Here is a 144179-nt window from a genome sequence, read left to right on the forward strand (position 1 = left end):
TAAATAAAAGGGAAACTTGTTTTGGGGAGAATAATACTTATTACTATTAATTCATTATTCTGGGCTGAGATTTCCTAGGAACCTTACCAAAAAGGCTCAGGATGCTGCAAATGTTGGTAAAATATGAAAAAGGCTGGTGGATTTAAGACACAAAATAAGAATGTATTGAATGAATCAAATATGAACATATCTGTCATTGTCAGTGACTTGTTGATCTTGACACTGTTAGTTAATTTCCTATCCTGGCCTGGGACACACATTCATACGGTTTAATAAAGTACTTATTGGACTTTAACTTATCATTACACTTACAATAACGAGAGTAGCTGTCCTCAATTTAGGTCATCCTGTACGTCTCATCTGCGTTTTTTCCTGCATCCACCGTGTGCGTTTGTGTGTGATTGTGTGTGTGTCTGTGCGTGTGTTTGCGTGTGATTGTGTGTGTGTGTGTGTGTGTGTGTGTGTGTGTGTGTGTGTGTGTGTGTGTGTGTGTGTGTGTGTGTGTGTGCGTGCGTCAGTCGCGGGGGAAACGGAGCAGCCCCGCCCGCTGCAGAGAGCCGACAGTATTGAAACAGCAGCAGCTTCAGTGACAGCGTACATTAATGTTAAAATGTCTACATGTTGGCAGGACGATCTGAAATGTTTTGCACGGTCTTTCGCTGTACGTTTTGTTGATAAATGTGAGATGTTCGAGTCACGCACACGTCTCGTCTTCATATCAGAAACTAGGAAATTAACTTTACCCGTTCTCACTCCCGCTTGGTCAGTGGCTGCACATGGGACTGCTGGGATTGTGTGAGTATTGAAATTGCGATAGGGGGCCCCGGCTGTCAATCAATGTCTTCCAGTGATGCAGGCCCCTGATTGGACCAGGCCCGTAAGCAACGGCGTACCCTGCTTACTGATAGTTAGGTGTCTGAATCACTCAATTGACAGTTTCACCCGCCAATCACAAAAGTTACCCGCATTTGGCGGGTGGGCGGGTGCCAATTTCATGCCCTGCTTACCAGTGTATCTTAATTGGGAATCAAATGAATGCAAAGAAAGTTACTTTATGAACTTGACTTTAAGATTTGTAATTGTTTATTATTTATTTACAGTAAACAAAAGAAAAATGTGTGAATCTGTCATTATTGCACAATTCCTACAAGTACCTAACCTAACTGAGATGTAACACTAACACTTTGCTTATACAGTACAAACAAAATGGTCCAAAAACCGGATGCCACTGCAGGACATTTGTAACCTTTATGTTTTTCTAATAAGGAATGTAACAATTCTCCTGGACAGAAAAGGGGGTGGACAATGTCCCAAATGACAAAAACAGTCAAAAAAAACGATACAAACAACACAGTCCTAAAACCATATGCTGATATACACAGTCAGTGTAGTGTGCAGTAACTTCTAAATAATTTTGATTACTCACTGACGTCCAGTGATCACTGGTTAATGAGACAGCATTTGCAGCACTTTGCAGCAGTTCCAGTTGGGCTGCTTTCTCCGTGTCATACAGGCTGTGTATGCGTGAAACTACTGTCCCCCTCGACAACTTTTTAAAAGTAAACTTTCCATTCAGAATCTTATTGGTATCCATTTCGGCGTCTCACGCTTGCCATCCACTCAAAACGTAATGTTAGCCTACTACTCTTTGGCTGGCTCGCAAGCCCAAACAAGTGTGTGCACATGGTGTGCGGCGTGCCTGTTGTTTTGTTTCCGGTCTAGCTAGATCCGATGTGGTGTTGTAGTTTTTCTAACGTTACTAGTTGTTGCAACAGCATGCGAAAAAAACTACAAACTTTGCTAGGCCAAAAAGAACGTTAATCTCGCGATAAAAAAAATTGACGCCGTTAAAATGGGTTTGCGTTAACGCCGTTAATAACTCGTTTAACTGACAGCACTATATATATATATAGATAGATAGATATATATGTGCCATATTTGTACTTTTTAAAATCCATAATGTAAGAATGTAATTTCAACAGCAGCACAACCTTACTGCATAATAATTGTCTTTTCTGATGCCATCAATAGGCTGAATTAAGAATTGAATTTAGGCTGCTATATTTAACAGTGAGTTCATTTCATTCAGGTGTGAGGATGGTGGATCAGGAAAGGCAGGGGAAGGCAACAGGTAGGTCTAACATTAGGTGGAAGTGTAGGGGGAGCCACTTGATACCAACAGATTAATTTCTTAATATTATTAATATGGAAAAAGTAATATGGAAAATCTATTACATAATGTTTGTTTGACAATATGTCTTAGGGGAGAAGAACACAGGCAAGGAGTAAGAGAGACAGACATGAGGTCGGCGATGGCATCAAGTAGAGATGAGACCAGTGATGACATCAGGTAGGAGTTCAATTAGTTAGACCACACAAAACAAAATGTCCAGTATGGTTTGAAGTTATGTTGACCAACCTATTCACTGTGTCCTTTTTGGGGGAAAAATAGTGCAGACAGAGATGGAAAGCCACTCACCATTGAGGAGGATTTGGAGGAGAATGTGGAAACGAGAGGTGAAGATGTGGTGGAAGAGAATGTGGAACAGAGAGGTGAAGATGAGGTGGAAACGTATGTGGAACATAGGGGTTAAGATGAGGTGGAAGAGAATGTGGAACAGAGAGGTGAAGAGGAGAGGGAGGTGGAAATGGAACAGAGAGGTGAAGAGGAGAGGGCTGAGACAAGGCCTTACTCAGAAGATCCATCTGACTGGCCACCGCCACACCAGATTGGGAACTCATTTAGGCAGTGTATAGTTGAGAAATGTCCTGATGGGCCATATCCAAGATCAGAGAAGAGTAGAAGGTGTTTTTCCAAAGCATACTGTTTTCGTTCAATATCCAATGGAGAAAAAGTGCAGTGGTTACTGTACTCCAAAAGTACGAATAAAGTGTATTGCTTTGCATGTAAGCTTTTTGGTGGAGCTAGAGTTGTTGACACACGCTTTGTGGTGGGGTACAATAACTGGCAGTGTCTTTCAAAAACGCTGCAGCACCATGAAACCAGTGGTGATCACATAAATGCTTATCTGTTGTGAAAAGAATTAGCATCCCGCTTATGCCTTGGTAAAACTATTGACAGCACACTGCAAAGAGCCGTAGATGCTGAAAAGGCACACTGGAGAAGTGTGTTAACGAGAGTGATCGACTGCATACTCTTCCTTGCAGAAAGGAACTTGCCACTGAGAGGGAAGAATGCTAAGTTAGGAGATCCTAAAAATGGAAACCTGGGTGTCCTTGAGCTCATAGCACAATATGATGTCACACTAGCAGAGCATCTTAGATAGGTAGCCTCTAAAGAAACCACAGGATATCTTTCCTGTTGCACTCAAAATTAATTTTTTGATTCAATTTCAGAATGTGTACTTGGTCAAATTTGTGCCCGGCTCAAAGCCTCCAAGTACTTTGCAGTGGAGTTGGACTGCACACCTGACACTTCAAAGCAGGAGCAGGCCTCAGTAATAATCAGGTATGTTCATACAGATGACAACAAGAATGCCATCATCAATGAGTCTTTTGTTGGCTTCACTGTCTTGAAGGACACAAACTGGTAAAGGCCTCACAGAAACACTGACTGGGGTGCTGGATAATCTGGGGTTGGAGTTGGCTAACTGTAGGGGGCAAAGCTATGACAATGGCTCAAGATTGTCAGCATGGAGTTCCTCATGTGCCTCTTGGTTTGGTATGATCTATTGTCAGAGATCACCTATGTCAGCAAGGCAATGCAAGCAGTGAACATCTCGATGGACACTGCCATTAGAATGATAGATGACTCTCTTAAAGAATTCTTGCTTAAGTATAGAGTGGAGGGCTTTCAAAAATCCCTTGACATTGCACACCGAATAGCCATTGAGATGGATGCTTCCCCTGAGTTTAGAGAGAAATGTTTCAGAAAGCAAAAGAGATTTCATGGTGATGATTCCAGCACTGGCCATTATGAACAGGAACCTGTGACCCATTTTAGGTGCATGGTTTTCAATGCAATTGTTGAAATAGTAATTCAGGAGTTGTCTGACAGATTTTGCAATCTTCAACTTGTGTTTTAAAAGTTTAAGTTCATTTTTAAAATGGAACACATGACAAAAGCTGAGTTGGAGGAATCATTGACAAGATATGCCCTAGCTACCAATGATGTTTCAAGGGATATCATTCTGGAAATTTACCCAGCGAGCCGTCTACTTATGAAAAGGCTCTGGATAAATTAAATTTCCTCCTACAGGAGAACCTTGATTTGGTTTTTCCAAATGTTACAGTAGCCCTGAGAGTTTTCCTGACAATGCCTATAACAGTTGCCTCTGCGGAGAGATCGTTCAGCAAGCTAAAGCTGATAAAGACATACCTTCGTTCCAACATAAGTAATGATTGCTTAATCCAATTAGCAGTAATTTCAATTGAAAACAGTGTGGCATGAACTATTTCATTTGATGCAATACTAGATAAATGGGCAAGTGCAAAGGCACGCCATGTTACAATCTAGTAGGAACTAAAGAGTGCCGTAGAATGTTTGGTAGCAACATTGTTACTAGGATTGGGCATCGAGAACAGGTTCCTACTTGGAATTGTCATAAAAATTAAGATTCCAATGGAATCGTTTCTTTATTGGAATCTGATCGTTGGTTCCAAATTTAACACGCGGAAGCTTTTGGTTTCCCTAGCGTCCAAGCACTTGTTGTTACAGCCATGGAACACAGTAAGCAGCACTCTGAAGTGTGGCTGAAAAAGCCCAGTAAAACTTTAAATAACCATTGAATCAAAATAAAATGTTCCTCTTATCTGTGAAATAAGCATGTGACCCGTCTCAATTCCACCACTCAAAGAATCGGAATCGAGAATCGATAAGAACCCGAATCAAAAGGAAGAATCTGAATTGGAATCAGAATTGTTACAATCAAAACGATGCCCAACCCTAATTGTTACATTAACTACATTATAGTTAACATATAGGGTTCTAAAGGATCTTTGTAGGCTTACTTTTTCATTTTAAGGCATTATGTTGCATTGGTTATAATGATACTGTTTGTCAATTTGTAACTGTTTATTATTTGTTAACATTATATATATATATATATATATATATATATATATATATATATATATATATATATGTACATATACCATATAATGATGTATAATTATGGTAGGCCTACAGTGGCAGATATATTTTAAAATAAACCTTTATTTTATTTTATTTTTTGGGGAGGGGAGGGCGCGCCAAAATTGTTGCTGCATACCCCTCTGACACTGGGTAGTTGCACCCCTGCTATTCCTAATCATATCTTTAGTTTGTTTATTAAGGAATCCAGCACATTAGTCACTGCCGTGACATTCATTAACCCTGTCCGGACTATTTCTGTCAATTTGTGCCAGATCAGTTTTGAGACTATCTCTCTGAAATAGTGAATGGAAGACCCGATAAGGGATCCATTGGCCCGCAGGAACTAGAACCCATCCCTACCCAAGTTTAATACCCATTCGATTTTTTCAATTCAATTTCATTTTTTAGTTAGAGTTATCTCAGGACACTTTGCAGATCTTGACCACACTCTATAATTTACAAAGACCCAACAATCCCCCCCCCCAGATATACAGAAATATGATTCATACAAATTATAGCAGTTGGTATGATGAACAGTGGCAATTATAGTAACAATAAAGATAATAGAACTATGACTAGAAGTAATTAGTAGTAGCAGTGCAGGGTGTAGCAGGGCGTCGAGCAGGACCACGGCAGCAGCTGCAACCACGATCCAGGTGCCACCAAAATCCAAGGAAATCTGTGAGCCGAGAAAGCATAAGGACTCCGGGGAAGAAGCTCCCGGGAGCTAAGTTAGTAACAAGCATCACACTCAGCAGTGAATTGTTGTACAGTTTGATTGTATGTGGCAGGAATGATTTCCTGTAGCGGCCCATGCGACAGGAAATAAAATGAGCTGGATGATCCGCGCTGCTTCCTCACTGTGCGGCCATAGAGCAGGCACACTAGAGACCTCCAAAGGCCAAGCCGGCAACCTCCTGTTTAGCGCTCCGCTAACTTAAATGGGGATTAAATTATTTAATTGTGAGGCTCTTCTTGACTTTTCAAAATGTTATCGGACCAAATGGATCAAACTCTGATAGTGAAACAAGTCATTTTGTGGGGGTTGTGACGCTCAAAAAATGTATCCACTGATTTACAGACATCTCTTTCACCATGTAAGTCTATAGGAAAGTGTTTTCGGGCCCCATGGCATCAAGTGACAGACATGAAGTCGTACTACCACTGTTTGGCCGTCAATTGGCTTTAAAGCCCAGCGCACTTCCTGGCAGCCTGCAGTAAACTCACAAACCTGGCAACTCTGCATAGAGGCACACTGCTTGGACTTAAAATGACAAGTTCTTTTCAGATCTGTAAGAATATTGGTCAGGACAATTCCAGCAGTCCAAGAACATGTTCCTACTGTCCATACCCAAATCTACGCCTATGAACAAGTAATTAGTCTTGTGGATCAGGAGAACACAGAGGCAGTATTGATGCCACTAAAAATCAAACTAACCTCATCTTCTCTGGCTTCATTAGGCTTCCAAACGTCCACTTATTGAGAGTCCCTGAAAATGAGCTGTGAAGGTAACAGGATCATTGCATTGGCACTTCACTCAATATCAGCACGCTGAATGATGAATTGCTGTGGAGAGATTATAGGAGGCACAAAACGGCGAGGGACTGAAACTGGACAGAGTAATAATAATGATAATAATCATTAACTTTATTCATAGAGCACTTCTGAAAAGAAATGTTGGAAAGTGCTTCACAAGGCAATAAAAGCAAGATAAATGAAGCAAAAGTAAAAACAATAGAATAACTATTCAAACAGCAGCGCCAAAAAAGATCAACAACAATTATAACAGTAAAATATTAAAGTGGAAAGGCAAGGCGATGAAAAAAAATATGTATATAAACACGTGTAAGTAAATGCATACACACAGGCGAATATATATTTATCTTTTTTTTCAATACTGTAGAATAATGTTACACTTTATTGCCATGTCAACACAGTTGATAGGAATTTGACACATTTATCAGAATACAGCATAGACAACCTGCTTAGAAATATTGGAAATATTGGATAGGATAGAACAACACAAGGTAATTCTGCTAAATAAAACATCACATTGATTATTAATTTCACTTGTTTTCCTTTTTTAAACAAATTGTATCTCCGAATATAATACACATTTGAAAAAAAAAAACAATTCCAGTGCTGGTTCCATGGTATCAGAATTTTTGATAGTCGCCATGGAAACATTAATTGGTCATGTGACAAGGGCTGGGAAAATTGGCAGAACAGGCAGCCAAGTGACAGTACTCTGATCCAATGTAAATCACAATTGTCAGATTGACAGCACTCTAGCCCAGTGCTTCTGCGTTTGAGCACCAAGCATCACTGTGGTAAACACAGGGTCCGCCTCCCTTCGTCCCACTGGACTCCTGCGCTCTGTCGGCGCGGAACACGCCCTTCCGAGATGCCACGATGGACCCAGGTCTCTGCCAGATGTGGGCTTAACAGTCTTTGATCTCCTGTTGCTGGGCCAGCCCAAGTCCCATTTCATCCATTCCACTTTCCTGCAACAGGACATCAGCCAGGAGCAGGCTGATTAGTGGAACAGCCTGACGTCAAAGCTGGTCCAGCCTAGCCCAGTTCTCATTCCAGGGCGGTCACACCATGCACGGGCACTTGGTCCGGTTGGTTTGGCTGGGTGGTCGCAAGATGCCATAAGCAGTATTCCTCTCAAGGGCCGCTCCACATAATCCAATCAGCTTCTTTCTCCAACATTGATGTGTATTTCTGTTAGGGCTGCAATAGTCTCACACTGCCAGATCTTCCTCCACAGCGCTGCAGAGGAAGGTCTGGCTAGTCCACACAGCATTCCGTGATGGGAGAAAAACGTGCTCTGGTTTATTGGCATTTCTTTAAACCAATCACAATAGTCTTGGGTCGTGCTAAGAGCCAGACGGAGCAACAGTTCCTCTGCAAAATAGCCTCGGAAAGGAACTTGTTTTGGTGGAATGTGTACGTTCAAAAGTAGTTTTAGTTGTGCAACAGAAAATTCAGATTGGACAGATAGTCTAGCTAGCTGTCTGGATTTACCCTGCAGAGATCTGAGGAGCAGTTAACCATAGTCCACAGCAATTGTATGACTCAATCCAGAAAAACTGTTGGTGGTGATGGACGCTGCTATCGCTGAACCCACGTACAGAGCTAGCATGTTGTTTAAGTCATGTGTGTTTTCATGGACATGGATATTCTGGTTATGATGCTTATACCGTTTTTGATCATATTCGGGATATGATGTTTACATGGCACTCAGAGATATCGGGTTATTCATATCTCTGTACAGGCTCGTCAAGAGCAGGCTCGTCTGTCTGCGCATCCATCTCTCTCTTCTGAATTTCTACTTTTGCATAAAACAACAACTTCTAGCCTATCAGGGTTTTACAAAACCCTTCAGCATAATACTGTCATGACCTGGTCATTATGATATGATAAAAGTATGCTTTGGGTAGGTGCACACTCGCATACACATTAAATATTATAAGAACAGCTGATTTCTGGCGCAGTAAACCGCTTCAGCAGGCGGGCGGTTCTTGTTCGAACTACAAAACAGAATCCTGCTGGCGCCACTGTTGCAAGCCAAAGGTGAAGTTTGATGGTGTGGGCATTTACCAGACAGGGACCCTGTTTTTGAAACTTGACCGGTACAGAAACTCAACAGCTTTACCTCTGCTGCACAGAAAGTGTCTCTCGTGAGTCCCCCAACTTTTTAAGTACAACACTAAATCACTTGAGTGCCATAGTTCAGAAGTGTTGTTCTTGTGTAGCCTTTCATTTCCCATGACAACAGCAACAATCCAATACTGACAAGGATCACAACAATAAGACCAGCTGCTACTATTTACAATTTGGTTTTTGCTTTACTATATTTCAAAGGCGCATGTAGGGATGGGTGTTGCAAAACTAGCTCAGGCTGTAATTGCAGTGGTATGTGGCATTGGTCCATTTATTTCTCCATATAAAAAATAAACATTAAATTAATTATGAGAGTCAAGACGGTGAACCAAATACTATTTCCTGTTTTCTTTGTATTAATCTCAAAAGCAATAATATCCTCTTGACCACTTTGTTTATGCCATGTGGGTGCAGCTCAGGGCTGCCCAAATTACCTAACAGAGCTTAAAACTGTATCATCAAAATTAGAGGCAGATATGCAAGTTCAAGTATAGGAATCAGTATCAGGAAGGAAAAAATGGTATCGTGGCATCTCTAGTCAAAATATTTTATGATGTATTGATTTGGTGTATCTGTACAACATCGTCGGTATAGAAAGTAAAAAACATGGCAGAACTCACCCATTGTTGCGGATGGCAGATGAAAGGGTTTTGTTCACCTTTATGACTCTGTTAGTTGACACCAAAATGTTTGATGTATTGTATTGAAAGCTGATGAAAACTCTAGAAAGAGGGCTCTTGCATAGGTGTTGGGTTTTTCTTAGTCTAAATCAACAACGTTTCATTTACAGGATAGTTCTGGTTCAGCCGGATGTCCCACATTTTCAGCCGGATGTCCATCATCTTCCTCTTCCTTTGTGTTGGCATTCTAACCTCTGGTGGATTTCTGCGGACTATGGTTAACTGCTCCTCAGATCTCTGCAGGGTAAATCCAGACAGCTAGCTAGACTATCTGTCCAATCTGAGTTTTCTGTTGCACGGCTAAAACTACTTTTGAACGTACACATGTTCCACCAAAACAAGTTCCTTCTTGACTATTGAGCTGACTATTAGAATAAATGTTTGAAGACGGATGTTTTTTTTTAAATGCTTTGGTCGTTAAGGGACCGTTCGGTATTTATGGTATGGACCACCGGAGGAAAATAGTCATGTCTTTTTATTCTTTGTTGAGGGGAGGGTCATCCAATTTTCTTTAGTCTAGGGGGGAGGGTCACCCAACTTTTGTATTCATGAGAACAGCAACATTTCAAAGTCGCTTGTTTGGTGCATATTTATCCATGTAGCTCCATGTAGCGCTCTCAGTCTCGGCCCCTATCGCTAGCAGATGGGTCCCTCCCTGTTTAGTCAGCCAGACATTTTGAACTGTAGCTTTAGAGACCGTGGGATTTCCCAAACTGAATAAATCCCGCTCACACATATAAACACAAAACTGCTTTGCTAGCTCCATCGTGTTGTAACTAAGACATCTGATGAAAAAATAATTGTATTCATTAGCATGATTGCCGTACTGTTTAGTTCAAAAACATCCAAAACAGTGTACGAAAAACATAATGGACCAGACGCAAGCTTTTATTTTGAAAAGTCAAAGCTTGCAGACTGCACCAAGCCGGGAGGGCATAAGACGGGAGGTCTCCAGGCTGCTATATATATATATATATATATAAAAGAAAGGGTACTAAACAACATATATATATATATATATATATATATATATATATATATATATATATTAGGGCTGTCAAAATAACAAATAAATAATAAAAATAAAAAATTAACGCAGATTAATCCATTCCATATTGACGTTTGCATACAGACGTAAATCTGGGGCCACTGACATGTCTGCGCTTCTCTCTGATCCTCTGAAACAGACGTTACAGCAAACACAAACACCGCTGCATGTGACGCTAGTTAACACTATACTCAACAGCAGCTAACGTTAGCCTACCGCTAGCTAGTTAACAATATACTCAACAGCAGCTAACATTAGCCTACCGCTACCTAGTAGCTGGATTAAACACGGCTAAAATGCTGACAGCTAACGTTAAACGGTGTAATGTTTGACTGTGTTTTATTGTAGAGGATTCAACACTGGTACGTAACAATCTGCAGCTGCCGTGGAGAAACAACACAGACGGTGCGTTCAATGAAACTAGTAAACTACAGCCTCGTGGTGCATTTGAAGTTATTGTAAATGTCCTTTTCCTATCTGGTTGTTGTTTTTGTCGTTCAACAGCAATTTACTAGTGAAATAAGTTATTGTTATACATTATTATTAAATCATTTAATTTTGACCATATGGCCTTAGCAATAAACAAGCCGTTCGTTAATGTCGCCAACTGTTGTTTAGTACCCTTTTTTTTTTTTTTTTTTTCCTTTTTTACTTTCTTAAAAAGTATCGGTTCAGGCATCGTTAATTATGTATGCGATTCATTTCGATTAATTAATCACAGAGTATGTAATTAATTAGATTAAATTTTTTATTCGATTGACAGCCCTAATACTAGATGAGTAACTTAGTATTTGAAGGAATGCAGTAATGCAGGAAGTGTGCATTTAGTTTCCATGCTTATTGTGTTTCCACAACAATGTTAGTGAGTAAATCTACTGAAATGGCCACCACACCATAACAGAGGAGTGTGATGTGTAAGATGAGAATGGAGAGGTTTAGTCACGTATGTCAGGGCTGTAAAAAAAAAACAATGGGTATCTGTATGTCTTTGCAAAGTGCAAACCAGTACAGAAGGCAAATAAATAACGAACAGTCCCTAAGTAAAGCAGCTGTATATTAGCGGCTCATCCTGTGGGGGGGCCGGGGGCTTGCTCCTGTGTCACTACCCTCATTAAAGCGCCACTGTGTAGCCCCCCACCCGCCTCCACCCTTACACAATCAAGCCTGCCCTAACACACACGCCACCTATAAATCACCTCGCCAAAATCAATGGGCTTTAGTTAGCCTGGGACTCATTGTGTCCTTGGAAAAAGTGTGAGATGAATTGAGATGAAGCGAAAACAGAACAGGAACAATATCCATCGAAACACCAGAGTGACTATGGTTGGACTGGGCTTTAGGGCGGAGGTGACAGTTGCTGATAGGTCACAAACTCATGTTTTAACACATTCTCACTGTGCGTCAAAAAGAACGCTTGGTCAGGTGCCTTTGGCGTTTGTTATTGACACAAAAAGTCTCCTTTGGCGTCATTTTAGATGGGCTTGTTTGGGACTCTTGGCGCCACTTTTTGACATTCTGGCTCGGGATGTACGTTTCACTGACATGCGGCACAAGAACGGGACAGTTAGGTTTAGAAACAGATGGTTGGTGGGGTTACAAAATGTATGTTTCAGTGACACGCGGGACAAGAAGTCCAGTGTTGTTTGACCCATCCACCCCCGAACCTGCATCCTTAACGGATCCTTTCATACTACTCTCTGCTGTTGTCTCTCTACATACTACTCTCTACTGTTGTCTCTCTCTATATACTACTCTGTCTCTACTGTTGTATCTCTACATACTACTCTCTACTGTTGTCTGTCTTCATACTACTCTCTACCGTTGTCTCTCTAAATACTACTCTCTACTGTCGTCTCTCTAAATTCTACTCTCTACTGTTGTCTCTCTACATACTACTCTCTAATGTTGTCTCTCTAAATACTACTCTCTACTGTTGTCTCTCTCTATATACTACTCTGTCTCTACTGTTGTATCTCTACATACTACTCTCTACTGTTGTCTGTCTTCATACTACTCTCTACCGTTGTCTCTCTAAATACTACTCTGTACTGTTGTCTCTCTAAATTCTACTCTACTGTTGTCTCTCTACATACTACTCTCTAATGTTGTCTCTCTAAATACTACTCTCTACCGTTGTCTCTCTACATACTACTCTCTACTGTCGTCTCTCTACATACTACTCTCTACCGTTGTCGCTCTTAATACTACTCTCTACTGTTGTCTCTCTTAATACTATGTCATACTTCTTCCATTGTGGTTTCTCAAAGCTGACCAATATCCCTCTGGCCTAATGATGCATTCCATGGCGCTGCTCATTTCCAGCCCAGGCTTTGACTCTCAAACAGACTCTGATAAAACAATTTAAAGGCCACAGAGGATGAGTCAGGCTGCCATTATTACCTTTCTCTCAGAGATGGATGGAGGTGTTTAACTAAGGCTACCATATTGAATGTTGTTTTCTTCCAGGAAACCTTTCGAAAGCCTGCCCTCTGCATCTGCACAACTTTTCCAGAACATTCTTCCTGCTCTGTTGCTTAAACTGGAAAAAAAAACGGCCTCATGCCTCATCTCCACAGAGCGTACACCCATCTGTGTGGCTATCTCAATTAAAGATGCACCTAGAGATGATCGGACATGAACATGCACCTCCTCATAGTAAGTTAAGAAAAAGAAGCCAAAACAGCAGCAAGAGGAACTACAAACTTTCATTTAAGGTCTGCTCATTTTATTTCATCTTTTAACTCTTTATCATATTATAACAGTATTTCATGCATCACGGCTAATGATGTTTAATAATTTTATTTTTCATAATAACCCAATGTAAACCATAAACAAACAACATTGTCCTAGTCTATATCAACGACGTTTCATTAAGCCGGAGGTTCCGAAAGATGTCCCTCCATTTCCGGGCGGATGTCCGTCACCTTCCTCTTTCTTTGTGTTGTAATTCTAAACTGCAGTGGATTTCTGAGGACTATGGTTAACTGCTCCTCAGATCTCTGCAGGGTAAATCCAGAGGCTAGCTAGACTATCTGTCCAATCTGAGTTTTCTGTTGCACGACTAAAACTACTTTTGAACGTACACGTTCCACCAAAACAAGTTCCTTCCCAAGACTATTTAGCAGAAGCACCGTGGCTCCGTCTGGCGCTTAGCCCCCAAGACGATTGTGATTGGTTTAAAGAAATGCCAATAAACCAGAGCATGTTTTTCTCCCATCCCAGAATGCTGTGTAGATGCAATGTGTAGTCTCGCATTGCGTTGTTGGATACGGTAAAATGTCAGGTACATCGTATGTACACTCAGATTAGCTGTGCATCGTGGGTATTTTATAGGGGACTACTGTATATAGTGAATGAAATTAACCGCGGAGAATTCAAACACCACTTCAAAATAGCGAACTAACTATAAAGTGCACTATTTCAATGATAGGGAACGGTTTTGAAAACAGCTAGTGTGACAAAGTGAAAATAAGAACACTCTACAGTTCAAAGTGATAATTATATTATTATTATTATTATATTCAGACCCCAAACATGACTGTAGCACAGACACAGCTTTCAAATTGCATGGCTTCTATACAGTATTTATGAACAATACAAGAGAAGACATTGATTTTGATTGTTTTATTTGTAATGTATAAGTGTTCGATACAGCGAGCACAAAGAACTTTCAGTATATTTTGGCCTGTGATAAAAGCACAATGAATTTTATGAATGGATTATATTAATTTAGCTTTGCAACAGGCTGAAATGTGACGGACACTTGGTGAAGCTTTGAAAAATAACTTGACAAAAAGAATGTGGAAGGTACAGCGAGTCACTTGCAGCTCTTTTCTCAGCTGTGCTATCTTTACATACATATTCTATTCAGCAACACTAGTTTCTGCTTGTTTGTAAGCAAGAGAGAGAGAGGAGACAAAGGGAGAGAACGAGGGAGTGTAATATTCACTATTCAGGAAAAACAGACCGTGTGGAGTAGTATAGCATACAAACTGAGTGACAAGACACAGTCACAAAGTATCTCTTAGCACATCTAAATGACGAAAAGCAAATGTGTTTTGAGCATGCGTTGTAAAACCATGAAAAGTAACTAAACAAAAAAATGCATTTTGTGTAGAAAATGTCTGTGAATATTGAGAGCTGAAATAAAGTGCAAAGCATCGCTGAAAATGAACTGTCTGAAAGAAGAATTGGTTTGTATTAGGGCTGCACAATTAATCACAGTTTTATCGCAATAGTATAAAATATTATTCACAGGGGGGGCACAATATTTGTCAAAGGCAAAATACCATTCTGAGTGAAGTATTGTAGTGCTGCAGAGACAATCACATTCTACAGACTCAAGAAAAGAAATCTTTCTTTGGTACAAATACTTTAATTTAAATATATTTTTCAATGAAAATGAGAATAATGATCTCAATTGCAATATCGTTCAAATGAACGGCAATTAGATATTTTCCTCATATCGTGCAGCCCTAGTTTCAAAATGTCAGACAGAGGAACTGCACTGCTAAACATTTTTGAACAAAAACAGCATTACCTTAAAAGGAACACGCCAACTTATTGGGACTTTCTCTTATTCACCGTATCCCCCAGAGTTAGATAAATCCATACATACCCTTCTCATCTCCGTGCGTGTCGTAACTCTGTCTGACACACCCACCGCTAGCCTAGCTTAGCACAGATCCTGGAGGTAACCGGCTCCAACTAGCCTACTGCTCCCAATAAGTGACAAAATAACGCCAACATTTCCCTATTTACATGTTGTGATTTGTATAGTCACAGCGTGTACAAATAACAAGGTCACATGAGACACAGACATCTTCTAACCGTATACAAACTGGGAACTATATTCTCAGAAAGGCGAAGCACTGCTACTCCTGGTACTTGGGCGGAGTGATTTGCTCACAGCACCTGAGAAGTAGGGCTGAACGATTAATTGCATTTGCGATAATATCGCGATATGTTAAAACGCGATTTCCTAATCGCAAAGGCTGCGATTTGGTCACATGACTCGCAAGAGCAAATCAGCCTGCACTCCGCAGAGAAAGCATCAACTTAGCACGCTAACGCTACACTGTAACTTGGGCTGATTTCTGTCATTCAAACAACTCTGAGTTGTAGTTTAAAACTTTTACAGCCATTTTAATGGTTTGAGTCCATACGTGCAGTTAATGGATACAGACACGCAGAACTGAAGGCTCGGTTGGCAACTATTAGCTAGCTCTGATTAGCGGTTAGCTCTGGTTAGCTCCGGTTAGCGGTTAGCTCCGTTATAAAGATATGGAGTGGAGGAGCTGCCACTGAGAGGGGTAACAACCAGACTCTGATAAATGACGTTCGGGGAGCTTTCACAGCAGCGTGGCCGCGGTGTTTCAACAGTTTTATTAGTACAGTTAATCCCACAGCAAGAACACCAGCATCTAGCTAACGTAACGATAGCCTCTCTGAGCAAGTGCACATGGCAGCACGCAACTTCACGAGGGGGAGGGGCTGGAGGCAGCTCCTCTCTGTACACTGTAAAAAAAAAAATACACTGTTGTGTGTGTGTGTGTATATACACTACATTTTTACTTTTTTAACTGTCTAGTGTGTAATTGTGTGTTGTTCATACTATAAAATGATTTATTGTTTGTCTTTGTTGAATAATACAGAAGACAAAGAGCTTAAAAAAATAATCGAATCGCAATCGCAATATTTGGGAAAAAAAATCGCAATTAGATTATTTTCAAAAATCGTTCAGCCCTACTGAGAAGCCACGTGGTGAGGAGCAGAGAGTAACAACGGTGCTTTTCAGGTGTTGCGCTAATCACTCTGCCCAAGTAGCAGTGCTTCGCCTTTGCGTTGGAGCCGGTTACCTCCAGGATCTGTGCTAAGCTAGGCTAGCGGTGGGTGCGTCAGACAGAGTTACGACACGCACGGAGATGAGAAGGGTATGTATGGACGTATCTAACTCTGGGGGATACGGTGAATAGCCTCTTTCCGACCAAGTAGTTACAGGAATGTAGTTATAGGAACAGTCCACTTCTAAACAGTTCTACTAACTACTCTCCCCCAAAACCGTTTTTTTCCATATGCATTCGCACTGGCCAAGCGGCCATAGGAACTGACCTTTTGTTATTATAATCACACTATCTAACTATGCGGGAAAGGGAAAAGGGAAAAGACCCTGCCCTGAAGTAGGAGCTGAAAGAGTTACAGGAACTGCGGCCAGAGGGACTTAATAATCCCCAAATTGGTCCAGTCGGAACACAAGAAAAAGAGGGTTCTAGGAACGTTATGTTCTAGGAACTGCAAAAATCCCTCCGGTCGGAAAGCGGCTAATAAGACAAAGTCCCAATAAGTCATCGTGTTCCTTTAAGAGCTGAAAGCTGAAATGTATTGTCTGAAAAGAAGGGACTGAATGGCACTGGGGAGGGAAAGCTCAACGATATCACGAAGCTCAACACAGGTGAATAGTTCAAAGCCTGGTGATTTTTTTTAAAAGCAGAAGAGGATCAATGGGTGACATCACAGGTCATGTGACACACTTTAAGCAAGGCAATACACACCCATTATAAACTCAGCCATAATTCAAATACTTAAAATATACAGAAAAAGTTTTTAGTTTAAGTTATGTTGAAAGTCTTGTGATTGTTCAAATTTGAAATGAAGTCTGTAGCTGAAGTAGTAGAACTTCAGAGTGGAATGGGTTGGAAGAGAACTTGAAGATTCCTCCCATTCACTTACAAAATGATGTTGGAAACAGCATAAAAAGGTAGAAGAGTTGAAAACAAGGATAAATGCACTTACAGAGCTGAACATTTTGTCTGGTTTTGAATGGTTTCCTTAGCTGAAAGTATGCTGTAGTAGTAGCAGTCGTTCAAGTTGCGTCCCAAACATCTGTGAGCATCTGGACTCACCCATGTTAAGTGTTCGCCTTTGGTATCATAGCAGTTCAATAGTTTCGCCCTGCAGGATGTCTTGATACTGATGTCCTACAATGTGAAGTTACAGTGACTCTGTTTGCCATCTGGGGGCACCAGCATATAAAGCGACTAAGGATGACATTATAATGAATTCTTAACATTGCTTCTAAATTACTCTAATCTGGTAGTTACGCAGCTGTTACCAGTAGTCACCTCTGTGTCCAAGCAGTTAGGTAAGTAGCACCAAAACCAAGACTTAAACTGTTCACAACTAGCCTGGTTGACACCAGACCCTTCTCAGATGTAACTGAGAGTGGGTCTGGGCAAGCTTCATTCACAGCCCATTTCCAAAGGGGCGTCACCAACGGACGCCGCTCAAATACCTCTGGGCGCAATTGGATAGACCTTCAACCAATCAGACCAACGATCCGGGTGACGTAGCAGTGACAGCGGCATCAACGGGTTGCTGCGCTTCGGTGGCCGTCATGTTGAATGTAAACAAAAAGCTGCTTGCCGTCGCTTCGCTACCGTCATCGTGTAAAGCCCGCCTCAATGGTTGTGATTGGTGCCTCGATTTGGAAGAATTGGAAATGGGCTTGAATCAGTCCTTCCAGAAAAATGCTGAGTTATTTTGCGATTGCTGCGGGCAAAAATCCTTGATTATGCGGCAGGTTTTCTTAAAAAATGCGATGGAATATGCGGGATATTTATGCAATTTTATGCGATGAAATTGCGGAAACTTGCAAAAATTGCGGGAACTTGCAAAAACTGCAGTTTCATCAGGGCTTCATCGCGGGGTTTGCAGCTTTTCGATGATGTTCACGTTGTGTAATTACGTCACTTCATAACGTTCCCATGGCAACAGGGGAAAATGGCTGCTCTTGTGTGAAGTAAACGCAACATTTTTGAACTTTCTGCTAAGATATATGTGACTTTTTTGCAACGAAAATGCGGGGATTATGAAATCATGCAAGCCCCGCATATTTAGCGCGGAAATTGGCAATTAATGCGGCGAAAGTGCGGGGTATTTGAAAAAATGCGGCCCCCGCATAAATATGCGAACTTTGGTTGATTATGCGATCGCATAATCGCGTTTTTCTGGAGGGACTGCTTGAATGGGCTCGTGGCCAGACTGACTTGCAGAGAAAATCTCAAATTTTCCGGAAGTTGGTCAGGGTTTTCCCAGGCTAGTTCACAACAGTTGAAAATAAATAAAAACATCCATCTATACTCAGGCACAGTGGAATACAGTCCAAACTATATGTAACACTACATATTTAGAAACATAATTCATACATGTCCATGTAATACAAAATGTTTATTTCTATAAAAAATAAAAATAAAAGAGAGAAGAAAAGAAGGCACATGCAGTGAGTTTGACAGGCTGAGCTTGCATTCATCTCCATCCTCGGTCTTCTCTTCATTTGTTCTTGGCGGCCAGCGGTTTGCGGCTGATCTTCTTACTCTTATCGTTGTTCTTCTTCGGTGGTTCGGGGTTGGCCTGCATGTGTCTGCCATAGAGACTGAGGAGAGGAGGAGAGGAGTCCCTTTATTAGACCATTTTCAGAGAAGAATTACAATCACAAAAATCTAAAACAAAGTCAAGGAAAGAAAAACCTAAAGAAAAACACAACAAAACCTCCCAAACAAATACAAATGTGCTTTCGTAATCAAAAATTAACCACCAACTCTCCATCCTCCCCCACAGAGCATAACACGTGTTTGTTCTATTCTATTTAATGTGTATTTTCCTCATTCTGTTGTGAATGTCTTGAGCTGCTTTAACAAGGACATTTACCCAGTGTGGGATCAATAAAGTCAAGTCTATCTTATCTTATCTTATGTGTTTGGATGTGATCACACAGAGGCAGAAACTGAAGCTCTGACTTCCTATTTTTCAGACATTGGGGCACATGCACTGCCACGCCGAGCCACAGATTTCAATAAACAGCTGCAGGTGTCTAATCGGGTCAACAGCATCACTGGCACACAACCACTGGGATCCTCAGCAGCCAAAGACTGACGGATAGACAGTTTTCATGGACACACACACACACACACACACACACACACACACACACACACACACACACGGTACTTGTACTTTACTTGAGATTTTTTTTTAAATTACCTGCTTCATGTAGTTCTACTCGAACATAGGGTCAGTTTCAGCAAATATGACAGAAAGTTAGTTTTATAAGTCTTACCTACTGCACCTTTAAGATTTCTGCACACAAAACCCATAAGTTTATAAAATCTGATGTTTTATTCTTAAGTAAACTAGCCAACAATATAACAGCCTACAAGTCCAGCTGAAATGATTAGACCATTAAACACACAACTGTTTGGATCCTTTACGCTTTCTACAATGGGAGGAGAGTTCTTTACTTTTAATACTTTAACTTAATTTTCCTGATGATACTTACACACTTTTACTGAAGTAACATTTTCAATGCAGGACTTTAACTTGTAACAGTTAGTTGATACAATATATATATATATATATATATATATATTAGTACTTTTACTTAACTGAATACTTCTTCCACCACTGACACCTCCCCTTACCTGTCACTGTTTCTATCCCATGGGTGTGCCATGCTCACAAGTGAGAGAGCTCATTGGAGTGGAAAAGACTTTTTCTTCAGCTCAGTGTCTCTCTGTGCTTTTCCCTGCAGCCTGATAATAATTGTGTCTTCGATTTCCATTCTCTTACTGTATTCATGCTCGGCATGGGTTTAAAACAAGCTTACTTAAAACTGGGAAATGTTGGAGCGTGTCAGTGACGCCTATGACCAGGAGCCACCGATCACATCATAACAATAACCAGCCAGTAGAGTGTATACTGTTTGTATAGATCATTGGTGGTAGGCCTAATTTTGTTCATCTGCTTTTTGGCAGTAATGAAGGTTTTTGTTAATTTTCAGAAAGGTCAACCCATTCTTTAAGGCCTATCTTTTTATCACCATCCTTTAACAGTTACAGCATACATGACTGGATTTGATGAAACCACAGTTCCTTATCTTTAAGATTCATATCAATATATACTTTTGTGTAGAATATAATTTAGTAAGTTAGTTAGATAGTTAGGGATCGAACTATTTGTGACTGTCTTATTCAGTATTTTTAACATTATCAAAATCGCTTTGATTTTTTTTATCCGATTGCCGACAAAAAATAAATCAATAAAAAAATGTGCTCTTCGGTTTTGATGCAGCCGCCCCTCTCTGTCTATACTTGCTCAATGCCCCGCCCACAGCACTATCTGATTGGTTAAAGGTCTGAAGTAATAGCCTATCAACACTGAAGGATACTGTGCCACAGACGGGCAGAGACCAACGCAGACTGGAGCTGCTCCGCTGACGTCAGGCAGCAGATATAGCTCAAGTTACAGATGTTCCAATCCCATTATTTCCTTCCCAATACTGATTGCGATACCTGAACTTGCGTAACAGCCAATACCGAGTACCAATCTGACACCAGTGCGGTAAAGAAAATTATATTATATATATATATATATATATATATATATATATTTTATTTATTTTTTTTACTTTTTCTTTAGCATACACCCCTAGTATAGTATAGTATAGTAAGCAGGTGTATCAGTGTATCACAGCAGGCTGAGTAGGTGGCCACTTGATTGTCCCACCTCAACGTCTACAATAACGTATGCTTCCGCAAACATAGTGGCAAGAAGAACACTAATATAAAAACTTCAAAACACGCCTTTCACAACCTGAATGGCGCAGACACTATGACCATGCCTTCCTACAGTCTATGCATGCACACACAACACACACAGACACACACGCAGACACACACACACACACACACACACACACACACACACACACATTTATAGTACAAGTGGAACTGTCAGTCTATGATTGAAGTGTCTTGTATTCTCCTCTCCTCTTTCTGCCCCCATCCCATGTCAACACTTACAACTGGGAATTAAATGCTGCCAAACCCCATAATATCTGCTGCCCATCAAACCACAGCAGGCCTACGGCAGAGGCAGGCAGAGGCAGACAGAGACAGAGACAGAGAGACAGACAAAGACAGAGAGAGAGAGAGAGAGACAGACAGAGAGACCGACAGACAGACAGAGAGAGATGGAGAGAGACAGAGAGAGACGGAGATACAGCCGGTGGAGGTTGAGTGTTGGAGTGCTGGCTCTATAGGTGGCTGTCTTCTCTTAGCTCACACACATTCACACTGTTCTCCTTTGAAAAGCTCACCACAGCTGCTCTCCAACTCTGTTACATTACTGTCAGCCACCTAGCTTTATTTCCCAGATTCCTCTTAGTTTGACATGTCTGCCAATTTGAACTCAAAGACACGCCACGCCCCCCCCCACCCCCACCTCGCAGTGTGCAGGGATACATATATGACATAGAGAGGGGGTGAGACAGAGTGGGAGACTGGGATTCTGCAGAGCCTCTTGCCCAGTCAGCTGGGCTGCCGAGTCCCAGAGGAGAGGGTGGGACAGGGGAAGGGTGCGGGGCAGCTCCCAGGAGCAACAGAGTGTCTGGAAGCAGCCAGGCCTTGGGACGGTTGACAGTTTTTAGCCATGCCTGCTTGGCTCTGTCTGTCTGTTGGCCGGCCGGTCCACCACTTTGACTGAAATATCTCAACATCTACAGTAGGGATGTTAATGATTAACCGAAAAAAAGAAAAAAAAAGACTAATTAATACTATTAGTTAAACAGTTAAAACAATATTATTAAAACAAAAAAATATAAAAGTAATTTTAAAAAGTTCTTTTGCGTTGTAAAAAAATAAAATAAAAAAGGCTATACAGTCTATTTCTTAGGGGGCTAATGCAGCACACTTGGTGCCGTCATAACAAGCTAGTGTTAGCATAATTGTGGGTTCTGAGCATTGATGAATGAGTTGAGGAAAGAAGGATGTGAAGGGAAGAGGAGGAGGGCAATGATCAGTCAGTGTGTCACAAAGAACAAATAAATCAATGTGAAGAGGAGAGAATAATGCAGCCTAATTGATGATGGAGTGTTCACTCAAAAGTCAATGTTTATTCATGTTTTTTGAATCATTTACTTTCACCAGTAGTATGTATAGTATGTGTTGCTGTGATGTTTAGTCATACTCAAATCACCTGGGGCCCTATTTTAACAATCTAAGCGCTTTAGGGCGTGTACGAATCCACTTTTGCTAGCGGAAAAAAGGGTCCGTGCGCGGCGCATGGTTCAAAAGGGTTGTACTTAGTGTTTTAATTAATCATAGGTGTGTTTTTGGCGTAACATGTAATAAACCAATCAGAGTGTCATCTCCCATTCCCTTTAAAAGCCAGGCACCTGTGTACCTTGGCGCATTGCTATTATGATGGAGGATTTGCTGAGCAGGAAGATTTTCAGGAAAAGAAACTCAGGGTTTCCTGCAGCACTTTGCAGCTTAGGCGGCTGCCTTAGCAAGACACGCCTGCCGCCTTAACTATCGGCACATCGGTACTACCGAGGATGGATTTACTTGAAATCAAATGGTGCCAAATTTCGGTCCCCGAGAGCGCATAAGCGCAAACTTATCTGACGTCTCTGCATCTTGACAGAGAGCGGAGCTCCGACTGCCGACACACACACACACACACACACACACACACACACACAGAGCTGTGGTGCTGACGGAGCGAAACGTTGACTTTGTTAAAGTCACAGTGAGTCACGGCAATGCCGGTAAAGCGGTTGCAAGTTTGTTTACACTTTTCAAAACTCCACGCAGACAGCGTATATAACGGCGAGGTGAAAGCTGTCACGGTATGGGTTAACGTTAGACTTCCTCTGTTACAGGCAGTTACAGTGTAACAAGCATAGTGTGCGCACACTGTGCACGAGCTAGGCGCATTTTACTGATGCACTGTTAAAATAACAATGAAATGCTGCGCTATTGACTTCAGACCAGGTTTTTGTTGGTCAATGGCCTCAAGATAGCAATACACCAAGCATGCACCTGAACACACCTCCCTGTAAGACCAGCACGCCCATGGGCGCACAGATGGGCGCAGGTGCATTTGCTATTGAAACGGCGTGGGCGCTGGACGGGAAATTGACAACTGCGTCGGTCTTAAACTAGCAAAGACACTTGTGTCAGGCTTTGCGCTGCACCGGGTGCAAGATAGGGCCCTTCAGCCTCTTTCAAAGCATCGGCAGGTGAGACAGGAGAGAGGGCGAGGTCTCAGAGGGAGAAAGACACATGCACGCACGCACAAACAGACGCCAGCCACCACATCACTTCTGTTTAATGATAGCTAGCATTTACCTTAGGCTAATTTATTAGCTAGTAAGTGGCAATTTTTGACAAGCACGTAACGGTGTCTCAGTTCACCATCCGGGAGCCTCTGATACACTGACAGCTGTAGGCTTGTACCGTTTAATGTTCTGTGCATTGTCGGACACATACAGCAACTTTCCTGAAACCGCTTGCAAGACTGACAAGTCCACAGCGGCGTTTATGTCCGTGCCTGTCTCCACCGCCTCCACCTGCAGGTTGTCAACTGCGTGGTTTGGAATGAAAGGGAGAAAACCGGACGCCGAGTAACAAGGATATCGCTCATATACGTCTTCTTTTTTTGACGGCGCCTTAACGGCAAAGTGCTGCGGAAAACCCCGCTCCAAGTACTCGCATTTTCTGTCTCTCTCTCTCTCTCTCTCCGCCAGGAGTCCCGCCTCCACACAAAGACCATGCGACTCACAAGAGGGTTCACTCCTCGTTACGCTAAGGAACCAAGAGTGGTCCTCCAGTCTCTTTGGTAGAGAGAGAGAGAGAGAGAGAGAGAGAGAGAGAGAGAGAGAGAGAGAGAGAGAGAGAGAGAGCAAGAGAGAGAGAGACAATGAAACAAACAAGCATGCAAATGGAAATTATCGCGGTCGGAAAAATTATCGAGCTAATTTTTTTTATCGTGCGATTAATTGATTTATTGACTATCGCGACAGGCCTATTTGTGGTTTTGACATGGAAATTGCCCTGCGTCTGCAGGTTTGAACGCAAACACAATTTCATGCCAAAACAATCACCAAAACTGCACGTGTCACCTAATCAGCATAGACACAGCTCTACATTATTTTTACCATTTTCTGACATTTTATAGACCAAACCACCAATTGAATAATCGGGAAAAGAATCGACTATGAAAATAATCTCTAGTTGCAGCCGTACTCACCAAGGCAGAATTCTAACACCTTTAATTGTGTCAGTACAGTAACTCAACAGAAATAAAAGCAGTTAAATTGAGTCTAATTTCCTATAACCTGTTTCTATTCCTATCATGTCACTGTGCATGGTGTATTTCGTCTTTGAAGAGTATTATCCTGTAACACATACTGTACATGTAGTGTCCTGGCTGCTTTGTTGTCCTTCTGCATGACTACCCCTGTAACATGCGCACAGTCTGAGATCTGGAATAAGTGAAGGCTTCTTCTTACTGTCTCTTAAACTAACTAAAAATCTATGACAATGTAAAGACAAACAGGAGACATTTAGTCCCACTGGTCGCCTGCTCTCTTCTCTCTCTCTCTATGTGCTGAAGAGGCCAGAACCCAGGAGAACACGCACGCACGCACGCACGCACACGCACGCACACACACACACACACACACACACACACACACACACACACACACACACACACACACACACACACACACACACACACACACACACACACACACACACACACACGACAGAAACAGTTTAATTATGCTTTTATACAAGCAATACAGAGCACTAACAGTTCTAGTTAAAGATCAACATAAAGTTTTCCCATTTCTTTTGTGTGTGTGTGTGTGTGTCTGTGTGTGTGTGTGTGTGTGTGTGTGTGTGTGTGAGTGTGTGTGCGTGTGTGTGTGTGTGTAACTCTGTGATGAACTGTTAGGTCCAATTAAATGCAGAAGAAGAGAGGCGAATGGATTCAGATTCCCGATGATGTCTTTATGGAGCTCTGCTATTCCACACGGCTTAATTAATCATGGCAAAGTTCTGTGTGTGTGTGTGTGTGTGTGTGTGTGTGTAAAAAGATTGAAAGTTGGTATTTTCTTTCCTTTATCGGGATGCGTATGTGTGTGTTACAAAGATAAAAATATGTACATGTGAGAGCGTGTGTGATAAATGCACAGGGAGGCCAAAGGCCATTGATCGGATGGGGGCCTTCCTTTCACAGCCACCTCATCATCACCAGAGCTGCAAAGCAATTTAGTTGCTTCCTTTACAGCCAGAGAAACATCAGAAGGAAAGGAGAAGATGGAGGAAAGAAGGAGCTGTAAAGAGAAGGAAGGAAGAGCAGGGAGGGGAGGAAGAGGTAGAGGTAAGGCATGGGAAGAGAAGGAAGGAAGGAGTAGAAAATATCCTGATTACGATTCATGACAAACAACTAAGGCTTTTAGCCAGATCTCTGCCCTCACCATTAGTTAGTTACAATTCCTGCTGACTCACCCTCTCAGAGGGATGTGCACATGTATATACAGTACTTCATCCATAGGTGAAATCAACAAAATATTCTCTAACGCACACGCACACATACACATGACTACAAACCTACCAAAAAAATGCATTTACTGTAACTTTTTTACACATCAGTGTTCACAGTGTGCATGCCATATTAACCATTCCACTTTGAGGGTTGGTGGGGGTTCTATAAGAGCATATATTTTGCACTTAGAATTCGGACACTCCGGTAAAAGTCAGTAAATATAGTAAATGGGGATGTTATTCAGACACTGCACATTTATTTGCTGCATTTGACCTGCAGGCTGTTTCCTGGCCACATGCAGAAGAAGTCGACAGTGGTGCGTTTAGACTGGTTTCAGCTAACCTGCCACATAAAATATCCTCATTTACCACATGATAATGAGATTAGATGATCTGAAAACTACCCATACAAACTGCAGCTACCTGTTTCAGAGGACGATCCCAGACACAGAGCTAACCAAGAAGGCATTATCCTCAACTGGATATATTGCGTATGGGTGAATAATTCCACCATAACGACTTTTAAGAGCGGAGAGACTTTCCACAGTGCGGCATATTGAAGACACTGTCATGTGTACAACTTGAACATGTCCGCCTTAGGAACCTCTCAGTGGTAGTATCAACAAAGGAACAAGTAGTTTGATAACCTACCCACATCATTACCTTGTCTGCATCTTACAGTCAGACCAAACCTCTAGGAAACCATGAAATATCATTCTTTTCTTTTTTTTTTTGCATTCATTTTTGTTTTTAATCAAAAGAAGGTCATTATAATTTAAGAAGGTTCTCCATCTTTGAAACTGGTAAAGTGAGGACTAATGTCAAATTTAGATGTGTTTCAGTTTTGGGGGTTAAATTATGGAATGAATTTAAAGGTGCCCTGCCACACATATTTCATTAATTTGGACTCTGTAACATTTATTTGTGCCAGTTCTCATTAATATTCAACAAGCTAAGCTACTTGACTCTGATTGGCTAACAGCTAGCCAATGAGAGCCTGGCTATCAACATCCTTTACCCAGTGCAACTGGGCGAGCTCATGAATAGTAATGAGCTCAGGCAACATGATGTCTGACTGACCAGCTTTTGTAATTGGCCTGATTTCTCCGCTTATTTCTTTTCAGTGGCTAGAGCTGACAGAGGAAGTAGCAGTTATATACACATATGGACCTATCATATTTCAAAAAAATACAAGTAACAACGGTGTTGTGTGGCAGGGCACCTTTAATCAGTTGAAAATGTGTACGTCTCTGTTGAGTTTCAAAAAAGCTTTAACATCTAAAATAATTAAGAGTTATGAAGTAATTTCATTAAAATGTAAAATAACTAGGATTGTACTCAAGTGTTTAGTTTCATTTAGTTGTGTTGGATTTCTGAGTGATTCTATTGGGATAGGCAAAAATAAGCCTTGGCTTCAGCCCATTCCTTTTTCGGTTAGCTACGGTGGCAAATTGTGGAAAATAATTGTTTCTTTCATGTATGTTAACCGAAATAAAATTATTCATCCTCATCATCATCATCATCCTGTACAAAGTACAGTCTATACTGATAGTAGGGACGAGCTGGAGACTCAAACAGCTGCTCCAACACTTACTTTACACAGTGACTTAACACAGCAGACATCAAGCAGGGAGGCAGTTATGGATGCAACAATCAATTGACCACAGATCAATATTCGCTGATGTTTGAAATATGTCTTTGGTGATTGATAATTGTTACTTGTGCTTTTGTGCCACTTGACAGTGACTGAATACTGTGACTTTTAATAGTGCAGGGACTGTTTGCATTATAGTGGTCTATTAGGGGACTCATTTTGGGCATTCCAGTAAAGAAAGTTCTTGCAAATCAGCAGAGCCTCTTTGAGTGACACCTTTAGAGATCAGGTATGTAGACCTGTAGTACATTGATGGCATGATCAACGGAGGCCCACAAATGAAGGGCCAGATGTACTCAAAACAGACAGTGGGCTTGCACACCGTTCTGTTTATACTACACACAGGCAGTTCATACATTAGTCAGTGGGTCCAGAAGATCACAATATCACACTGACACTCACAGATGCTAAAAGTAGCGTTTGATCACACCAGCGAAAGGGGATCCGGCGATTCGCCGCAAGGTTGTGCGGCAGTGGAAGGGTCAATGGAAATGCCCATTTGTGTGACGTCCTGTTGTGTTCTTTAACCCCACCAGTGTCGCACAAGACGACTTTATATTTCACAGGTACTGTTTTCTGTCAAATCATTTAAAGATCTTGAGCTTTCCAACCGCATTTGAAGGCAGCGTCAATTCATGGAGAAAGAGAGAAAGAAAAGGGACGGAGGGTGTCACTACCCGATGTGAGTCGAGTGCAGATGTGAGTTGCGCATGCGTCACTTTGCGACAAGCAGGTGGTGGAGCTTCGCAAAAGGACGACTTGTGAGGCTCATTCAAGTTATACAGATATAACGCTCACATCTGCACTCGACTCACATCGGGTAGTGACAGTGTCTGTGTCATACTGAAATTTGTGAAATCTGTAAAATAAACTTTTATCATTACAAACAATAACAGAAGATGGAAATCATTTCAAAAACGTTTTAGCTATCTAGAATTGTTTGATTGCTAACGTTAGCTCAAAACGTCATTCAAGTGACAGCCTTTGTTGTGTTTGATTACTAACTTGTAGCCGGCAGTGAACCAACTTCGTTATGTAGATCCATTTTTATTGTATTGACATTACAGAAGTCTCTCGTTAGCAGTTTGCAGCCGGAGCCGGATCCCTTGGCGTTATGCAGTTAACCGTTTAAATCTGAGCATGCGCAACTCACATCTGCACTCGACTCACATCGGGTAGTGACAAGGGACTGAGGAAACACTCAGCTGTTCCACAAACTCCCGGGCAGTTCAGTGCTTGTGTTTGACGTTTTAAAACGTTCTTGTGGCAGCGATAGAGGCAGTGATGTTTCCTGTTTCCTGTACGGGGCTCTCACACCACCTCTAAACACTCCACCGCAACAACACGTGCTGAAACAAAACTGCTCACAGCGCCGTTTTTTTATTATTAGTTTATTTGTCAGGGACAATGCAGCGCACATTATTACATACATAATTATCATAGTCAAAGCCATAATAATATGTGTAGATGTGTTGCATAAAAGGTTTCTAGCCAATTGGCTAATTTGCAACCCCAGTCCCTGGTCAAGCTTTTCTAGAAAAATAATCCAAATATAATTTAAAAAAAAAAAACTATATAGTGTGAGTTACACAATCATGCAGCAAATACATTGTATACTAATATATTACATCAACATTTCACAGAGTCGTGACCACATTACACAGAACAGCACATCACGTAACAACACAAACCCCAAGCACCCGGACGCTCACACTCACTCACCTATACCCTATAACCTTGGCAGCCATATACAAACAGCCATGCATCCACAGACAAAACATTACTACAACACAACTGACTCACTGTTCACTGTTCACCCGGGAGTGTCAGCTGACAGGAAGGCCACATTATGCTGTGTTACCAAAAGTGTGGTGGGGGAGTCAACCCCAGAGCCTCAGAATCAGTCAGAGGCGGCCAGAAGCTTACGCCAATGATGAGACTCCGCCAATGATGGTGTTGGGAAAGTTACGTGGAAACTATAATCAATTACCTATTGCACATTACTCATTGAAAAAGTAATGGTATTACTTTACTACTCTGCAGCAAAAGTAATGCGTTACATTTCTCATTATTCATTTCCTTTCATCACTCAGTCCAGGTCCATGCAAACAGTGTATTTAAACAACTCTAAATCCTTCTTATTTTAAGTAATGGGTTACTAAGAAATGTGTTATTAACTAGGGTTGCATGATATTGACAAAATGTAAGAATAGAATATCACAATATCGATATTCATTTCGATATTCTTAAACATATATAAAAACACAAAAGTTATGGGAAAACACAACAAAATAGATTAATAGAATATGAAAACAACATCACAACAAAAGGGTTTATTTAAACTGCAACGCATTCTCATGAACAGGTCCGTATAATATCGTACGAAAATGTATGCACACCAAAACGTGATATCCTACGAAATTAGGAGACCGCCGGCTGGTCACGTGGCGCCGGCTGGCTACGAGCTCCATGACGCTGAGCGGCAGTTGCTAGTTGTCGCTAGCAACTGAGCTTTGTGACGCCGGCTACAGACCTCCGTTGTATCAGCAGTAGTTGGTGGTTCAGTTACCCGAAAATAGGTGACTTTGAGCCAGGTACAGAGCACCGCGAGCTGCTGCTCGTTTCGGCAGAGATTGCGGTTCAATTTAGTCCACAAAATATGAGCATTTTGCTACCACGAAAGTTAAGATTAGGCACCAAAACGACCAGTTAAGATTAGGAAAAAGATTGTGGTTTAGATTGAAATACTCCCAAGGAACACATTTCCTGAGGCTTATTGAAAGTCCTGTATGTTAATGCCCACCCATCCCTCCCCCCGACCTCCTCCTCACGTGGCCAGCCGTGTTCTTACACAGCAGCAGTCAATGTAGTAACTACAGCAAAAAAAAAAAAAAAAAAAAAAAAGTGAAATGCCTACGAATTACAGGGCTTAACTTTTCGTAGCTTTTTTGAACAAATGGTTCATGAGAACAGGCTGTAAACTGACAGTAGAACCTGAATAAATAAATAAAGATTTTTTTTTTTCGGGGCAGTACTATAGTGTCTTGTGGTGGTTTTTGAGGTGAGGAAAGAGGCTAATTGTATTTCCTTTTACGCCCTGTACCACATTAGCTTGAGCAACATCTGTTGGCTTAAAACCAAAGTACTTCCACGCTGTAAAGGAGGCATTATTTTCAATCTTCATTATTTCGTCGTCTACCTGAGCCACACTCATGTTCTTACTTTTCTGTCTCTTCTTTCCTTTCGCTTCACACACCCGCTTCGCAGTTTGCACTCTCTTTCTGCAGTCTTCTTTTTTTATGCAGTCGAAGTGTGCACATGTGACAGGGCAACTGGCCAAGAAAATATGAGGGCATATGCGCATCTCTCCACAAAATAAACGGAATATCACGTAGTTTTCGGGACGTTTTTGACATTGAACAACATGACGATGCACAAACGATATTGAGTGGATATAGCGTGCACCCCTATTACTAACACAACAGGAATAAAAACAGATATGTGGGGTAAACAAATGCCATATTCAGTGTCTTTCTGTGGAACAATCCAGAGTGTTTTACACAGTGAAATTAGTTCCAGAGCTGAGTGGAGCAGCCAGTGCAGATTGGGGGGGGAGAAGAAGACAGAGGTTGCAATATCAGCCCTCCAACTGTAAGACCTGCTCACTGCAGGGCCCTGGTGCCTCTCTGTTAGGCATTAATGCGTGAATATAATTAGACAATAGAGAGGGAGGGACTGCACACTGCATCCAGCAGAACTAACCAGGCTAGCTGAGCAGAAGTGGCTAAAACATGACATGAAATGACAAGAAAGAGAGAAAACATATCTGCCTGTTGCCGTGAGGATGACGTAAACTGCAGAAAACTTTGCAGGCATTTTTTTATAAAGCATGCCAGAGGTTTCTAGAATGAGTTCCGATACTCCTTGGAGGCCAGGGGTGTCAGTTCATTTCAGTACGCTGTGAAAATAGCTTTAAAACTCTCTAACATTGTTTATCCATATTTTCCTACTGGCAGCAGGGAGAGTTGGAGCGAGTATATATATAAAAAAAAAAAAAAAATCATTCCTGCCACATTCCATAAAACTGTATTGTACAATTCACAGCTGTGTGTGAGAGAACTATCTCATTACAAGATTGCACCTTATTATGCTACTTGCACACTGGTTACTTCATATTTAATATTATACAGATTTTATTTTGTTATATATACTATGTATGTAGGTTATGCAGGTAACAAGTCTCCCCTGGTTTTCTGATCACGGTCAGAATCGAAGCAAGCAGGAAAGGTTAACACATTGAACATTTTAAATTAAACAGCTTATTAACGTGCGCTTGTTCCCCCGTGTGTGCTGATGCGCTCATCTGTTGACATTTCCGAATGCCTTCCAGTTGCTTAATAAAAGCGGGCTTTCCACACAAACAAACGTACATGTGTCATTAGTATGAGAAAAAAAAACAACGAGATTTTAACTGTGTCGGGTCAGGTTCGGACATAAATATCATAATGCCTGACGGGTCAGGCCGGGTTCGGTCACGGCTCTGTCGGGCTCGGGCCGGGTTCGGACGGAAAAATTCGGCCCGATCCAGGCTCTAGTGTGTGTGTGTGTGTGTGAGTTTGGAGGTAGGGGGGGGATTCATCACTAGACATGCTGCTGTAGCAAGCATCTTACTATAGCTAACGTTATTCACATTCATAGTTAGAGGCAACAAATAATATATCCATTCTGTACACACATTTTGTTTTCCCTAGCCGAATGGGTGTCCTATGCTGTACAGATTGTAAAGCCCCTTGAGGCAAGTTGTGATTTCTGATATTGAGCTATAAATAACATTGACTTGACTGACTGCTGCAGCAGAGGAAATTACATTTCCCAAACTGTTTTATCGGGCACAGACCGGTGCAGGGAGATGAGGAAACAGCCAATGATTAGACAATGTTGGCCCTATTTAATCAGGTAAAAAAATAACTTTTCACAACTGGGACGAAACGAAAAAAAAAACGAAACAAAAATAGTTAGTGTGCTGTTTTGGCTAAATTGTTGCTTGCTTACTTTTAAAACTGTGCTGGTGCCTAAACGGTGTCTTAACTGAAATATATATAATATATTTATAATGTATAGAATATAAAATATAAAAAAGGAACACAAAACGACAGTTGGCGACCTTAAAGAACGGCTTGTTTATTGCTAAGGCCATATGGTCAAAATTAAATGATTGATAAATAATGTAATAACAATAACTTATAACAGTGATTTATTTCACCAGTAAATTGCTGGTAAACGACAAAAACAACCACTAGAAGGGAAAAGGGGATTTTACAATAACCTGAAATGCACCACAAGGCTGGCAAGTTTCAAGTCTGGTTGTTTTTCCGACGTCGGCAGCTGCAGTCAGACTGTTACGTCCTGCTGTTGGAATCCTCTACAGGGAAATACAGTCACACTTTACACCGTTTAACATAAGCTGTCAGCATTTTAACCATTGTGTTTAATCCAGCTGCTAGATAACGGTAACATAGCGTCCCGTGCAGCGATGCTTCTGAAAGAAAAAAAAAGTCAGGCACTGAAATGAGGAACCAAAATTTTTGTTCTATTCGGTCTCGTTACTACCGTTTACGTCAGAACCGGTGCCCTATTGGCGCCGCGTTTCTGTACCCAACCCTATGGAGGGGGCATGACAAAATACCATTTCTCTACCAAGAAAAATAGTAGAGCACAGTATTATTACTACTTTCACATTCAAGATACATCCCACTAAATTAGACAGAAACTGGAGGTGCAGACAGGCAGGTGTGTGTGTGTTGTGTGTGCGTGTGTGTTGTGTGTGTATGTGTGTGTGTGTGTGTGTGTGTGTGTTGTGTGTATGTGTGTGTGTGTGTGTGTGTGTGTGTGTGTGTGTGTGTGTGTGTGTGTGCGCCTGCGTGCGTTCACAGAGTTGGAAGGTGAAGGACATTTAGTCAGGTGTGAATGAAGCTGTGAAGACACAAAGAAGATCTCTTTGGGAAATTGTTTAACACCTGCCGAAAGACCGGCTGCTGCTAGCCATGTGTGTGTGTGTGTGTGTGTGTGTGTGTGTGTGTGTGTGTGTGTGTGTGTGTGTGTGTCTTCTCTTTCACTGTTGCACTTCTTTCCATGCACTTATACATCTTTCTCACCCTCACACGTTCTCACAGTCAGTTTATACAGCGTCTCTCAGAGACTGAGGGTGTATCTTCAGTGTGATGGCCATCATGACAGGAAGAACAAACTGAAAATAGCATGTCCAAGTACTGAGGCACGTTAGTGTTCATCACTTCAAAAGTAGTCTTGCATTGCCAGACCTTCCTCCACAGCGCTGCAAAGGAAGGTCTGGCTAGTCCACACAACATTCCTGGACAGGAGGAAAAACGTGCTCTGCCTTATTAGCATTTCTTTAAACCAATCACAATCGACTTGGGCGGTGCTAAGAGGCAGACAGTAAGGCATGGATACCCGACCCGAGCCCGACGGGTCCCGACGGTACCCGACGGGCCGGGCCGGGTTCGGACAGATATTTAGAAATGATGGTCGGGTTCGGGCCGGGCTCGGTCACATCAGCGTGATAAGGCATTTGTTGTAAAATGGTGCTGCGGCTCCTTTAAGAGAGCTCAGTGTGTGTAAAGTGGGCAGAAGAGAGATAGAGAAAAGAGGAAGCAGACGTGTAGATGCGACTGGAGCAGAGTTGGTGGAATAAGTTTAAGTTTGGTACTCAGTGTGTGCGGTGTCCGAGATAAACTCCAGACTGAAAACCAAGTTCATTCATCTGCTCACCAGAAACGGGAGGTAACGAGTCTCCCCTGGTTTTCTGATCACGGTCGGAATCGAAGCAAGCAGGAAAGGTTAACACATTGAACATTTTAAATTAAACAGCTTATTAACGTGCGCTTGTTCCCCCGTGTGTGCTGATGCGCTCATCTGTTGACATTTCCGAATGCCTTCCAGTTGCTTAATAAAAGCGGGCTTTCCACACAAACAAACGTACGTGTGTCATTAGTATGAGAAAAAAAAACAAAGAGATTTTAACTGTGTCGGGCTCGGACATAAATATCATAATGCCTGACGGGCTCGGGCCGGGTTCGGTCACGGCTCTGTCGGGCTCGGACGAAAAAATTCGGCCCGATCCAGGCTCTAGCAGACAGAGCCCCGGTGCCTCTGCAAAATAGTCTCGGGAAGGAACATGTTTTGGTGGAACATGTACGTTCAAAAGTTGTTTTAGTCGTGCAACAGAAAACTCAGATTGGACAGATAGTCTAGCTAGCTGTCTGGATTTACCCTGCAGAGATCTGAGGAGCAGTTAACCATAGTCCTCATAAATCCACCGGAGTTCAGAACGCCAACACAAAGGAAGAGGAAGGGGACATCCTGGAAATGAAACGTAGGCGACATAGACTACTTCAAGAGTTACTAAACACCACCTGAAAATCAGCATTGATCAGATCAGCATTGTGATCCCGTATCTGCGCTGCAAGTAAACCCCTCTCCGCTAATGGAGCAGAGTAGTAAACAACGTGGTGCTTCTGTTTCTATGGGGATCAAAAACACGAGCACAATTGGCTTTGTGAGGGCCTAGGGAGGTGTTCCAGGACTAGGTGAAAAGATTATACCTCAACACTGGCCTGGGAACGCCTCAGGATCCCTCAGTCAGAGTTGGCTAATGTGGCTTGGGAAAGGGAAGTTTGGGGTCCCCTTGCTGGAGCTGCAGCCCCCGCGACCCGATTTGAACCCAATTGTACGTTCGTCAAATCACATTGATGCTCTCCACATGATAAATATTATGTTGGAAACACCGTGAGCTTTAACAAAACCCAGAGGTCAAAATCAATGGCTGTATGTATGGTCAGCAAGCATCTGTGATGCTAGCATTTGTTTAAATGTAGGTGTGATATACACACACCTGTTACTAATTGGCTGCGACATGGGAAACAGGCCTAGTGCGCTATCAGATGTTCTATTGGCAACTGTGTGTCGGAATAACTCAGACACTGTATGGAAAGATGTACACAAAGAAAGAAGACTCACTCCCACACATTGCTCATACAAGTATGCAGACATAATATGGGAGGGAATATGGTCTTTTCTGTCTCACTCACACACAGTCACACACAATGCAGGGATCAGTTCCAGAGCCTGGCTCCGAGCAGCAGTTTGAAGCATTCACACAGAGGATTTGCAGCATCTCCTTCTGCCTGGAACAAAGAATTAATAGCAGCCTTCTGCTTCACAGTGCAGCCCCCAACACGTTCTTCTCCACCAGAGAGAAGACTGCTTACACTTAGATTTCTGTGCTTGAACATACACACGTGTACATTTGGGTTGAAAGCAGTCACCCTTGCAGGAACAACAAACATTTGTTTTGCGTTCAACACTCCTTTAAGACATTTGGTCACTGGTGGAGAGCTTGAATTGTAAAGCAGCAACACAATGTGTTATGTTAACGTTAACAAATACTTCCGTGCAGCTCTGAGTGGAGTGATGAGAAAACTGATGCTGCTACCAATAATCTTGCCTGGCTGTTAAAAGAGAGATCAGCAGTTATTGGTCTGTGGTGTGGGTTAAGAACATTGGTTCATTCCAAGTTAAAGGGTTAAACATTTATGAAAGAGCTGTGCATCACATCAGGGAGGACAAGGAAGAGTAAAGCTGCCATTATACTGCGTCAATAGCCAAGAACCTGTTTTAGGATTGATGCACAGAAAGAGAAAAGAACGTCCACACTTGGACAGTACAGAGCGACAGTGGTCCCGTTAGCTGCCACACAGTGACAAATGATCCCTCTTAAATAGCACAGAGACATTCACACTGTATGCATGTATGTGCAAGGACAGACACAGACGAGGGTTGGGCCATGTCTACTGAAATGGTGCGAGTCATCCAAACTGAAACTAAAATCCTATGGCAACAAACCCGCTATAGGAGCTATAACCACCACCTGGAAGAGTAAAAGGATGTCATCTTATCTAGGGCTGGGCAATCTATCAATATCATATCGATATTGTGATATGAGACTAGATATCATCTTAGATTTTGGATATTGTAATATCGTAACATGGCACAAGCGTTGGATTTTCCTGATTTAAAGGCTGTGGCATTTAAAGGCTATGTGCAGTCATGTCATTTTCTGAACTTTTATAACTGAGATATTTTGTTAAAGCACCAGTTGTCAGGCCTACAATATCGTCGCAATGTCCACGTGTTCCATGGACTGTAAAAAAAATAAGTGGGTTCGTAATTGTAGCAGGAGTTCTCTCTCAGGTGTGCTCTCCACACACAATTACAACTATCCAAACTAATGACTATTGGGGAAAAAAGTGACAGCCTGAGTGTCCACCTGCAGTTACACTCCCAAAATCAAACACATTGATAAAACTGATTTGTTACTTTATGAGCACGCAATGATCACCATTAGCGCCACTGGAAACCCGCGCCCCGGTGTTGGTGTGGGTGGAGAGGTGGGGGTTAATCACGACAGGCTCAGTGGTCGATGACAGCTGGACAAGTCCGTCGGCCATCGTCCCAACCGTAACAAGCAGTCTTACCTAGACTGAACGCAAACCCTGACATAATGAGAAGATGTTCATCTGATTTTCTGCTATTTGGACATAATGTTCATTACCTGAACCATTGTGAAAATTAGATGTGTGTAAACATTGTTGCATCAGCAATAAAAACTATTTTTATTAAAGTGGCATCAGCAGGGTCTGTACTGCTGCTGTTTAATAGAGTGTAGTTTGCAAACACAAAGACCACCTACCATGATATAAATACGTAAAGCAACAAAACTAAATGAGAGATTAGGATATTGACATTTGGGAAATGTGTTTATCGTATGCTTATTTAAATTGTATGAAAATACACTGTGAAATATTCTGTGTGATGATCAAGGTAGTCAGCATGTGAAAGCCTAGAGCTGAAACACGTCCGTCTAATTTGCTGCTGTGCATTATGAAAAATATGACATGCTTTACATGGAAGTGCTCACCACATCATCTGTGACTGCTAGTTGCATGATTTTTTTGAGTCGGCACCTTAAGATTCCAAAGACTATCGAGTTGAAGCCGCCACTTCGTTTGTTTGAAAAGTCCATGTGCATAACTGAAGAGAAGCTGTCAGTGTGCATGTGTGTGAGCGTTAGTACTTACTACTTATAAGTCTCAGAGCGCACGTATTCAAACACATGGGAGACGCCCAGCTGGAACTGGTCCGCAATGGGAGTGACCCAGGGATTATTCTCTGCTTTAAACACCTGCTTAGGACCGGTCAGATCCAGATTACCTGCAGACAAGTAGACACACACAAACACATATAATAGAGCTGATTACACTCATCACCTGTTTATATGTGTAAGGCTGGGTTCAGACAGGGAAACAGCAATCCGGCGAATTATCGCATGGTTGTGCGGCGGGGGGAATGTTGGCCCATTTGTGTGACGTCCTGTTGTGTTTTTTGCCCAAAGTAGTACAAGACTAGGGCTGCAACTAACGATTATTTTCATAATAAATCTGTTGATTTTTTTCTCGATTCATAGATTAGTTGTTTGGTCTCCAAAATGTCAGAAAATGGTGAAAAATGTGGATCATGACGTCCTCAAATGTCTTGTTATGTCCACAACTCAAAGATATTCAGTTTACTGTCACAGAGGAGAGAAGAAACTAGAACATATTCACATTTAAGAAGCTGGAATCTGAGAATTTTTACATTTGCCTTAAAAAATTACTCAAACCGACTAATCGATTATCAAAATAGTTGCCGATTAATTTAAGCGTTGACAATTAATCGATTAATCGTTGCAGCTCAACACAAGACGACTTTATATTTCAAAACTACTGTTTTCCGTCAGATCGTTTATAGATCTCAACGTTTCCGAACGCACTTGAAGGCAGCTTCACGGAGAAAGAGAGAAAGAATAGAGACAATGCTGCGCAGTTCACATTCACACAGGAGTAAAGAGCTGTCAGTGTGTCGGGCACACGGAAATAGATTTAGAATTTAGACATTCTCTGGAGTAGGTCTCCTCTGCATTTCACTGCACATGTTGAAAAAATGATAAATAGATCTTTGAGCCTTTGAAATTTGAACCTACACAGTTCATTATTTTAAACTAGCACAGGCAGTAGCCACTGGTTTGCAGATCCTAAAACACCCCTGCTGTAAAACCAACAGCCCGAGTGTAATCCTCTAACCAAAAGAGATATTAGGTAGGTATTTTGACTAGAATCCTTCAAGAGTTTGTTTGTGTGTCTGTGTCTGTGTGTGTGTGTGTGTGTGTGTGTGTGTGTGTGTGTATGGTCAGTACCGAGTTCAGGGGGCAGGACGGTCAGTCGGTTGCCCTGGATGTGAAGCTCCTTGAGTTGAGCCAAGTCCCCGATCTCCTTGGGCAACGAGATCAGATCGTTATCCCTCAGACTCAACTAGAAAGGAGGAAAACAGAAGAAGAACAGGACACACTTGTTTAACACAATATCTGACACTTACACAGGAAACAACAGCATTGTTAATTAGTGTTAAGCACAATGCTGGACTGTTCCTGAATGTTCCTAAAACACTTTACTACAGGGACAATGATTTTTTTTTTTTTTTACATATTTTGGTATCCATTATTGCATTTACACTACAAGTGGTTGGTATGCTTAATTTTTTCATTCGATAAGTCCGTTTCCATTGCACCTACTGATAAACTGCTGTTGGTACTGTGATGGAGAAACCAGCAGGAACTTTTCCTTCTCGCTCTCAATGCTTTACTGGTAACTTATGGACGCACTGGATTGTAAACTGACTTGACATTGTGCCACTTGCGTTGACATTAACTCACTATTTGCAGCTTGGTCAGCTTCCCGATGTCAGCGGGCAGGGCCTCGAAGTCGTTGTCACTCAGATAGAGAGCGCGAAGTGTGGCTGCAAAACAAGCATCTCTGTTAGTCTGTGTGTGCGTGTGCGTGTGTGTGTCTGCGTGTGTGTGAGTGTTTATGGGAAAGTCCTAACCAGACAGGAATCTGATCAATAGCTGCAGTCAAGCCTGATTAATAATACTGCCTCACAAACTCGACAGAATCAATCCACACAGACCTTCTACTGGTCTGCCACGACAGCAGACACAGCAGACAGCTTTGTCAACGTGCAGTGAACAAAGGGTCAGCCCTGTCTTGTGTGCGTGCGTGTGTGTGTGTGTGTGTGTGTGTGTTTGGGGGGGGGGGGGGCTGACAATATTGTCTTTACAACACAGAGCCAAAAAGCTGCTTCTGCTGTGGAGTCCTATTCATCTTTTAATGTGAAATCAATATTCCACTGTACATGACCAATGCAGGCTGAGGCCCAGCTCCCAGCACTGTGACCCCTTCACCTGTTAACCAACTGAGGGGAAAAAAACACTGCGTGGGCTAGAAATATGAACCAAAACATTGTAGTTGGGATACAAGTTAAAACAGCGGAGCAGACCAGCTGTCCATCACTGTCAGCATGTGGACAGCCAGGGCTATGGGGGTGTGTGTGAGTGTGTGTACTCACTGAGGTAGAAGAAGTTTCCCGGCAGGGAGTTCTGGTCCAGGTTGTTGTAGGTCAGGTCCAACACTTCCAGAGATGGCAATGAACCAAATCCTCTGGGCAATCCGCTCAGACGGTTCATTCTGCGCACACACACACACACACACACAGTTATTCCCACAAAGCCACCACTGTAAAAATACACTTCATGGGACGCGTGGATAGCTCACCTAATTGAGCGGGTGCGCCCCATGTACTAAGGCTCAGACTTTGACGGAGGGGCTGCAGGTTCAATTTCGACCTGCGGCCCTTTGCTGCCTGTCATTCCCCCCTCTCTCTCCCCTTTCACATATTCAGCTGTCCTGTAAAATAAAGGCCTGAAATGCCCCCAAAAATAATCTAAAAAAATAAATTAAAAAAATAACAGCACTTAATTTTAGCCTTCCACGGCTTTCAAATGCATCGCCTTGTTTCAAAATGTAGCCTTTCAATTAATGATCAATTTAATTAGGATTATTAGACAAGACGCAACCTTTTTAAATAGTATAATGACCATTTGATCAAAATTTACTGACAATGCATCATTTCTTTATTTCAGAATAGCTTTACTGCTGGTTTAATACAGACAAACCCAACAGCTCACGAAGCCTGTGCTTCCACCCGGTCACTCATGAAATCAAACTAGTTCTTAACGCAGTCTCCATACGCTCACCAGCAGCAGGACTGTCCTGTCAACAGGGTTAGGGTACAATAGTTCAGCCTAGCAGATGTAACACACACACACACACACACACACACACACACACACACACACACACACGGCTATCTGTAGGGGTGGAAAATGTGTATCGTGATTTCCAGCGTGGAGGTGAGACAGTAGACGGGGTTAGAACTTTTCTCTCTCTTTTTCAACACAACTATTTCTGTCACTCTTCGTAACACTTTCATTTTTTATTCTGTTACTTTTGGTGTGAACAACCAAGTGCAGCACCATGGAGGTCTTTGAGGAGAGACTGTTCAGAGTGCCTGTCCTCATTAGCTTACTTCATTATATCTCAGCTTTTCACTCTGTCTTTGAGTATGGACATCCAGAACAGAACACTTTTGCAACACTCCGTACAAACTAACTGTAACCCATTTTTGGGATTTTCATTTGATCTATTGTCAATTACAAAAATGGAAAAATGGTAGGGCTGGACGATTCATTGTGATTTTTTTTTGGAAAAATTAAAAATGTGACTTTTTTTAAACAGATTTGAATTTTAAGCAATGTGTGCTTTGTTTTCAATTGTTCGGAATATTCAATAAATAACCATAAATAGTTCTTCTGTGCGTTTCCTTCAATCATTTTAAAATCAAAAAGATAAGATATGCACTTGGAAAAAAATATCCCACCCTTAAAAGTTAAGTATATTTACAGTACAAACCTTGTCAGTGAACTATGAGGGCAAACAATTTAAAATAAACTAATCATGATCGAGGTAAAATGTTCAATTAATCCTTATTGTGATTTTAGGTCATAGCATCCAGCTATGAAGAATGGACAACGTGCTAAACAATTGGCTTCACACACACACACACACACACACACACACACACACACACACACACACACACACAGCTGGACTAGTGATGCAGGTTTTCTTAATACCGCCCGCAACAAAAATCTGTTAATCAACCACCCGAACTGGATCCGCAAACAGCAAACTCTATGCATAATAGTTGCACAATAGTCAGGACAGAGACAGGGGCTGAGCGCCACAGCACTCTCCAAGGTGTGTGTGTGTGTGTCTGTCTGTCTGTCTGTGTGTGTTGTGACTGCTATGCAGAAGCCTAGCCCCAGATGAACACATAATGAGCAGAGTAGTTTGCTGCCTGTATCAGCATTAATATTATTATTGCACATCTTGAATGGCAGTATATAAAAAAAAATTGTTATTGCAAGTTTAAGAAAAAATAGATACTGTTATGGCACACTTATAAATAAATACTGTTTATGCAGTCGTAGTCCACATGAGGCCCACTGCAGGGGGTTATTAAAGGGGGGTTATTTTGAGTTCAGGAGTCTGATGGCTTGTGGGAAGAAGCTGTTGCAGAATCTGGCCGCTCTGCACCGGATGCTGCCAAGCCTCTTGCCAGAGGGCAGCAGAGAGAACAGTCCATGATGGGGATGGGTGAGGTCCGTTGTGATGGTTTTGGCTCGGGCCAGACAGCGTTTGTGTGCGAGGTCCTGGATGGAAGGCAGTGACGACCTGATGATCCTTTCCGCTGTCCTCACCACTCTTCCGTACAGTCTTCACAGAAAGTGAAGACGCTGCTGTGCTCTCCTCACAAGGGAGGCGGTATGGAGGGACCATGACAGACTGTCTGTGATCTGCACCCCTGGGAACTTAGTGCAGTGTAGGGCTGGGCAATATATCAATATTATATCAATATTGAGATATGAGACTAGATATAGTCTTAGATTTTGAAAATCATAATATCGGGATATGGCATAAGGGTTGTCTTCTTCTGGTTTTAAAGGCTGCATTACAGTAAATTAATGTAATTTTCTTCACTTACCAGACTGTTCTAGCTGTTTTATTATTTGCCTTTACCCACTTTGTCGTTATATCCACATTATTGATGATTATTTATCTAAAATCTAATTGTGAAAACATTTTGTTAAAGCAACAATTGTCAAGCCTACAATATCGTCGCAATATCGACATTGAGGTATTTGGTCAGGAATATCGTGATATCTGATTTTCTCCATATTGGCCAGCCCTACACCGCGGTGTTGTTGATGAGGAGTGGTGTGTGACTGTGCTTACATCAGCTTTAATATCTTGGAAACATACTGTCGTCCCTTGGTACCCACGGGGTTACAGCGCGTGCCACATTACTACAACATCCCGGGTTCAATCCCTGCTTCCAGACCTTTGTTGCTTGTCACACCCATCTCTCTCCCCCGTTTCCAATCTGCCTAAATGTTAAATGGTTAAACGCTGCTTTGTTCACCGAGGACACCTCAACATGTGGACAGGAGGAGCCAGGGATCAAACCGCCAAACCCTGTGATTGGTGGATGACCCGCTCTACCCCCCTGACTAGTCTCGCTTTGCCAGACATTTCTCCACAGAAACTACACCGCTTATCTATTCTGGGAAACCGGGGGAAAAAAGGCTCGGGCTTGTTTGTATATATTTTTTTAAACAGCTAACCCCTGGAGCAGCAACAGAGCCCTTGCTAAATAGATAGCGGAGATAGTGTGTGTGTGTGTGTGTGTGTGTGTGTGTGGGGGGGGACATCTGCTGCATCTGTCAGGCTTTATCGCAGCAATGTACATCTGTTGAGCCAGACTAACCCCTGAGCCACAGCTGAAAGTAACGTGATGGTTTAAGAACTAATGTCTCTTAGATTACTGTGCATGGCTGTGCTATAGTGGCATTTAGCTGACCAGTATTTATTTGTTATAATCTTCTATAATCAATTACAGAAACCATGTAAAATGTGGGACCATATTACTAAAATCAGGATCTTGTGTTTCCAAACTTGCGTTCGGGTCCCCCGTGGTTCCCGGTTTGTGCCGTTTGTTTGCTGCTTGTCCTTGTGGACTAACAATCACCCACATCTGTGACCAAATCAGTAGGAAGCAGCTCAGAGGCCTGGACAAGCAGATTAGCAGACAGGGAGGATTTGATGATGTCAGAGACACCAGCTTCAGTTTCTGCACATATATGGCTATGTGTTTGTGTGTGCACGCAACCAACAGGTCACAAGGACGACGCTTCTATTTCAATTGTATTATGTGTGTTTGACAAATGAGATTAAGCACTCACACGGTTCACACACACACACACACACACACACACACACACACACACACACACACACACACACAAAACAAACAGACAATGAAAAGTGAATGCACAGTCTGAATAGCAGTGGGAGGCTTACACTATCCAGATGATGTTTGTCTATGGATCAATACACACCAAGGCTCCGCTCCTAATCCTTCTGTCACTGACACCCTGCCTGTGGAAGCCTGCACTCACATCTAACACGCACATAAAGCATTTCTCGCCAACAGGTGAGGAACTGAACCTCACCACACCAATTTGTTGCACACATGCACAAACACACTTCCATATCATTTTGAGGTTGGATTACTCTTAGCGTCAGTATGCTCTTTAATTGTTATGCATGTTTGAGCGTTAGTACTTTGCATACATTTATATAGTTGATTGATACTAACATTAACAGTAGGGCTGCACGATATGAGGAAAATATCTTATTGCGATTATTTTGACTGATATTGCGATTGCGATAGGAATCACGATATTGGAGGGAATGATCATTTTTGTATCATTATTCCCATTTTCATTGAAAAAATAAAAATAAAAAAAAGATTGAAGTGTGATTTTTTTTTGCGGGGATCTGTACCAAACAAAGATTTTTTTCTTTAGTCTGTAGGATAGGATTTGTAGGCCAGGATGTCTCTGCAGCACCACAATACCATATTTTAGAACGGTTTGACACATATTTTGCCGTTAACAAATACTGCGCCCCCCCCCGGCGATTTGGATATTGCACTAGTTCATATTGCGATTTCGATAAAATTGCGACTAATTGTGAAGCCCTAATTAACAGCCACATATGGATTTTCAATTTTTTTTTGTTGCTATAAAATGGAATAAATCTTGTTTTATTGTAGAGCTTCGCACAGTGCGTTGATTTGCTCAGCCCCTTCTTTCTCTCTCATAAAAACAAATGGGCCCATCTATGAACATCTACAGAACCGGCTTTCACATGTTCACCTGGAACTCTCAAACAGCAAGTAAGTCTGTTTCTCTCTGTTTCTCTCTTAACTTACGATAGCGAACCTCTGCCAGACCAGCGTAACGTCAGTTAACTTCAACCTGCCCGGTTCTATGTGAAAAAAAACACCTGCACAGAGAAACAGGCTTGTTTGATTGGAGACTTGCTGTTTTGGAGTTCCAGATAAACTCGTGGCTATGTATGCTAGCTGTGTGCTGATGCAATGCCTCGGAGCAGCAGACTGTGGGTCCAGGAGACTGACGTTCTCTTCGGATTACTTGTAAATCACCCTCGGGCCGGGTCGATATTTCCCGCCACTATCCTCGGGCCGGGTTCGGGCCCTTGACCAAGCATTTGTGTTTTTTTCAACATTACTTTATTAGCCTAATTGGGTGGGGAGAAAGCTATGCCACAATCATGCGCAGCGTCTCCTCCACTCGCACGCATCACACCGGGCCTGCGGTGCTGTATGGTGTAGCTTAAGTGCAACATGGAGCTTGAAGATGTAAAGAAAAAAATAAAAACAGGAGAATTAACTTTGAGCAAGTTTGGAGGAAAGTCGGATGTATGGAACCATTTTAAACAAGTCGTGGGCAGTGACAACATATGCGTTGGCTTTGTCGAGTGCATTAAATGCGGCACGCTGCTCGCCTATGACAGCAAAAAAAAAAACAGGGACTTTGATGATGAACAGACACATGAAGCAGGTTCGCCATGGCAGAAAAGATGATAGTCAGCCTTCAACGTCCTCTTTTGTTACTTCTCCAAGCATACCACTTCTAAACAGATTTCTGCAGTTCAAACAACTCGGAATTGTAGTTGAGAACGTCAGTTATAACGGCCCACGTATAAAAAAAATTCTCGGGTTTAAATCGGGCTCGGGCTCATAATTACAGTTAATGTGTCGGGCCGCACCGAGCGCGGACACAACGTGTATGGGCTCGGGTAGGGTCAGGCTTGATTTTTTGGGCCCGATCTAAGCTTTAGTCTGTACTGAACACAATGCTTTCTCTCAGAGACCCAACTTTTCAAATAAGCAAGCGTGTATGGAGGCTAGCTAATATAGCTCTAGGTTAGCGTTATAATACAACTTATATTTGGTATTATTTAATAATGAATTAAAGAAAGCGTGGGTGTGCCTACTTCCACGTGCACACGCCGGAGCGCGTCAAGCTCTATGACCCATTGATGTCATATAGCCTTATGAAACAAATGTAGCAGAAAAGCTCCAAGTTTACATCTGCAACCGTCTTTCAAGCCCACAGCACGGCAGGTACAACTTGCGAGTGTTCGCGAATGCATTCAGTATGAAGAAAAGTGTAAAAGGCTGGTCCAAAGTCTGCGCTTTTTCGGGATTCTTTCAGAGGACTTTGTGCAATAAATCCATACTCTTAGATCCAATATTGATTTGATACATTACAAATGTGGTGCAAAGTGGATGATTTATGCTATTCAACTGAACTAGTTGAGACATGTAGAGCATGTTGTTTTGCTACGGCTCTTAAAATGAATGTGAAACAGCCTATATACATGTCCCGGGACCTCCCTAGATAGGTGGAGTCAACTTCCGTGTTTTGGTACAGTTGGTTTCTACACCTGATGCAAACCGTGAGGGAGAACTGTAAAGACCACCTTTTCAAGTGGACTTGGGCATGGATGTGTTCACAATTCACGTCATCAAACGAGCAGGACTTTGGGGTCAACTTTAGGATCCAGGCCCAGGTCCCTGATGTAAAAGCCCCCTTACTGCCATATATTCCATTCTATTTTTATATTTTGTATTGTCACTTGTAATTTTCTTCACATAAACAAAAGGTATTGCCAACATAAATTGGTGCATAAGAAATGATCAAAATGCAGAAAATGTGTTTGACGCTGAAAACATCCTACCCGCCACTTTTATATGTTCCCCCACACAAAGGTGCATTCTAAGCCAGGAAAATATATATATATATACACAGTGAGGAAAATAAGTATTTGAACACCCTGCTATTTTGCAAGTTCTCCCACTTAGAAATCATGGAGGGGTCTGAAATTGTCATCGTAGGTGCATGTCCACTGTGAGAGACATAATCTAAAAAAATCCAGAAATCACAATGTTTGATTTTTTAACTATTTATTTGTATGATACAGCTGCAAATAAGTATTTGAACACCTGAGAAAATCAATGTTAATATTTGGTACAGTAGCCTTTGTTCGCAATTACAGAGGTCAAACGTTTCCTGTAGTTTTTCACCAGGTTTGCACACACTGCAGGAGGGATTTTGGCCCACTCCTCCACACAGATCTTCTCTAGATCAGTCAGGTTTCTGGGCTGTCGCTGAGTATCGATGGTGTTCTTGGGATTTTACTCATCATTCTTCTTCCTCCAAACAGGGTTAGTGGAATTATGACCAAAAAGTTCTATTTTGGTCTCATCTGACCACATGACTTTCTCCCATGACTCCTCTGGATCATCCAAATGGTCATTGGCAAACTTAAGACGGGCCTTGACATGTGCTGGTTTAAGCAGGGGAACCTTCCGTGCCATGCATGATTTCAAACCATGACGTCTTAGTGTATTACCAACAGTAACCTTGGAAACGGTGGTCCCAGCTCTTTTCAGGTCATTGACCAGCTCCTCCCGTGTAGTTCTGGGCTGATTTCTCACCTTTCTTAGGATCATTGAGACCCCACGAGGTGAGATCTTGCATGGAGCCCCAGTCCGAGGGAGACTGACAGTCATGTTTAGCTTCTTCCATTTTCTAATGATTACTCCAACAGTGGACCTTTTTTCACCAAGCTGCTTGGCAATTTCCCCGTAGCCCTTTCCAGCCATGTGGAGGTGTACAATTTTGTCTCTAGTGTCTTTGGACAGCTCTTTGGTCTTGGCCATGTTAGTAGTTGGATTCTTACTGATTGTATGGGGTGGACAGGTGTCTTTATGCAGCTAACGACCTCAAACAGGTGCATCTAATTTAGGATAATAAATGGAGTGGAGGTGGACATTTTAAAGGCAGACTAACAGGTCTTTGAGGGTCAGAATTCTAGCTGATAGACAGGTGTTCAAATACTTATTTGCAGCTGTATCATACAAATAAATAGTTAAAAAAATCATACATTGTGATTTCTGGATATGTCTCTCACAGTGGACATGCACCTACGATGACAATTTCAGACCCCTCCATGATTTCTAAGTGGGAGAACTTGCAAAATAGCAGGGTGTTCAAATACTTATTTTCCTCACTGTATATATATATATATATATATATATATATATATATATATATATATATATATATATATATATATATAATAAGACTACACCTCTGGGTGGAGATCTCAACCCCCCTAATGTTAAACCCAAAGTTACGCCCTTGCGTGCATGCGTGTGTTTATGAAGAAAACAGGAGAATAATCAGACAGTAGACAAGCCTGGCCTCGGGGCAGCAGTAAATAAACAACAGTGTGTGCGTGTATGTGTGTGTGTGTGTGTGTGTGTGTGTGTGTGTGTGTGTGTGTGTGTGTGTGTGTGTGTGTGTGTGTGTGTGTGTGTGTGTGTGTTAACCAATTTAGAGTGGGACATACCCAAGGTTGAGGTGTTTCAGCTTCTGAAGACTGCTGATCTGGGTGGGCAGCTCTTCTATCTGGTTGTTGAACATGTTCAGAACCTCCAGGTTCTTCAGCTCGGAGATGTTAGCAGGCACCGCTGGGAGACACACAGAGGAGAGAAATGAAAAGCATATCAGGCACACACACACACACACACACACACACACACACTAGAGCTTAGATCGGCCCAAAAAATCAAGCCCGAACCTACCCGAGCCCGAGCCCGTTGCGTCCGAGACCGTCCCGGCCCGACACATTAACTGTAGTTATGAGCCCGAGCCCGATTTAAACCCGACACTTTTTTAATACGTGGGCCGTTATAACTGACGTTCTCAACTTCAATTCAGAGTTGTTTGAACTGCAGAAATCTGTTTAGAATAATGCAACAAGGACAAAGCCTGTAAACTGCGCTGTTTGTTTATTCAGAATAGAACGGATCACAAATGGATCTGAATGAAGAAACGTAAAAAAAAGAAACCATGATGAACAACATATTGTTGTCACTGCCTACGACTTGTTTGAACTGCTTCCATACCTCCGACTTTCCTCCACACTTGCTCAAAGGTAATTCTCCTGTTTTTCTTTTTTTCTTTACCTCTTCAAGCTCCATGTTGCACTTAAGATACACAATACAGCACAGCAGGCCCAGTGTGATGCGTGCGAGAGGAGGAGACATGAAGTACTGCATTTTGTAACTGCAGCCTAAATTTTGTACACATGTTACTTTTATATAGCTTATATATACATATTTATAATATTTCTGATTATGGCATAGCTTTCTCCCCACCCAATTAGGCTAAATAGGTAATGGATAAAAAAAAAAAAAAATGCTTGATCAAGGGTCTGGCCTGGGCCCGGCCCAAGGATAGTGGGGGAAAATAACGGCCCGAGAATCTAAACTCTAACACACACACACACAAGTTTGTGCCACTATCTTTGTGGGGACCCGTCATTGACATAATGTATTCCCTAGCCCCTTACCCTAACCTTAACCATCACAACCCTTTACACTTGTGGGGTCCAGCATTTTGGCCCAACAAAGCTGTTGGGACCCCATAAGTATACTGGACTCCCAGTTTTTGGACCCCACTAATATAGTTATACAAGCCCCACACACACACACACACACACACACACACACACACATCACACACACACATCACACACACCTCTTCAAGATGTCTGTACCTTTCTACAGAGTGTGGTTAGCACTCATCAACAGCCGCTATTCCTGACAGTCGGCGTGTCGTCATTAGCTGCGGGGCTCTGACAAACCCGCTGTAATTGATGAGTCCATTAGCGGCTGCGGCGTCTACATGTTCCAACGGCACACATATTGCACTTCTCTCTTCACTTCCATCTGCAGTTTTATTGCCCCGTGGTCTGCGGCCACAGATCAATGGGCTGATAACAAAGAGCACGGAGTTTATCGGATTATCACACTGATCAATGGAAGGAGAGAGAGAGGGAAGCAGTGGAAGACAGGCGGCCAGGCCCTGACCTGAATGCTGCCAGGAGAATGAGTGTTGGAGAGGTGAGGTCTGGGCATACTGATACTGTATCAGTTGGACCTGTGTGTGTGTGTGTGTGCGTAGTAGACCTGTAATCGGGCCTTAAAAGTTAGGCCCGACAAGGCCCGAGCCCGACAGAATTCGGCCCGAGCCCGACAAGTATGTTTTGATTGACAGCTTTTTAAAAGCCCGAACCCGTTTACAGCCCGACATTATTCAAATGTGCACACGCACACAGCTCTTTTGTCAAGAATGAGTCATTTATACATTTTTTAACATCATTTATTCATGACTAACGTAGGCTATCGGCCACATCACCTGATTGCTCATTTACCGTGCAACCCAGAGCGCCAGCCCGAGCCCAAGCCCAGCCTGAGCCTGTGTAAAATGACAGAAATTAAGGCCGCCCGGGTCCCGTCGGGTTCGGGCAAAGATCTTCAGCTCTGGTGCGTAGATCACACCACAGACTGTTTAACCTTCTGGGTATCGTTCAAAATTGTAGTGACTTCGATACCTGTTCCTGAAGCATTCTTTTTACTCTAGTTTTTCCTGCGTGTCTCTACGACGTGTAACGTTCACACATGAACTCTAACCCTAACTCTAACTCTAACTCTAACCCTAGTTAGTGAATGTGATCAGGGCGTTCCTGCAAAAGAGAGGCTGCCTCTCAGTGAACCTTCCCTGAATAAATAAAAGTTCTGCCTTCATTCTAGTGGTTGAAATCAAACGTGCTGTGGTGCTCTCTGTGTGTGTGTGTGTGTGTGTGTGTGTGTGTGTGTGTGTGTGTGTGTGTGGAATAGGTGACAGTGTTTCAACAGACTATCTTAGTACCCAAATTACGATACGATCCACCAGTGTTGATGTCCCAGTATCAGTACATGGAGTGGAACATGGACACGATGCCAGTGCTTAGAGTGCAACAGTCAACAGATGGACACTCTGCCGTGTGTCTGAGGGTCAGTAAAGACTCGGCCTGGTTTTAAAAGGTCCCGCTGGTTCACGGAGGATGCCAGAAATCAATTTCATGTAGCCAGCCTCCTCCCCTCTGTGGGCCACTGACCACAGCTCAATCAATGGAACACCACAACCTCCGATCCAAGTTGACGGACCGACAGTATTTATAAGGTCCTCCGTACTATATATGATATTGATTTCCATATGGGCTCCTCTGGCCTGTTGTGTTAGTGACCTGGGGGAGCTGCGGGAGTATCGGGTTATATGCTGGTTTGTTTGAGGAGGAAAAACCCTGCAGCCCTGCGTGAAGACAGTGACACGGCAGGTGGCATTTAGGGTGCTTTTAAAACCTAGTTCGGACGACTCAGCGCGATTCAGGGGTGAAGTTGCAACATTTTTCAGTTGGTTCAGTTTGTGTTCACACTGCGCTTTGTCAAACACCAAACGTTGTAAACAAATTTCACTGGTCTGTTGGACAGAATTTCTGAGTGAAACTCGCCGACACTTCTGCTCTGTTTCTAACATTTTAGAAGAAGGCGAACAAAGAGCAGCGGACAGACGGCGAGTGAAAGAGAGGGCGGCCATGATCAGAGAGATGATGTCACACAGACGACCAGCGATGTGTGGTCATATTAGAATTGTAGGCTAGTAAATGCACTGTTTTTTGGTTCACTTCCTGTATTTGTCAGGATGGTTGGGATCACGTTCTCACCTAAAGGCCCGGACACACAGAGCCGACGGCCAAACGTCGGCAGAAAAGGCAGTTGGACTGATACGTCTCCCCGAGTTGGTCAAAAAAGTACCTCGGAACACATCAAAGCAACGAGACGACGAGACGACAAGACTAATCTGTATTGTCTCCCAAAAATGAAAACCGGCAGCTGATTGGACGAACATGTCACATGGGTCTGGTTTATCCGGAAATTCAAAGACAGACTGTCATGGCGGCATGTTCAGAATACAATCTCATATTGTACTAAAATAGTTCACCGAAACGTGTTCATGAAAACATTTTAAGGCGAGACACGGCAGGCAAAAACATCGTTTTTTTTTTTCACTGGTCAATTTTGAGATTTTGGGCTATTTGTCTTCAATAACATGTCTTCTTTCAGACTTGTGGTGAAATAAAGTCCGAAATACACATTTAGGTCTTTATTTTACTACACTTTGCCTGTTTGCGGCGGTAGATTTCACCTAAATTCAACAAAAGTTGGCGTTCTAAATCATCGCGCTGCTCCGCGATCGCTGTCTGCACCCTGTCGTCACATATACCGTTGGAAAGCTCTCTTTCTCCTGTACAATGCTGTCGGATCCAAATATGGTCATTTCCTTTTTATCTGCAACCAATCGTGAAAGTAAAAGGGGGGATTTAACTCAAAATGCGCAATCTCATTGGCTGATGCCAATTTCTGACAACGTGATTTGTTCAGAATCGTCACGTGACGTGCTCTGACATTTCCGCGGTAGCTCAAAATGTTGAAAAAAGTGCATCGAAAACGGCCGAAAATCACCTCAGAGAAGACGAAAACAGTTGTTATTAGCAAGAAGACACAGGGGATCACAAACTAAGACAGCAGATGATGAAATGCCTTCACAATAGTACATCGATGTTTAAACTGTCGTTCAGAAAACAGGAGTGTTCAGACAGCGGAGGTAATCTCTCTCTCTCTCTCTCTCTCTCTCTCTCTAAGCAGTTTACAGAAAGTCATAGCCTACATGTCATATATTAAATATTTGTCACATATGTACCACACTGTACTGATCGCGATACAACACACTATATTACAAAACAATTACATTATACAGTTACAGTTTTGTATAATATAATTACTATATAATAGGCTACTAAACAAATCTGTAATTTTGGAATCCTAAGTGGTTGTGAGTCCCTCACGCTGTGGCAGGCAGATCCATATGTAGCTGTCAGTGGAGCTGCTGTCACCTCTCCTAGGAGAACTTTCAGCTTCTCTTCTGGTGTTAACTTTTTTTGGCTATTTTTCCAAGGTGTAATTCTCTTAGTGAAGATAGTTTTTCCCAGTGGAGGAGGAAGTGCATCTCTGTCTGACCCAGTTGGTGGTCACTGAGACTGTATTTAGTCAGGATCCGTCTCATCTTCGTATCTCTGACAGTGTGCAGATAATCTGTCAAATAATAATTTAGTCTACTTTGTTTGCTTTCTCCAATGTTCTAAATATTGGTCTTTTGAATGAGTCATAATTAGTTTTGTTCTGTTGTGTTGTGAACCAGTGCTGATGGGAGCCTGGTTAGTTATCTTCACCATCAGCTGACTGAGGGGACTGTTTCTGGTTAGTTATCTTCACCATCAGCTGACTGAGGGGACTGTTTCTGGTTAGTTATCTTCACCATCAGCTGACTGAGGGGACTGTTTCTGGTTAGTTATCTTCACCATCCGCTGACTGAGGGGACTGTTTCTGGTTAGTTATCTTCACCATCCGCTGACTGAGGGGACTGTTTCTGGTTAGTTATCTTCACCATCAGCTGACTGAGGGGACTGGTTCTGGTTAGTTATCTTCACCCTCAGCTGACTGAGGGGACTGGTTCTGGTTAGTTATCTTCACCATCAGCTGACTGAGGGGACTGGTTCTGGTTAGTTCTCTTCACCATCAGCTGACTGAGGGGACTGGTTCTGGTTAGGTTGTTTTGTGGGAAAAGTAAGCTGGAGCAGCAGCAAGTATGGCCATCTCCACCTTGATGAAGGTGCCTCTGCCATGCTTTCTGTTATGGAGAAGTTGTGGTTTCAGAGCACAGTTGTGACGGTCAATTCAATGAGAGAAACTGATATGCTCAGGACCTCAAAAGCTGAGGCCGTCACAGCTGCCAGTGTAAAACATAGGCGCAAGAGTCCAAGCACAGCTAAAATACATATGGTGCTGGAATGGACAGTTGGACTTTAAAAAGCTGTTACATCCATTGTTGGTCTTGTTCTGTGTCCATACACCTGTCCAGCGTGGGTTTTGTCTGCAACTTTGTGCATGATACGCCAATGTTAATTCATTGAGTTACTGCAGTTGTAGGCCTTATATGCCTGCCATTTTATTAAATAATCAATTTTCATGAGCTTGAAATATTCTATATTATTATCACTAAGGGCCTGAGCATTTATTCTGTTTTTGAGCAATTTTTCCAATAGAAATGTATTAAATTCCACTATTTAAATCTTTAAATGCCGTTTTCTCAAAATGAGTTTTTTGTCATTCTCCAGTATAAACATCTCAGCCTATGTAGCACCTATGTACACCAAACTTTCCAGTTATACACTTAGTAGTATTCTGAAGATATTTACAGAGGGATTTGTTAATAAATCATTCCTGCCCTGATTTATGTGAAATTTTAAGCTAAAAAACATGGCGAAAATCGATTTTTTAAGGCTATGGACAGTATATTTTGATTTCCTAGGTAATGAAAGCAGATATCCTGAAATCCCTCTGTAATTTTGTTTTCATCTTGTGTGTAAACAAAATGAAAAAAGAATTTTGCACCTGGCTTTATCATATGTTCAGATCTATCTACCGAAAATATATGCAAAATCGCGCATATTTAATGAGAAAATGCCTAATTTGCATAATTAAACATAAACATTTAAAAAACTTGTAATACATTTTTTTATATACTTGTGTAAGTAATCAACTGAGGAAGTTTCATGGAGATATCTATTATTTAAAAATTTTAGCCTATTCACCTGTAGTGTCTCGCCTTAAGCGAGAAATAGGCCGTGCAGTTGCTGAATCTGTCTTCATTTCAGATCAACAAAGGTCAGTTTAAAAGATTTTCGTCAGATTTTGAGAGACTCTAGTCACGCTCATTCCACTCCCCGTTTCCGGGTTAGCACTCTACCAATCAGATGGGTCATTTCAGTCCGACTGCTGGCAGTGCCCGCCCCGCCGATTATATACGTCAAATCGGCCAAAATGAATGACGACAGCCCCTCGGACGGACGACGGCACAGAACACACCGAACAGTCACTGACCTCGCCAGACTGTCCAACGGCCGATTATCGGCTCTGTGACGCTGATGAAATTTGCTCCTTAGGTATTGAATGACGAGGCACTTTTCGATACTCAATACTTATAGAGCAGGGGTGTCCAATTCAACTTCACTGAGGGCCACACTGGAAAATAAGAGTCACATCAAGGGCCAGACATGTATAGTTCATTGATATGCTTTTATTTCATCGATAAAAGTCAAACATCTTGGGCGCCCGGTTATCTCAGTTGGTAGAGCAGGCACCCATATATAGAGGTCTACTCCTCGTTGCAGCGGGTCCGGGTTCGACTCCGACCTGTGGCCCTTTGCTGCATGTCATTCCCCCCTCGCTCTCCTCTTTCATATCTTCAGCTGTCCTGTCAATTAAAGGCCTAAAAATGGCCAAAACAATGCCAAAAACTTCCGAAAAGGCGCTAAAAATGTTGAAAAAGCGAGGAAAAAAAAAAAAAAAAGTAGGTAGGCCAAAATTTATTATAAACCTAAATTGGATCAAAATCTGTGAGTGGCCCGATTTTGGCCCAGGGGCCTTGAGTTTGACACATGGGCTTTAGAGGTAATTCGGTTGGTGCCTAAAAAGTATTAAAATTCAGTTCCCAGCTCTATTCTTGATTACAGTAACTTCATAGAGCAGCAGCGTGCAGCCCTGTCCTGTCTGACACGGTGCAGCTGTGTCTGTAGGATCACCATAGCATTTTGGATAAGATGGAGGCCTGCGCGGCTGCTGGCAGGGCGGGAAGCTGAGAGTTACCGAGCATACCTTGAGAGTGCCTGCAGGTGGGTAACTACGCCAATTACGTTATCGCCATTTCTGTCTGATCTGGGCTATAAATAACCCAGAGTGTGAGATGTGCCTAATCTTTCCATCTCCAGCAGCAGATTAGAAAACACAGTGGAAGGTGAGCATGTCCCCGAATCAGCGAGCACTGACGAAAACGTGCATGTCAAATGTTATTTTATATAGCTGATGAAAATCAAAAGTCAACCTCAACCAGATCTGTCATGTTTTGATGTATTTGGTCTAACAATGTCCTTTATTTGAGGTTTTTCCTACCCGTGTGGATTAGGAAATATTAAAAGGTGCAGTAGGTAAGACTTATAAAACTAACTTTCTGTCATATTTGCTGAAACTGACCCTATGTTCCAGTAGAACTACATGAAGCAGGTCATTTAAAAAAAAATCTGGCTCCTCTGGCACCACCTACAGCCTGTAGTGCAATTTGCAAAAAACCACAGCTCCCTGTTCAGATGCACCAATCAGGGCCGGGGGGTGTATAACTGCGTGTCAATCACTGCTCATGCACACACATTCATTCTCCCTTGTGGGGGGAGGGACTGAGAAGTTGTCAATGTTCAAATTTTTTGGCTAAGTCCTGGATCTTCACAATCATACATACAGCACCTTTAAGTACTGAACCCGTCATTTCATAATAATGAAAATATCGTTACTTTTGCACTTGTCTTGGCAACATTTCAATACTGTCAGAAAAATGTTTTCAGCCACTGAAAATGAGTTCAATTGATCTAAAAAGAAAGTGGAATTACGTGACCGTACTAAAATACTTTTATTGTTCACATTGACAAAAGAAAGACTGCAGGACTGGAGTCACGGTAGAGAGGAAAACACTCTGCGTCAGGTCAAGTTAAAGTGGAAAAACATTTATTTCTAAAGTTCACGTTCACACTTCACTACCAGCTCTGCTTTCCCACAAAATAAGGGAAGCAGAAGAGGAAAAATGTAGAAAAGTTAGTGTTATTAAACCTAACAAATAATATTCCTAATTGAACTTTTTTATAAATACACATTCATTTATTCATTTATTCATTCATTCATTCATTCATTCATTCATTCATTCATATATATATATATATATATATATATATATAAATAAAAAAAATGTCACAGAAATGATTTTAATACATAAGCGAAACGTGATGTGGTTATTCAGTTATTTAAATGTTTGCTAACAGTTGAAACCCAGGTTAGTGTGAGAGTGTTGATGGGGGTGTGGTGACCTCTGCTGGTGCAAGACGCCATGGCATCCCTACCAATCGGCTGCTGCTAAACTTGTGCACTCGACCTGTACATTGTTCCCATTCCAGGAGCAACACAAGCCAACTGGGACTTTCTAACAATTCCAAAATGTTGCTGTACACTTCACTGGCTCAGAAATAAAAAGGCGATTAACAATAGAATGGCTGCTTTCATTCAAATTTAAAAACATTCATTTAGGTATGACTTTTTCAAACAAAGGTAAAAATTTTGAATGAATCCCAGGATCCATCTTTTGGTTATATCCCTGTCATGTGACCCAGATAATGTAATGACACATGTACACACAGGGCTGTAACTTTGGTTTGAGAAGTGTGTGTGTGTGTGTGTGTGTGTGTGTGTGTGTGTGTGTGTGTGTGTGTGTGTGTGTGTGTGTGAGAGAGAGAGAGCGAGTGTGTGTGTGGGTGGGTGGACACAAAACAGCGGGTCTGGGGGTCCTCCGCCAAAAAAATATTTTCAATTTGAATCCCATTTCCTGCATTTCTCCATACGTGTATAGGAACTATGGTGATACAACATCCAGGGAATAATACAAGTTGATGACAATGATAAATTCATCCAGAAAGAATAGTACTAAACTACGTAGAAGAAAAAGCCTTCTTACTGTCTGTAATGTTTAAAATAGGGACCGATCACCCAGACTTATAAATAAAATAATATCAAACGAAAGTGGAGGGGACATTAACTGGATTTGAAAAGTGTGGCAATCACACCCTAGAGTACACAGTCTATGCAGTAAACCACACCTCTTTATTATCATAAAAACATTGAATTCTTTTCTTAAATGAACATAAAATTGCCAATTACCATAGGACCTGCATGTCTGCCAATGGCTTCCACTGCACCAAATTACTGCTGATTCTAATGCCCTGCATAACTCTCCATGCATTTCTCTTTTTCTGCCTTTTTCTTAAACATTAATATATTCATTCAGCATAAGGGTCAGGGTTTGGATGCTGACATTATGTAGCTAGTGACTTACAAAGCTATTCGGATATTCATTCGTTGGGTAGATATTCAATTTGGGGATTTGAATATTCATTTTTTGTTCAGTTTTTTTCTTCAATACTGTAAATAAGTTGCGACAGATTCAACTTTTGGAGAAACGCAACCCCACGTCACGCTGCGGCGGTCAGTCATGTAACCGGTGATCAGACTTGTCGGTGTGTTTTGAGGCGATGTGAGAGTCCCGTACAGGAAACAGGAAACATCACTGCCACAAGAACGTTTTAAAAACACCAAACACAAGCACTGAGCTGCACGGGAGTTTGTTTAACGGCACCTTCAAGTCAGCGTAGAGATCTCTAAACGATTATATCATTTTTTATGGTCATCGCGATAACTGGCGCAATAAACATCGCGATAGGCTGCGACATATCGCGAAAGACACTCAGAGATTTTTTTTTTTGTTAGTTGAAAGAAAATATCAGCAGAAAACTGCACTTTAAAATGTAACCGTCATTCTTTTTTTAGTGGCGTCTTTTATATTCAGTTCAATGTTCAATTTGTGCAAGAATGTCGGAAATGATTTCTTGAGAACTGAGAACACTTTAATATCTGTTATTTATCGCAAGTTATATCGTTATCGCGATATTCAACAACGTTATGGCATATTGCATATTTTCCTCATATGGTGCAGCCAATAATTACGAAATATAAAGTCTTCTTGTGATACAATTAGGGGGGGATTAAAGAACACAACAGGATGTTGCCGAACTGCGAATACTCCCTGTTGATTAGTACCGAAGATTTGAAGCAAAAAAAAAAAATGGTATTGAGGACAGCCCTACAAAGCCATGGTTAGAAACAACAGTTCCACATTATTACTAGTCTCGCAGACCTTCCTCCACAGCGCTGCAGAGGAAGGTCTGGCTACTCCACACAGCATTCCTGGATGGGAGAAAAACGTGCTCTGGTTTATTGGCATTTCTTTATACAAATCACAATCGTCTTGGGCGGTGTTAAGAGGCAGACAGAGCCCCGGTGCCTCTACAAAATAGCCTGGGGAAGGAACTTGTTTTGGTGGAACGTGTGTACGTTCAAAAGTAGTTTTAGTCGCGCAACAGAAAACTCAGATTGGACAGATAGTCTAGCTAGCTGTCTGGATTTACCCTGCAGAGATCTGAGGAGCAGTTAACCATAGTCCTCAGAAATCCACCAGAGGTTAGAACGCCAACACAAAGAAAGAGGAAGGGGACGGAAATCCGGCCAAAAAGAAGGACTTCCGGCGGCACCGGAACTATCCCGGAAGTGGAACGCCGTTGATATAGACTACATTACTACTGACAGTGTGTGAGAGGCTTACCTGTGAGCTTGTTGTGGCTGAGGACCAGCTGTGTGATGTTAGACAGAGTGACTGAAACGACATGGAACATCCAGTCAACACAACAGCACTGCAACTCACTCGGCACTTTGTTTACTCTGGCATCTTACTTGTACACAACATTTTAATAAGGACTGCAATTAATAATATACTTGCAGGAAAGTTTTTTTTTTTTTTTTTACTTAATTTATACTTGTATGTGGAGTAAAAAGTGCAATAGTTCTCTCTAAAATGTAGAGTAGAAGTAGAAAGTGGCATGAAAAGAAAAGACTCAAGCAAAGTACAAATTTGTACTTAACCCTTCTGTTGTCCTCATTTTCAAAAAGTTTCTATATCAGAATATTTGGGTTTCTTTCAACCACATTGTCAAAAAAAATAATAATAAAAATAACGCGGATGGTTCCGTAAAATATATGATCAGTTCACTACTTTCATTGAATTTGGGTGTTTTATTCAATTTTATAGCATTTTGAAGTAAACAAATGATACAAGAACATTGAAAAAATGGACAAAATGTAAAAAAAATTAAAAAAAAAAAAGATTTAAAGAAATGCTTAAAGCTCTGGGTGTGGAGGGGTTGTCTTGGTTGACACGCCTCTTCAACATTGCGTGGAAGTCGGGGACGGTGCCTAAGGAGTGGCAGACCGGAGTGGTGGTTCCCCTTTTCAAAAAGGGGGACCAGAGGGTGTGTGCCAGTTACAGGGGTATCACACTTCTCAGCCTCCCCGGTAAAGTCTACTCCAAGGTGCTGGAAAGGAGGGTTCGGTCGATAGTCGAACCTCAGGTTGAAGAGGAACAATGCGGATTCCGTCCTGGTCGTGGAACAACGGACCAGATCTTTACTCTCGCAAGGATCCTGGAGGGAGCCTGGGAGTATGCCCAACCGGTCTACATGTGCTTTGTGGATCTGGAGAAGGCGTATGACCGGGTCCCCCGGGAGACACTGTGGGAGGTGCTGCGGGAGTACGGGGTGAGGGGGTCCCTTCTCAGGGCCATCCAATCTCTGTACGACCAAAGCGAGAGCTGTGTCCGGGTTCTCGGCAGTAAGTCGGACTCGTTTCAGGTGAGAGTTGGCCTCCGCCAGGGCTGCGCTTTGTCACCAATCCTGTTTGTAGTATTTATGGACAGGCTATCGAGGCGTAGTCGGGGTGGAGAGGGGTTGTAGTTTGATGAGCTGGGGATCTCATCGCTGCTTTTTGCAGATGATGTGGTCCTGATGGCATCGTTGGCCTGTGACCTTCAGCACTCACTGGATCGGTTCGCAGCCGAGTGTGAAGCGGCTGGGATGAGGATCAGCACCTCTAAATCTGAGGCCATGGTTCTCAGCAGGAAACCGATGGAGTGCCTTCTCCAGGTAGGGAATGAGTCTTTACCCCAAGTGAAGGAGTTCAAGTACCTTGGAGTCTTGTTCGCGAGTGAGGGAACAATGGAGCGGGAGATTGGTCGGAGAATCGGCGCAGCGGGTGCGGTATTACACTCAATTTATCGCACCGTTGTGACGAAAAGAGAGCTGAGCCAGAAGGCAAAGCTCTCAATCTACCGGTCAGTTTTCGTTCCTACCCTCACCTATGGTCATGAAGGCTGGGTCATGACCGAAAGAACGAGATCCAGGGTACAAGCGGCCGAAATGGGTTTCCTCAGGAGGGTGGCTGGCGTCTCCCTTAGAGATAGGGTGAGAAGCTCAGTCATCCGTGAGGAGCTCGGAGTAGAGCCGCTGCTCCTTCGCGTCGAAAGGAGCCAGTTGAGGTGGTTCGGGCATCTGGTAAGGATGCCCCCTGGGCGCCTCCCTAGGGAGGTGTTCCAGGCACGTCCAGCTGGGAGGAGGCCTCGGGGAAGACCCAAGACTAGGTGGAGGGATTATATCTCCAACCTGGCCTGGGAACGCCTCGGGATCCCCCAGTCGGAGCTGGTTAATGTGGCTCGGGAAAGGGAAGTTTGGGGTCCCCTGCTGGAGCTGCTACCCCCGCAACCCGTTACCGGATAAGCGGAAGAAGATGGATGGATGGATTTAAAGAAGTGGGAAAAAAAGAACAAAAAACGTCAAAAAAGCGCAAAAAAAAAACCACGATAAAAATATCAGAAAAGTGACAAAAAAACTTGGAAAAAAGTGACAAAAACGTCGGGAAAAGTGAGAAAAAGTGTCAACCAATTTTGACCCAGAAATACAAAAAGTTGCAGGTCGACGGGAAGACAGGGTTTTATTCCAGTTAGCCTAATAGCTGGTTTGATTTGCACTGAGAGATGATTTTATGGAAAGTACCCCATGCCAATCTCTAGGTATGGTGAAGGGGATGTGATGATGTGGGGCTATTTTAATTCCAAAGGCCAAGGGAACTTTATCAGGATGCATAGTATCCTGGATCCATGAAATAACTGGCCTTTAAAAATAAAAATCTGCCTGCCTCTATGGGAATTTAACATAGGGGTGTACTTATTTAGGCTCCCTGTATTTTAAGGAAGAACATTTATTTATTTACAATACATTATTCATTCACAAAGAAAATTGGTGTTCTCAAAGGTTGGATTTTTCCTATTTTTTTTAATTAAGGCATTAAGATCAATTTCCAAAGGATGATTTTTTTATTCCTCTTTTTAGTTAACTTTAGCAGGGGTTCCAATACTCATGAGCAACGAGTTACAGTGCTGTAACTCGTTTATAATCAATACTGATCGAAAAGGTGGAGGTTGAAGCATTTGCTTCTTACACTACCCTTTCTACATTCTACCTTATTCTTATTTTATTCTTAAGTCCCTCAGGATATTATCAATTTATATAAAATGTATTATCATTAATTTCTGTATTTTATATACATACTATCACACATATGTACAGAAGTAAAAAATAAACATTAAATAATTATATATATATATATTAATAGTATACATTAATAAACATTCCCATTCATATACAATAGTAGTAGTAGTACACATTGTCATTCATGCCTCGCTTTAATATTTGTTAATCATCCTACTTTTTAGTATTTTTTTTTAAATCTTTGTAGCGTGTAACACATTTTTACTTCCTCCTCTAAAAGATTCCACGTTTACTCCTTTTGCTGATATACATCTTAGTTTTACATTTGTTCTAATCTTTATCTTTGTGAACATGCACGTTCCCCTCAGTTCATACTTGCTCTCTCTAATCTGAAAGTGCTTCTGGATAGACTCTGGAACCATTCTATTTGAATGTATTTTGGTGGTGAAATGGAAGACATATATCTTACATAGTCCTGGGATGTCCAGCATGTTGGAAATGCCCCTGTCGCACATCTCCACCTCTGGAATGTTCTTGTCCCGACTCTCCTCCACTATCTTCTTCAAAGACTTGGACATTTTTTTTTTCTGTAAACACTGAATCCAAAAAAAAAAAAAAGCACAGGGTATAAGTTAACGTTAGTTGGAAAGGTTACATTGTAGCGTTGAAATGAGAGCCACGACAACAAACCAGCACTCACACGGTTAGCGGCGGGAGAATGTGAAGGCTCGGCTGCTATGGCGACACGAAGAAAAACAAAACAAACAAAAAAGGAATGAAAAAGAGAAATATGCTGGCTTTTAAAATTCTGATACTTCGCTTCAAGCTGACACCCAACCGGAAGTTTATGTGAGAGACACCATTCCATAATAGGATACTTCCGGTTCCTTCAGCCACTCCTCCTTGTCAAATTAAGAGCTCCCAAAAACAGCAGCTGCACACAAATACAGTCTATAAAAAACTTGAACAGGACAATAATGTTGAGAATAAGTAACCAACAAACAAAGGAACGTTAGTAAGATGACATATGAAGCCCTCCCTCGGACCGATTGTTATTTTAACAGAAGCATAAACAAAAATAGAATTATTTAAGATATATATTTTACTTTATTTCTTAAAGCAAAAACAGAAATACGATTTGCTGGAATGATTTTATAGCCTACAATATTGCTTGTGTGCCAGTGTCTTGAATAATTATGGGACGAATATAGGCTAGATAGTTTTTTTAGTAGAAGTCTTATATATTTCTTTTATCATACGTTTTGTCTAGTTAGGTTTTGACAAATGTTTTCTCATGTATTTGGAAGATGCACTCATAACCTTTATCATATTTTATTATTATATATTTAATGAAAAATATCTTCCTAAAAAAATATATGTAAATGAATATGGTATAGACATATATATATATATATATATATACTATAAAGTTTTTTTCTGTAACAATGAATTAACTTGTGTGCATGCAAAATGTTACTACTGTCCTACTACTGTCCCCATAATAATCCCCGCCATAATAATGACATAGTATTATTACATATTAACGTATATCTAATTATTTACCTAAATGTACCTATTTATTTATTTATATATTTATTCCTGTGTTTAAATTTTTTCACTATGCATTGCTATTTGGTTGTATAGTCCCTGAGGCTAGGTGGACCTAATAAACTGGCAGCTGCATGGGTGCATGTTACAGTATAATAATATATATTAATATTATTTTAAATAATCCCACTCCAGTCTCCAGACCAGACAGGGGCGGTAATGCGCCATTTCGCTGTTGACAACCTCCATAAAACAAACATCACAAAGAAGAACTGTCAGCTGTTTAAATGTAGAAGAAGAGGAGGAGGAGGAAGTGTCAGCAGTGACGTGCCATGGAGGGTGAGCGGGTGCCATGGCGGGTGCTCGAGCTCTACAGTGGGATAGGAGGGATGCATTATGCTTTAAAGGGTAAGCTTTGTCGTCGCTAGACTGGTCAGAAGGTTTAAAGTAGTGGTATTTCTTCAGAAGTTCCGAGCCGTGACAGTTCTCTGCCACGGTGTGTTGTATTGAAGCGGACTAACGTTAACAGTTACCGTTACCGAGAACACATCCTAATGTTCTACGTTCTCTGTTCGGCGGGCTGTCCAAATGGTCCAAATCCACATGGAGCCTCAAGCGGACTTTCTGTGGACAACCCACAATCCATAGCGGTATAGACGTAAAATAATAGTAATCACTATTTATTTTTTTAAGACTTGCTTCGTCAGTCTTGTTGAACAACATTGGGTGTATATAAAAAAATAAATATAAATATAAATTTGCACTGCCATGTGACCCAGTGTAATAACACAGCCTATGAAGTAAACCACGCTTCTTTATTATCATATAATTTTTTTTCTTACTGCCCCCCCTCCCCCCTTGTTATTTTTGTTGCTATGAACGTGCAGAGGATCAACTGCCAACAACTAACAATTGAAATATAGTCCGACCAGTAATCACTTATATAATTACAATTTGGCATATTTAAACAAAACCAACAGCTACCAGTCATACCCCTTAAGACCTTAGCTAATGTTAGCAATTCATTCAGGTTAAACGAAGAAACTGCGATTATGTACACAAATATTGACAATTAGACAATTATGTAATACTTGTTACAGGCCTATGTATGTATGTATTTGTTATGTTCATAAAAATCTTAAGAAAATCTTCCACCTGTTGCTTATTATCTGTTGTTTCTTCCTCCAGAGAGTGGCATACCTGCCCAGGTAGTGGCTGCCATCGACATAAACACCACGGCCAATCAAATCTACGGGCACAATTTCCCTGACACGGCCCTGTGGAACAAGACCATTGAGGTGGGTGAGAGTGGAGGCTTTTGGATTCTAACTAGAGCTGGGCCGTATGGAGAAAATCAAACATCACAATATTTTTGACCAAATACATCCATGTCGATGTTTTAGGGTTGACTATTGGTGCTTTCACACAAAAAAGTACACAATGAGAGTTTTGATAAATAATCATCAATGATGTGGGTACACCGACTTAGTGGGTAAAGGCAAATAATTAAAGGGGCGCTATGCAGCTTGGGCAATTTCTTTGCTGTTTTCTCGCTTTTTGCTGGCAGGTTTCTCTATAGAGCTCCCCCTACAGCTTCGGAATAGATATTTGGCAACGCTGTCGTAAAAACTTGCTCGGTCAGTCGAGGAGCATCTCGCTGCAGTCTGCGGGAAGCGGGGCTTGACATCAAGCCCCGCCCACATCCAAGTCAGTCATTTTAAAAAAAAAAATTTTTTTAACCTATGTCGTCTCCCCATACGCTCGAACCATACAGTCTATGGCTTGAATGGACCAAGACGGTAGCAAACCTCATATCCTCTTGTTTCACATTAGATGACAGAAACTGATGTAAGCTAAACACAAACTACATTTCATGCAACAACAGTGAACTGTAATTGGGCCCGTGTACTTTTTCGTTCATTTGATTTCCGACTTTGAAACGAAAAGAGTGGTTCGGAAATAATGTAAGACTGCTCCGGTGAAATCCTTGTTTTCATGAGCTTCTGGGGCTAGCTGCTAGCTAGCTCGGAAGCTACATCTGATGGAAGGCAGGTTGCTAATTAGCCAATGCTAAAAAGTATGGAAGTAGCCTACTAGTTTCCCCTGCTTTCTATCAATATTCCTCAGTATTTGTCTTTTGGAGTAGTTTGCTAACATGCTCGTAGACATGTAAATGAACTGTTTGCGTGCTAGCTAAGTCAACGGTCAACACCTTTTACATTGTAACGTGAAAGCTCAGGCTGCGTTAGCTTCAGCTAAACCACAGCAGCAACTTGCACTGCCCCGTTAAAATGCAACTTCAACCCTCGGATATAACGGTAATCACGTAGCGATTTTACTGTATCTAAACATCTGTATGTGTGTTCGACCTTTTGAAATACTTAGATTAGGTGTGTTACTGTGCAGGTAATATCCGAGGAGCATCTCGGAGTATGAGTATGATTGTGAATTCTACTGAACCAGACTGAGAGACCATTTAAAGGCTCAGGAACCCTTTGCAGGTGTTTTGGATTAATTAGCTGATTAGAGTGGGACACTTTGAGCCTAAAATATTGAACCTTTTCACAATATTCAAATTTTCTGAGGGTTTTCATAAACTGTAAGCCATAGTCATCAAAATGATAACAAATACAGGCTTGAAATATCTCGCTTTGCATGTAATAAGTCTATATAATTAGTTTAACCTTTTAAGTTGAATTACTGAAATAAATGAACTTTTGCACAATATTCAAATTTTTCGAGTTTCACCTGTATGCTTCTGGTTCACCTGTTAATTGTTAAAGCAAAATCGCCCCTTTGTACATTTGGTTGTGACTGAATTCTTGCTGTTAATATGAAAGTCCATAATGAAACAACACACCATTCTACTTTTGAGGGCTAAATTAAATGAAATATGGCTCGTTTTCCGTTTGAACACATTGTCATCAATATTAACAAGGTTTAAAATGACCCATTTTTCAAATTTGGATATCATTTCAAAATCAGAAATCAGTAGTAACTACATGAAAACTTCACTGTTGCATGAAATATCGTTTGTTTAGCCTACATCATCAGTTTCTATCTAATGTGAATCAAGAGGCTATATCAGCTTCGCTACCAGGCTGTCTTTTTTTTTTTTTTTTTGTCTTCAAAAAACTTTATTATTCAAGTACAGATCCATAAACACATTGAAAACATTAAATGCATACATACATACACGAAAAAGGGGCACATTAAATTTACATTAAAGAGGTTGTAAGGCATTGTAAATGTTCAGAGTCCGGATGGCTTTCTTATTTGTCAGTCCTTTATTAAAGTTTTAAAATATAATTTCATGTCATTTTTAAATTGGTGACTAGCCTATTCGGTTTTCTTTCAGATCATTTACATTTATAGATACAAAATTTTCAAATAAAATTAAAAGATTCAAAATAAAAAACATAATTTCATCACTTCGTCATTTATCCAAATAATTTTCTCCATAGTAAAAAAAATTCTACCAGGCTGTCTTGGTCATGGATGTATTAAGAGAACGGTCTTGGTCCGTTAGAGCGTATGGGGAATGACGTAAGCAAAAAAAAAATGACTGACTTGGATTGATGTCAAGCCCCGCCTTCCCGCAGACTGCAGCGAGATGTACTTGGGTCAGTCTGCCGTTTCCTCTTTCTCTGTTCCTCCTGAAGCACAGCGCCATCTCATGTCAAGTCCGTAAAAAAAATTTTAAACCGGGGAAAGACAACATGTGTCATATTAAGATATCCAAAATGTAAGACAATATCGAGTCTCGTATATCGATATAATATCCATATATTGCCCAGCCCTAGTTCAAACCTCTGTGATCCTGAACAGGAATATTTAAGATGAAGCAATGGATCAACACATTAATTTAACCACACACACACACACACACACACACACACACACACACACACGTAGAATGATTCACAGATGAACCGATCCTCTGGGCTTTATTTTTAACTTTGCCATGTTCTAACTTTTGAAACCTTGAATAGTTCTCCTTTATTTCCAGGGCATATCACTAGAGGACTTCAATAAACTATCTATTGACATGATTTTGATGAGTCCTCCGTGCCAGCCTTTCACCAGGTAGGTTGGCTATGTTTTGTGTGCACTGAGCAGTGGTGGAATGTAACTAAGTACATTTACTCCAGTACTGTACTTATGTCCAAATGTTGAGGTACTTGTACTTTACTTGAGTCTTTTCTTTTCCTGCCACTTTCTACTTCTACTCCGCTACATTTCAGAGAGAAATATTGTACTTTTTACTCCACTACATTCATCTGTTACAGCTTTAGTTACTAGTTACTTTACACATTAAGATTTCTACACACAAAACAAATGTAGTTTATAAAATCTGATGTTTTATTATTAATGAAACTAGCCAACAATATAACGGTCTACAAGTCCAGCTGAAATGATTAGACCATTAAACACACAACTGTTTGGATCCTTTACACTTTCTACAATGTTTTAATACTTTAACTACATTTTCCTGATGATACTTACACACTTACTGAAGTAACATTTTCAATGCAGGACTTTCACTTGTAACAGAGTATTTTTACAGTGTGGTATTAGAACTGGATCTGAATACTTCTTCCACCACTGCGATATGCAGTGTAATCCAACAAGTTATCCAAACTCAGTCAGACAAACCTTTTTTGTGGAGTTTAAATGTTTCGTCCAGGTTCTCTCCGCACCTTCTAAAAGAAATAATTTGGAACAAGAAATTGTCCAAATGCCGGGTTTTCCCTGGCTTTTTTATGTTTAGGTCTTAGTTAGTGGGTGCCTGTGTCATTTGACTGAAAACTATACATTAATACTTGATTTTGGACCATAAACAAATAGCTAACATATTTGTAAAGAAAGTACACTCTTTAAATGTATTTATCATAATAAAATTGTGTTGAAAGGAGTAATGAGACATTTTATAGTAATAAACGTTTTTCAAATCAAGTAAGTTACAACAAAGCCCAACAAACAAGAAATGCAGCAAAGAACCAACAATGTATAAAATGAAAATGTACCAATTACAATATAAAAACTCCTAACAAAGATGGTTTAGGGTTGGAAACTGTAATAACAAAATGGCAGAAATGGGAAGTCATACGACCACGCTGCTCTGCAGCTCTCTAACAGAAGCTGGAGTTACTGGCAAATGTCCCAACCGTGTAACTTTCTGCGCCAGCTCAGGAAGTTTGGTGTAGCTAGGGATGCAATGCTCCAATTTTACAGCGCCACAGTGGAACATGTGCTAGTCTTCTCCATCGCTGTCTGGTATGGTAACTCCACCTCTTCAGAGAGGAAGCAGTTGGAGAAGGTGGTGCACACCGCATCCAAAATTATAGGTCATGCCATCCCATCTGTAGCCTCTTATCTACGCCACGTGGACCTAACCTGACTCCGCCAGATGGATTGCTTCGCATTTGCTCGGCATATCCATCTGGGAACTTTCCGTTGGAGACTTTTGGGAAGGGGCGAAAATACTGGTTAGCTGATTGGATAAACCATCTGTCTATCACCACCTATGATGGTGATAGACGGGTCAAATCACCCAATCAGATCAACGAAGCTAGCTAAGTTAGTGTAGCTATCGTTAGTTTGGCTTCAAGGACCTTGCGGTTCTTCTAATGCCATCCTTTAACATACAGTTTAGTTAGGTAACGTAGCTAACATTAATGTTTTTAAACTTACCATTTGTATGTGACATGAACCTCATCAACGACAATCCCCACCAAGTTTTCACGGTACACTTCTGGAGAAGAACAAAAACATCTTTTCCTCCGAGAAAAGCCTCCAGTGCCGTTTCTTGCTCTTCTTTCAATGAAGGAATACTTTCTAATTTGGATAAAACTTGCGCGATATCTCATCCGTGGAAGCCGCCATGTTGTTTAGACTGAACAGTCTAAACAACTGTTGCGTCACACCTAAACCCGCCTCAAAACCAACGCTGATCGGTCGGTCGTTTGGCGAACGGCTCTAAATTTTCTCAGAAAATTTTGCGCAGAAAGTGCTAGACGACCCCTCCCACCCTGCCAGGTCCCTCTTCCAACTGCTTCCCTCTGGAAAGCGAGTTCAAAGTCTCGGAGGCAAAACATCCCGCTTTTGTAACAGTACTTACCCTGCCACTATTAGGCTCCTTAATGCTATGGCACCTTGCAGAGTAAACCTGTACTAAATGCACCTTATTCAAATGCACTATTTAGACTGCACAAGACACTTTATGGGAAGTTGCAATAGCACAAGGTCTTTACAGCTTTTTACTGGTTTGAATGATTGTTTATATGATTTTTTTATGTACTGTATGTTCCTGTGTATGTATTGCCTTTTTTTAAACAGCACTTTTTTAACCTGATTGGCACCAAGACAACAATCAACTGTGTTGACATGGCAATAGTCAATAGTATTGAACTTGAAGTGTAGGGAACATTTCTCTTAGTTTGTTCTCTGTGCAGGTTAGGACTTCAGGGGGACGTTGCTGACCTGAGAACCAAGAGCTTCCTCTACATCCTCGATCTTCTGCCAAGGTCTTTCATCTCCACGTTTTGGTTTTATACTGCCCTCTGGTCGGCCTGGACGAAAACACATTTTCATATCGGAATCGCAATTTGTAAGAATGCAATTTTCTAGCCACGCGCTGTTTTTTATTTTTCTTTCCCGAATTGAACCCACGCCAGCTGCAGCAAGGACTCAGCCTTTGTATATGGGGCGCAAAAATGCAGCTGAAAGGTGAAATTAACATTAGCAAAGCGCTTCTTCAAACTTCACAAAAGAAATGTTTTCTATTGTGAAGTTTGTAGCATGCTATATACTGTGACTAGTTTTTTTTACGTTTTTCGACGTGCTATTCTATCACTTTTCGACATGCTATACTTTGACTTATCGACAGGCTATTCTATGACTTTTTGACATCCTATACTATAGGGCTGGTCCGAATACCATTTTTTGAGCTTCGAAGCTTCGGTAGTAATGAGCTTCGAATATTCAAAGCTTCGGAGAGAGGACATATTATTATCTCTCTATAAATTGCAGGAACGTCTTTCTGTTTGTCTGGGTTTTATGCAATTATCTCTCGAACCGTTAGTCCGATGGATTTCAAACTTGACATGTGTCTTGCTACGGGCACGGGTAAGTGCAGTGCCAAGTTTGACGTTGTTTGGATTATAAATGCAAAAGATATCGTTAAATATATAAGTAAAAGAAGCACACATTGGCTTTTGCTGCTCTAGCCGCTGGCCACTCACCCTGAGGACCAGAGACAGAGAGCAGCGGAGCTATGGCAGCTACAATGTGACATACACCTCAGACCCACAAAAATGGGCAAAGTTGCACTACTTTGGACTGTCTTTGACTTTGAGTAAACAAACGACAATTCCCGAATTTAAGGACGTATCAGAATCCCACACATGCAAAGCACAACCACACAACAAGTGCAGACAGAGCGTGATGCCACTTATAGACAGGCTATTTATCTTATAAAGCGAGACGTATCTGTATATATGTGTGTGTCCGTGTTTGGGGGGAAGGTAACCTGCACATCAGCAGACACCACATGCAGAACGCACAAGACAACACCGAAAAAAACGAAAACGAATATTCGAATGTCAAATTTTCAAATCGAATACCAACCCACTGAACGAATATTCGAATATTCGGGTCCAGCCCTACTATACTATGACTTTTTATAACTCTATGGTAAGCAATGTTAGCCTGGCTCCGCCCTCCTACGAACTTCCACTCAATTTTCATTTTCCTTCAGTACTCCGTCTGGGTTTGCGGTATATTCTTGGGTTTTGTCCCGGGCGTGGCTGAGAACGATGACGTTGAGGTCGTGCGCTAGTTTGAGTTGTAGTTCTGTAATGGCGGCGGAGAAAGATGCGAGCAAAACCATTCGGTCCGTTGTGGCAATGCTACCGAATATCCAGAAGTTAAAGCCCGAGCAAGAACAATCTTTGCTGAGTTTTGTTGGTGGCCATGATGTTGTGGCCCTCCTCCCCATTGAGTTCGGGAACAGTTTGATTTTCCAGCTCGCTCCGTTAGTGGTGAAGGAGTTGGATAAGGCGAACGCTAGCGATGCTAAGCCGACGTCACGACCAAACGTTAGCGATTGGTTATGGCAGATCCAGAGTGGCTCTGGGCAGAGCCAATAGTTTTAAACTTCAACAGAGTACCCGCCTTCAAGGAAGTTAACACTTGTCAATGGAGAGTGGCCAGACTCTCTGGACTAATGAAATGTACCAGAGTCTGGTAGGACCAGGCTAATGTACCAGAGTCTGGTAGGACCAGGCTAGTGTACCAGAGTCTGGTAGGCCCAGGCTAGTGTACCAAATGGAAGTTTGATCAATTAAAAACTATTACAAATGTATATAAAACATTGAGTCAATAAAGCCTCTGATCCCTTCTTCCCTCCATGTGGCGGTGTGTGGCCAGGCTGCGCAGGCTGCCGCGCTTCATCCTGCTGGAGAACGTCAAAGGCTTCGAGAGCTCCTCTGCCAGGTAACCATGGAGACAATGCACGGTGCATTCAAAAAGCCTGAAAGGTCACTGTGCCAGTAGGCAGGGAGTATTGAAATCTGTATTGAAAAATGTGCACATTTTCTTTGCTTTTAAATACCAACAAGCATACTTGGGTCAAAATGAACTATCTAATGATTAGTAGTACTAAGTACTGAAGTCTTCATTTTATAATATTGGACATTGTACGTGTAAGTCATTTTGTTTATTTTTTTTTCTCACTAATGATTTGGAATGACCTTTAAAAGCACTGCAAGGTGAAGGTGTTCCTCATATTCTTCTTCTACCCTCCAGGGAACGTTTGGTGAAAACACTCGTGGAATGTGGATACACTTTCCATGAGATCATGGTCTCCCCTACAAGTGTAAGAAAGACCCACTGTGACTCAGTCTTTTCAATAAATACATCTGCACTGCAAGTTCTATTTACATCACTGTTCCATCCATAAATCCAGGTCGGGATGCCAAATTCCAGACTGCGTTATTTCCTGATCGCCAAGATTTCAACAGAAAACTTCATCAGTTCAAAGGTGAGGCTTGCCGACAGTAATCCTGGTGTCATGAAATGTATCAAAGAAATATTTTAGCGCTAGTTCGCAGTGTCAGCCAAAGCTGCAGCTACAATGGTAATATTTCATATTTTTTCAAATCCTTAATCCTTTTGGTACAAAACCTTGTGACAGTCTGCCATTTCTGTTTGATTAGTTAAAGGCACAGCGAGTACGATTTGTCGGTTGCAGCAGTAACATCCTAAAGCACAAATAAATGGACCCACACCTCCGCACAACCCTGCGGGAAGGTGCCGCGTTGCCAGATTCTGTGTGAATGTCATCATCCTGTCCTCTGCTCTGTGTGGCTCATTGCTGCCCTCGGTCTAGTCTATATCCACGACGTTCCACTTCCGGGATTGCTCCGGTGCCACGGGAAATTCCGCCGGCTGCATGTCTTTTCCGCCGGATGTCCGTCACCTTCCTCTTTCTTTGTGTTGGCGTTCTAAACTCCGGTGGATTTATGAGGACTATGGTTAACTCCTCCTCAGATCTCTGCAGGGTAAATCCAGACAGCTAGCTAGACTATCTGTCCAATCTGAGTTTTCTCTGGCAAGACACAGCGGCTTCGTGCGGAGCTTAGCGCCGCCCAAGATGATTGTGATTGGTTTAAAGAAATGCCAATAAACCAGAGTACGTTTTCCTCCCATCCAGGAATGCTGTGTGGACTAGACAGACCTTCCTCCGCTCCGCAGCGTGTGGAAGGTTTGGCAAAGCGAGACTACCCTCGGTCAAACAGACACACACCGACCTCACCTGCATGCTGTTATTGGCTGGGGACTACACCCCCACTGCCAAAAGGCATAGGCGTAAATCGTGGGGGGTCAGGGGGGGCCAGGACCTACCCCATCTGAGGGTTATCCCCCCCTCTAAAAAATCCTTAAATAACACGCTGTGTATTGTAAATAATGTATAATTAAAATAATTTTGTAAGTAGTAAAACAATACAAACGGGGCAAAATTTGCATCTAAAGTATAAAAACATCTCCCAGCATGCTTTCACTGGTTATAGAAAATGAGTCGGCTGGCTAGTTAGCTTATTTGCTAGAAGGTTCAGTTCTCAGTTCAGCATCATCTGTATTAGAGAAAAGAATCACTTCATCCGATGTTTAAATAGGGATGCACCGAATCCAGGATTCGGCTTCGGATTCGGCCGAATATTGGGCTTTTTGACGGGGTTGGGTTTCTGCCGATCTTTAGAATTTATTCCACTGAACCCTACGCTTGCACTACGCTAGTCGACGTAATGACGCCGCCGTTGATTACGGGAAAGTGTTTACGTAGGTGGAGCATTCAATGCAGTAGGCTGTGAGAAAGTGAAAATGGAACTTGTGAGCAGAGTGTTGTTTGGCAGTACTTTTAGTCAAAAGAAGGCCATTGAAGTCCAGCTACATGTTCAATTTGCAATGCTGATTTGTCTCGTGGTGGCAAGGACCCTAAACAATACACATCACCGCTGTTAAAACATTTGGTATGAAACATCCGAAAGAATACCAGTTGTGCATGAAGGAATCTACAGACAGCAGCCAAACTGCAGCAACTTCAGGTACGAAAAATACACTGCTGCAGACGTTGTTTACTTCATTAATGTGTTTACTGTGTTAATGGACTGAGGATGGGAGTAGGATTCGGATTCGGCAGAATCTTAACCAGTGGATTCGGTATTCGGCCGAATCCCAAAAATCTGGATTCGATGCATCCCTACTTTAAAGTGAATGAAATCGTTCGCCAGCCTACGTAGGGACCGTTCGGTATTAATGGAATGGACCACTGGAGGAAAATAGGGGAGGGTCATGTCTTTTTATTCTTTGTTGAGGGGAGGGTCACCCAACATTTTGTATTCATGAAAACAGCAAAATTTCAAAGTGGCTTGTTTGGTGCATATTTTTCCATGTAGCTCTTAGTCTCGGCCCTCCTTCGCTACCAGATGGGTCTGACCCATGAGTTTGCTGGTGGCTGAAATGGGTAAATGCATTGTTTAAAAAATGAGTGGAATAATTACATCTGGCATGACCAGATATTTTATAAATATCTTAAATAACACAACACAACTAAATGGTGGTAGGTAATACATCAGACTTCATATACTGCTTTAGTAAAAAAAATATTACCTGGCTGACGATGGGAGCAAGACCAGGACGCAAAAAACGAAAATTACTGTTGTACTAGTCTAGACATCTTACCATGCCAACCTTGCAATAAAGGTTTCCTAAATGCCATGTATATAATAATATAATTTGATGTCAGCTTAAAAATTGATTGCAGGTTTTTGTAGATCTGGACTTTTATACGTTTATTCCACTTTGTTTAAACGGCGAAGTGGAGAGGCCTCGTTCACTTGTTCGGAGCTGGCTGGTGAATGTGACGCTCGTATAAGCCTTGCTGGATACACCGTGACCCTTTTTGTGGATCTACTGATCGCTGTGGATTACTTTTTTTTTTTTTTTTCGTGTCATTGGATTACGGCAAAATACGGATCTTTTTTCTCAATGTGTCTTAACGTTTTATGGTGTGACTGCGCTTCGTTTGGAGAGGTATCTCAACAGACTGTAGGTCGAACACTGTTTGTTCACTGTTACATTTTAGTTGAATTTAAGTGTCGGGGCATCCCGCCACCGTCTGTCTATTGCGTTCCAAGACAGCAGTGCCGCGATTGGATTTCATAAGGGCGAATTGTCAAATTGTTACAATGTAATTTAAAATCTGCTTTAACAATAAACATATGTTTTGGAATATAATATTCAGCTTCAGCAGCTTTACCTATGTGCTAAAATATACAATGACTGAGGAAGCCTAGTGACAAGTCCATAGCAACCAGTGTTGAATTTGTTATTTCCCAGTGTCCTTTGCTGAATGGTCTGAATGTTTTATTTTATTTCATATGAAGACTAGTTTACTAGAGGAGGAACTTAGTATTTGAAGTAATGCAGGAAGTGTGCATTTAGTTTCCATGCTTATTGTGTTTCCACAACAATGTCGGTAAGTAAATCTACTGAAATGGCCACCACACCATAACAGAGGAGTGTGATGTGTAAGATGAGAAAGCAGAGGTTAACTCGTGTATATCATGGCTGTAAAAAATCAAATGGCATCTGTACATCTTTGCTAAGCGCATACTAGCACATGCGGGGAGGGTCATGCCTCTTTTTCAAATCATTTTGGAGGGTCAAGTTTTTTTTAGCCTAAAGGCCCCAAAACTCCTCCGGTGGCCCCTTATATAAATAACGAACAGTCCCTTACTGGTGTCCTTTACAGCTGTACTATTTTGTATGTATTATCTGTGTCCCCTTAAAAAATTGCTCTTGAGAAATTTCATATTTATTGCCCCCCTCCCCCCCCAGCTGGTAGATGAAATTTACACCCATGCCCAAAGGCTGACGACCATAAACGTACACAGCACAGTAAGAAGAAAAGAAGATACAGACACCACCACACACTACACACTAGTGGCTCATAATGATTGAGAAGGATTACTTTCGTAGTATGTAATTTTGTGTGAGTCTATGTTTAGTTTTAGAGGAACACCCTACTCATGGTGCCTTCATGGAGTCTATCCTTAAATAATTCTCACATAACCAAAGACGGATCGTTTCTGACTTGCCTCGATTGGTACCTACAGTAGCCATGGAAACAGTTTGGGCTTATTTGTCCTGATTTTAAAATGTCTTCCTCTACCCTAATGTTAGAGAGGGGAATTGGATTTCAGTGAGCAGCAGTTGCTCTGGATAATCAACAGAACTCCCTAATAATTTCTTTGTACCAAAGAAATTGTCCCGATGCAATGTTTGTGTGTAATTTGAGGAAATCAAGTTTGTTGTACTGGTACTGTGGATGTAAGGCTTTTGATAAAGTATGTCATCTTAGATTTTAGATGCCTTCCCACATCCTGCTGAGAGGGACTCCCCTGAGCCGCCCACAGTGTCGAGCCCTCCCTGCTCAGGTACCTGGCAGCCAGAGGAGGGAAAGCAGGGGGGTCAGGTTCTGTATAAGCTCGAGACCACAATGGATGCCCAGAGGAAGAGGAGTCAGAACAACAATCTGTCTGTCAGGCAGGTCCAAGACTTCCTGCAACCACAGACGGAAGTAAACATGGAAGACTTTCTCCTTCCTCCTAAAACTCTGCTGCGATATGCTCTGCTCCTGGACATAGTCAGGCCCACATGCAGGAGGTCTGTGTGCTTCACCAAAGGGTGGGTGCTCTTCATCTCCCTGTCGCTATCTTCACATGTCTCACTAGTACTGCAGTTTTGCACAAGAATAGTAACATAGTAAATGCAAATCGGAGATGAAACCTCAGTGACTCAGTGATGGGATAACTGTGTTGAAAATTTCTCTTTTCTGATTTGTGATCAGAGCTGTAATTGTCACCCCTATTTTTCACCGGGCGTGTCAGCACTGCGTTCAGGAGGCGCTGCGGCCCACACGGCCATTCAAGACAATGCTTGATATTCCACCAGCCGCGCCACGGCGCGTCCCAGAAGCGTGCGTGAAGCGGCTCTGCTCCGCTAAAGATACACGCCAGGTCTATTTTCACGCGAGCCGTGTGTCGTTCAGACATCCAGGCAGCGAATGAAACAGCGAGAGCATCCAGTCAGTTTACCAAAACACCCCCCCCAATATCGTATACAGACCCTTTCCAAAAAATTTGTTTATTTATTTCCATAATTCCATTCAAAACGTTAAACTTCCATAGATTATAGATTCAGGGCCCACAACTTAAACAATTTCAAGTATTTAGTTGTTTGTTTGTACATAATTTGGGCTTCCAGCTCATAAAACCCACGAAAACAGGATTTCAAAAAATTAGAATACTGTGAAGAAATCACCATTTACTTCTCAGTTTTTGCAGAAAAAAACGAAATTAGGATCACATCAAATCAATCAAAATATGGTACTTTCAAAACGATACGTCAATCTTCAATACTTGGTAGGGAATCCCTTTGCCTTAATCACTGCCTCGATGCGCCGTGGCATTGAGGCAATCAGCCTGTGGCATTGCCTGGGAGTTATGGAAGCCCAGATTTCCTTGATGCTTGCTGTCAGCTCTTCTTTGTGTTTGGGTCTGGTGCCCCTCATTTTCCTCTTGATAATACCCCATAGATTCTCAATGGGGTTTAGGTCCGGCGAGTTGGCTGGCCAGTCAAGCACTGTGATGGCATGGGCATCAAACCAGGTTTTTGGTGCTTCTGGCGGTATGGGCAGGGGCCAGGTCCCGCTGGAAGATGAAATCTGCATCTCCATACAGATCCTCAGCAGAAGGAATCATGAAGTCCTCTAAAACATTCTGGTAGACTGATGCGGTGACCTTGGATTTAAGAAAGCAGAGTTTACCAACACCTGCACTGGACATTGCACCCCAAATCATGACTGACTGTGGATTTTTCACACTGGACCTCAAGCAGCTTGGGTTCTGTTCCTCACCCATCTTCCTCCAAACCCTTGGCCCTTGATTCCCGAATGAAAGGCACACTTGACTTTCATCGGAAAAGAGGACCTTGGACCACTGGCCAACAGTCCAGTCCTTCTTCTCCTTGGCCCAGTTGAGACGCTTCCTACGTTGGCTCAGGCTCAGAAGCGGTTTGACCCGAGGAACCCAACAGTTGTAGCCCATCTCCCGGATGCGTCTGAATGTGGTGGTTTTTGAAGCTGTGACTCCCGCCTCGTTCCACTCTTTCTGGATCTCTGCCAGATTCATGAATCTTCTGTTTGATAATCCGCTGAAGCCCACGGTCAGCTCTTCTGCTGGTGCATCTTCTCCTGCCACATTTTGCCCTTCCACTAGACTTTCCATTGATATGCTTGGACACAGCACTCTGTGAACAGCCAGCCTCCTTAGCTATGAACTTTTGTGGCTTACCCATCCTATGGAGGGTATCAATGATGATCTTCTGGCCAGTTGTCAAGTCTGCAGTCTTCCCCATATTTATCCTAACTGAGACAATTGAACCAAAGTGAAGCAATTTAATGACACCTGGGAAAACCTGTGCAGGTGCTTTGAGTTTAGTAGATGAGTAGTGTGTGACACTCAGTTTAAAACATTCATGCCCTGTAAAATTTGGGCTGATTTCTTCACAGTATTCTAATTTTTTGAAATCCTGTTTTCGTGGGTTTTATGAGCTGGAAGCCCAAATTATGTACAAATAAACAACTAAATACTTGAAATTGTTTAAGTTGTGGGCCCTGAATCTATAATCTATGGAAGTTTAACGTTTTGAATGGAATTATGGAAATAAATAAACTTTTCCATGATATTCTAATTTGTTTGGAAAGGGTCTGTATATGTCTCCTCAACAACACCACTGACAACAAGTGGGATAGTGGAAAAACATAATTGACATCACAGATTCTTTTTATCAGGACAACACCAGAAAAGAGAAGGCATGGAGTTTAACTGTAGGAGAGCTTGGAGTGGAAGGTAGATACTAGATTAATAAACACCTGATTGTTCTGTAAAGTACTTGTAGAGACAATAAAATCTGCGAGTCGGGCAGCAAGACTCCGCTTCTGAGACGCTCCCGGCGTAGTGGAGGACAGAACAAAACCAGAACGCAGCCTGAACACAGCGCAGATGCCCCCGGTGGAGAATGTGGGTGACAGTCGGCTCAGAGACACTCGCAGACCACACAGCCCCATGGCAGGAAAACATGACCGTACTCGACCCAATTTAGAGTATAATTCAGACCAGTCCAATGTGGGTCCTGGGTCAGGTCTTCCTCTGATCTGAGTGCTGTTGTTTCTCTGTCTGGTTGGTTGATCACTCAGTAATGCTGTCATGTGATTGTGTTTCATCCCTAGCTATGGGCGGTATGTGGAGGGAACTGGCTCAGTGCTGCAGTGCTGCATGGAAACAGAGGTAGGTTGGAACGTCAGCACAGGCATCAACAAGACTAACTAGCCGAGGTACCGGCCATGTGCGCCCAACGTCCGGCTGTGCTCCGGCTCAGTCACGGCTCCGTCGCAGTTTTAAATGTAAACTGGGAACTTTTCAGAAGTGTCACGTTACTATTCTAGTTTTAAGTTAAAACTAGTTGTGCTGGGCATATGCATAGACAATTAAATGCCTCATTATAAATCCATGTTCAATTATCAATACAGATATGTGTATACATTTACACGTGGATTTCACTCTTCAGAAACGGGAGCTGCTCCTTCCAGCTCATGTCTTGGTGTTTGCTCTGATATGCTTTGCCAGCTGTGAGACATTATAGAGACAAGTCAGGTCCAAACAATTAAATGGACCAAAGGTGGGTCCAATCAAGCTGTAGAAACATCTCGATTGAGAGAAATGGGAGACTCCTGAGCTAAATCTCAAGGGTCGTAGTAAAGGGTCTGAACTCTTATGTCAATGTGATATGTTCCTTGCGTAAAATGTCTAAGATCTTGTTTACGCTTTGTCAGTAGGGTATTAACTGTAGATTGATTTTAAAAAAAAAAAATAAAAATAAAAAAAAAAAGTTAATTTAAAGAATGAATGCAAGTTGAGCCAGCAAGCCCTTGCCAGTGATTATTGTCCTAATAAGTCGACCTGCCTATCTGTTGTAAAGGTCCCATGATATGCTGCTTTTTGGATGCTTTTATATAGGCCTTAGTGGTCCTCTAATACTGTATCTGAAGTCTCTTTTATATAGGCCTTAGTGGTCCTCTAATACTGTATCTGAAGTCTCTTTTATATAGGCCTTAGTGGTCCCTAATACTGTATCTGAAGTCTCTTTTATATAGGCCTTAGTGGTCCTCTAATACTGTATCTGAAGTCTCTTTTATATAGGCCTTAGTGGTCCCTAATACTGTATCTGAAGTCTCTTTTATATAGGCCTTAGTGGTCCCCTAATACTGTATCTGAAGTCTCTTTTATATAGACCTTAGTGGTCCTCTAATACTGTATCTGAAGTCTCTTTTATATAGGCCTTAGTGGTCCCTAATACTGTATCTGAAGTCTCTTTCCCGAAATTCAGCCTTGGTGCAGAATTACAGCCACTAGAGCCAGTCCCACAATGAGCTTTCCTTAGGATGTGCCATTTCTGTGTCTGTAGCTTTAAATGCTATTGAGGAGGAGAGAGGGGGGGCAAGGTGGAGGGTGGGGGTGTGGCCTTGACCAACTGCCACTTTGCTTGTTTTCAAGCCATGATGTCTCTCTCTTTCTCATGGGCGGGCCAAATTCTCTGGGCGGGCAAAGCAGAGAAAAGGGAGGTAACCTTTCTCCTTATGACGTCATAATGGGAAGTTTTTAGATCGGCCCATCTGAGCTTTCATTTTCTCAAAGGCAGAGCAGGATACCCAGGGCTCGGTTTACACCTATTGCCATTTCTAGCCACTGGGGGACCATAGGCAGGCTGGGAGAACTCACATTAATGTTTAAAAAAAGTCAAAGTGAAATTTTCATGCCATGGGACCTTTAAATAGATCTTATATTTTATTGCTAAATTTGTTAAACCCATAAGTCGCTCTAGTTCCTTCACGTCCTTCAAATAAAAGCTGATTCCCAGTGGAGGTATCCTGAACCAGAGTTGGTGAGCGTCACAGTTCTAAAGGTAGGCCTTTACAGAGAACACAAGATCATTTCATTTGCACTCTCCCACAAAATCTGAATCATTTGACAAAATTGAAGACTTATTTTAGATCTTATACAGTACCACAGTGTTATCACAATGTTGTCTATTATAAACCTGGTGAACATGGATATGCAATAACATTCAAAACTCTAATGTCAGAAACGTTGGTAAATTGTGTTCATCTTTTACAAAGTGTGCTCTTCTGCTGTCATCCATTCATCAAATAGAAGAATTGTGGTCATAGCTATGATTAACCCATTCCTACTGAGCGTCAGAACAATGACATTCTTTCTGTTAGGCTACATTTACATTGCTACGTTTTGTTTTTTAAGCGAAGTTTTGAGCCAAAAGCGATCTCCGTGCACACTTGTGTTTTTATCTCCAGTAGAAGAACATATCTCTGTTTAAACTAACACGCCCAAACCTCATATCTCATCAACATTCTGGTATACTTGGCCTAAACAGGAGGCCACGTGGAGACTCCACCCGCTGCTGGTAGTTGCCATGGTAACGTTAGTGGCTTAGTCTCAGAGAACGAGACGCCATGACCGATAAGACCTAATCAGGAGGAGAAACGTTAGCGTCAGTGCCCAAGGTCTCCGTTTGCGGCCGTTGAGACTGCAACACAACCCCGCAGATTCTAAACCAAAACGGGTCAGAAGGGTTTCCAAATGTCTCCGGTTTAGGGGCTCGGAAACACCAGAGCAGGGGGAATGAGAGGGGGTAACGCCAGAGCAGGGGGAATGAGAGGGGGAAATGCCAGAACAGTGGGAATGAGAGGGGGAAACACCAGAGCAGGGGGAATGAGAGAGGGAAACGTGGCAAAAGATATTAGTTTTTAACAAAACGTAGCAATGTGAATGTGTGTTGAACAATGCCATTCTCTCTGTTAATGTGTTGAAGGCCTTTGCTGTGTGTGCTCTGCAGATGGACAGTGTGTTTGGAGGTCTGGACCAGTGCTCTGAAGAAGAGAAACTGCAGCGGCTGTTGAAGCTGAAGCTCCGTTATTTCACCCCGAGAGAAGTTGCCAACCTCATGGGCTTCCCCCAAAGCTTCTGTGAGTCACACATCTGTCAGCCCGTACGGCTGGATCAAGTTCTGTCTCCTCCATGCCCCTTTTTCTCATCATGCACATCATGTGCATCCTTTCCAACTGCATACCTTTCCAAACTCACAACACTGAGCGTGCTAAACAGGAAGTTGCTGACTTTTTTGGCTCCATGCACCACTGAGCAACTCTCACAGGAATGAACAAGGCTCTGCATCCAAGTTTATTTTTATAAATCCATAGTAGCAATTAATCGCAATTTTATTGAAATCGCAATATGGACTGTAGTGCAATATCCAAAACGCAGGGGGGGTGCATTATTTGTTAAAGGTAAAATATGTGTCAAACCATTCTGAATTAAGTATTGAGGTGCTCCAGAGTCTTCCTACAAAGAGACAGCCTACAAAAATCACACTATAATCCATTTTCAATGACAAATGAGAATAATGATACAAAAATAATCATTCCCTCTAATATCGTGAATCATATCGCAATTGCAATATCAGTCAAAATAATCGCAATAAGATATTTTCCTCATATCGTGCAGCCCTAATCCATAGGGGCATCTCACTTTCGTTGAATTGCATCCTCGACTCCTCCGCTTGCCTCCCTTCCTTGTGTCTTAGTCCTTCCCACCGAGGAAACACGGGAAATGATGTGAGGAGAGAGGAAATGTGTTTTTAGAGGGATGAGACGTCCTTTCCATTGAAGCATCACGTTAATTCGTCAGCTGTGTGGGCGGAGTTAGCAACGGCTTTCAGCTGCACGGCTTCCAGGAAGGCTGCTCTCTGTATCCTCGGTTATAGCTCCTCGTTGATCCCTCCTCCATCCTCTCTCCTCGGGGATCTCAATGTTTCCACAAGCAGAATATAACCTACCACACCACTTTTTAAGTCTATTTCAGTCCTTCCAGAAAAATGCAGAGTTGTTTTGTGATTGTTGCGGGCAAAAGTCCTTGATTATGCGGCATGTTTTCTTAAAAAATGCGGAATATGCGGGATATTTATGCAATTTTATGCGATGAAATTGCGGGAACTTGCAAAAACTGCGGTTTCTTCATGGCTTCATCACGGGGTTTGCAGCTTTTTGATGATGTTCACATCGCGTAATTATGTCATGTCTTCATAACGTTCCCATGGCAACAGGGGAAAATAGCTGCTCTTGTGTGAAGTAAACGCAACATTTTTCAACTTTCTGCTATAGATATATGTGACTTTTTTTCCAACGAAAATGCGGGGATTATAAAATCATGCAAGCCCCGCATATTTTGCATGGAAATCGGCAATTTATGCTGCGAAAGTGCGGTGTATTTGAAAAAAAGCAGCCCCTGCATAAATATGCAGACTTTGGCTGATTATGCATTGAATTATGCGATCGCATAATCGCGTTTTTCTGGAGGGACTGATACTATTTGTCTGACAGTTTGACAGCGACTAAGATTTTCTATTGCTTCATCTTTTTTTCCCCAATTCTAGTCTTAATGTGATATTGAGCTTTAAATATATTATTGGATGGATTACATACCCACAAGTGTTAACTGATTTTCCTAATGTTTGAATGTATGTTGCAGCCTTCCCAGAGCAGATCAGCACCAGGCAGCAGTACAGAGTTCTAGGCAACAGCCTCAACGTTGTGGTGGTGGCCAGACTCCTCCAGCTGCTGGTCTCCTAGCAACACTCTGAAGGAAGAGACCATCCCATTTGTCACTGTGGATTATTCATGATAATATATGTATAATGTATATGCATATTACTCTCTACCCAATGGCAGTGCTTCAAAATGTATAGTCTACTTTTTGTTGGGGATGTTAACTGGCCAAACGTTGCACTAACTTTTAAGTCTTGTTTTATTACATTTCACTTCAAACTGTACAAGTCCTTTTCTATAAGCATAAAGTATAGATTATTTAATAATGTACTAAAAACGTACCTGTAAAGCACATTGTTTTGTGTTTGTCATGTTTTTAACTGATTGATCATTTAGCATTTTTTTCCCAGTTTATTCTTTTTCAGCACTGTCTCAAACTATTTTTTTTTATTCAGCGCCTCCCGAAATGTGGAGGTGGCACCCACACTGATGTTTGCATTTATAATTGGAACTCTCGAGTAACAAATAATGTTGGGCTGAATGGAACCTGGGTCCCTGCACTCTGACATAGGTTATCATGTATCCAAGTCCAAAATTCCTGGACCTTATCACAGGACCATAGGACATGAAGTAATTGGCCTTCATCTGTCTTAAATTTCCAACAATTTGGTGTAAACATTATTGTGCCCTTGGGGCTAAAGAACTGAATAAAAAAATCTGACCATGCTGCTCTGGGGACCGGCGGCGCAGCGAGAAACCACTGCTGTTGGACGCAGAGCTCTCCATCCCCCGGAGCTCCGACTGCTGTCTGTCACGGTCTCACGGCAGTTCGTGAAATGGTCACGTTATTTTTAATCTATTGATTCATGTACAAGGACATGTTAAACTTGTTTATTTCGTGGTGGTGTTAGAATATATTTTGTGAAAGTGTTAAGAGGTTTTTAGAGTTCATGTCGCTCCATTGTTGCCCCTTTTCCCTGGGTCATGAGAGGCCATCTGGACTTACAGTAATTAGACATTAGAAAGGGAGTGTGGGATAGGCCTGAAAGAAAAGTTCTTCTCTGATCGGGGGGGCAACGAGGCAACAATGGTCAACGTTTTGCAAACACGTGATTTGTGACACAAAGTATGGAAATGACCTTGGCTCTCATGAAACTCCTTAACTTTGCAGGAGATTAAAAACACACAGGTGTTCAAATCCAACAATAGCGACTTGTCTCTGTTGAGCTGAGAATGGGATAAGTCAAGGTCATTTTTCATACAGTGTGTTACAATTCGTTAGGAGCCGGCTGGAGCCAGAAGATCTGGACTGGATCCAAACTGATGACAGCATACCAGAGGACGGACAGAATTGGATAAATAAGAGAGATTTTTAACTTAGCGTGACCATTTCACAAACTGCCGTGAGACTGTGTTGGTCTGTGCGGCGGGCTACGCTGCTGTCTATCAGTATTACATAGAGAAAGTTTCATAACCTGTAAAAATAAAAATGTCGCGTTAAGTCCTTTTTCCCATGTCCCATGTTTTGGTACAGTTGATTTTAACACCTGATGCGAGCCATATGGGAGTAGCCTATGCATGAAACTCAAAGCTTTGAGTGCTTTAGCGACATTGGCCTGACTTCCTGAATAAGCTGCAAAGACGTCGTCTCCGCTGAGCCCCATTCACGTAACAGCAGCAGTTAAACTATATTTTTTAAGGTTACATTTGCAATTAATCCGCGGTTCACATGCCTGCCGAAGTGTAGGGGCGGTCCGTTACACTACTGTAGGACTATTGGCTATTCAACATCACTGACAATATATTAATCAATATTTCAAAATAGAAAACATTACACTTCATAATGTTTTGTATAGATGACACTATTGTATTTTTGTACACATTAGCCCCCTTCCCTTACTGCATTATATACACCATTACATTTGAAATTTTGAATTGTTACTTGCAGAATTTAGTATTTCCTTGACATGAATTAAGATGTTTTCACCATAGATTTGTGCCTGAAAATGTATCAGAATGCAGGAAATTAAGTTTTTGATGCTCAAAATTGCCTGGGGGAGGACCCACAAACCCCCCTCCCCCCGCTTCATATGTGTCCCCTCTTAGTCCAATTCTGAGCCAGTGAAAACCCTGGTATTATGAACACCTCAGAACAATTTCTCCAACACGGATGTATTCAAGTTCTAAACATGCTTTTACATATAACATATACAACATATACAGTAACATTTAAGTTTCTTTTTTTGTCTTGCATGCAGAAGGTCACAAAGAGGTGAACAGCATCTGGCTGTAAAAACAGAACTACAACTTGTGGCATCTTTTGTTTTGTCAAAGAGCAAATTTATATTGTTTTTTTTTGTTGAAAGATTACATTGTGTGCTGTAATAGCTGCTGTTAAGCTGTTATAGCCTTGAGAATGGGACTGTGGACAGATTGTCTGTCTGTTTAAGCTGTTATACAAAGTTGCCAAAAATATTTGCAGTACAATTAATATAAGAATTGTGCACCTCTTTCCGTGCGTGGACCCCCCACCTCTGGGTCAGCTACCACCGCAAATAGAATCTAATTCTGTGGGAAACACTGAAGTTTCTGATCATACATGACGAAGAAAAGAATCAAAACTTTATATTTGAGAAGCTGGAAGCGGTGAATATTTAGCATTTTTGCTTGCAAAATGACTAAAAGGATGAAGTGATTATTAAAATAGTTTTAATCCGCTGATTGTCACATCTCTATTCTGGCCCGTTAGGACTCTAAGGAAAGAAACACACGCAGCGCTGATTACAGCTCATCCTTCTTCTTCTTGTGGAAGACTTTTCCATCGGCCTGCTTCCTCCAGCTCAGTGTGATGTTGTCGTCCAGCCCCTGGGCCTTCAGCTTCTGTTTGAGCTGAGACACAAAACTCCTCAACATCATCACTCACAGAGACACAGATCCCATGATTATTATTTAGATTGGACTCATCTGGAAGCTCTCCAAATATATTACATACAGTATATACTGTACTGTATAGTAGAGCTTGTGACTTTCTTCTCTTGTACATACTTTTCTCAGATTGCTGGATTGTATTTTATACATTATTCCAGACAGTGTTGATTCATAATTAGTCCTTATTCTCCCTCAATAAGGCCTGCAGAGAGCCACGACTAGACTCTTCACTTCTGCACGTCGTGTATATGGCCATAATGTGTATAATGTAATAGCTTTTGAATTCTCTTCTTTAGCTGTATTTATTATTTTAAATAGTTTCCTCCTTAGACTGTTCCTTGTTCTGCTGGGATGTGAATTTTTGCTCTGAGGGTCAAGAAATTTTTGTCTTATTCTCGGTTCTGTTTTTGTATAAAAGTATAAAACATGATGTACCTGCTTCAACATGGCCTCCATCACAGCAGGGTTGTTCAGATCCAGGGAGTTCTTCTTCTCCAACGTCAGTCTTATCACATGCTTTGAAGCAGGCACTTTGAAAAAAACAAACTATCAGATATAACATTTCTGCTTGGATAACAAACAGCATCCTGCTCATGTAACATTGGCATTCCTCATCATCAGTTTAAACAATGGCAGGGGAAAAAGTGGTAGTTCACTGCATGCTAACTTTCCAAACACTTTAATAAAAATGATCCACATCATGAGTGTTTTAATGTATTATCCAGAGCCTGATGTTTTGTTATTGTTATATTCCCATCCAACGCTGAAGTAACCCTGAATCTGATGTGAATCACGGGTTAGCACTCACCTGGACCGAAACAAATGAATGCTCTCTTGACGTCACAGTTCCAGTCTTCCCATCGTCCAGATTGACTGAAGGCTGTGGCCACACAATTCTCGTTCCCATTCTTGTTGGGTTCCCCAGTGTTCCAGTACCTGAATAAGGAAGTACTTCCATCCGACCACTTCCAGGAGTCTCTGAAAAGGCCGATCCAGACTGATTCTCCAGTAGGTATCAGCTCCTTAACCTTCTGGTTCTCTGTGCTGTTTCTCACACTGGCCAGGTCTGTGTACTGTTCTCTGCAGTAGCTCTGGGCCGCAGGCCACGTCATGGAGATGTCAATGAGGATAAAAGTCACATCTGGCCCTGAAAATAAAGCACAGAGAAGAGTAGAGGCCTCCCATCCATGCCACATCTGTGGTAGGATTTTCCACAATAATAAGAAATGTCTTAGAATTTACAAAACAATAGACATTATATTGTTGCTTTTCTATTATGAATATTTTTGACTATATTTTAAGCTGTGTGCATATGAACATGCACTCATTCCTAGTTTTATTATTTGCCTGTCAGTCACCTTTAAAGCACTTTGAACGGCTCTAACCTAACTACCTAGGCCCAAATAATACAAACAAAGAGGCAAAGAGGAGCAGAGAAGGGAAACGTAACTAGTTCATATTCTCACCTCTGACATGTAGGCAGACTGCCTTCTTGGAGCTTTCACAACTGACGTTGTTCCATTTCCCATCATCACCCATCTCTGTGCAGTATTTTTTACTGGATTCATTATTCGGTTCCCCAGTCCGCCATTGTCTGAACTTCGTCTCCCCAGGTTTGTAGAAACCTGTGTTTGTCAGTGACCACCGCCAGCTGTCCACGTCATTGTACAGTCCTATCCAGGCTCGCTGAAAGCAACATTTGATTATGATATAAAGAATTAGACCCTGCTCTAGCTTTTGTTCAAACCATATTTAACACAAACCATTTACAGATTTGATACTAGCAGTCTGATCCGCTACGACTTACACACACAGGGTTACACAGGGTTTTAGGATTGCTTTGGCTCGACTTTAACAACAGTTAAAGTTTCAGTTTGTAAAACTCTTAAAGGACAGGTTCACAATTTTTTTTTCAAGTCCATCTAAAAACAATTTTCAGGCGCCCATATGAGCATTAAAACAGGTTTGCTCTCTGTAATCATTCTGCTGTTCATTAGGGGCGTTGAAATTAATTATTGCATCGGTGCGTCGTGATGCCGACCTGGACGATTCTGCATGGATGCAGTGACAGACCATAAACGATTATTGCCTACTGATGTTGCTTGTTGATTTTCCCAGACTCCGCTACATTCTGAAAATGTCTTTTTTAAGAGCAGATACAATAAAAAGGGGAGTTCATATATATCGATGACTGCTAAAATTTGTCGATGAAAACTTTGTGGAGCAATATATAATAATATTGAGGAGGTGACACATCGTGATACATAGTCATATTGAATCGTTGACAGGATAATCGCAATCGAATCATGACACCAGTTTAGATTCACACCCCTACTGTTCATATTCAACATTAAAGGCCTAGACACACCAAGCCGACGTTCTGCGGCTGCCTGAGAGGAAATAACTCTCCATACCAGCAGGCACCGGAAGCAAATTTAATCCTACTATGGCCACGCCAAGATCCGCCCTTCAATAGCAGCTCGATTGGTTGGGGTTAGGCATTGACCTCGAGTGGTTAAGGTTAGGATAAGGTGACCAGATTTCTGAGACAAAATCCGGGGACATTTTCAGCTCAGAAGCGTAAATACCTCCAAAACAGGTAATGTTTTTATCTTTGTAAATTTAAAACGGGGACACTGCCCCTATGGGGGTCCATGGGCATGCTCCCCTGTAAGAAAATTTTGTCTTTAAATGCCTCAATCTGGTGCACTTTGAAAAGAAATTCAGACAACAAGCAGGAGGTGTTCTATGTGTGGAGTATTTTGGAGACATGCCTCTTTGTAATTATGACATATATAAAAAAAAAATGATGGCAAAAAATACTCCCCCAAATTATGCATATGCCTATTTTTGAAAAGTAAGTGCTGTAGTTACAACTAGCAGGAGGCAAGTTATAATTGAGGTAAGTTTGGAGACACTACCTTATTTAATCATTAAATTAATAAATATTTTTGTTGTAGGCTATCTCTTTTCGGTGTTGTAGTTTGTAGACCGTCCCTAACTACTCGTCTTACTACTGTCTCACCGACGGCTGCTCGTAGAGACCAATGTTATTTCTCCAGGTTGGAGGACGGCTCGTTTTGATGAAAATTAGTTTGTAGCTCGTTGTTTACCTTACTACGGTAGGAAAGATGCGTCGTTTGTGATTTAATAACATTTCGCTGCAGAGTAATTGATCCCTGAAGTTCGAATCTGTGAATATCTTTCTAACTTTACCGAAGTTGAGCACTGAGCAGCGCTTGCTCTGGCTGTCTTGAGCCTGCGCGTGTAGGTGCGCGACTATACATTTGGTCAATGTTTTCTTTCTTTCTTTACAATTTCGGGTCTGTCAGTCACAGTGAAAACCAGGGACATTTCCGGGGACAGCTCCAGCCGGGGACAGGTCACCGAAACCGGGGACGTCTGGTCACCCTAGGTTAGGATAGCCGATTGGTCAGGGGATAGGACCTGTACAAATTGGGTTACGTTACCTTGCATAAGCATGGGCGCCTGGCCAATTGTCGTGTGCGAAGGGCTGGTCTTGGCGTGGCCATAGTAGGATTTGTAAATTCGCGCCCCGAAAACCGGACCCGTAAGTTGCTATGATACCAACTACAAACAGCATTTTGCTCGAATCAGCAGTGGCATAACAGAATAGAGCCTACGGTCCGTCTGCTTCACTTCCCGCTGGGAAGACAGTGGACACCTGGAGATGGCTAACCAGACTGTGCCTCTGCCAGGCTGTCATCCGTTCTCTTGGCAAAAATTATCCCTACGGTGGGAGCGGAGCGGAGGGACCGAACCTGAACGGCCTGCCGCTGGCTAGTTAGCTAACGTTAGCTTCATCCTACATGGTTTACAGAAAATTAGCAGAACAAAATTGTCACTCATCTGGCGTTAGCAATGTGCTTTCCTACGATGTGACAAGAGTGTGTGAATGAAACATTAAGAGTTAACATTGTTAGATTTGACTAATTTAGAGGCTAGCTGGCTGGCTAGTAAGCTAGCTTGCTTGCTAGGGGGGTAATTGTTGAGCCGTGCAGACGGTGCAGAGGCGTAACTATGGATAGAAAGGCCATTTCCATTAAAATCAATGTAGCAGAATGGTCAGAGCGGCAGCCATTTTTATGTGTACCATTGCTATGGTAAAGCAAATGTTACACTTTTAAGAATGAGGTGACGCTCACTCTTGGAATAACACATTTATTTCCTGTAGGAAATATGAAAACACAGTTCAGATTAGGAGCTGTAGCATGTACACTTAAACTCGTTCATCACGTACTGACTTCTACTTCGGCACTACTGGCGTCAGCTACTGATACCCAGTCAAGTGTAAAGCTTAGAGCGCCCCCTGCTGGCGAAGCTGAGTTAAGCCAGACTAATATCACCCATTCAAAACACATTAATTCAGAATCCCTTGTGGTATATTATAGACAATAGAGACAGTAATTACCTGGTGTTTTTAGACTTTAGCTTCACTCATTTCAAAATGTAGAGGGGGGGGGTGCAAATAATTGTAAATAACACAAATAATTAACACAGTGCCACACTCTCCCCCGCAAAATTAAATGTCTCCAGACATTTCTGCAAACATTTAGGCATTATCACACACACCTCTGTCTTCCAAGGCCTCCAAAAGGTCTTCGCCTGTGTAACCTGAGTCTCTGTTACCTTACAGTTTTTGTGCACCAGAGACGGCTGGCCTAATCGGTCATAACTCAGTACTACAGGCTGCTGTCTCAGCCTCTGGGGTTGTTGTCTTACTGTCTGCTGCTTACCATTGTTCAGGGCTGAAGGATTTGCCCCGGACTCACCATGCCCGGGCCTTTCAGGACTCAGGTCAGGTCTCTGAGGTTGTAGTGGCACATCCTCTTCGCTCTGTAGTGGCACATCCTCTTCGCTCTGTAGTTGCACATCCTCTTCTTGGTGCTGAGGGCTCTGCTGAGGCTGGAAAGGCTCTGCCAGAGGATCCAGTTGCCTTGGGCTACTCCCTCTGCGGGGTCTGAGATGCCAATGGAGGTTGCCGCTGTAGTCGTCGTCAGAGGTGTCTGGCTCAGGCCGCTGCAATTGTTGATGTCGTGGTCTTGTCCCTTTCTTTGTAGGTCTCTGGGAGTCTTGATGTGGCTGCAGAGTCTTTCCTGATGGCTGCTCAAGAGGTAGGTAGTCACAGGGCAGCAAAAGGTTTCTGTGGACCACTCTGTCCCTTCCTTTACCATTTTCTGGGCTGATCTGGTAGACTGGGCTGTCATCAGCTTTCCTCTCTTTTACCTTGTAAACTTGGTCCTCCCAGTAGGACTGGATCTTGCCAGGCCCACCTCTGGGAGTGAGGTTCCTGAGGAGAACTCTGTCGCCTAAGTGGAGGTCTCTCCCCTGCACTTTCCTGTCATAGTGGGTTTTTCCACGAACTGCTCCCTTGTCAGCTGTTTTGGCAGCAATCTGGTATGCATCTTGCATTCTCTTTTTCCAGTGACTCACATAGTCATCATAAGTGTCATGGGCCTCATCTCTCTTGAGATTGAACAGCAGATTGATGGGCAGGCGAGGAGAGCGTCCAAAGATGAGGTGGTAAGGTGCGTAGCCTGTTGCCTCACTCTTTGTGCAGTTGTACGTAGGGCTGAACGATTAATTGCATTTTCGATAATATCGCGATATGTTAAAACGCGATTTCCTAATCGCAAAGGCTGCGATTTGGTCACATGACTCACGAGAGCAATCAGTCTGCACTCCGTAGAGAAAGCATCAACTAGCATGCTAACGCTACACTGTACCTTGAGCTGATTTCTGTCATTCAAACAACTCTGAGTTGTAGTTTAAAACTTTTACAGCCATTTTAATAAAATTAAGGGTTTTATTTGGGCTTGAGTCTATACATGCAGTTAATGGATACAGGCACACAGAACTCAAGGCTTGGTTGGCAACGATTAGCTCTGATTAGCGGTAAGCTCTGATTAGCGGTTAGCTCCGTTATAAAGATATGAAGTGGAGGAGCTGCCACTGAGAGGGGTAACAATCAGACTGATAAATGACGTTCGGGGAGCTTTCACAGCAGCGTGGCCGTGGTGTTTCAGCGGTTTTATTAGTACAGTTAATCCCATGGCAAGAACACCAGCAACTAGCTAACGTAACGATAGCCTCTCTGAGCAAGTGCACACGGCAGCACGCAACTTCACGAGGGGGAGGGGCTGGAGGCAGCTCCTCTCTGTGCACTGTAAAAAATTACGTGTGTGTGTGTTTGGATATATACTATATTTTTACTTATATAACTGTCTAGTTTTTTTTCCGTCCGAACCCGGCCCGAGCCCGACAGAGCCGTGACCGAACCCGGCCCGAGCCCGTCAGGCATTATGATATTTATGTCCGAGCCCGGCCCGAGCCCGACACAGTTAAAATCTCATTGTTTTTTTTTTCTCATACTAATGACACATGTACGTTTGTTTGTGTGGAAAGCCCACTTTTATTAAGCAACTGGAAGGCATTCGGAAATGTCAACAGATGAGCGCATCAGCGCACACGGGGGAACAAGCTCATGTTAATAAGCTGTTTAATTTAAAATGTTCAATGTGTTAACCTTTCCTGATCGCTTCGATTCCGACCGTGATCAGAAAACCAGGGGAGACTCGTTACCTCCAGGGCCGACGTTATATAACGTTGGGGTTAAAATCCCGTTTCTGGTGAGCAGATGAATGAACTTGGTTTTCAGTCTGGAGTTTATCTTGGACACCGCACACACTGTGTACAAAACTTAAACTTATTCACCAACTCTGCTCCGGTCACATCTACACGTCTGCTTTCTCTTTTCTCTAACTCTCTTCTGCCGACTTTACACACACACTGAGCTCTCTTAAAGGAGCTGCAGCACCATTTTACAACAAATGCCTTATCGTGCTGATGTGACCGAGCCCGGCCCGAACCTGACCATCATTTCTAAATATCTGTCCGAACCCGGCCCGGCCCGTCGGGTACCGTCGGGACCCGTCGGGACCCGTCGGGACCCGTCGGGACCCGTCGGGACCCGTCGGGACCCGTCGGGCTCGGGTCGGGTCGGGTATCCAGGCCTTAGTTCATACTATACATTATTATATTATTCTTTGTTGAATAATACAGAAGACAAGCTTAAAAAAATAATCGAAATTGCAATATTTGGGGAAAAAAAATCGCAATTAGATTATTTTCAAAAATCGTTCAGCCCCAGTTGTACGCGTGGACAACTTTAGCCAGGGACTCCTTCCAATCTTCCTTCTCATCGTCCTCCAGGGTGCGCAGCATGGACAACAAGGTTCGGTTGAACCTCTCCACCTGTCCGTTACCCTGTGGGTGATAGGGTGTTGTGTGCGAGCCCTGTATGCCAGAGAGTTCTTTCAGCCTTGCCATCAGTCTGTTCTCAGACTCTTTTCCCATATCGTGGTGTAATCTGCTTGGGAAGCCGAATTTGAGTGCGAAGTCGTTGAAGATTTTGTCGGCTACCGTTTTAGCAGTTTTATTCTTTGTAGCGTAGGCTTGTGCAAACCTTGTAAAGTGATCCATGACCACTAATATGTACTCATAGCCGTGTTTGCATTTCTCCAGGTGAAGGAAGTCAATGGAGACGAGCTGGAATATATAGGTGGTCTGGATCGACGTCAAAGGTGCCCGTGCCTGCTTACTCGGCTTCTTCTTTTTCAGACATTCACACACTTTTGTAACAAAATGTTCCACATCCTTGTTCATTTGTGGCCAGTAGAAACGCTCTCGAATGAGGTCAAGCGTCCTTTCGACACCTAAGTGACCCATGTCCTGGTGTAGCTCTTTGAAAACCAGCGGGTGATAAGCTTTTGGGATCAGCAGCTGTTCTCGGCGGGAGGTTCTGCGGCGCAGGACACCATCTTGGTCCACGTGGATCTTTAACCACTGTTTTAGCAGTATGGCTACAGCAGGGTGCTCTAATCTCATTTCAGTTCTACTGGGCCTCCTGTTCTGTGACTTATACCAGAGGACTCTTGACAGGATTTCATCCTCTTCCTGAGCCTTGCGAATTTGGTCTGAAGTGAGAGGTTGACTGGTTTCACCATCTTTCACCAGACTCAAGGCGCTGACATGGGCAACTTGGATGCCCTGGCAAGGGTCTCTCCTTCCTACTGTTACACTCTCCATAGAGGCACTTATTGCCTCTTGACCAGACTCAACAGTACAGCTTCGCATGTAGTCCTCAATGTCCAACGGCATCCGTGACAGCCCATCAGCATCTGAGTGGTTCTTGCCTGGACGATAGAGTATAGTGAAGTTGTAGTCAGCCAACTCTGCCACCCATCTGTATCCAGTGGCGTTGAGTTTTGCGGTCGTGAGCACATAGGTCAACGGGTTGTTGTCTGTATATACCACAAAAGATGAAGCGTGGTACAGGTAGTCGCGGAAACGTTCACAGATGGCCCACTTCAACGCCAAAAACTCTAATTTCCCAGAGTGCAGATGATACTTCTTCTCTGACGGACTTAGTGTGCGAGAGCCATATGATATTACTCTCATCTTTCCTTGCTGTCGCTGATACAACACAGCACCCAGGCCAACTTGTGATGCATCACAATGAACACAAACGGCTGGGTGAAGTCAGTATATCCAAGAACAGGAGGCTTTGAGAGCGCATCAATCAGTCGGTTCACTACTTCCTGATGAGAGCTGGTCCACTGTATGGGTGTGCGTGATGGTAAGTGACCTTTGTTTTTCTTATTTGCTTTCTTGTGTTTTTCTGTTGGTAAGTCTGGGGTGCAGTTTTCAGAGTTTGGGACAGTGAGCAGATTGTACAGTGGGTGGGCCACGCGGGAGAAGTTGGGGATGAAGGGTCTGTAATAGGAGAGAAACCCAAGTATCTGTCGTACATCAACCACAGTGGCAGGTGTTCTCTCCTTTAAAGCCCTCACCGGAGCCAACTCTGCCGGGTCCATGGTGTAACCCTCTTCTGTCACCAGCTTGCCGAGAAACTTCACCCTGGCTTTGAACAGTTCGCATTTCTTTGGGGTCAACTTCACACCATGTTCTTTATAGCGCTGGAGGACAAGGCGTATATGCTCCAAGTGATCCTCGAAGCTGCTGCTGTGCACTAGGTTGTCATCCAGGTACGGGAGGCAAATTGTGTCTCTGAGGCCAGCTAAACAGTGAGCCATGCTCCTCTGGAATTCTGCTGGTGCAGAGCTCAGACCAAAGGGTATGCGTACCTATTCGTAGAGCCCCCAGGGCGTGATGAAGGCTGTCAAGGGACGGCTCTCTTCATCCAGGAAGCCCTGGTGGTACGCTTTACCTTGGTCCAAGACCGAAAACCATGAGCTCCCACCCAGTGCATCCAACATGTCCTGCACCCTTGGTATTGGATGGCGGTCTGGGACTGACTTCCGGTTGAGCTCTCTAAAGTTGCAACAGAGGCGCAGACTGCTGTCTTTCTTGCGGACACATACAACAGGCGATGAATAAGGGGATCGTGATGGTGTGATCCACCCTTTGTTCAACATGTTTTGCAGGTACTCTTTAACCTCATTGTGAAGAGGTTTTGGGACAGACATGTAAGTCTTTCGTACGGGATTGGTGTCATGAAGGGTTATATGCATATTGAGAGATGGTATGCAACCTACATCATCACTGTCCAATGCAAAGGCCTCACATTCTTCTCTTAACATTCTCCTTGCCGCTTCCTGTTTTCCATCTGGGAGGTGTTGGAGGTCCACAGGAGGATCCCATGATGTTGGTCTCTTCACTTGCTTGATGTCAGGCTTTGGTGTGCTGCTTGCCTTGTTGGACTTAGTCTCTCTGCTGTCTTCAATATCAGGTGTTGACTTGTTTTCTTTAGTCTGAATGGCTGCTGAATACACCGTCTTTACTGACTCCAGGTGTCCTACTACTTTATGACAGTCCAGGTAGATGTCGTGGTCAGTGGTGTTAGCCACTGGTATGGGTATGTATGGTGCTTTCCGTTCTGGGATCCGCACGAGTACATCATTGTAGACCACGCCTTCTGGTGGAGGGTTGAGGATGTCAGGTGAAAAGAGCATGGCATGGCCCCTGGATTGTGAACTCACATGTGCCCGTATGTAGACAGTAGAGACTTGATTAGCTGGTAAGGGCACCCTTTTTCCACCTGTACGAACCACACCAATCTCTGGATCTGAACCACTGTTCTGCATCAGCTTGACCACATTATGCGCAGTTCTCACTGTTATGGCAAAGGCTTTACTCACTTTGTGGGCCAGCTGCTTTCTTCCACCTTTAATCTTTCCTTCATTCCTATTGACAATGGCCTCAATAACATTGTAGCCTACGATGGGGTCACTGGCGACTGCTGGGTCACTTGACACTAGTATTGGCACTTGTAGGTCACTTGTTATGGTAGGGTCACTGTCCAGTCTGAAGCTGACTTCAATCCAGCCAATATAGGGGATGGGCGTGTCATTTGCAGCAAGAACAGTTAGTGTCTCATCTCCCACCAGCTCCGATATGGGCCTAATGACTGCGTGGGGAAGGTGGTTCAGTCTCCAGGGTTCATTTACTATGCTGGATTGGGCCCCTGAGTCCCACAGTACTTTAACTGGTTGATTGTCCATGAAACAATTCACCATGCATCGGTTTCCCACAAGGCTTACTAATCGTGACTGGTGTTGGGGGGGCAGATAGTGAACCGCACTTACCGCTGATGAAGCGCCTGCTGCTTTGTCACTGGGGGCTTTAAGAGTTGTCGGGCTGGTTGGCTGCTCATTTTGGGACGCTCCCTCTTGGACTACTGGTGGTCCCACCTCAGTAGTCCTTGCCCATTTCCCGACGAGGTTCTCTGTACTCTGCATCCACGAGAGAAGTGGCCCTCCTGCCCACATTTGAAGCAGTGTGGACAGTTTTCACCTGTCTCCTCTTCCCTACACTTTTTGCAGCCTTTCCTCTCAGCTTTGGCACCAGGGGGCGGGGACTTATCTCCATCACAGCCAGAAACATTTGCTTCATTTCTGCACGAAGCTCTTCCACGATCTGCTGTGTGTTAATACTTTCAGCTTTAATCTCTTCCCCCTTGACTGTTTTGATCGCCACTGCTGAGTCGGACTCCTTAGGTTTAGAGGAGCTCTGGGCAGGTGTGGAGCCTGCCAGAAAGTCTGATTGGAGCTCCTGTACTTTGGGGGTTTTAACAACAGTGGATCTTTTTCGCTTTTCTTGTCTCTCACTTTCAACTTTTGCAGCTTTGTTTACTCTCTCTATCAGTTCTTCGTCTGTTGTGCTCAAATCATTGAGGTGGGGCAGGATTTGGAACTTCACAGAGTCACTTAGCAGTCCAGTTTCAATTGAGCGGAGGAACTTGCGCTGAATGGTGGTCCTGCCGTACTGTTCATCAGTGTCCTCCTTAGTTGCTTTCCATAACAGTTTCTCTTTAAGCTCAATTGCACGGAATATAAAATTCAGGGCAGTCTCTTTAGGCTCCTGGGAGATGTTTAGGAGCTGATTGTAGAGTTCTGTGGAGCTGTCTACTTTGTAGTGGCCCTTTAAGATGGTTAAATAGTGCATTGAGGGTCAGCCCACGCTTGATCTCCAACATGTCTCTCAAGGGCAGTCCTGGACTGACAGCCCTGATTACAGCTTCAACAATTTCAGTCTCTGTGTGTTCCCTATCTATTCCCATCTCCATCTGGCGGACTAAACTGAGGTAGGATAATTTATCCTTCTGTCCTCTCTCTCCAATTTGCCCACAGATTTTGAACTCCCTCCTCAATGTTACCTCAGGCAGTGTGTGAATTGGCTCTGGTCGGCTCTTGAGTGGAGAATCTGTGGTCTTTAGAAGAGGCGTGCGTGGCAGGAAGTATTTCTCCTCAAGTCCTTTCTTTGGAGCTGGCTCCTCCAATAGTTGCTCTTTAGCTGGCTGAATACATCCTTTGTTTTGTCTCTCGATGAATTTTAGTAGGTCAGTGAAGAACTGACTGACTTCATCATCCTCTTGAGCTTCACCAATCTCATCCAATACGCTCTCTGCCATCTTGATGAGCATCCTTCGTATAAGCCTTCAGTAAAAGCCGACTTCCAGCGCGTCGCGGGGCTGAGGTTTTGTAGCAACGGACAAAACAAGCCGTGGAGTAGTAACGTTATGGGGCAGAGAGCCAGCCGCTAAATGAGTCAACTTAACTCAATGTTTCATCCACACAAAGCACATTGCTATCGCCATGGGTGACGGCTTCAGTATTGGGAGTAACGCGTTACAAAAGTAACGCAATTACAGTAATGTATTCCTTTTTGCTGTAACGCAGTAATATAATGCATTACTAATTAAATTTCGGTAATATTATACTCGTTACAATCTCAGTAACGCGAGTTACAACGCATTTTAACGCAACATTTAGTGGTGCATTGGTTTTTTTAAGAATTCACCAACACCGCGACACATTTCTTCACAGGAAAAAAAAAAAAAGCCGTATTATTTTCCTGTCGCTGTATTCGATGGTTGAGATGACTGCAGAGACAAATACATTTGCGAGATGGATATTATTTTCAGGAGTTATTACGCTGCATTGAAGTGAGCTGTCCTGTTTCTGGTCCCGTGGTCAGAGCCAGATCCAGAGACGGTACGACCAGCATGTATGTCCCAACAGGTGACGGTACGTCAGCGGCTGACAGATATAAACATTTCGGGAATTAATGCTGAGGCTTGCTACACGTAAATATCATTGCATTTTATCAGCCGTGGAGAGTAACTCTGCCTGTAGTGGAATGGCTTCGAATGACGACCAAAAGCGCTTGTCTTTTACTGTGACCATTTACTGTTCAATATGTTGCAGTTTTACAATCAAGAAAGTGAACAACTTGAGCCTAACGGACATGTTGCATCCTGGTTGCATCTCAGTAAGCTAGCAAGAGTAGGCTACACAACAGATAACTTCCGTGTAGCATACTTCAAAATAAAAGCACTTCCTGTGACTATTCGCAGTAAAACTAAATTACTGTTAAATAAGGTTGTGTAGGCTACCTTTTCACAAACCAGCTGTAAATCAAGTACTGTAAATAATGTAAATAGTGAGTTTTAATCACAGTATAATTGAACATTTCCTTTTTAAACTAAACAACATGAATTTCTTATTCAAGCGCTATAAACAAACATTTTACAATAATGCCATACTTTTGAGTATTTTCATTTTCTCCTACTTGCCTATTATACATTTTACTTAAATGTTTTTTATAGATTTAGTTACTTTGCATATTTATATTAATTATACAAAATATGAATAATCTATGATGTATTAAAGTGGATAAAGAGGAGACTTTATTGATCGGGTGGTGAAATTCACAAGCTAGCTGCCAAATCAAATATCCCCTGTTATTTTGGTGAAAGTAACTCAAAAGTAATGCAAAAGTAGTGTAACGCATTACAATTCAGAGACAGTAATATTGTAATATAACTAATTACTCTCAAATGACAGTAACTAGTAATCTATAATGTATTACATTTTGGAAGTAACTTGCCCAACACTGGACGGCTTGTTTTCTGTGAACGATGTGGTAAGGGGGTAAGATGGAGTTAGCAAGCTAACATTATCGAACTAACAAATTGTTCACCTAGTGGCTGGTTCTGCTGTGCTGTCATGCTGCATCGGTTACAGAGAATGAGCTGAACAGCTGGCTGGGTCAAACGTTAGTGGTCCGCTGACCCACTGCTGCTGGGTCAAACGTTAGCGGTCCTCTGACCCACTGCCGCTGGGTCTAACGTTAGCTGTCCTCTGACCCACTGCCACTGGGTCTAACTGTTCCTCCTCACTCCCTGCAACTCCAAGAACATCTCCCGTGCACAGTTTACGGCCCCACTCGCGTATTGTCACCGTGACAACTAACAACAATCGCTGTTTTGTTGTGTACCAATCAAATGACCACGCTAAACAGTCCAATTGTTATGAATAGTGGACCCAAATGCAGAGAGCAGGCGGAAGTTTCGTTGCTTGTCGATTTATTAACAGAAAACTCAGTTCACATCAACAAAAGGAGTCCCAAATGCAGAGGGCAAAAACGTATTCCAGAGTGTAGAGCAACCAAGAGAGCAGGGAATACAAAAAGCAAAAGTAGTCCAAAAAACCAGGAACTTGAGACAAAAGGAAAACCAGGGAGCACAGAACTTGACTTCAACTGACACACGGCGACACTACGGAAACAACAATCTGACCCAAGACAAAGAGAACACAGAGGCTAAATACAAGAGGTAACAAGCAAACAAGGGACAGGTGACACAACAGGTGAAACACATCAGGGCAGGGCAGAACAATCAGACAAGTGGGAAAACAAGACAGGAAGCAAAATTAGACAAGACAAGACAGAAAACCAGACTATCAAAATAAAACAGGAAAGAGAAACCTACCCCATCATAAGAATTATCAAAAACAGGAAAACAGAAACAAACAAACATTATTCACAATCAAAACAGGAAAACAGAAACCTACACCATCCTCAGAATGATAAAAAACAGGAAAACAGAAACATACAGGAAATATACAAAACAGGAAACAGAAATATAAACAACCACAACACCAATGGCCTTTCTATCCATTTTATTTCTATGGTGTGAATGCTATTGAAGGGTGGGCCTTGCCTCGAAGTTGCGTGGGTTCCATAATTACGCGGTGCAGAGAGAGGGTCCATTACGGTCCTTATATTAAATTTCACGGTTTAGGATATTAGTTTATTAACGTTTATTTTTTATGTGAAGGTATGTAGATCTTTTAAAAGAAATGTTATATAAATAATAATAATAATAATAATACATTTCAATGAGGAATATTGTACTTTTTACTGCACCACATTTAGTTGTTAGTTATGTAAGGTGAGGGTTCGTTATGTGGTGGTTGTATCACTCTGAATAAAGAGAAACAGCTGGATGGAGACGGATAACTTTGTTAAGCAGCACTTTACTGTTCTTCCCACTTTATCAGTTTCACAACAACAACACTTATTTTACAACAACCCATTTTACTAAATCACATGTAGCTGAACTAACCAATCAGACGCTAGCAGAACTCAGACTGAGGTAAATGTGAGGAAATCCACAGAGGTAGATTCTTAACTGCTGATAAATAAATTGTAAATATGCAAGTACTGACTGTTTAAACACAAATATGTAAATAGTTACCTGCATAAACATTGTAAATCCATTTTTGTACATTAACTTAAATATATGAATTAACTTAAATATAATAAATAAATCTTACAGTTACTATGTAGGGTTTTGCCCCACCTGTCACTGGCATGATTGTCAAAAAAGAGAAACGGGACCTCACATAGCTGTAGTATTCTGAGTAGTAGTAGAGAGAGAAAAGTGAACTTACACTGTTGTAGTATGTTGGGTATCCTGGGTAGAACATTTTGCTTGAATCTGCCATGTTGTTCAGGGTCTTCACATCCTCCATGTTGTCTATAGTGGCCAGGTCTGTGTATTTCTCTCTGCAGTAACTTTTTGCTTCAGTCATGTTCTTCTGCTCATAGACAAAATGGTACTGCCGTCCAGCGTGTGATGACACAGCACTCAGTACTGTGGTGACAGACATGCAGATTGATTATTAATTACTTTTCAGCGGACCCCTGACCCTCTAGGGGTTTCCGAGGGTATGCTCCCCCAGAAGAAAATTTTGTACATTATAAAGTTAAACGCATCAATCTGCTGCACTTTGCGAGCCAAATTAAAAGGCTAGATCTATGTAGAATTTGTGATCTTGTAAACAATGTTGTGTTCTTGTAAGCAATTTAACCATAAACATATTTTTGTATACAGTGAGGAAAATAAGTATTTGAACACCCTGCTATTTTGCAAGTTCTCCCACTTAGAAATCATGGAGGGGTCTGAAATTGTCATCGTATGTGCATGTCCACTGTGAGAGACATAATCTAAAAAATAAAATCCAGAAATCACAATGTATGATTTATTTACTATTTATTTGTATGATACAGCTGCAAATAAGTATTTGAACACCTGAGAAAATCAATGTTAATATTTGGAACAGTAGCCTTTGTTCGCAATTACAGAGGTCAAACGTTTCCTGTAGTTTTTCACCAGGTTTGCACACACTGCAGGAGGGATTTTGGCCCACTCCTCCACACAGATCTTCTCTAGATCAGTCAGGTTTCTGGGCTGTCGCTGAGAAACACGGAGTTTGAGCTCCCTCCAAAGATTCTCTATTGGGTTTAGGTCTGGAGACTGGCTAGGCTACGCCAGAACCTTGATATGCTTCTTACAGAGCCACTCCTTGGTTATCCTGGCTGTGTGCTTCGGGTCATTGTCATGTTGGAAGACCCAGCCTCGACCCATCTTCAATGCTCTAACTAAGGGAAGGAGGTTGTTCCCCAAAATCTCGCAATACATGGCCCTGGTCATCCTCTCCTTAATACAGTGCAGTCGCCCTGTCCCATGTGCAGAAAAACACCCCCAAAGCATGATGCTACCACCCCCATGCTTCACAGTAGGGATGGTGTTCTTGGGATGGTACTCATCATTCTTCTTCCTCCAAACACGGTTAGTGGAATTATGACCAAAAAGTTCTATTTTGGTCTCATCTGACCACATGACTTTCTCCCATGACTCCTCTGGATCATCCAAATGGTCATTGGCAAACTTAAGACGGGCCTTGACATGTGCTGATTTAAGCAGGGGAACCTTCCGTGCCATGCATGATTTCAAACCATGACGTCTTAGTGTATTACCAACAGTAACCTTGGAAACGGTGGTCCCAGCTCTTTTCAGGTCATTGACCAGCTCCTCCCGTGTAGTTCTGGGCTGATTTCTCACCTTTCTTAGAATCCTTTGAGACTCCACGAGGTGAGATCTTGCATGGAGCCCCAGTCCGAGGGAGATTGACAGTCATGTTTAGCTTCTTCCATTTTCTAATGATTGCTCCAACAGTGGACCTTTTTTCACCAAGCTGCTTGGCAATTTCCCCGTAGCCCTTTCCAGCCTTGTGGAGGTGTACAATTTTGTCTCTAGTGTCTTTGGACAGCTCTTTGGTCTTGGCCATGTTAGTAGTTGGATTCTTACTGATTGTATGGGGTGGACAGGTGTCTTTATGCAGCTAACGACCTCAAACAGGGCATCTAATTTAGGATAATAAATGGAGTGGAGATGGACATTTTAAAGGCAGACTAACAGGTCTTTGAGGGTCAGAATTCTAGCTGATAGACAGGTGTTCAAATACTTATTTGCAGCTTTTCATCATACAAATAAATAGTTAAAAAAATCATATGTTGTGATTTTATTTTTAGATAATGTCTCTCACAGTGGACATGCACCTACGATGACAATTTCAGACCCCTCCATGATTTCTAAGTGGGAGACCTTGCAAAATAGCAGGGTGTTCAAATGCTTATTTTCCTCACTGTAGCATACATTTGAGTCATCAAAAGAAATTAAACAAACAGGATTAACTGTGTTGAACTACTTCATTTTCTTATTTTACTGATGTGCTTTTAAAATAACAATGAAATGCTGCGTTATTGATTTTAGACCAGGTTTTTGTTGGTCAATGGCGCAATCACTTCCCAAGATAGAAATAGGCCAAGAATGCACCTGAACACACCCTGTAAGACTAGCACGCCCATGGGCGCACAGATGGGCGCAGGTGTATTTGCTATTTAAACGACGTGGGCGCTGGACGGTCTTAAAATAGCAAAGACACTGGTGTCGGGCTTTGCACCGCGCTGCGCCGGGTGCAAGATAGGGCCCTTAATGTTCCTGGGCTTTGAGAAGAACAGCTCTAATGCCCTCCTGGCTCGAGTGATGGAGACCCTCAGTCAGGCAGGCAGCCAGCTGCTCTCCTTGCAGCCTGTTAAGGCGTTATTTGACAGAACACCTTAAGAGATGTAAAAATATTTTCTCTTCATTATAAAACTGTGGCCGGACCCCCCCACCCCCTCAAATATTTTCTCATCGGATCTGCACAAATCACTTAGGTGACCCATTTTGGTTTTAAAACGGCAAATTTTGCCGAAAGATGAGGAGTTTGCATGCCTGATCAGGGCAGATCTACCAGGGGCCAACATGCCTGAGGGCCCCTGCATGTGGAGGAAAATAAATACAATCAGGTCTTTAATCACTAGTATTCATTAGTGCAAGTATAAAAGGCAACCCAGCAGTGCATAACACAGACTCTGCTACATTTTCCTTCTTTTATCCCTAACTTAATTTCTAAGAAAATGTGAGAGCTGTGATTGGTTCCTGCTTTTCTTTCAGACAGATCAGTGTCATTTTTTTGTTTTTAAAGTCAGTTTGGAGGTCTTTATCCAGCCATATATGGATGTCATCAACATAATATAACCACTGTATTCAGTTAGAAGTCTGTAAATCAACTATAATAAAACTGAAGTGCATCCTAATAGTGTTCTGATAAGAGCTCTGCCACAAGGATGTATCAATGTACTGTAATAGAAGAATATAAACATTTATAAAACCTAATAAACACTTGCCTGATACAGCCATGATGAGCAGCAGAACTTTGTCCATCTTGTTTGCTCTCGGTTCGTCTTAATGTGTGACTTCAGACTGGCAGCTGCTGATATGGTTCATTTCCAACAAACAGCTTACAGAAGCTCAGTATCAGTTGACGTCATGGAAATTTTATTTTAAAATTATTTGCATGTGAGGCAAATGAAATGCATATTGTTCGTCTTTGTCAAGAACATGTTTGATATTGTTTTTGTTGGACTACAGCCAAAAACAAATAGAAACCACAATCTGTAGTGAATGATCATTAGTCATTTCAAGGCAGTGACATGTCCATTACATTCAGGAGCGAGTCCATTATTTATTTCTGAGGTTTTTATATAATTCTGTAGCTTCCCAGCAGTGTTCCTTATGGATTAAAATGCCAACATTCACATTTTGGTCGAAGTACATATGTTTAAGCATCAAAATATAAACATACTGATAAATTGTATTTATTGATTGTCGTCCGTACACAATGTTACTGTGTTTGAATCTTGCTAGCATAACGTTAGCTTTCTGGCTCGTAGCTGAACCAAAGGGTTCTACGAGCTGGTGGGCGCCGTAAGCGCCGAGCAAGCAGGTACGAGTAGTGAGTTGTCGTCTATAGAACAAGATGGATAAATCAAGACAGCTGTCGGGGGCTAAAAATAGAAAAAGAAAGAGGGAAAAGGAGATGACATGTCAAGGGATGTGACAGCAGTTAAATAAGTGGATGGTGAAAGGCAACTGGTAGGATTTAAAGTGTGACGTCTGTGCTTGGAGGCTTGCACATATTCATGGTAACAGACTAGCTAGCATTTGCTAACACTGGGAATGTAGCAGCCAAATGGGGTTTATGGCTAGCTTAGAATATGCAAAACTGAGGTTGCTGAGCTGAAAACTGCAAAATATAAGGTAGCATGTACAATAAATGACCAAAATCTGGAAAACATAACTAATGCAATAACTGTGGTTTACCATGGAATCATGCATAGATTTGCTACAAAAATATTCATGTTAACAGACTGGCTAGTGTTTGCTAACTTAATGCAAACCAATGTTGCTGATAGCTACATTTAGATTTTGGTTAAACCCTATGGTACCAATCCCATGCATGACATATCTCAATTTTATTAAGGTAAAATAACAACTGGTAAATATAAGGTAGCATGCACAATAAATGACAAGAAGAAAAATAAATAAATATAAAAAAATATATATTTAAAATACAAAATATGAATGTAATTTTAACAGCAGCACAACCTTACTGCATACTAGTTGTCTTAAAGCCACTCACCACTCAAATCACATCTACCAGGGGTGATGATTAGGTTGCCAATTGTCACAATTTGGTTGCCAAGAGCGACAGGGCAACCGTTAATGTCGCTGATATACTTTAAAATGAACTTTTAAGCCCATACATTTTTTTTTAGGGGGGGGGGCGCCAAAATTGTTGCTGCATACCCCTCTGACACTGGGTAGTTGCGCCCCTGATCAAAACATCACTATGATGATGCAGATGCACATAAATGCCAGATGACAATGATCTAAAATAGCTGTTAAATTTCGCTCATAAATGAAATTTAAAAAGCCTCTCGTTTTGTTGTTTTAAAATGACCTAAAAAGTACTTGCAATTTATTATTTATTTGACAAATTCAGTTTCATCAGTGTTTATCACATAAGCCGAGAAAAAAAAAGAGCAAATCCGATGACTTCGAATGTAGAAACTATGTGGCGATGTTGATGAAATTCAATCAAATTTTACTGTTTCCATAAGGCAGTTTTCATTCAATATTACTTAATTTGCATAAAAATGTGTGGATGTAAACATGGCTAGTGTTAGTTCATCCAGACCTTCAGAGTACTCTGCCTTCTTGGAATCCCGGAAGGATACCAGTTAGGGCACTAAAGTCTTGCTGGGAAACTTCAATGCTCACATGGACAACAATAGATAAACCTGGAGGGGCCATTGGGAGGAAAGGCTTGCCTGATCCGAACCACAGTTTTGCTCTGCTAACGGATTTCTGTGCAAGTCATGGGTTGGCTACAACAGACACCATGTTCAAGCACAGGGTGAATCATAATGTACCTGCTACCAGAACACCCCAGGCCAGAGATCGATGATTTAGCCTAAGTACAACCATGACTGAAGACTCTTAGTGAAAATTACCTTAGTTCAATATTCACCCAAAATATTTTCATGTATTTAAAAATACATTACCTGTATATTTTCATCATTGGAAGGATGGAAAACTACTTAAATAATGTGACAGAAAAGAAACGCTGACTTAGTAGGCCTAAGCCGACTAGATAGAACTTGTACAGGTTACTGTGTGTGTGTGTGTGTGTGTGTGTGTGTGTGTGTGTGTGTGTGTGTGTGTGTTTGTGTGCATGCGTGCGTGCGTGTGATGGGGCATGATTCTTTGTCGAGAAACTTGTTTCACCCAAACAAGTTCCTTCCCGAGTCTATTGTGCAGATGCACCGTTGCTCCGTCTGGCGCCTTGTGCCGCCCAAGACGATTGTGATTGTTTTTGATCTTAATATGTGACTTCAGACTGGCAGCTGCTGATATGGTTAATTTCTAACAAACAGCTTAATAACTAATTAGAAACTTTAAATTATTGACTTAAAATATCAAATATTGTATATGTGTATGTAATATTGTATAGTATCTCAATATATTGATTTAATATCTCAAAATTTCGACTTAGTAGCTCAATATATTGACTTAATATCTCAAAATATTGACTTAGTATCTCAATATATTGACTTAGTAACTCAGAATATTGACTTAGTATCTTAATATATTGACTTAATATCTCAAAATATTGACTTAGTATCACAGAATATAAACTAAGAATCTCAAAGTAATGAGAAACATTAAAATATTGACTGAGAATCTCAATATATTTACTTAGTATCTCAATTTACTTGACTTAAAGGAGAAATCCGGCCGATTTTTACCTGAATTTTGATCGCTAGATGTATCCGAGTACTGTCGATAGGAAAACAAAATCGGTGCTACAGTGAGTTGTTAAAACCTTTCTTTTTAGTAAACTCTGTGTACACAAACAATGTTCTCAATGCTCGAGTTCATGTGTAGAGCCCCTGGTGATACTTTGAGCAAAGTTTCATGTTGTGTCGAGGCTTCTTAGTGTTTTAAAAATAGTGATTTTGATGCGATCATAGTAGTGCCCCTAGCACTCCCATTCACAAGGCCATTTGACCGAAAACGAGAATACAGTAAATCTTAAAAGTGGCGATTCCATCCTAAATATGCTTTTAAATGAAAGTTTGACTCGGGTACATTCACAAAAAAACCCTAGGTTGCATTTTGGCGAGAGTTACGCTCTCAAAATATTGACTTTGTATCTCAATACATTGACTTAATTTCTCAAAATACTGACTTACTATCTCAATATATTGACTTAATATCTAAAATTATTAACTTAATATCTCAAAATATTGACTTACTATCTCAATATATTGACTTATTAACTCAGAACATTGACTAAGAATCTCAAAGTAATGAGAAACTTTAAAATATTGATTTAGTATCTAAATATATTGACTAAGTATCTCAGAATATAAACTAAGAATCTCAAAGTAATTAGAAACTTAAAATTATTGACTTAGAGTATCAAAATATTGACTTAGTATCTCAATTTTTTTATTTAGTATGTCAATATATTGACTTAATATGTCAAAATATTGACTTAGTATCTCAATATATTGATTTAGTAACTCAGAATATTGACTAAGAATCTAAAAATAATGAGAAACTTTAAAATATTGACTTAGAATCTCAATATATTGACTTAATTATCTCAAAATATTGACTCAGTATCTCAATATTCTGACTTAGGATCTCAGAATATAAACTAAGAAACTCAAAGTAATGAGAAACTTAAGTCAAAACATTGACTTAATATCTCAAAATATTGACTAGGTATCTTAATATTGACTTAGTAACTCAGAATATTGACTAAGAATCTCAAAGTAATGAGAAAAAAAAATATTGGGGGGGGGGGGGGGATATATCCCCTGCATTCCCCCCTCCCCCCGAAATCTATAATAACACAGGTGTTTTCTGTTAATGTGGCTGATTAGACCTCTTCCCAGGTCTGTGTGGGTGTGTATAGACTGATTGATTAACATCTTCCTGAGACTCTTGTGAGCTTTGTTGCACCTGAGAGGGCAGGACAATGACAGCTTTATCATTCTTATTGGTAGAAAAGATGTGTGACCTAATAAATTCACATCTAAGCTCCGGCCCACCTTCAACCTGAGCAAAGGTCTAATCAGACAGAATAACTGAAATCATCTGTGTGGGTGTTCAGAGGCTTTTTAACTCACTCCATATAAATGCAATACCAAGGGTGGCCCACCAGATGTCACTATTTGTCTGTATCAAACACTTGCAACACACCTTCTGGCATGCCTCTCAGTGGGTCTGTGCTTTCTCCTCCATCAGTAAAGACAGCAGGATTACTAGTTAGTAACACAGCAGCAAGGGAAACTGTTGCGCATGCAGAACCGCCCACCACCTAACCTAATCAATACTATTCTGACTTATGACAGTAACATACACAGGTTGTTGATATTGTGTCAGCTGTGATCTTTCACCTGACAGCCAGGTTATTCTCTATCAGAACTAGTTTGACTGACTTGTTGACCTCATTAGAAATCCAAAGTGTTTAGAGCTGCTCCGCACTGACACACTGGAAGGCTGAGTGAAACACCAGGCCATGGTGGAGAGGGTGGAGATGTGATATTCTTTTAATATGGGGATAATGGCGTACATTCTCAGACAGTCTCGCCTTGAAGACATTCATAGTGGTGCAGTCTGTTGTTAGGGTTAGTTACATGAAAAGTGACAGAGCAAGCTGTGTTAAAAATAAAAAAAGAGAGCTACAGAGATCAATGGGTTCAAACCCATCATTTTCAGAAAGTTGCAGAAATGGTCGGACACAAATAGAGACTATTCATCTGTTATTCATAGGTTTCGGATATTCACGTCAGCTCATCTACCATGTTTGAGGGACAGTTGGAGTTCCTTCTGGGGATGCTGCTGAAGAGAGTGAGAAAGTGAGCGGTGTGAGCGACGGAGCCGAGGAGAGTATATGTTTACCGATGAAGATATCAAGCGAAGGTACAGTAGCTTGAGTCTACAGTTTCAGCACAAATAAATGCTGCAGCTCCTCAAAACCACCGGAGGTGTCCTGTTTTGTTTCCCCCGGCTGCTGAGTGGAGTGACATGAATTGTCTCCAGAAACTCCAGCTTGTCTGTGGTAAACCCTGCCTTTTTCAAGGTTGAAAGAAGTACTAAGGTACTATGTACCCCTCATTCATTTCAATGGGACGACTGCATTAGTGGGACAAAGGTTGGCTCTACCAAATATAAAAAACAGGGTCTTCCAGCAAAGACATTGAATCTGGCTCAATGGAATGTCATCCGAAAATACACTGCTGTTAATTAAAACTTCCAGGGGCCTAAGTCTGCTGTTTACCATGTAATGTCCAAGATGGACGATAAAATTATTGTAGTTTGAGTCGTAAAATCCTTTGTTATTGTATTATAAACTGCAATGCTTAGGCATCTGATAAACCTTCAAACTTTGTATCCCCTTGTGTTGTCATTTCAGATTTCCCTGTTTTATGTATACAATAAAGCCTTATTTTGAAATGAAGAGAAAGAGAGCTTTTGTGCCGAAGTTAACCAAAACTGTTCACCAAAGCTGAACTCAACATGAAAGATTCGTGGATTTACTCTGACTGCTGATGACAGCAATTATTTTAGAAAACTGAAAAGTATTGATTTTGCTGAAAAGATCTGTTTAGTCTTTTGTACTGTTAATGTAGCACTGTTGAAATGTTATAATGCAGACTACATTTAAAACAAGGGTGAAAAGATAACTGATGTGACTCATATCATAAGTAAGCCTAGTATATAAAGGCTAGTTGTAGGCACATTTACAGGGTATTTAATATTCTAAAAAATAAGGCCTTAAAAGTCTTAAAAATTGTTCACAAAGGTCTTAATTTATTTCTTGTCCTTGTCGTAGGGTTAAATAAATAATGTAATGTCATAAATATTGTGTGTGTGTGTGTGTGTGTGTGTGTGTGTGTGTGTGTGAGACTTTACAATTAACTTAGGTGCGGGTGTGACTCGGATGTTATATGACAGTACAGGCACTGTTTACGTCAGTCTTTTTGCTTTACGCTGTTGACCGTGGAGTGTGCGTGACACATGGATGTATAATAATAATAACGGCGCGACATGGTCCTTTATTATACATCCACGTGCACGTTCAAAAGTTGTTTTAGTCGTGCAACAGAAAACTCAGATTGGACAGATAGTCTAGCTAGCTGTCTGGATTTAGCCTGCAGAGACCTGTGGAGCAGTTAACCATAGTCCTCATAAATCCACCGCAGTTTATAATGCTAACTCAAAGAAAGAGGAAGGTGACGGACATTAGGCCGAAAAGAAGGACAGCCGTTGGAATTTCCGGCGACACCGGAGCAATCCCGAATGTGGAACGTCGTGGATATAGACTAGTCTAAAGAAACGATGGAGCTGGAAGAGCCGTCTGCAGGTTCCTGATCAGCTACAACAGCAACGGAGAGAGAGTTGTGTAACATTATAAGACGAGGATGGTGTGTTCCACCATTGTAGGGGATGTGAATGGAAACGCATCCAACATGCTAACGCACAGTCGATGCTGACGACGTCCCCTAGATCAGTGGTTCCCAACCTTTTTTCCTTGGCGCCCCCCCTACTTATGTCTAAGAAAAGCTGAGCCCCCCCCCCTCCCAAACCAAAGTTGAGGTAACTGTCCCTTACTTTCTTTTTTGATATAGAGGACTTAGCAGCACTTTTACGTTTCTCCGCCATGTTTCATTCATAAAATAGTGATGCCTTGGCGGCAGGAAAAATGAGGATGATAGCAGCTAGCAGCTGACTTGATGACAGCAAGGTCACAGGTTAAGAGGTCCCGGAGGTTTGGCCTACTGAGTAGCTTGCCTACAAGTTTAAGCGAGAACAAAAATATATAGATTTTATACAGACTTTTGTATACATTATATATTCTAGTGTATTATCATAATTTCTTTAACATGTGCAAATATTTGTTTTTTTAAAGACTTGCGCCCCCCCTGTGATCTTTGCCGCCCCCCTTAGGGGTCCCCGGACCCCAGGTTGGGAACCACTGCCCTAGATGTTGCGATCACCTGGACGAGAAAATAACAAACCGGAACTCGACTCCTTATCCCCGGGGCTTTCAAGCAGCCGGTAGATGCAAAAGCAGAATGGGATTAACAATCACTGAAGCAATTGGCATTTACATTGGCTTATTACGCTATATTACATTACAAATTTGTTAGGTAATATTTATATAGCCAAGATTAAACTAATTGGACACATCTTAATGCAGTTTTTTTTTTATTATGCTATTTTGTATTTTTAGTTTCATAGCATGAGAGCTCTTAATGCGACAAATATTTTATTTATTTTATGTTGTGTATTAAATATGATTGTGGACTATTATAATATCTTTTATTAAATTCAGGTAATGTTACTTGGTAAATAGTCTATATGCACGACGTTTCACTTCCAGGATTGCTCTCGTTCTGCCGGATGTCACTCTTTTCGGATGTCTGTTTTCAGATGTCCGTTACCTTCCTCTTTCTTTGTGATGGCGTTCTAAACTATGGTAGATTTCTGAGGACTATGGTTAACTGCTCCTCAGATCTCTGCAGGGTAAATCCAGACAGCTAGCTAGACTATCTGTCCAATCTGAGTTTTCTGTTGCACGACTAAAACCAAACCAAAACAAGTTCCTATTTTGCAGAGGCGCCGTAGCTCCGCTCGGCGCTTTGCACCGCCCAAGACGATTGTGATTGGTTTAAAGAAATGCCCGTAAAGTAGAGCACGTTTTTCTCTCATCCAGGAATGCTGTATGGACTAGCCAGACCTTCCTCCGCAGCACTGTGGAGGAAGGTATGACTTGGTAAATAATTATTTATCATAATTATGATATTATATATTTATAATTATTTTCCATATGGCTGTGAAGTTGGCATTACATTTTATCCTAGGTGGTGATAAAAAGGTTTTAAAAAGTCTTAAATTTAACTTGAATCTTTGGGGTAGCCTGAGTTTAGGAGCAGTGCCCTCAAAATGACCTGTAACCATTTAACAGATTTACTGTATGTTTGCTGCACTCACTGCACTCGTTTTAAAGACATTTTCCAGACATAGTGTATCACAGAGTTGAAATTGGAGAGAGCATCAGGAAAGACAGAAGAAGAAAGTCACGGCTGTTCCGGTGAACACTGTTGATAGAAGCAAGAAGCAGTGACTCTTGCACACATGTTGTGGTAGAAGGAGAGCACCCATCCCCCCTTTACACACAAACGCACACACAAATCCCTGTGCATTGAAATGTGTATGATCTGCCAATAGCCTTTATGCACTAAATCAATGTAAATGTCGTCCATCACATCCTCCTCCAGGAGGGACACACTTCTCTACCACCCTCCTGAATGGCATCAACACATCCACATGATAGCAATTCATCACATTCCCACGCATATTTTCTATAATGCTGATTAAAGAACACACTCATACAAGCCGTGTGACTCAGTGAGCGGTGACATTCCCATGGACTTCCAGATGTTTTACAGTGTGTGGTTTGTCAGATCAGATCAGTCTGCTATTCAGGCAGAGAGCTGCACACAGAGAAGCTAGGCGTAAAAGGCCATCACCACACACCATTAATCAATAATAATGAATTAATGCAGGGGTCTTCAACGTTTTTAAGCCAAGGACCCCTTAACTGAAAGAGAGATGCAGCAGGGACCCCCTACTACATATATTGTACAAAATGAAGTTGCATATCAAACTGGGCCTACAATAACATGTAGGGCAACCTAAAGCCTTTAAACATACCTTTTTTTTGCAGAGAATACTAAGATATTAAAATAGCCTAATAATTGTTGCCATGATTTAATAAATCATGTTTTTTTTTTATTTATAGATTTTTTTAACAGAAATGTGTCAATTGTCCATCATATTATCTATACATTCAAGTCCAGACTATAGTCCATTCCCAAAAGTTCCAGTGGCCTCTTCCACTTATGCAGACAAATATCAGTCTGTTTCTTGATGTAGTGTCCAAGTTTTTCCAAAGTCACAACCTCTGAAATAAGAGATTTCCACTAGCCTGGGTAAACCCTAACGAACTTCTGGCAAATTTGAGATTTGCTCTGCAAGTCAGTCTGGCGAAGAGCCCATTCAAACCCATTTCCAATGTCCCCAAAATCGAGGCACCAATCACAACCGCTGAGGCGGGCTTTACACCAATCACAACCATTGAGGCAGGCTTTACGCAACAACGACAGCACAGCGATGGCGAGCAGCTTTTTGTTTACATTCAACATGACGGCCACCGAAGCGCAGTGTCTCCCGGATCGTTGGTCTGATTGGTTGGACTATCCAATGCGCCCAGAGGCATTTGAGCGGTGTCCGTTGGTGACGCCCCTTTGGAAATGAACTGTCAATGAACCTTTCCCAGACCCACTCTCAGTTACAACTGAGAAGGGTCTGGTGTCAACCAGGCTAGATTTCCACATGGAAACAATAGGAGTGTCATCACACATGGAAACAGTAGGACTGTCATTAACGACCCCGAAAACACTAGCTTTTTTCACTTTTTTTCAACATTTTTATTGCTTTTTCTGATGTTTAGTCACGTTTTTTCTGACTTTTACAATGTTTCAGGCGCTCTTTTTGAGGTTTTTGGTGCTTTTTCATAGTTTTTGATGTTTTCTTCCGGTTTTTTTGTCATCGTTTTTGTCGCTTTTCCCAATGTTTTGTCATTTATTTATTTTTAACATTTTCGGCGCTTATTTCGAGGTCCCATATTGTCTGATATGAAAAAACGTTGAAAACGGGTCAAATTTGACCCAAAGACAACATAAGGGCTAAACATGTACGTTTACCTAGGTTAAAGCTTAATATTTCAAAATATAACTTAGATAGAAAATGCTTGTGCTGCTTATAGTTAAGGAGAAATCTGTCCACTGGATGCAAAGCATGTGGCAAGTTGTTCTTATACACAAAGTGTCTGACCTGCAAATATTTGTAGAAATCTTTGTTTGATATATGGTACTGAGCTTTCAGTGATTCAAATGTTTGGGATCTTGTATTCTCAAAGAGGTCAAAGATTCTAACAACACCTGCTTTTTGCCAAGGTATAAGATTTGGACCTATTCCATGTTACACACGTTGGTTTTAGGTCCATCAGGGGACAAACACAGATAGACAGCAGTCAGCTCACACTCCATTCAGGCCTATTCTTTGGACTGTGACCAATAAGAACCATGCAGAATGAATGTTTTCACAACAAACAAGTAGAAATGAGTGCATTTTAAATGATGTATTTATGGCGTCATAATTACAGTCTTTTTATGAGTCTGTCTCATTTGAGACCAATGGACTGATGTTGGCAGCCTGTATCATAAAGCTCCAGTAATCAATATTTTTATATTAAAAGTGGATCAAATAATGTGCATGTGTAAAGCGTTGCTCCACGTTATGAACCCGCAGAGAATTATCCCCAACTCTGCAGTTCCGCTCAGCTCTTCTTCCACTCAACTCACCTGTACAGCGGTGTTTAATCTCTTAGCTCTTTTCTTTCATTTTCCGATCTCAACGCCATCGTCACCAGCAGGCAGTTGTTGTCATTTAAATAACCCACTGTACGCTACCGCGGAGAGAAACAGAGACTTACTAGTGAATATAGTGGACCATTTATAAGATGAAGCAATAGACCAAAAACAGTAGTGAGCGTCATGAAGCATTTTCTTTATTTTTCTGAGCTCACTACATGGCTCTTTCTGTTCACCAAAGGGTTGAAAGCACACTGGATTGCCATTCCTTGAGCCTTTTTCTTTAAAGGTCCCATGACATGGTGCTCTTTGGATGCTTTTATATAGACCTTAGTGGTCCCCTAGTACTGTATCTGAAGTCTCTTTTATATAGACCTTAGTGGTCCCCTAATACGTATCTGTATCTGAAGTCTCTTTCCCAAAATTCAGCCTTGGTGCAGAATTACAGCCACTAGAGCCAGTCCCACAATGAGCTTTCCTTAGTATGTGCCATTTCTGTGTCTGTAGCTATTGAGGAGCAGAGAGGGGGGAGCAAGGTGGAGAGTGGGGGTGTGGCCTTGACTAACTGCCACTTTGCTCGTTTGAAAGCCATGATGTCTCTCTCTTCTGGGTGGGCCAAATTCTCTGGGCGGGCAAAGCAGAGAAAGGGGAGGTAATCTTGCTCCTTATGACCTCATAAGGAGCAAGATTCCAGATCGGCCCATCTGAGCTTTCATTTTCTCAAAGGCAGAGCAGGATACCCAGGGCTTGGTTTACACCTATCACAATTTCTAGCCACTGGGGGACCATAGGCAGGCTGGGGGAACGCATATTAATGTTAAAAAACCTGATAAAGTGAAATTTTCATGCCATGGGACCTTTAAACCTAGAGTGCCATTTAGTGGGGTCAACAAACACAACTAATTCTGTCCGCACTACAAAGCAGAGCAAAAAGGAGAATGATATTGGACTTATACATTGTACTATGAACTACAAAAGAAATTGACCTCTGTCATGGAGAAGTGCAATTGGAAGGGTCATTTAAGTCTGATAGCCGGGCAAGATCCATGTAGCCCAAATTTGTTGACATAAACACACACACACACACACAGCAACATGGCGGTTCACAGTGAACCGTAAGCAGAATTACCTTTTCATCCATTTTTACTGTTTGTCGTGTTTGTGGTGTGATTTTTTCAAAGTTTTCCAACGGTGGCGGACTTGTTCGACGGTGCAAACACAGCCTCCCTCTTTCATTCCTGCAACCAGCTTCTTGAAAAGGTCGGCGTTGCGATGTTTGTGCATATCGAAAAACCTGTTAATATCCAAGTCTTTGATAATGTTTAGAAGTAGCTGTGTTTCTCTCTACCTCAGCCCTGCAAATTGTTGGCTGGTTGGCTTGTGTACAGTAACCATAGCAACGCACAGAGCTGACCGTAAGCCGTACCCAGTCAAGAGGCCATAAACTGTCACAAACTGCAGTAAAAACCCTGATTGACACACAGATTCCGAATGGGCTGTAGGCTATACATGTCCAAAGAATGCTTCTAAAACCAGAATAATACCAACATATCACACGTCAATCTGAAAATGCTAAATTCGGAAAAGGGCCTTATTTGGAATATCCAAACGTAAAATGCTGTTTAGGGACCGTTCGGTATTTATGGAATGGACCACCGGAGGAAAATAGGGGAGGATCATGTCTTTTTATATTTTGCTGAGGGGAGGGTCATCTGGGTGGGGGGGTCACCCAACTTTTTTATTCATGAAAAGAGCAAAATTTCAAAGTGGCTTGTTTGGTGCATATTTATCCATGTAGCTCTCAGTCTCGACCCCCTAGCAGATGGGTCTGACCCCATATGCGGAGATGGGAGGGGCACTAGTCTGGACATCTTGCCGTGCCAACCTTGCAATAAAGGTTTCCTAAATGCCATGTATATAAATGTGATGTCAGCTTACTAATTGATTGCGGGTTTTGTGTAGATTTGGACTTTTATACGTTTATTCCACTTTTTAAACGGTGAAGTGGAGAGGCCACGTTCACCTGTTTGGAGCTGGCTGGTGAATGTGGCGCTCGTATCGGCCTTGCTGGATACACCGTGTCATTTACCTTTTTGTGGATCTACTGATAGCTGTGGATTACTTTTTTTTTGTCATTGGATTACGGCAAAATGCGGATCTTTTTTCTCAACGTGTCTTAACGTTTTATGGTGTGACTGCGCTTGGTTTCTACGTTTGGAGAGGCATCTCAACAGACTGTAGGTCCAACACTGATTGTTCACTGTTACATTTTAGTTGAATTTAAGACTTAAAACTTTAAAAATAAACATATGTGTTTTGGAATATAATGTTCAGCTTCGGCAGCTTTATCTATTTATACATTTATAAAGCGTGCATAACTAATAACATTCCAATTGATCCCACAACGTCGTATACACTGAAAGGTGGTCTAAAATTCTCTTTTTCACTGCTGCCTCACGCACCAAGATGAAGAATGCAGCTCCTGTATGCCCAGTTTTCAGTTTTTTTCAACTACTTTCAAATATGTGTTCTGATATCCTTATATAGAAGATGTGTGCCTTTCCAAATCAGGTCCAATCAATTAAATTGACCACAGGTTTATCCAATCAAGCTGTAGAAACACCTCAGAGATGACTGAGAGAAATGGGAGACTCCTGAACTAAATCTCAAGGGTCGTAGTAAAGGGTCTGAACTCTTATGTCAATGTGATATTTCAGTTTTCTTCTTAATAAATTGAATGTCTAATTCCTGTTTTTGCTTTGTCATAATGGTGTCGAGATTGATCTCACTGTTTGGAACAGACCCCTGGATGCAGCTGTGTTGCCAACTAGTCAAAATGTGTCTTGGCCTATGTTTTTAAAAGATATAATCATCATAGTGGGTCTGTATTATTTTGCATTGCGTGTGCATTGTTCTGCAAGAATAATACACACACACACACATACACACACACACACACACATACACACACACACACCTCTTGGGGGCTGCAGGGGTATACAGTACATGTACTTCACAGCCCAGCTTGTATACAAGAAACAATGAGTATGTTTACATGCCCAATAATATTCCACTATTATTCCAAATATGACAATATTCGAATTTGATACAGGTCATGTAAACAGCATTTTCTGTATGTATATTCCGAATTAGGCCCTTTCCAAATTTAGAATTTTCCAATTAAGACGTGGGATATACTGGTATTATTGGGGTTTTAGAAGCATTCTTGTATACAGCATAGAATCTGCGTCTCAATCAGGGTTTTTACTGCAGTTTGTGACAGTTTACGGCCTCTTGCCTGTTTACAGCTTACGGTCAGCTCTGTGCGTTGCTATAGTTTAATTTAGTGTCATTGTAATTCCCGGGTTTCATTTTGTGCCCTTTGGTTTTTTTGTTGTAAATAAATGCCACAGTGTTTGCACATCTTCTGCTTCATGTCCGGCTTCTTCAAAATGCCTTTCTAAAAGTTTTGCCTCATCGGCCTTTTGCATGAGGTGGTGGCATGACACTCCTTAGAGGTGGAATTTCTCTCCATCTCTAGCACCACACTCAGTACCAAATGTCATCTTAACAAAGAAGATATCTCACAATCTATGTGGCAGATCCCCATGAAATGTATTAAAGACATTAATGCTACCAAGGAAATACACTTTTTTGGTTTTAATGAGGCCCCCTTTTCTACTCACACCATTGTACTTTATGGTTAAAATGTTATCATTCTTTAAAATATTTCATGCCTCTCTGATCTACTTTCCATTCAACAATGTACTTTCTTCTGTGATCGGAGTCTTTGCTGAAGTTCAAACACATCTCTAAAAATCATATAAAATCATAGATAATGTTTAGTTTATTTAATTGTTGCAAGGATTTGAAGGTAGTCTCCCACAGTTATGAGCACTAAATGTTGGACTGTCACTCTTGCTCATGGAAGGCCATTGAATATTCAGTATGTTCTCTGAATTCCTGCAAAGCATGCTCTGAAAAATGAGAATGTCAAAGCTGGAACCACACTGTTTGTGTGTGTGCGTGCGTACGTGCGTGCGTGCGTGCGTGCATGTGTGGGTGGGCTCCTACTCATGACGGCATACTCTCTACACTTAGCGGATGACCCGTTTTTGGACAACGTGAATGTAGCAAATGTAGGAATGATTGAATAAAGAGATGAATGAATGATGGGGTTGGGTAAGTGGATGGATGGAGCTGTGTTTTAAATAATTCCTCTGTGATGCTGAACAAGCATTCAAGATTCATTCATACATTACACAACTCAAGCTATATATACACACTGTGCCTTCATTTGCATTGTTTCTGGGTCAACCTACTTTTAAATTAAACATGACTCCTTTTTTGGGTTATACGAAGTAAAGAAACAATTCTGTTATTTCCTGTACCATTGCTATGTTAGGTAAGGCCCTGACACGCCAACCGTCCAAGTTGGGCCGACAGTGAGTGACTGAACAGCCAGTCTATCTGACTGGCTGTTCATCTTGAAAACGGCTGTTAAGCAAACAAACGACTGGGAGAGCGCACACAGAAGGCTCTTCTAATTTTTCATCCAATACACATAAGAGCTGTCAAAACTGGCCAAAAATGACATTTGAATGTTCTTTCTAAAAATCACATAGGTTCAAACGATTACAACCTATTATTATGTTGAATATCAGCAGACTATATCAGTTATTTATTATCAACACATTTTGTTTGTATTGAACGCTTGGTATTCCACTCACAGTCTTACACTCCCCACATTCTGAAATGAAATGTACAATGACATGTGAGGGATATAAAACGCATTCTAATAACACCTAATACATCCCCAGGTTCTTTTCCCTCTCCCGTAATAAAGGAAACTGTACTCATTTGTTTTGCAATGTAGAATAGAATAGTGCTGCCAAAGGAACACTATATGCTCTGATTATTAAACTCGCACTTAAAAGGTACAAAGAAAAGCACACACTGAAACAACTTTGTCCCAATCACAGACATTTACTGAACGTCATTTTTATAAGGTGCTGAATATATAGGTCCCTCATTATAGCTGCTGAACCTCTAACTAACCAGAGCCCCTTGAGATTAAACATCTCTTTTTCAAACACAGGTTCATATAGGGCTGCACGATATGAGTAAAATATTTAATTATTATATATATAACCTAATCATTCTGGGTTTTTGAATCAGAGAGAAGGAGTAGATGGCTTTTTGTTGACTCAATTGAACCTTTTTGTGTGGGGAAAAAACCCATATCAGACAAAGATAATTCTCAAAGCAGTAGTAAAAGTATTTATTCTTAAAAACATGCCTAGAGTGGATCTATACTGCAGTGACTTATATTTGCTGGATCTATTAATTACGGTGACCCTAGGTGCAAACCTCGACAGCAATTCACACAACACGACAGCAAATCACACAACATGACAGCAAATCACACAACACGACAGCAAATCACACAACACAACAGCAAATCCCACAACACACCAGCAAATCACACAACACAACAGCCAATCACACAACACGACAGCAAATCACACAACACAACAGCAAATCACACAACACGACAGCTAATCACACGACACGACAGCCAATCACACAACAGCAAATCACACAACACGACCGCTAATCCCACAACACGACAGCAAATCACACAACACAACAGCAAATCACACAACACCAACAGCAAATCCCACAACACCACAGCAAACCCCACAACACAACAGCAAATCACACAACACGACAGCAAATCACACAACACAACAGTTTACACCAATGGATGATCTTGTGCCTTTATACTCACATAAAGAATACATTAATTTGGGGTATCTGCCATTTTTGCAAATATACAAAATTAAATACATAAAATAAAAAATAACAGTGTAAAATACCCCAAAATATACTATGTGCCACACAACCAATCAGGACGTCGATCAGTGTCCAGTAGTATCTACCCTTTACATTTTAGTCTCACCAATGCTGTTGAGTTGTGTGATTTGCTGTCGTGTTGTGTGATTTGCTGTTGTGTTGTGTGATTTGCTGTCATGTTGTGTGATTTGCTGTAGTGTTGTGTGATTTGCTGTTGTGTTGTGGCGACTTGCTGTTGTCTTGTGGGATTTGCTGTCATGGTTTGCACTTCAGGGCCACCGTAATTAATAGTATTATAATATTAGGCACACATGTTTTACATTAAACTCTACACCAAGTTACCACACGTAATGATAGTTACGTTATTGTAACTCCAGATTCTATGAGTATAGGCGTAGCCCTCTAAGCCACGCTATTGGGTTTATCCCTTCGCGCATGCGCAGTCGTGAAGATTTTCTTTCTCGCCCTAGCGTGCCGCTCGGGCTTCACTTACGTCGCAAATACTGTATATAAACAGAGCGGACCCGTAGCTCTGCTCCCAACATAAGCTTTTTCTTCAGCAAATGTAACTGGAGCAGGTGGCCCGGATCTTAGAGGGCTACGCCTATACTCATAGAATCTGGAGTTACAATAACGTAACTATCGTTCTATTTCGTATAGGCTTCACCCTCTAAGCCACGCTATTGGGTTAGGGCGAAGCTGATGTAGTCAATGCCACCTGCAACCCAGAGCCCACAGTGGAACATAGACTAAACTTTTTCCCTCTGTCTCTCTCTCATGCACTGACAGGGGACTGTATCAGATAATCCGTTAGAGGGTAGTACATGATTGATAATTATGGGATGCACGAGTCCCTCCCAGCCACCCACATTAGGGGGGGGAGGACCCCAGGCAGTACACATGGAGTGGCACATATCATGATTGTAGGCGTGCATGGCAGTGAGAGAGGATGTGTGATAGCGACAAATATATATATATACATATGTACATATGTACATAGGCTACACATATATGTGGGACGCCGCTCTCCTCTCGGCACCCGGCCCACATACGACGGGGCATCATCCGTCGTTGAGTGAGGATAGTACCGACTGAGTCAGAGAGGGCTCGGACATATCCCGCAAATAGAAACAGATGAAAGGGCATGGGGATGCCCAAGAGGCCGCCGCGCAGATGTCGGCTACTGACATGCCTCTGAACAGAGCTGTTGATGCCGATAGTGCCCTTGTAGAAGGCCCCCTCCGTGTTATAGGCCTGGGTGATAGCTTCACACAGCCAGTGAGATAGACGCTGTTTTGACAGGGCCGCTCGTTGGGAGTGTTCCCTATAGTGTACAAACAGCTGTTGTGTCCGCCTTATGTCCGCCGTGCGTAAAACGTACTGTGATAACGCACGCACCAGGCACAATCGGTGGGAAACCTCCTCCACGTCGTTGTTATGAGGCGGGGGGAAAAAACCCTAGAGGGAAAAAACCCTTGACCGAAAGGAATTTGTTAAAATTTTCGTTGTGAAGGAAGGGTTAGGCTGTAGGGTGGCTGCGCTCCCGTCCCCTCTAATGGAGAGACAGGACGGTGAAACTGACAGCGCATATAAGTCGCTCACTCGCTTGGCTGACGTCAGGGCAAGGAGAAGCGCCGTTTTTAGGGACAGCAACCTGAGAGAGGCTTGTGCCAAGGGCTCGAAAGGAGGCTTCCCCAGAGCTCGAAGCACCAGGGCCAGATCCCATTGGGGAGTGGAGAGCGCACGGCGGGTTTTTGTCGTCTGACCCCTTTTAAAGAAAGCTTTACTAGGGGGTGCGCAAAAACCGTTCTCTCTCCATAGCCTTCGTGGCAGGATGAAATGGCCGCTGTGTAGGCTTTGACTGTGGACGGAGCCAGGTCGTTATCTACCAATGTTTGGAGATAAGTCAACACGAGAGGCAGGGGACACGATATGGGGTCTGTTTCCCTCTCCGTGCACCAGCGCTGGAAAGCAGACCAACGCGCCGCGTAACACGCTGTTGTGGATGGGGCTCTCGCGCTCTGAATAGTGCGCACCACGGCAGGAGGCAAGCCTAACCTCTGCAAGCGTTCCCGCTCAGCAGCCAGCCCCACAGTCGCTGGGTTATCACCGGGGGGTGGAATATCGCGGCGTCCAGCTGTGACAGGGCGTCCAGCAGCTGGACCAGTGTCGGGAACCAGGATGCGCTCGTGCGCTTCGGCGCCACCAAGATGACCAACAGATTCTCCTCCTGGATGCGTTCCAGGAGACAAGGAATCAGAGGGACCGGGGGAAAAGCATATAGGAGGGTTCTGGGCCAGGGGTGGTGGGAGAAAGCGTCCACGCCGAGGGGTGGATTGTCCCGTGCGCTCAAGGAAAACCACAGAGCGCACTGTGTATTTTCTCGTGAGGCGAACAGATCCACCTCCGCTTTCCCGAACCTGCTCCACAGCTTCTGAACAATAGTGCGATTCAATTTCCACTCGTTGTGAGAGGGCCCTCCCCTCGACATTAGGTCTGCCGCCCGGTTTAGTATCCCGGGGATGTAAACAGCCTTGAGGGACAGCAGGTGACTGTGTGCCCACAGCAGAAGGCTCCTGGCTATTTCCAATAGCCGGGCCGAACGTACGCCGCCCTGGCGATTTATGAACGCTGCTGCAGTAACATTGTCTGTCTGTACGACAACATGTCTCCCTGCTACCACCGGGGCAAAGTGTTTCAAAACTTTCAGCACCGTGTACAGCTCCAGACAATTTATGTGTGGGAGAGGGGGGGGTGGCCATTCTCCTCCCACCACCTGTGATTCGCACATTTCCCCCCAACCAGTGAGGGATGCGTCCGTGTACACTGTCACGTATGACGTAACCTTGCCCAGGGGAACCCCAGCTGACAAGGTCCGGGGGTTCCCCCAATATGACAGGTCCGACTGTAGGGAAGGAGGAATGATCAGCATTCGCCACTTGTGACGTATGGGGTCGAGACGCTGACGGAGGAACCACCTCTGGATTTTTCTCATGTGGAGAAGCCCCAAGGGGACCACCATGTAGCCCGCGGACATCATGCCAAGAAGGCGCATGACGGACAGCGCTGACACCTTTGCGCGTGGCGTGGTGCGCGACAGGAGAGAGAGCAGCGTGTCTTGCCTTGGTGTTGACAGCCTTGCTCTCATAACAATCGAGTTTAGCACTACGCCCAGATAAACTATCGATAGTGTGGGAACCAATGAGCTTTTCTGCCAGTTTATGGTGAAACCCAGTGTCTGCAGGTGCTGCAGAACTGCCACAGTGTGCAGCGCCGCCGTTTCCCGAGAGGGAGCCAGGATGAGCAAATCGTCCAGATAAAACAGGACTCTGACGCCTTTTTTCCATAACGGCTGAAGCGCCGTCTCCATACACTTGGAAAAAGTGCGGGGGGCCAGTGAGTAACCGAACGGTAGTCGGTTGTACTGGAAATGAGCCCCTCAGAAAAAGAAACGCAGGAATTTCCTGTGCCTGGGAATGATTTGGATGTGAAAGTGTGCGTCTTTCAGATCCACAGTTGTAAACCATTCTTGGTGGCGCACGCATTCCAACACATGTCTGATAGTCAACATGTGGAATGGACGCTCCATGACGCACCGGTTGAACTGGGACAGGTCAAGGATGGGGCGTAACCCACCTGACTTTTTTGGAGTGAGAAAGTATCGGGAATAAAACCCCTTGTTCTCCTCCCCCGGAGGAACACGGGAAATTGCTCCTTTTGACAGCAGTTCCCGTAGTTCTGACGTCATGGCGTCTGATTCTGCCCGGGATGACACGGTTGTCTCCAACACGCCCGCAAAACGAGGCGGGGGGGAGGCGAACTGGAGAGTGTAGCCCCGTGATATCAGTTTTGACATCCACGAGTCCATGTGTGTCAGCCTGATCCATGCCGCGCTGTGCTCTGAGAGCGAGCCCGTCCCGTCGCTGGGCGAGACATGAGTAGATTGTGTCGCCCAGCCCATGGTAGGGCCCTGTCGAAAGGGTGGCGGGTCATCGTTGTCCTCATCCCGCTGGCATAGACGGGGAGAGGAGGATAACTGAGCGTATGCTCCCGCTGTCTGCATAGTGAGAGAGCGGCGGAGCTCCGCGAGCAGCGGTGACCTGGTGTGTGCTTGTGTGGGGAACATCTGTCATGACATCAGCGTAATGTTCAGTGGGAACAAGGGCTAATCGGTTGGATGGAAACTGCTCTTTAGAAAGACTGAAGTGGCCCTTAAAAGGGCCGTTGTGTTTCCGGTTCCCAACCCGCGCCCCGTCATTGCCACCGTCGCCGCTGCTTGCTGGGTGGCTCCGGGGGCGGGTTTGACCAGGTGGGAGCTGCCTTCATGGTCCTCCGGCCCTGTGAAACCTGCCGCTCAGGGGCCGGCTGCCGCTGTGGGGGGGCAGGCGGAGGAGCGGAGGTCGAAGCCTGGGAAGGCGCAGCCGCAGCAGAGGCTGTGGGGCGTTTCCTCTTATGGCGGTTGGAGGAGCGGTGGCGCTGCTGATGGGGAGCCGCTTTCCAGGAGCCAAGCCGCCGTAGCCGCTCAGCTTCCTCGGTCGCCTGGTGGAGGTGGGACGTGGCTGTCTGTAAGCGAGGCCCAAATAGCCCATCGGGAGCTATGGGGCCGTACAGAAGCTCACGTCTGACCTCCGTGGGTAGCTGTGACATGTGGAGCCAGATATTTAGCTGGGCCACAGTCTGCCACGCCTGGATCCTCGACAACGCCACCGTGGTCGCTGTGGTGAGGGTGAGGATTGCGGCCATCACTTTGCCAATCTCCATGGCTAGCTCCGGAGGAAGAGCCTCCGGGTTGGTGGCCATGGCGGAGACGGCGGAGGCTAGCAAGGCGATGTTGTTTTGCGCCGCCAAGCCCTGGGCCGCACATTGGTGTGACCGGTCAGTAACCTGGGCGCAAACCTGATCTTGGGGGGATGGGGGGGTCGGCTTCCGGTGGCCAAAAAAAGTAGCCTTCGGGAGTAGGATTGACGCCAGGCTCTGCTCCAGGGGGGGGACCGAAGGGAAGCCTGCCTCTGTGTCGCCATGAACCCGTTTGAACGGGGCATAGCGAGAGACTGGAGCCCTCAGTTTCCCGGGCTGAGCGAGAGCCTCCTCCACGAATGGCCGAAGCTCTGTGAAGCGCGGCCAGAATGGAGCCCGTTTGGACGGCAGTTCCTGGGAGTAGACATCACCGCTCAAGAGGCCGCGAGTGGGGGCTGGAAGCTCCGCCGGGAGCGCTATGCCTCTCTGGTCCACTGCTTTTTTAACGATGTCTGGCAGGTCCAGAAAAAGAGCCTTGGTGGTGGAGGGTGGAGCCGCCTGTGGCAGAGGGGACGACCGCTGAGGCGGTGCCCCTGGCCGTTCTGGAGACGGGGAGAGCCGTAGTGGAAAGGCGTCAATCTCTGTCTCGGGTTCCAGTTCTCCCAGCGGGGAGGAGGGAAAACCGGAGAGGGAATCGTCATTCGGGGGAGACAAGTCATCGGACCCGTGCCCGTCGAAGACGCCCTCTTCCAGCGGTTCCAGGGCGTCGACGGTGTCACGTCGGTCTGCCCAGCTACCGTCCCCCTCTCCGTCGACCTCAAAAGCCAGAAAAGCATCCGCCCGCCGTTGAAGCTCTTTAGAAGGCAGGCGGGCGCAAAAAGGGCAGGAGGCGTCGGAGGTGAGAGCCTTGCCGGCGTGAGAAGCACCGAGGCAGGTCTTGCAGCGGGGGTGGAGATCCGGCGAAAAGATGTAGCCGGTCTCGCAGGAGGGGCAGGAGCGGATGCCGCTGGAGCCGGAGGTCTTCATAACCTTCTTCATAACTGCTTTGCTGAAGAAAAAGTGGGAGCAGAGCTACGGGTCCGCTCTGTTTATATACAGTATTTGCGGACGTAGTTGAAGCCTGAGCTAGGGCGGGAAAGAAAATCTTCACGACTGCGCATGCGCGAAGGGATAAACCCAATAGCGTGGCTTAGAGGGCGAAGCCTATACGAAATAGAACGACATGTCATGACAGATTAACAGTGTGTGTGCAGAGCGACAATTTGGCCAGAAGAGCACAACACACACTAACAGATTCCATTCACAAACAGGCAAGCAGACAAGTACCTAGGATCAGAATCATAAATATTGCTGTTTTTATTTGACAGTTCTAACAGTGCTTCCACACTGCTGACATGTTTGCTGCATATATAAAGCGTGCATAACTACAGTTTTTTTCAGTCGCTAACAAGCATTTGTCCAAACAGTTGTCACATTTTCAAAACTCTAAACACAATTAGCACAGCATCAGTCTTTTTTGGCCATACAATTCACATATTTCATGTCTTTTTCACACAATATGCAGTCAGTGAACACATTTCCACAACGCTTACATTTTCTTAACAGACAAGCTATACCTCCCAACAAAATGATGGATTGTTTGTGTAGTATTTACGAATGTTAACATACAACATCCCACAATAGCAAAAACAATTATCCAAACCTTAGATACAGTATAAAAACATCTGCTTCCGCAATGATATTAGTTCAAAAACAACATATCTCAGCTGAAAATTAAAAAAAAAGACAATTGAAAAATTGACACACAGCTGATTTATGTTGGGTAAAGTGGGCCAACCACAGCTGATTCCAGTCTGGCTTATACTCAGTGGCAGGGGTTATTTCTTTCAATCACTATAAAAGAAGGACTTTGAGGAGTGATGTTTTCGGAAACAGAAACAGAAAAATACAAACACTGTAATGTCTGGACGAGGAAGAGGAAGAGCAAGGGGCCCAGGGAGAAGACCAGGCCCAGTGAGAGATGGAGGGAGAGGTGCAGAAGCAGTGAGAGATGCAGAAGGAGGTGCAGGTGCAGTGAGAGGAGCAGTGAGAGGAGCAGTGAGAGGAGCAGGGCTGGGGAGAAGAGCAGGCCCAAGGAGAGGGCAAGGTAGAGGTGTAAGAATGCGTGGTGGTGGCATTCCAAGGGCTGCAAGAACAGTAGTCAGTGATGAAATTCGTGCCACTATCATTGACCATGTAATCAACCACGGTCTTTCACTAAGAGAGGCTGGTGAAAGAGTGCAACCCAAGTTGAGGCGGTCAACGGTTGCCTCCATTATACGCATCTTTCAACAAACCAACAGATAAGTATTGCATTTTACATGGATTGTTTCTATTCTCACTTGACATGTCAATAAGGTCATACAGTAATGCATATGTTGAATTTCTTTTGTCCCGCTAAAGAATGCAACGTCTTCCACCCTCTGGGGGAAGAGGAAAGCTCCTCAATAATGATCAAGAGCTTGCCATTGTAGAAATGGTTGTTGCAAATAATGCAATAAAACTGAGTGAAATTCAAGCTCGAATTGTGGAGGACCATGAGATATTTAACAATATCGAAAGCATCAGCCTCACAACCATTATGCGGACATTGTCTAAACACAGAGTGCGGATGAAGCAGCTCTACACTGTTCCCTTTGAGAGGAACAGTGAGAGAGTCAAGGAGCTATGACGACAATATGTCCAGGTATAGTGTATATTCAACTCAATGTCCAGTTCTATAAGCTTTGCACTTTGCAAGTAGATAACCTACACAGTAATAGGTTACAGTACAGTATGATATACAATAATGACATGATATACATAAACTTTGTTTCAGAGAGTTATGGAATTGGAGGCCAACCAGGCCCCTCATTAATTCATTTACATAGATGAGGCAGGATTCAATCTGTCCAAAAGGCGTCGACGTGGACGAAATATAATTGGAAAGAGGGCCACAGTTGATGTGCCAGGACAGAGAGGGGCAAACATTACCATGTGTGCAGCAATGGCAAATGCAGGATTACTTATTATAATGTCAGGTTGGACCCTATAATACCGAGCGCCTCCTCACCTTTCTCAATGATCTCCACCAGCACCTGGTACCAGAGCAGGATCAGGAGGGTGAAAACATGAGGACCTTTGTAATTTCCTGGGACAATGTTGCTTTCCACCATTCACAAGCAATAACATCATGGTTTGAAGACCACCCAAGACTGGTAAGTCTCTTCCTTCCACCCTATTCACCTTTCCTCAACCCCATAGAGGAGTTCTTTTCTGAATGGATGGAGGTGGAAGGTTTATGACCATCAGCCACATGACCAGATGTCCCTCCTTGAAGCCATGGATGCTGGATGCAGGGATATCACAGTTCATGATTGCCAAGGGTGGATCCGACATGCCAAGCGGTTTTATCCCAGGTGCATCGCCTTGGATGATATCAGATGTGATGTTGATGAAAACATGTGGCCTAACCCTGAAGATCACTGGGATTAGATACAGTAATTTTGTGCTTTTTTGTTCCCCCTTTTTTATCTGGGCTTTTTGCTGGTTGTTTTTTTTTTACGGAATGCTCTTGTGTTTCATGGATATTTTGTTCACTGTAAGCATTACTGTAAAACTTTTTCTGTTCTATTACTGTATACTGTGTTTCTACTGTACTTCCTTTAGTAAACAGTAAGAAAAAAAAAACTGATTTGCTTTTTACTGAAATGTGTTTGAATGTAAACATTATTGTACATGTGGACATACAGTTCCCAACCAAGAAATTTAGTGTAAAAGGTGGATTGCATGTTTTGCATGCAAATACCTGAAACATAAGTCTATGCAGTTTTTATAATGTCAACAATAGCCAGTTTTTTGAAACCTGGTGTACTTTGATTGACTGCATGTACCTTGTGAAGTCAAAACAAGTGTTATTCTTTGACAGAATAATTTCATTTTGAGTCAGATTTCCAGTGTTTTGTTAAAGTCAGTGTGTGCAGAGAAACATGCTTTCTGTCTTGTAATGGAGAGTTAGTATATATTTAACAAAATGTGTTTTTGAGAAGAAAATTATCCATTTGGCCAATTGTGTTTTGTAGGTGTCAGTCTGTGTTAAGAGTTTAGAAAAAGTATCCGAAGTATGGGTAAGCGCTTGTTAGCGATTGAAAAAAACTAATAACATTCCAATTGATTCTGTCGTATACACTGAAAGGTGGTCTAAAATTCTCTTTTTCACTGCTGCCTCACACACCAAGATGAAGAATGCAGCTCCTGTATGCCCAGTTTTCAGTTTTTTTCAACTACTTTCAAATATGTGTTCTGATATGCTTTGTCAGCTGTAATACCTTATATAGAAGATGTGTGCCTTTCCAAATCAGGTCCAATCAATTAAATTGACCACAGGTTTATCCAATCAAGCTGTAGAAACACCTCAGAGATGATTGAGAGAAATGGGAGACTCCTGAGCTAAATCTCAAGGGTCGTAGTAAAGGGTCTGAACTCTTATGTCAATGTGATATTTCACCAAGTTACAAGATTACATTGGTAATAAATTGGTTTTATTGGAAAATTCAACATTCAGAGTATATATGGCAACAGTGTCTATTCTGCTAAAGTTAAGGATCACCTGCTAAATGACAGATTGATGATTGGGAGAGAAGCGAGACATCTCTCAGAGAGGACTGTGGGTAATTGTGAAGTTCTCTGGTGTTTTCACTGCTTCGCTTTCTCACTCTTTGCAGTCAGAGAAAGTAGGGCAAGGCCAGCAGCTGTACTGTAAACCCCACAGGAGAGGAAGGGAAGCACATGTTCCTCTCCATTCATTCTTAATACAACCTGTGCTCAATCTGCTTATTTTCTGAAAAGGAAATAATTTTTTTCTTTTGATTCTTATAATGCCATTGGAGCTGGCATTGGAGCTGATCGTTTGGTTTCCACTTTACCACTACATCAGTATAGTAAAGGGGTTGGGGTGGTGGTTTTAAAGCTTAAGCACGTGTTTCATGAAAGAACTCTGTTTCACCCCTCCATGCTATTTCAAGGGCAGGGATTTTATATTTTCTGCAACAATTATCCCTTTTTGGTCGTTGGAAGCGCGAGTCTCTGTGTGCTTCCAGCTCAAGGCACAGCTTTTGCTTTTTCATTTTGGAGACAATATACACTAAGACAGGGACCCTGTTACTATAGCAACCTTGAGGGAGAAAGATTGTGATGGCTACAAAAGGAGGAGAAGTAGGGCTTATTAAAATAGAGAATGCAAAGGGAATAAATGAGAGAGAATATTTGTTTCCGGGCTCTGTGTCATCTGTCGGCTCGCACTTCTGTCTGATTCTGTGACACTTTTGTTCAAACAGTTTCAAGGCCTGCAACACCACTAATTAGCTTGAGTGCTTTTAAGATAAACTAAAATAAGACACACTTTCTTGTCCTGTAGGAAATTTGTCTTGAGCAATGAAAACAGCTGCATACAAACATTAATTATCAATCATACAGTTTGTTACAGACCGTACAGTACATGACAATATAGAACAAGAAAACAATGCACTTTACACTGTAAATATTCTCACTGTAAATTTATAGTAAAATACTGCCAGCTTCGCCAGTAAACTACTGCTTATTTACAGTAAGCATACTGTTTTTAAATGTTATGGTATTTTACTGTAAATAGACATACACTGTGATGTATTATTTGAATTTACAGTAATATACTGGCAGCAGTGTAATTCCCACCTTTTCCTTTATTTTCCAAAGATGCATTGGTATTAACAGTAAATACCTGTAATCTGTAACATTTGCAGAGAAGAAATATGTGAGCACACACACACACACACACACACACACACACACACACACACACACACACACACTTAAACCAACTTCTTTCTCTGGTCTCTGCTCTGTGTTGGTTTTAATCAGGCTCATTTTTTTACCCCAAGGCTTTGTGGGTAACAGCAGTCGTTGCATCTCAGTATCCTTTGAGTTTCTCTCAGCGTCTCTCCCAATTATTTCCGTCCATACTCTTGCCTTTTTCTATAGTTATCAACCAATTGAATATTGCATGCATTAGAGGCATACTTTTATTTTCAATATGAACGCTGTGAACTAAATTACTGATTGTAGTTCCGACGTTTCATGATGGTTATAGAAATGTTACTGGTACATGTAAGCGATTTGATTGATTAGATGTTTTAATATATCTTAAACAATCAACAGTATGTTGTAAAAGAAGAAAAGAGAGGGATGGCACGTTAACAAGGGGGACAAATGATGATTTTGCTAGCAAGTCCATGAAGTTACCAGTGAATACATTCAGCGTCACACATACCTTCCTGTAACTTTTACATTTCTGTTGGTGTACCATTTAAACAAACATGAAGACAACAACAACAAGGGGCTATTTGTGCTGAAGCACCCCTAAACTTGATCCCAGCCCCCCTAAAAAAAGTGTGTTAGTCTATTGTGAGCTAAGGAGTTCTGCTCAAGGAATATCTCAGCATCATGAAACTGAACCCAGAATCAAGACGCTGAGATCACTCAGAAAAACATTAAGAGCCATTTTCAGAAAATAGTGCTTGTCAGCCATTAGTCAAAATCACAAAAATCTCTAATTTTCAAAAGTAATTGATTCTGCATTTTGGAAAATGTTGAAATAGATAACTATGCGATTTCATATGTAATACCACCTCACCTTTGTACCCTGTGGCTCAGCATTAAAGGAAGTTTTCTCAGAATTGTTGGTGTCTTTCTAGTTACATAATTCAGTGTTTCCCCTATCATGATGCTCCAAAATGATGTTAAAATGCACATTCAGCACAGTAGAATAATGTTTTAAAAAGTGTACTTTAAAAGGGATCCTAGAATCGCCCCTGACAACAACAGATCCAGTTGTCCATTAGTACACAGACACTTTGCATACAGCGGAGAGAACAAACTGAGGCGCAACCTTTGGCTGCTGTCAGTGGGGAGTGCCTATCAGCACATGTATCCTATTACAGCAGGTCATCAGAGTCTGACACTGAGATGACCAATCAGTGTGAGTCATGGTGTCTGGTCCAGCCATTTAATACGGTCACTGACCAAAGAGCTATGACAAATGTTTGAATGTGTTTTATGTTTTTTATTGTTTGAAACTCTGTATTGCTGATATCTTGGCCAGGGCCCCATGGACAAAGAGATTTTGTAATATCAATGGGATTTAATAAAGGTTAAGTAATAATAAAAGACTAAATTCATTCTGACACATGGTTACCATGCTGTAAATAAAGCACACAAGAAAGCTGCCATCCACTCTTCATTTTACATTGTGTTCCACGGAGAAGATCTGTAGATCTGGTTGAGCTAGATCAGAATTTACTGGAGCTGCTTCGTTTGGCCCAGAGGTGGAAAGTAACTAAGTACATTTAGTACATTTACTCAAGCTGTACACATGTTGAGGTACTTGTACTTTACTTGAGTCTTTTCTTTTCATGCCACTTTCTACTTCTCCTCCACTACATTCATCTGACTGATTTAGTTACCGTAAGATTTTTGCATGCAAAACACATCTAGTTTACTAAATACAAGATTTTATTCAAAATGAAACTAGCCAACAATATAACGGTCTACAAGTCCAGCTGAAATGATTAGACCATTAAACACACAACTGGTTGGATCCTTTACACTTTCTAAAATGGGAGGAGAGTTCTGCATCAAGTACTTTTACTTTTAATACTTTAAGTACATTTTCCTGATGATACTTACATACTTAAAATATGGTTTGTTGGCATTATTTTATACATCATGTTTTAATGTTAAACAAACATCTTTAGGATTAACTGTATCTGTGGATGGCTACCTTAGTGACTACCTAGTCTATATCCATGTTCCACTTCCGGGATTGCTCTGTTGCCAACGCAAATTCCACTGGATTTAACTCATTTAGACCGGATGTCCGTCACCTTCCTCTTCCTTTGTGTTGGCGTTCTAAACTCTGGTGGATTTATGAGGACTATGGTTAACTGCTCCTCAGATTTCTGCTCCTCAGACAGCTAGCTAGACTATCTGTCCAATCTGAGTTTTCTGTTACACGACTAAAACTACTTTTGAACGAGCAGAGGCACTGTTTCTCCATCTAGCGCTAGCCATGACGATAGTGATTGGTTTAAAGAAATGCCAATAAACCAGAGCACATTTTTCCCCCATCCCGGAATGCTGTGTGGACTAGCGGTCTGGCAATGCAAGACTAGTGATTACCTTACTTATAGGCCTGTAATCCTATCATCAATGTTTTTTTTCACAAATAGGCTGATTTACATTTGCTAATAATATGTTGGATTCACGTTAAGACATTAAAATCTTTTGGAAAAAAAACTTTCAATAATTTTGAGGACCCCCTAGGCCAGCGGTCCCCAACCTTTTTTGCGCCACGGTTTAATGTCAGACAATATTTTCACGGACCGGCCTTTAAGGTGTGGCGGATAAATACACAAAATAAAATGATACGACCGGCATAAAAACTGTGGTATTTATAATAATAAACGTGAATCCACTGTGTACTCGTATGCAACTTTATTAGCAACGTCCTCGTAACATCGCGCCAACAACATAACATGAGTAACATCCTCTCTGCCCCCTAACACTCTCTGGTCGCTATGGTAATGTTTAAACATGCCTTCAAAATAAGATACAACACAAAAACAAATATAAAGTGCATGAAAAATACAACTCACCATAACGCTAAATCAATGGGAGCCCTGAGCTTGTTTCTCTGCAACGAGACGGTCGCGATAAATCCATATTTTAAGTAGTATTGTCTGTTAAATGCAGCTTTCTTTTTCTTGGAAGTCGTAGGCTCTTCTTCTGTCTCCTCATTGGGCCTTTTCCCCTTCGTAAAGAAACTTTCCAAAGACGTTTGTTTTTTACTCATTTTGCTAGCTTGTGGGTTTCATTTTAGCGGCATCGTATCACGTGACGGAGACAAGCGTCAAGAGTGAGTCATAGACGGATGTATCAGAGGGAATCCGGTCATTTTTCAAAATAAAATATCGTTCAGAATAATATAAGTTATTTATTCTTTCTCTGCGGCCCGGTACCAAATGACCCACGGACCGGTACCGGTCCGCGGCCCGGGGGTTGGGGACCGCTGCCCTAGGCGCCTCGGACCCAGATCTCTGCTTTAGAACATGGTGAACTGAACCCTGTTTCGTGTCACTCGTGTTCTCAGAACTCGTCGCTGCTTTCAGACATCAACTCACAGGGAGTCAAGCCAGTAGATGATAGGATTCAAACCACAAAAAATGGGTAAAATCATATTTCATTGCAGAGCACATTGACCTCCTCAGCCCCTCCTTGCCTCACTCTCTCTCTCTCTCTCTCTCTCACACACACAAACACATTTACAATGGGCCGGTCCGTGAGTAGCCCCTTCTCTCCGTGCACACACTGACGGCTTGACCACAGTAGCTCCGAAATTCCACCGGATTTGTCTGTGCTGCATTACGGCTGTGCCACGGCCGCCGGAGCAATTGCATATACAGCACATTTGTATTTCCTCTGATTGCTAAGGCTTGGGAAAACAATTTCCAAAAGCCAAAGGTCTTGTTCATTATTGTTGTCTCTGTGATTGCAATACCTTTCTTTTTGTTTGTCTTTTCTTTTGTCTTTATAGTCATATAATAATTCTTACTCTTGCAGCATACAGTACATATCCTGATAGCCCAGGTTGTCCTGGAAAGAAATCATTTATATAACTTGATTGTGCATAACAGGGCTGAGGTTATACAAGCGTAATTACACAAGGAGACCAGGCGAACCTAAAGATTGGAGGGAAAATGGCTTAGACCTCAGAGGGTTAAGATAATTTATTTATTGTGACATGCTGGAACACTACAGCATGGCACCAGGCAATCAAGCTTTTATGCTTGAAAAATGACAATGTATGAATTGTTTTCAGGTTGATAAGAGTGGAGTCTATTTGCCGCTGTAGAACCAAAATGTACAGTATGTATGAAAGATTAACTCGTACCTTTAACTATTTCATCTTATTAACCTTTTAATATTGTATCCCGATCAACTGTGCAATACTGCAATACTGTAAATACATTTTACTATTTATTTTCTTTATTTATATTTATTTATTGTTTGTTCATCTTCAGAGTGTCTTGTACTTTTCCCCCTATCCCTCGCTGCTGCAACAGTGTGAATCTCCCTGTTGTGGGATTAATAAAGGATTTTGAATCTTGAATGAGTGATATATTTTATTTCGTTGTTTAGTGTCATTGCTCATTATTTCTTTGCATGGTTGCATGGTTCAAGGAGTCGGCTCTAATCAGTGTTGCTTGGCTGTGTTTTGTTGCTTGCATGGCTTCATGTGCTGAATGTGGATACTGTTAATGTGTAACTTTACTAATGTCTTGCTGCTTCCTGTCGCTCTGCATGGCTTCTTGTGAAAGCTTATTCTGTTGCTCTAGCTATGGTGTCCTATTGACTTCTAGGGCTGGGTACTGAATTCGATACTTTTTAGGCACCGACCGAATTGCCTCTAAAGTATCGAGTATCGAAAAATGCCTCGTCATTCAATACCCAATTTCAATACCTAAGGAGTAAATCTCATCAGTGTCACTGAGCCAATCAACATGCAGCATGCTTCTACCAAGATCTAATCATGTCTGTTTGTGATTGTCTGTGATTGGCTGTCTGACGTTACAAGTCGTAGAGGCAAGCAGGAAAAACTCTGTGTTACAGAGACGGCTCCTGTAGTAGGAGCTGGAATAAAAACATAGACATAAAAAGATTTGTGCCGTAATGTGTAATGTTGTCATTTCTTTTTTTTTATAAAATTGGTATCAAAAAACTTATCGTTCAGGAACCGGTATCAAAGTCACGGTATTGGTATTGCTACCGGTATCAAAAATGTTTTGAACTATACCCAGCCCTATTGAATTCTGTCTGTACATTTAAACCTATCCAAATGTCTTACTGTTTCCTGCTGTTGATCTGGTCTCAAAACATCTGGCCAAAGGACTATAGTTGAAAATTAGCCAGCTGGGTTAGGATTAGGGCTGGCTGCCACTGACACATTTACATAAATGTCGATTAATGTGCGTTGTCCTTTATAAATAAAATAAATTAAATTAAATACAGTAATTAGCTAAGAAAGGTCTAAAAGCTGCATAGAGCTGCTGAGTTAGCTGTTACTGTCATTCCCAGTTGCTTCGTCACTACTATTAACCCTTTCTTGTTACATACAATCATTTGATTCATTGTGAATGTACAAAATACTATGCTATACATATTTAATTAACAGTTTGGATGAGTGTGAACAACTTGGACCAGCCAAATCTGACACTGGGACCAAAAACTTTGAACGTAAAGCAGACCATCATCTGCTTATACCACAAACTGTGAAGGTGCATCTGTTCTCTTTTTTTCCCCAATCAAAGCAGAAATAAATCTCTACAGACTGAATGTAGGACAGCGCAATGCACCTTTGAATAATTTGTCAGGCCCTCCATCTTTGTGAATGATACAACTTTGGCATCTCCAGTGTGTATTTTTAAATTATTGATTCCAGGTGTTTGAATTATTCACTGTTAACTTGACATGACTGCATGGCTTGAGAGCAGTCTGTTCAACTTCTCAGAATGGTAATGCTTTAGGTTTTCTTTCTTTTTAAATCTATGTAAATCTTTGTAAACCCAGCCATGCATCTGTGTAATCTCTTCACGCTAAGGAGAATTCAATTTCTGTACTACTAACTGCAATGAATACAAAATGCTGTTAAGCAGCTGTGGAAAAGGAAACCTATTCTATGAATGTGACAGTAACTCCATTACCTTGGTAGTGAAAGATTATGCACTGTGGTGTAAAATATAATTCACCTACAGTACATCTCTCAATTATTCCTAAAGATGGAAGCTAAACTGAGCACCTACTGCAGACAACAAGACCAGTGAACACTGAGGTTGTTAGAGACATACAGACATGAGCCGTGTCATCATTTGAAAGCCACATATCAAGACTGAATACATCAGGATGGGTTAACGTATCTTTTCTTTCTCAAAGCTTCTCTAAAAGTGAATTTAGAACAACATAATCAAAGTATTCTTCAAGCCATTGTGCACAGGAAACTTTCCAAGTGTGCTTCAACAACTTAAAGAGTTGAGACCAACGACAACTTCCGGGCCTGAAAAGTAAAGCCAATGTTGAAGCTCCTTAACCCATAAGGACCCACTGTGACACAGGTGTCACACACTCTTTAAATGTTCTGGAAAGTTTCTCATTCAGCTTTATCATTGATTTTAACTCACGGAGCCCCCTAAATGACACTGATGGAACATCCTGGCAGCGGTCATTTGACAGTTTGTCAATTTGTGTCCATGATAATTTAATTTTTAAAAGCATTTTTTAGTTTGTTTCTAAGGTAAGATTCTAGTCATTTAAAGTTTCTAATGCTTACATAACAAGTCATATATTACATGCAACCTGTTCTGTCCACATTTGTTGAACAAATTGATATTAAACACATTAGATAAATATCGTTGTGACATATTTGTCACATCAGGTTTTTAACCTTAAACCTAATTTTAAACCTTTAAACCTAATGTGATGCCTGTGTCACAATAAGAAAAAATATAATGATCTGCTCAGTTAATTTAGCTGATTCAATAATACTGACCTAACATATTTTGTATTGTTCAATTCAAAGCATTTTTAACCAAATGTAAACAAATAATCATGTAAAATTAATTCATTTTTGTAAATATGTATTAGGAAACCAACAAACAAGATTTTACTACCCTATATCCATCATATCATAATGTAATTTAAATTTTTTTTGGTCTTGCCCAGAGAGGCAGAGGATCTGTTGATTAAAGGGTGGGGAAAGAGGAGAGCCTTGCCATTGGCAAGTGGTATGACGACATATATGTAACCCTGATCGCATGCTATTGTACAACTAAATATCTATACATACCCTTCTCATCTCCGTGCGTGTCGTAACTCTGTCTAACGCACCCACCGCTAGCCTAGCTTAGCACAGATCCTGGAGGTAACCGGCTCCAACTAGCCTACTGCTCCCAGTAAGTGACAAAATAACGCCAACATTTTCCTATTTACATGTTGTGATTTGTATAGTCACAGCGTGTACAAATAAAAAGGTCACATGAGACACAGCCATCTTCTTACCGTATACATACTGGGAACTATATTCTCAGAAGGTGAAGCACTGCTACTTGGGAAGGGTGATTTGCGCAACACCTGAAAAGCACCGTTGTTACTCTCTGCTCCTCACCACAGGGCTTCTCAGGTGCTGCGAGCATGCTAACACTGTGGACATTAAAATAGACCTCAACTTGTTTTGGCTGTTGTTCGTGTTTTCATTTTAAACTTTGACTTTCTAACCGTGTGTTTACACTTCAAGTTAACTGGAACATTTTGGTCGCTGTCTTGTTCAGTGTCTGCCGGGGTAATTTGAGGAATGACTCGCTTCAGAAGGGTTGAAAATCAGCATTTTCCCCTCTTTAGCGGTTAGCTTAGCGCAGAGTATGAATGAATTTTATTGTTCATAATGAATGAATTTACTGGTTGTAACCAAAGGGTAGGGTCAGAAGCTTCAGCTTATATAGGGCCCCCCCTTCTCACATTTTTTAAGAGTAACAAACAAATTGGCAAGGAAAAAAATGTACAAGACAAGAAAGATAAAAATAAATTATACAAAAGAATTAAAGAACATACTGTATACACTTACCCATATTAATAACTTTCTACATACATATATATACATACATACATACATACATACAAGCCTACATGTACCCATAAGGGTCAGTACTTACATACAGTAAATTGCCACCATAAGGTGAAAAACATCCTAAATAATGATGATAACCCTAATGGTAATAATGATCATCCTCCCCAGCCTACCCTTTTGTCCAAATATGGTCACTTCTGGCTCCAAAATACCAAGATTGCGATGGCAAAAATACAAACTCCTGGCTTCAAAATGGCAGTCCACGAACCAAAGGTTGACGTCACCGATGCTACATCCATTATTTTTACAGTCTATTGTTGAAACACTTGCCTGTCTACGCCCTCACCAGGTCAACAGTCAGCAGTAACAAGAACTGTATTGCAAAAAAAGCAACATTCCAAGCTTGCAGGAAAAACACATTATTCAGTTCATTCATGTTTAATAATTAATTTTCTCTTGAAATAGTCACAGTTCATATTTATGAACAGCCCCAAATGGTGCAGCGAGGATCTGAGTCCTGGTGGCTTTTCTAAAAATGGAAGTGCACAGCTTCCTCAGTCAGTTCTGTTCCGCCACACACAGCTCATGGCAGAGAGAGGAACAGGAGACTGGGGTGTCAGGTCAGTGTGAAACATTAGCTGTGAACGGGCCACTGACCCACAGGACACTGACAAACAAGGACTTGGCTTGTCTTACTACAAAAGTATAGTGTTAGCATGGCGTGATTAGTTTATACATAACAGTTTGCTTTGATTTCGAATAAAAATAGCACTACACAAATAGTAGGATTTCAGTTCTTCAAGCAGGGCTGTTTCTGGACATTTTGGGGCCCTAGGTAGGACGTCCACTGGTGTGGCCCTTAGGGGATTATAGTATTTCATACCAATTATAATAGTCTCATAATAATTATTTTAAATCAGATTTTTTCAACTTCATTAAACACGTATGTGTAGGTGTTTGGTATTTTAAGCCCCCAACATCGTCTTCCAGGCAACGCTGCCTGGAAGGCACTAGGACTAGGCAATGGTTAGGGTTAGGGTTAGGTGCCTTGAAGTCGATGGTTGCAGCGTTGCCTTGAAATCAAGGATGGGGGCTTAAAACACCATCAAGCGTATGTGTCATGTCACCAACATCACATAGGCTTTGACATCCACATGTAACACCCACTGCAGTACTGCAAGCAAGGACCCAAAGATGTCCAAATGAAGCTTCATGAAGCATTTTCTTCATTTTCTGAGCCCACCAGATGGCGCTCTCTGTTCAACAAAGGTTTCAAAGCACACTGAATAGTCATTACTTGAACCTTTTTCTTTAAAACAAGAACACCATCTAGTGGGATCAATAAGTAACTAATGGTTATCTCATGAAGCTTCATTTGGACATCACTACAAAAGATCACATCACAGAAAAAGGTCAGAATTAGCTGTATTGGCCAAGTATGTGTACACGTACAAGGAATTGACTCCGGTTTCCAAAGAAAACAAAGCCGGACAAAGGTAAAGGTAAAACATCATTTAACTACTATGTGCAGATACAGTCTGCAATTTGTTCATTTTAAACAGAGGGGATGGCCCAATGGAAGCACCCTAGTGATGAGAAGATGATTCTTTTAAGTAAGCCGCCACATAAGGTTTAGAAAATATAGAAGACGAAACTGACAGAAGGGTGGGTCTGAGAGACAAATTCACACTAACAAAGATGATTTTCTGGAAAAACAGACAAAAACATGCCTAAATATGTGTGAAATTAAGGTTTAATCTTAAAGGACACATCTAGGGCAAAAATGGAGTAGACAGCTCTGAGGTTTTGCTCATTAAAGCATTACAGTGCACTGTTTGCTGTATGAACAGATTAATCCGGTGAGGTCAGAGATAAATAAATGATGATAAGGAGTTCAACCTTCAGTGAAACTCGCCCACTTTTCTAAACTTATCAGCCACGCAAAACAACTTCAACAATCTGGAACAGAGGCGTCTCCATGGGATTTTATATCTGTATAATCTAATGTGGATTTAAAGTTATAATCCTCAAGATTTTTTATGAAATTAAACCTCATTTTTGATCCTATTTATGGTCTGCATTTTGTTCTGCAATAGCCATTCAGTGTATTTCATTTCAATACTTACCTCTCTACATGGTAGTTTTCATTGTTGGTGGCGGAGGACTTTCTGCGTGGATTGCCTGTACACGCAGGAGGGATTAAAATGTGCAAATGATGCAGTTTACCGGCTAGTAGCATGCTGCTAAAGACACAGTGTAAGTTTAGCTTACAGGTTAGTAACATGCAGCTAAAGACACAGGGTAACGTTAGCTTACTGGTAGCCTCAAAAGTGCAATTGGGAACTGGGAATGAGCAGTAGTGTATAGGCTGGTAGGATCGGAGGCCGCAGCAGCAACGGCGGAGGTGGACCCAGCTGCCGCCGATTCAAAATAAAGAACAAAATATGTTGGCAACACTGCATGTCTGCACGATTCATTCAGTTATCAAAAACAGAAAGCTAAATGCTAGTCCTTCCAACATGTATTCAACCCAAAAGAAGAAATATAAAATATATTATTAGACATACAACAATGCCTATTGTACTTCACTTTATTTCTTTGTTTTATTTAAATCAAATCAAATGTGACTTTATAATTCAAAGGAGGAAATTAATTTGGTTAGACGTGCATACAGGGGTGAAAACAGCACAGAAAAACTTTACACAAATTTTGAAATGTTGGCAGTTTACATTTTCCATACTTAGTCTATAAAAGAGCTGCATTATTATAATTAATCTGCATTTTGAAGTGTTAACTTTAACCTATTCTCGTTTCACTGTTTCTTCAATAAATTGCAAGATTAGATTTGGTAATGGACTTGAGCTTTGGAGACTCCATTTCATGTCCAGTAGGTGATTTTGCAGTGTAATAATCAGCAAGGCTGCTTTATTAAATGGATTTTGGTTTTAGGCCAGAGTAAAATAAACTGAATCTAAAATGATAAAAAAAGACATGGATGAGAGGACATACAGTACATTGATTGGTTTCAATAGCAAACATTTATTCCAATCATTTGGACAATGCACAATTTGTCATCTACCCTGATCAACGTGCTCTGAATACTCAGTGTCATTGCTAGCTTCAACTGTCTTTAAGCAATCAATACTTAGCTATTTTGACTGGTACACAAAAATGTAACTATTGAGCCTTTTTTCTTCTTCTTTTTGAACTCAATTGATGGTAAATCCATTTTCACAGGGTTTTTTCTTGCTGCATAGAATTCATACAGCTGATCACAGTATCAGAAAAACATGAATTATTCATTTCACAAGAGGCTACACATGCATAGAGCATCCATTCACAGTTCTACTTATTGAATCTACATTTCTACCCACGTGTCACATTACACTCTGTGATTTCACAGGCCTTTGGAAAAGACTCTAAATCATTTAAAACAATGTCATAGAAATATTCACACCATATGTTTCTTTCTTTATAACCAATCTATATATATATATATATATATATATATATATATATATATATATATATATATATATATATATATATATATATTACTCTGGGGGGGGGGGGATCTATATGTCATCCTAAAGGGAGTATGGACACTGTTAAGGCTTTGATCTAAAGAATGTAACTTGTATTTTGCACCCTCACATCATGTAAGATCAACTTTGTAAAGATGGCCATGATCAGATGATGTCATACAGGCTGGTTTCACATATACAGAATCATGTACTGTAAGTATGGAGTAAAAATGGCGGTCTTCTTGGATAAGTCTACTGTAAAGACAAATTGTTATTTGTTATTCTTGAATCAATGAGAGATGTATTGTTGAAGTGGTTAGCTGTATTGTATTGCACATCATACCAAATCTTCGGTACTTTAGTCCTATACAAGACTATGAAAATGACTACAGCACCACGTGTATTATTTTGCCACTCAAAATAGCCTCCTTTCTTAAATGAAACTATGTATATTTGTCAGGTGTTTTTTTTAAATATTCATGTCGTCATTAGGAACCAATGGGCTTGGAGCTGAAA

The 144179-nt window shown here is 42.1% G+C and overlaps 3 protein-coding genes across 6 annotated transcripts; 1 reads left to right on the forward strand and 2 right to left on the reverse strand.

Annotated features, from left to right (window-relative positions):
- Positions 1–16944: 16944 nt before the first annotated feature.
- Positions 16945–62928, reverse strand: rsu1 (Ras suppressor protein 1). 3 transcript variants are annotated; one of them, XM_035998236.1, is made up of 10 exons: positions 62726–62928; positions 62493–62611; positions 59251–59301; positions 48401–48521; positions 40059–40177; positions 39367–39449; positions 38851–38965; positions 37697–37829; positions 18601–18924; positions 16945–17672 (listed from the first exon to the last, which is right to left on the reverse strand). In XM_035998236.1, the coding sequence occupies exons 2-9, from the start codon at positions 62599–62601 to the stop codon at positions 18822–18824; spliced, it is 834 nt and encodes a 277-aa protein (XP_035854129.1). In that variant the 5' UTR covers positions 62602–62611; positions 62726–62928; the 3' UTR covers positions 16945–17672; positions 18601–18821. The 3 variants fall into 3 exon arrangements, with proteins under 3 accessions (XP_035854129.1, XP_035854130.1, XP_031156014.2); XM_035998237.1 differs by having other exon boundaries at positions 62493–62619; positions 62726–62861; XM_031300154.2 differs by lacking the exons at positions 16945–17672; positions 18601–18924 and having other exon boundaries at positions 37696–37829; positions 62493–62619; positions 62724–62887.
- An 874-nt stretch (positions 62929–63802) lies between these two features.
- On the forward strand, positions 63803–84170 carry trdmt1 (tRNA aspartic acid methyltransferase 1). Of its 2 annotated transcripts, XM_031300142.2 has the most exons (11): positions 63811–63979; positions 64760–64869; positions 67581–67657; positions 70027–70098; positions 72002–72067; positions 72380–72449; positions 72540–72614; positions 76497–76822; positions 79428–79485; positions 82109–82238; positions 83800–84170. In XM_031300142.2, exons 1-11 carry the CDS (start codon positions 63904–63906, stop codon positions 83898–83900), a joined length of 1161 nt encoding a protein of 386 aa, XP_031156002.1. In that variant the 5' UTR covers positions 63811–63903; the 3' UTR covers positions 83901–84170. The 2 variants fall into 2 exon arrangements, with proteins under 2 accessions (XP_031156004.1, XP_031156002.1); XM_031300144.2 differs by lacking the exons at positions 76497–76822; positions 79428–79485 and having other exon boundaries at positions 63803–63979.
- A 1907-nt stretch (positions 84171–86077) lies between these two features.
- On the reverse strand, positions 86078–102241 carry LOC116050113 (macrophage mannose receptor 1-like). The gene is made up of 5 exons (XM_031300147.2): positions 102023–102241; positions 88211–88430; positions 87553–87891; positions 87180–87274; positions 86078–86705 (listed from the first exon to the last, which is right to left on the reverse strand). Exons 1-5 carry the CDS (start codon positions 102239–102241, stop codon positions 86598–86600), a joined length of 981 nt encoding a protein of 326 aa, XP_031156007.2. The 3' UTR covers positions 86078–86597.
- Positions 102242–144179: the final 41938 nt, after the last annotated feature.

This window comes from Sander lucioperca, chromosome 23 (assembly GCF_008315115.2).
Source record: "Sander lucioperca isolate FBNREF2018 chromosome 23, SLUC_FBN_1.2, whole genome shotgun sequence".
Lineage (NCBI taxonomy): Eukaryota > Metazoa > Chordata > Actinopteri > Perciformes > Percidae > Sander > Sander lucioperca.

What these genes read in the sequence shown, in the direction of transcription:
- rsu1 (XM_035998236.1), bottom strand. Translation starts at nt 62,601, where the DNA reads ATGTCCAAGTCTTTGAAGAAGATAGTGGAGGAGAGTCGGGACAAGAAC. An exon ending in CTGAAACACCTCAACCTTGG is followed by an intron (nt 40,178 to 48,400) that starts GTATGTCCCACT and finishes GTGTGTGCGCAG; the next exon opens with AATGAACCGTCTGAGCGGAT. An exon ending in AGCTGACCAAGCTGCAAATA is followed by an intron (nt 38,966 to 39,366) that starts GTGAGTTAATGT and finishes CCTCCTTTCTAG; the next exon opens with TTGAGTCTGAGGGATAACGA.
- trdmt1 (XM_031300142.2), top strand. Translation starts at nt 63,904, where the DNA reads ATGGAGGGTGAGCGGGTGCCATGGCGGGTGCTCGAGCTCTACAGTGGG. An exon ending in TCATGGTCTCCCCTACAAGT is followed by an intron (nt 72,450 to 72,539) that starts GTAAGAAAGACC and finishes CCATAAATCCAG; the next exon opens with GTCGGGATGCCAAATTCCAG. An exon ending in GGGCTTCCCCCAAAGCTTCT is followed by an intron (nt 82,239 to 83,799) that starts GTGAGTCACACA and finishes TGTATGTTGCAG; the next exon opens with CCTTCCCAGAGCAGATCAGC.
- LOC116050113 (XM_031300147.2), bottom strand. Translation starts at nt 102,241, where the DNA reads ATGTCTGTCACCACAGTACTGAGTGCTGTGTCATCACACGCTGGACGG. An exon ending in ACCCAACATACTACAACAGT is followed by an intron (nt 88,431 to 102,022) that starts GTAAGTTCACTT and finishes TGTTGCTTTCAG; the next exon opens with CGAGCCTGGATAGGACTGTA. An exon ending in ATTCATTTGTTTCGGTCCAG is followed by an intron (nt 87,275 to 87,552) that starts GTGAGTGCTAAC and finishes TTTTTTTCAAAG; the next exon opens with TGCCTGCTTCAAAGCATGTG.